This window comes from Monodon monoceros, unplaced genomic scaffold (assembly GCF_005190385.1).
Source record: "Monodon monoceros isolate NGI ecotype Baffin Bay Population unplaced genomic scaffold, NGI_Narwhal_1 Super_Scaffold_8, whole genome shotgun sequence".
NCBI classification, from domain to species: domain Eukaryota; kingdom Metazoa; phylum Chordata; class Mammalia; order Artiodactyla; family Monodontidae; genus Monodon; species Monodon monoceros.
The window spans coordinates 62,238,446-62,382,624 of record NW_021703785.1 but is presented as its reverse complement, the minus strand read 5'-3'; the positions used below and the strand labels follow the sequence as shown (position 1 = coordinate 62,382,624).

Sequence of the window (144,179 nt, the reverse complement as noted above, 5' to 3'; positions counted from 1 at the left end):
TACTGTGCTGCATATATATAAAAGTGTTGGCTTGGCAGATTGTCTAGTGAGCTATTTCTTGTTTGAATTGTAGGAAACATTTGAATCTACTGTCACATTTGAAAAAAACCAGCAGAGTTTTCTCCTCAAAAGTTTTCAGTTTCAAAGTCCAAAGAACTAGGGTGAGAGCTGCTTTTGTCTCCAGTTATGTATATTTTAAATCAGCTGTTAAGTAAATACTTTCTGATGAGATTTTCAAATAATCTCTAGTTAAGATTTTCTTCTTTTTCCAAAAATGATGACAGAAGCTACTTATTCCAATTCTGTTTCTCTCCAACCCTATGTGTATGTGTGTAATAGCATTTTTATTTTTCAAATTCTATAAGGTATGAGTACTTATTATCAGCATTTTAATATTTATATATCTTTTTAGTCAGAATTTTATGGTAGTGGTGAATTGGGTTGTGTTTTTTTTAATTAAAGCAGTAGTCTAATTTGAAAAAAATAAAGGTGTTTGTGGGTTCACTGTGGATTACAATCTATTCTGGAAGCAGTCAGCTGGAAAAAAAACAAGAGAGAGCAATTCCAAGTTTCTGACCAGTATGTTTAAAATATAAGGACCTCATTTCCCTTAGAGAAACAATGAAACCAACTAATGGTAAAGTCACTTAAAAAACAAAACAAAGGAAAAAACCAAAAAAAAGATGAAAAGAAAAACCTTCAACTGAGAACTTTCACAAGCATTTGAACTATAGGAATCTACTTTGAAAATGTAATTTAACTAAATCTGTTTCTCCTTAAAAATGAACCAAGATAGTGTGATATAATTTATAGGTAAAATCAATTGTAATCTTGAGTTTTTTGTTTTTAATAGATTTATTTAATTAATTTATTTATTTTTGGCTGTGTTGGGTCTTCATTGCTGTGCACGGGCTTTCTCTAGTTGCGGCGAGCAGGGGCTACTCTTCATTGCGGTGCACAGGCTGCTCATTGTGGTGGCTTCTCTTGTTGTGGAGCACAGGCTCTAGGCACGTGGGCTTCAGTAGTTGTGGCATGTGGGCTCAGTTGTGACACATGGGCTCTAGAGCAAAGGCTCAGTAGTTGTGGTGCACGGGCTTAGTTGCTCCGTGGCATGTTGGATCTTCCCGGACCAGGGCTCGAATCCATTGGCAGATGGATTCTTAACCACTGTGCCACCAGGGAAGCCCAAAATCTTGAGTTTTATGTGGTTAGAATTTGAGAATGAATGAGAGTAAGAGAGTAAGCAAGAACAAGCCTAGAGAAAGTACATCCTCATTATTGTAGGTTAGCTTTTTACAGGGGTAAAAAAAAGCATATTTCTCTCAAAAATATTTGATATTAGCTAGCATACTTTAAGCATAGAGATTTTTGAATTCTAAATTCAGACTAATTAAATCAGCCACTCCCAATGCTCTGTTGAGAAGTAGTAAAAAGAAGCGAAGAATTAGCAGGCTTAATGATTGGCTCTCTCCCATTTCTTCTCCTTAGCCCTCTGAAATCACTGTTGTATGCAAGCCAAAACTTAGAAAGAATAGAAAGCTCTCCTGTGAGAGTCAACTATAGTGCTGCCCAGCAAATGCGTGTTCTCTTCTCCCCACTCTTCAGAAAGTCCTCTGGTCACCTCTGCTCACAAGTGCTTTTTCTGTAAGGGTGGATCCTCTACATGCTAGGCAGAGACCAGCTGTATTCAGCGAGCACTAGTTCTTTTCTCTTACAAATATCTAAACTACAGTGCCCCAACCCTAGATGTCTTTGACATTGGAATGCTGTTTTTTTTTGGTCAAATTGCCTACTTCTGTCTTTTCCCCTTGAAGTCTAGATCCTTGAATTCTGAAAGAAATGCTGTGAATCTGTAAGTATTCGTATTCGTTCTTCACTTGTGAGATACCTGCTCATTTACCAAGGCCGCCTGATTGCAGAATAATGCAACAGAAATATATAGGACCGAATCCTATCAGAGACAGTGTGGTCAGAGGGAGATACCCCAGCCTGCATGTGCAGAGGGACCCACTTAATTCAGGCAACCTGTATTTGTGGAAAGCTATACTGAATTATACAAAACTTCATTCCAAACATATTGATAATTAAGGTATTTTAAATGAGAAAGAGAATGCAGGCCTGCAAGGGGATATAGACAAGTTAGGTGATCTTATTATCAGAATTGGTGGCAGAGAAAGATTGCCTACTTCATCTCCTTTGGAGGGAGTTGCTTAACTGTTGAGGATCTAAAGTCAAAGTGGCTGATGTCTCTGCTCTGATCACCCTGACAGGAGCGCCTTTGCATCTGATCATCTCCATCCAAAGGCAGCCTTGTCTGTTCCCTTTGTGCCTTGTTGGGAAAAATGTTGGAAAACACAGCCATGAGGTAATAGACCATCTCAAAAGAAGCAGGGTCTCTTAACAGAAATGTCTGAGCTGTCGAGACTGTCAGAAAATCAAGATACTGTTTTTTGTTTTTTGGGTACTGTTTTTAGGACAAAATGAAAGGTAGACACACACACACGCATGCACACACACATACACCCCTTTGTTCTTCTCACCAGAGAAAAATGTTGAAATTAATACAAACAGGAAAGGAACAAGCAGACCTTTGACAATACTTCTATTGCTCCCATTGCCAAATGACTGAAAAAAGATCTGAAAAAATTTCTTTGACTTAAAAGCCTACTTTACCTTTCAAAAGGGAAAACCAAAAGGCTTTGCTATTTCATTGGTGTTTCAATCCCAAAGCATTGGTTCTTACCAAGGAATGGGGTTCCTCATTCAATATAAATATCCCCTTTGAGGTAGATGTTTGGCCGTTACTTCTGAACTTTTCATTTTGAGTCAGCTGGGCAGAGTTTCTACATCCTATATTCCTCCCTCAGATGGAATAAAATTGTTTCAGATTATTTTTGGTTTATTCTTGTGGTGAAGGTATGACATCAATACTTTGGACCTAAAAGGAAATTCCATATTTGGTTTTCAATGGCTGATTTAAAAGATGCAAAGGGTCCTATGTGGGCCAGATCTAATCCTAGACCAAACAGACCTTCCTGCTCAGGTGGTTTGGAAACTAGGCTGTGGTAAGCACTGACTGATTTAGAGGTTTCTCTTAATCCTGCTACTTCCTATCACACATCAGGGGCTGTCACCCTACATCATGTGTGTGTCTGGGAAAGAACATGGGTGATACAACCAGGGTAAAATCTAAGACAGTGCTGAGCAACTTTTCATTTTTTTCAAATTGCTCAATAACCTTACACACTCCACCCCATCTAACCCCCAAAAGGTTATCTGACCATCTTCTTTTTCATTCAAAATGAATCAAAAGTGTTTGAGTCCCATGGGTTAACAGTAAATTCTTATATCTTAGAGTGTCTTCATTGAATAGACAGATTGCAGTGGGGAAGTTGACACTCATTTAAGGTGATAAAATTATGGTATTAGGCCACCTTTAAGAATTAGTAAAAGGGACTCAGTATTCTATTATTTATTCTGCAAATTTATTTATTTTTTCAGATTAGGAAGTTGAGGCTTAGAAAGATGAAATGACCATGACTCACATAAAGAGCTTCCCCAAAGTCGTATAGTTGGAATTAAAGTGTGTTCCACTGTTGACACTATTTTTCACACAGAAGACGTGCTTGGCACTGTGCCTGGGCACTAGAGACACATTGCTGGATAAGATTGTGCTACTCCCAACCTCCTTAATCTGAGTCTCTGGTGATGGGGCCACCCACCTTTCCAAGGTTGTTTCATGTCCTTTAAGCTTTAGTTTAGCAAGCCGGTGCCAATTATGTCCAAAACAGCTGGGTGCTGAGGCACTCTAGCTACTCTGAGAAGTTGTCCTGCTTTGTGCTGGCTCTCAGAGCCCTCAGGTCAAGCCTGCTGTGGATCTCACCCAGACCCCTGTCCCAGAAGCAGTGTCAATGTTTATGGCCCATGGGATAATCTGTTCCTTAAATCTTTAGCCCTAAATCATAGGCTGAGTTTATTTTCTCTTGATCTTTACTGGAGGAAATAATTCATTTGGGATTAGATCAGGAGCCTGTTGGGCAGGATGCATGTAGCATGTGTAAATAAAATTCCTTTAGAGATAAATTTTGCTTTTAAATCCTTTCCACCTTTCCCAGCACAAATATTAGTTATTCTACTTATGCTCTTTAATATTATGCATTCATATATTGTTTTATAATTATCAATTTCCACATACAACTTTTCTTTTAATCACACTCATATTGTGTGACGAACATAATCTCTTTTACAGATTAGAGACTGTAGATTGTAAGCTCCTCCAGGGCAGGAACCTCACCTATTTCGTGTACCATTGTGTCTGCATGGCCTGCCACATTGTACATGCTCAATGATTATCTGTGACTGAATGAGGAAATGAGGAATGACTTGCTCAGGGTCCCACAGTTGACCCCTGTGACCTTTTATCACTGACAAGCTGTTATTCAACTTCTGCTTAAACACATTTTGTGATGAGAAATTCGTTACCTTTCCAAGGAGCTGTGGTGTACATTTTTATTTATTTGTTGTTGTTGTTTTGGTTTGGTTTGGTGCCGGCACAGTCCCTACTGTCCTCTCTTCTACTCAGATTGATTCTGCTGATGTCAGTCGTGGTTGCTGCACTTTTAAGTGTAGGCACATGACTCCCCTGGGGTTAGTCTCTCATAGCATCCATCCCCCCATCTATGGTGATCAGTCCAAGAAGTGACACCTTGGAACCCAAGCAGACACAATCACGGTTCTCAATAATAACTCATGAATGGAAGATGAGAGATAGAGCTGCTTTCTTTTCCCTGTGATTTCAAGCTCTGGTACACCCTGTACTTCCAGTGGCCCTCTTGGCTCTCACGTATCAAGAGGCCGCCTGAGAAAGAAACCAAACACAAAGATGAATGCTCAGAAATGAGACACTGTTTGAACCTCTGAATGTCCTGTTCCCAAACCTTACTCCACCCTTGGCTTTCTCAAGTGTGTTGGCCAATAAGTACCCCATCTTTACTTTTTCATTTTTCAACGGGCTGGTGAGTGAAGGTCGGCACCGATCCTCTGTGCGGGAATCTCTCCGCTTTGCCCTCCGCACCCCTGTTGCTGTGCTCTCCTCCATGGCTCTGAAACTTCCCCCCTCCACCACCTGCCATCTCCGCCCCCAAAGGGCCTTCCTAGAGTGTGGAAACCTTTCTTTTGTCTCTGTTTTTTCTTTTTTTTTTTTTTTTTGCCCTACCCAGGTACGTGGGGAGTTTCTTGCCTTTTGGGAGGTCTGAGGTCTTCTGCCAGCGTTCAGTAGGTGTTCTGCAGGAGTTGTTCCACGTGTAGATGTATTTCTGATGTATTTGTGGGGAGGAAGGTGATCTCTGCCTCTTACTCTTCCGCCATCTTGAAGCTCCTCCTGTCTCTTTGATAAAATTCTCTTAACGCCATTTCCTTAATTTTTTTTTTGCTTGCAAATTGAATATTTTTTAACGTATTTTCACTGCCACTCCATACTGTTTGTCCTGTTCTGTAAACAGCACTCCAGCTCAGCCTCACTCTCTTGATTTTTAATAGAAGTATCACCAGTTAAAACTCTCAAGTCTGGGCTTCCCTGGTGGCACAGTGGTTGAGGGTCTGTCTGCTGATGCAGGGGACATGGTTCGTGCCCCGGTCCACGAAGATCCCACATGGCGCTGAGCGGCTGGGCCCGTGAGCCATGGCCACTGAGCCTGTGCGGCCGGAGCCTGTGCTCCGCAGTGGGAGAAGCCACAACAGTGAGAGGCCTGCATACCTCAAAACAAAAACAAAAAAACTCTCATGTCTGACACATTTTAAATTGTCTCCCATAATTTTCAATAATTATTCTTTCTTTTTAAATGATTTTACATTTATTTCAAGTCCACTTTCATTTAGTTAGATAGGTTCTAGCTTTTCTACTCATTGAGATCTGTCTTGAGTCTATCAGGAATTGCATTTTCTATTCCCTTTGACTTTATTTTTAATTTTTTATTTATTTTTTTTTTGCGGTACGCGGGCCTCTCACTGATGTGGCCTCTCCTGTTGCGGCCTCTCCTGTTGCGGAGCACAGACTCCGGACGCTCAGGCTCAGCGGCCATGACTCACGGGCCTAGCCGCTCCGTGGCATGTGGGATCTTCCCGGACCGGGGCACAAACCCATGTCCCCTGCTTTGGCAGGCAAACTCTCAACCACTGCACCACCAGGGAAGCCCTCCTTTGAATTTATATTTTCACAGCTATGTTTAAAAATTGTGGTTTTTAATTTTGTATTGTGTGTTAAAGTTTTTAAAAGTTAAAAACTTATATGGAAGAATGCTATTTATAAACCCAAACTAGTATTTAATAGTTTTCTTAGGTGAATGTAAAAGCTAATAGATTTATTTGTGAACATTACTCTCCTAAATCTTTATTCACCTTGAAGCTCCACTAATGACTATGAGTGCAAAAATGCGATTTCATTCAGCTCCTGTCTGGGAAACTAGAAAAAACAACAACAACAAAATTGCTTCTTTGCTTTATTTGCTAAATATTTTGCACAGTGCTTATTTTGTATCCTTTCCCATACTAAGTGTAAGAGGAGACTCATTGGCACATTATAAATAAGCAATTAATGCTGAAAAGGGAGATACTTCCAAAGCTAGCATTTCCCCAGGAAATAAAGAAGACATGAGATCAGTACCCCAGAGATTCTACAAGTGTCTGTGTGTCTTCTGTCTCCCTCTTTTTGCAGGATCAAATGAAAAATTGAGAAAGAATGCAGATAATTGAAATATATACACGTTGCCTTAGTTATCTCAGTGTTTTCAAATAAAAAATATGCTTGGCTTGAATAGTATTATTAACCCCCATGTTTTAGTCATCATCTTCTTGAGTTTTAAAAGAAGGAAAAGGTAAAAAATGAAAGGGAAAGACATTTCTTTATGCACACACACATGGTGTGCATAAAGAAAGGGCACCTTGATAACACAGAAGCAGACACGCAGACATACAGACATTGAGATCAAAACATCAGGGACGTCAGCTCAGTTTTACAAAAATTGTCTCATAATATCTTACTGAAGAAGCCTCTTCTATCCAGTGTCCATACTTTTCAGCTATCCTCCTTGAAGTCCTACATAACCTTTGACCTAAAGTCCAGGTTTAGAGAAGTGGACCAGTAGTTAAAGACTTATTCAGTCATGTTTCTGGCTTTTGGGATTTATAAACTACTGGTTAATTAATAAAAGATTCAAAAGAATACATACTCACAATTAATTGTACAGATGATAGAGTACCTAAGAATCTATCAGAACATAAGTAGGGTTGTTAATAATATAGCAGAGAACAGAGTTATATCCCAGGTTCCATGCATTTTTCATAAAAGGTAGAGACAGCTGTCAGGTTTCAAACCATTCAAGACAGAGACCCAAGCAAAGGCATGGAGAGTCTGAAAGAAAATAGACAAATTTGACTAAAGAAGATGCTATGCTAGTAGGTATTGTAGTGTTAGTGTCAATTTAAGATTAATGCATGTTAACGGGAAAGAAATGATGACAAATTAATCTCATTCTCCCTCCTCTGTTTGACCAGTACAATGAAGTAAATACTTGTCTTAATATCCAGATAACATTTAAGCAACCTATATAAATTTACTTATATGAATGAAATCTGCCTGCAAAAAGCCAAGAAGAAAATCCAAAGGAACCAGAACATTGGTTTTCAACTCCAATTCGTATATAATTAATTTAAGATATTCAAGCAGGAGATTTTGGGGAAAGAGATTGAGTTTTGTTAAGTGGGGAAGGGAACAGAGGAAGAGAAAGAGGATCACTCTTCTTGGACAGCTGCTCTGTAGCAGGGACCGTGCAAGTTAGAGTGACCACATTAGCTCCTTACTATCTCATTAGAAGCAACATTAACAGAAAGGTAATGAGTCCTTACCCCATGTGCTTACCTTTGGCTTACCACAACATGATTGGCAAGGCCCTAGGAAACCTCTGAGATGATGGTGAGAACGTTCAACACAGTATTTACTCTAAAACTACAGACAAGGTCTAGCATACGGCTTTGATTTCAGGCAAACGCTTTTAACGGGCAGCTTTAGGGTTTAGAGAGGACAGTAGTCTCAGATGTTTTTATGTGCTGATTTTAAGGTGTTTTCATTGACTGCTCTGAAAGCTTTCAGTTTCTCATTCACAGGCAGATGGATGGCTCCTTAGGATGCTCTTGAATGCTTTCTCTGTCTCTGATCAGGGTGAACTGAAAGAAGCATTTGGTAGAGTGGAATGTTTGCCCTGGCAGGAGAACCCAGAGATTTCAACAAATAAACACGTGCATCTGTGAATGGATTGATTATTATTTTTTCTCTGAAGTGATTAAGAGCACAGTCCTAGTTAAAGCTGGGGAGGGCAGGAGGAAGGGAGGGAGAGAGAGAAAGAGAGAGAAAGTGCAAGTGCGATTGGGAGGGAGAGAGATTATCCTATTGGTGCAGTTCTCCCGTTTAAACTAAAGTAGGCCTAAGGGTGATGAGGCAAAAATAAGGTATATGGGTGAGAAAGAAAAAAAATGGAGCTCTTGGCAAGAAAACAGATGTCTGGTATCTCTGTAAATGTTTTAATCGGCTGAGCTCTGACTGATCATTAGGGTCAAAACACCATCTTCATTCACATAGTCCTGATGATTTCAGCCAAAAATGGGTATGGTTTATGTATAAAAAGAAATAAAAATATTTTGTGGTTCCTGGTTTGCCAACATTAGTTCACTTTTTGGTCACTTAATTAACTTATTCAACAAATATTTATTAAGCATCTCCTTATGCCAGACAATGTTCTAGGCATTGAGTAGAGAAAGACAGAATAATGAACAGGACAAATAAGGGTCTTATAGAATATATTTTAATGGAGGATTTCTCCATCTTTGCTAAAAAAAGTTCTTCCAAATCTCTTTAAAAAGTAGTTGTAATCTACATTTTGTATTTCTTCCCTCTTTCCCTAATTTCTCCTCCTCTTTTGCCAATTTTAATCCAGTTTATAAATATTTTAAAGGGAGGAAAAAGTGGTTTATAAGTTAAGTACTACCAGTTAGGACCTTTGACTTTTTGTGCTTAAAGTATAATTATCTTTTTGTCCAGAAGTGCTGCATTCCTGTGGTCCTGGTTTATTGCTGAAATGCTTTCACAGGTTCAGTGGCATCCGGTGTTGAGCGTTGGTGCTCCTTCTTTAGTCTGCATTACTTATCTCCCTAGGAAATCCTGTGCAGGCAACCACTTCTGTCTCCTTAAATAGGCTGTCAGGTCCTAGCTCTATTTCCAGACTGGAATTCCCCCTCCCATTGCCCTTAAGTCTTTCTAAGTCTTTCCCAAACACTGGTAAACTCAAAGATGGAGGGGAATGTTGGCTCTACATGATTGTATCTGTTGTTTTGCAATTAAATATATTAATCTACTGCCTACCATTTTTCTTCAAGGCATTCACACTGGATTAGACCACAGTTTACATTTTCTGTCAGCAAATTTGTATTTTTCCTGGTACTTGAAGGAGTTAGTGTTTATGCTACTCAAATCATGGGGAGAAACATGATTAAAATAGGTTGAATTTTGCTCAAGCCAGGAATGAGTTGCAAATTAGAGGCAGCATAATATGGTAGTTAAGACCACAAATCCTAAGGCCTACTGTCCTAGTTCAAATGCCAACTGAACTTAGGCACACAGTTTGCTCATTTGTCAAAAAGAATAATAATACTATGTACTTTTCATGATTGTTGTAAAAGTTAACTTAGTTGTCACATGTGAAGCACTTAGAACATTGCTTGGCTTATTGCAAGCCCTATTTATAAGTGACATTATTGTTTTCATTATTAACAGCAGCCTTAAAGTCCAAGATAGGGGAAGAACAATTCTGAACTAAGAAGGCAAAAGTTTAAGCCTTTACAGAATAGGTTAAGGTTTGGAACTGACTTATATGTTACCTCTGATTGCTTTGCTCAATGCCAAAATAGTTACTATGATGCCAAATAGAAAACTAATTTTAATTAATAATGAATGTGATCTCATAAAAATAAAGAGTATATTGAATGTCCATTAGGGTAGGAATGATCTAATTGACAATTTGAGTTTCCTCTTCTGTGAACTGTCTTTTCATATCCTTTGGAAAGTTTCTGTTTTGTGTTGTCTTTTTCTCATTGCTTACAGGATTTCTTGGTGTGCTCTGCAAATTAGGGGAGGGACTCCATCTCTCTGGCCTAATTTTTCAATGTGATGAAATGTCCCTGGAATTGACACTCTTTGCCTACTCCTTATTCTCTCTTCTGAATGATTTAACGCACTAGTGAGAATAGAAGTATCTAAGCATACTCTGTGCCATCCTTTCTGAGTCTCTCTTTTCATGGAGAAAAAGAGTGCAGGACACATTCACAGATCTGCTCTGCACCATGTAGCAAGCATCTTGTCCTTGTGGGAGAGGCCTGTATTTATCCAGCTGTTCCAGGGCCAGGTAGGTAATTCTTACTCACGGTGAAGTATTAAAAAACTCATTTGACTGCAGATCTAAAACCATGTTTGCTTTATTGTTCAGAGTCCTGATAAGAAAGAGATAACCACTCAAACCAAGTCTTTTAGGAGAGTTTAAAAAGACACCATTTATAAAGATATGGACAGATTAGGGAAACCAACAAGGGTGGTAGTACCCCAGGGATTGCAAGAACAGGAACCATTGCTATAAGAAGACCTGAAAAGAAAGAGAGTAGGGATAACCATCAAAGTGTGGAGAGTAGATACATGGAGAATGTATGGTAGAAACTATGTAGATATAGGGGACAAAGTCCTATCTCTTATACGAACTTCTTAGGGTAATGCCAGTTTGGATATACTACAGTATACTTCAACCTGAAATCTAGAACACTAGTCACCATCAGTGCTCTTCATGTGCTTATTTGCCATCTGTATACATCCTCCTGGTTGACATGCCTCTTTGTGTCTTTTGCTTATTTCCCAGTTTGTTTGTCTTTTCACTATTGAATTCTGAGATTTCTCTATATATTTCAGATACCTGTTCTTTGTCAGATATGTGGTTTGCAAAATTTTTCTCTCAGTAGCTTCTCTTTTTATCCTCTTAAGAGGATCTTTCTCAGAGCAGAAGTTTTGAATTTTGATGAAGACCAGTTTATCGTGGTTTCCTCTTAGGGATCATGCTTTTGTTTTCAAGTTTAAGAACTTTTTGCCTAGTCCTAGATCGAGAAGATTTTCTCTTTTTTCCTAGAAGAGGAAAAAAGTTTTACACTTCATGTTTAATTCCATCATCAATTTGGAGTTAATTTTGTATAAAGTATGAGAATTAGGTTGAGATTCACTTTTTTGCCTATGCATGTCCAACTAATCCAGCACCATTTTTTGTTGAAGAAGCTATCTTTCCTATACTAAATTCCCTTTGAACATTTGTCAAAAATCAGTTGTACATATTTTTGTGGATCTATTTCTAGCTTATTTATTTTGCTTCATTGAACTGTGTGTCAATTTCTTCACCAATACAACACATTCTTCATTACCATAGTTATATAATGTCTTGAAATTGAGAAGACTGATACCTCTCACTTTATTCTACTTTCTCAAAATTATTTAGGTATCCTAGTTTCTTTGCTTTTCCATATAAATTTTGGAATAATCTTGCTTACATATACAAAAATCTTGTGGGGATTTTGATAAGAACTGATCAAACTGTATATCAATTTGAGGTGAACTGACATCATTACTGTGTCGAGATGAACACAATATATTTCTCTATTTATATCTCCTTTGTTTTCTTTTATCAATAGTTTTCAGTAATCAAGTCCTGTACACATTTTGTTAGATTTATAACTAATTATTGCATATCTAATTTTGTATCTGAATTATCAATTTTAGCTTTCCATAGTCTTATGCCCAGTTACACCTCTATTTTCTACTATGTAGACATAGCTGTTACATCTAAGAAATAAAATTCTTCTTAAGTCTTAAAAATAAGACTTTTTTCTCTATATTTTCGATTGTGGGCTGACACACATTTTCAAAGCATCTGAACAGTATTTGAAAACTGTGTTACTGCCTTATTGTTTATCAAAGCATTCCCTTTTCTCTGGTTACCACTTAGGAAAAGCAAGCTGTATTTGTTTGTTTTCTCTAGTGTCTCTTCCGTTAACTTCGTTTATCTTGAAACCAAATAGGGTTATTAAACTGATATTGTTTTCTTCATTTTAAAGTATGTAAGAAAATTCCTCTCTGAATCATACATTTTCCAGAAAATTTTGATAGCTAAGTTTCCAAATACCACCCACATCTTTAAGAGAGGGACATGACTAACAAAAGACCTTCATATATAATTTAGGGCCTATATCGTGAATCAAAGTAGAAATTTTAATGTTCACTGCTTCAAGCTTTCTTCTTGCTAACTAAACACCATGTGAAAATTGCATAAAACAGACTTACTGAAGTAATTCACTCCGTAGAGAATACTATTTTTATCTTTTAAGAACAAAAATGCTGTTAACGGTTATTCACTTTTTCACTTACTCCTTTGGGATGTTATAGTCAGACACTGAACATGCAAAGTTCCATTGATTGTGAATCTTGTTATCCCTCTCAAAGTTCAAATTGTCTTCTAAGTAAAGTTAGGAGTATGTTAATACAGAAATAATGCTCAGTAACACTTGGCTTTCAGAAACATAAAAAACAACAGAAGTCTGGCCCAGTACTGAAGCTCCAAGTAAAAAAAAAAAAAAAAGTAATATTTTATATGTAGTAACATCTTATGTTTTCTCTTGGTTTCTTTAGGAATAGATAAGTGATAATGTCCAGTTTTTCCTCTTCATTTTTAATAAAAATATTTCTAATGATGTAGACATGTTAAACATTCTTTAAAAATTTCTTAAATTTCTTCTGATTCCCTAAAATTTGATAAATCAAAACTCTCTAACATTGTATTGGAAGTGACAGAATGAAATTTGCAAAAACCCCAATACAAAATTAATTCTTGGAGAAACCTTTTTATTTAGTTCATTAGTGCAAAGTTGATATAGCTAAACCTGAAAACCACTGATAAATTGTCAGTGTTTTCAGATAGGCTGACCAAAAAAAGAAATTAACCCAAGAGTATGGATTATGGATCATTGGTATTGCAATAATTTTATGACTTATTTTTCTTACTCTAAAGAAATAAACAAAAATTAAGCTTAAGATATAAATCAAAATATATTTTTTTGATTCCATGAGAATGAGAAAAGAGAAGAAGAAAGGACCAAAAACATTTTTACTTTAAATAGATTGATTAGGGAGCAGCAAATCAGACCGACCTGGTTCAGAAGTTTGGTTCTGTCTGTCATTTACCAAGTATGACTTTGAGCAACTTATAATTTTTCTATATGTAAAACGCACTAACAATACCTTCTTCAAAAAGTTATGGATATAAAAAGAAAAATCCCCCCCCAAAAAAGTTATGGATATGATTAAATAAAGCAGTGTATTTGTCTCATATTGAATGCTCAACTGTTAAGTGTATCTGGTATTATTGCTATTTCCATGTAAATTAAATGATTAGCTAAATTTTATTTTTTCCCTTTCTGGTGACTTATACTATAGTAAAACAGTTGGTGAGTAAATTTCCTAATATGTTTCTTCTTGCTCAGTCAAAATACATGGTAATTAGTGTGATTAAACAGACTAACATAGGTATAATCAGTTGAAGCTGGTATGAAGGAAACTGAAGCATTTCTAAAATCTTAAAAAATACCGGGTTTCCCTGGTGGCGCAGTGGTTGAGAGTCCGCCTGCCGAAGCAGGGGACGCGGGTTCGTGCCCCGATCCGAGAGGATCCCACATGCCACGGAGCAGCTGGGCCCGTGAGCCATGGCCGCTGAGCCTGCGCGTCCGGAGCCTGTGCTCCGCAACGGGAGAGGCCACAACAGTGAGAGGCCCGCGTACCGCAAAAAACAAAACAAAACAAAAAACCTTTTTTTTTCAGGGAGAATTGATTTCTGAAATCTGAGTAATTATAAAAAGGCAGTAGTCAATAAAACCAATGACCCGCAAATCCTTTACTCTACTTTTGTAAATCTTTATGTTAATGTTACCTGTGCCTAACAATAGTTTAAGCTTATTATAAAACTTTATACTAAGAGCATATAACCATATTGTTGGCTCAAGATTCTGGTTTGCTCTGAGCCTTTAAGATGTTATTTCATTAATACATGTAGCCCATTTTGAAAAGTGATTGGAGCAAAATTTCCTTTAAAGGCAACCCTAACCAAACCATAAACTCTGAGGAGGAAAAAGAAAGGATTAGATTTCCAGCCCACTGGAGTTTTTCTTATGTTAAGGTGGGATTGCCAAATCTGAAGAGGTGTATTTAAGTGTTTTGGTTTTTGTTAACACTGTAATGAAAAGTAGAGTATTCTTTGATAACACAGAAATACTTCTCTAAACACCTTGTTTTCCAGACATATTTACCTAATCTCAACTCTTCTTAGGATAGAGTGGTGAGCATGGAAATTTTGCATTGTTTCTTTTTTTTTTTCCAACATCTTTATTGGAGTATAATTGTTTTACAGTGGTGTGTTACTTTCTGCTTTATAACAACGTGAATCAGCTATACATATACATATATCCCAATATCTCCTCCCTCTTGCATCTCCCTCCCACCCTCCCTATCCCACCCCTCTAGGTGGTCACAAAGCACCCGAGCTGATCTCCCTGTGATATGCGGCTGCTTCCCACTAGCTATTTTACATTTGGTAGTATATGTAAGTCCATGCCACTCTCTCACTTCGTCCCAGCTTACCTTTCCCCCTCCCTGTGTCCTCAAGTCTATTCTCTCTGTCTGTGTCTTTATTCCTGTCCTGCCCCTAGGTTCTTCAGAACCTTTTTTTTTTTTTTTTTTTTTAGATTCCATATATATGTGTTAGCATACAGTATTTGTTTTTCTTTTCCTGACTTACTTCACTGACAGACTCAAGGTCCATCCACCTCATTACAAATAACTCAATTTTGTTTCTTTTTATGGCTGAGTAACATTCCATTGTATATATGTGCCACATCTTCTTTATCCATTCATCTGTCGATGGACACTTAGGTAGCTTCCATGTCCTGGCTATTGTAAATAGAGCTTTGCATCGTTTCTTATTTCTCGTGTACCTTTCTATCTGATGTGCCCCTTTCAGTTTTGGACATCCTACACAGTTGGGAAATACTTGGGAATAATTACTTCCAATTCTTTGCTTTTATACATCATTTAACACGCAAATGAGAGGACTCATAGCTTTATGTGACCAAATCACTGATGTCTTTTTTTTTTTTTTTTTTGTCTCCCTCAACTCTCCCACTGGCCATGTATTGTGATGGAAAACTTAGTTTATAGTTTTAAGATCCATAAATACTTTCTTTCTCTGCCAAATATTTCAATTTCACCTAAAAGATTGTGTTTGGCACTACAATTGTCTCTTCCCTGATGTAATCATCTTGAGAGTAAAGACTGTATCTTATCAAAACTATCCTGGAATGCCTACCACCACTGCTGAACGTGTAGTTGGTTCTCAGTAAATTAAAATTTAATTGAGGATGGAAGACATGCAACTTTGGCAGATCCCTCCATTTATCAAGATTTGAAGCGTATTGCGTATGCCATTTCACATAGCAAAGCAAATATCCTACGTACAGGCTGTTACAAGCAAAAGTTGGAGACAGGGAAAAATCCAATAACACTGACATGGAAAAGAGTCCAATAGCTCTGACTTAGTTCACCTAAATATTTCTGTAAGGGGTGACAAGTGGCAGAATTTCGTATAGTGGCTTCAGTCTACGCATACAGAAAACTTCTTCCCCACATCTATGTTGTGCAAAGATGCCCGTGACTCACTAATCCATACACTCTTACTATGAGAAACTTTTGCTTTCAAATTATACATTAAAGTTATAATCAAATTATAAATACATCTGTGGTATGTCGTTCTTTTCATTTAACCCAATTTGTCTTAATTTCAATGTCTCAATCAGTTTACAAGAAGTAGTGAAATTCTATTTTTTTTTCATTTGGTGATGAGCAAGGAGGGGTGAGAAGGATATTCAGATTTCTTACTAAATTACACAAAGGTCAGTGTGATGCCTTAGAAAAGTCTGAGGAGAAGCCTGGGAAACTTGAAGAAAAAAATTTTGTAACCACAGGAGATGTTAGATATGCAAAATTTTAGATAAAAATAAGGATATGAGCCAAGAAGTGTTTTAATTTCATAAAAGCTAAGAGATGAGTAACAGCCTCCTGTAACTAGCTTAATCCTGGGAGGAAGAAAGCACTGGCTTAAGTAGAAATGATGCACCCAACACTCTTCCCTTTTGTGGAAAGGCCAATGACTTGTTCTGGAGGTATGTGTATATTTTAAAATGTATGTTTCTTTCCCAGTTCCCTATGTTTTTTTCTGTAAAGCCACTAATTTGCTGTTCCTGTTTCAAATCACCTAGTATACTACTGCTGCATCCCTCCCAGCCATGTTCCCTTGCTTCTCATTTTTCTCAGTTTTTTATTGTAGTCTTCCTCTTGTGATCCTTAGACTAACCGGGAAATCTCAAACCATGGCAGGGTCAGACATCAAGAAAATCATGGTGGTTTGAGCCATCCCTATGGTGAAGAATCAGAAACTTCAACTATTATTTTGATCCTCTTTACTCAAAAGGAACTCTAAAGGTTTTAGTCTTCAATGATACCTGTGTAGCAGAAAGCCTAACTGTTTGTTATGTATTCTATGCAATGGAAGTGACACTAAGTAAAGCAAAGATTCAGCCTTGCTCCCTAGGGAACTGAGATCTTGTTGTAAATAATCACATTGACTAAAAAATGGAAAACTTCAAATTAATATGAGGAAATCCAACATATGAGTGCTGAATATGTGAACCAAGATGAGGGCGGGCAACAATGAAGAGCTGGGAAGATATGCTTAGCAGTGCATTATATGGTATGTCTACCATACAGTTCAGTAAATGTAAATAAACTCAAGGGCACACATAATAGTACAATGCAGTAAAGAATTAGAAAATGATGAGTTTGGGTTACTTGTTATCATTGTTTTTAATGCAACCTATTTAATTGTAGATTTATATAATTTACTTTTACTAATGCCTATTTTTAACAACCAACTCTGAAAATTCCTGAAAATTTAACAGTTGATTCTCATGAGCTGCTATGAGCCAGCACCAGCATGCCTCTGACCTTGTCTACTTTCTTGTTTTCACTGATTATGGACTATTAATTGTGCATCCATCCTTTAGATTTAACATGTTCAGAATTGATTATCAACATTTTAACTACATAACTTGAATACTACATGTAAAAGACATACACTGGGGCCAATTATATTAGGAATATAATATTTTTAATAAAAGGGAAAAAACTCTCTGTGTAAATAAATTGTATTAAGAAAGTAGCCACAAGTGGCCCCACAAATTAGGACATTGTTTAATATGTAATATATGAGGAGCAACAGATGCACAAATTTTATAATTTCACACATAAACTATTGAAGCCTCAGTCAACCAAAAATAAAATTTAAAATAATGTCTGGCTAGCAGCTCCTTTCCATCCATTTATTCAGAATTTTAAAATATGTACTGTATTTCAAGGACTCTGCTGGGAACTGGTTTATAAGGATTATATGAATGTGGTAGGAGAATTAGGAAACATTTAACAGCTGCACTATTATAAGTCCTCTGATGGAGGAATACAGGTGCTATAGGCATACAGAGGGCTTGAAGTGGAAGAGTTTTAACCCACATCATCACCAACACAGACTCAATCCCACCACTGAATACCAGCAGAAAGCCTTTGGCTGGAATAAGACCAGAGTAGGAGAGAGCCAGATTGTAAGCAAAATAAATGAGAGCGCTCCAGATAAGCTGGGCTCCAACTGACACTGGGCATATAATGGCTTCCAATAGATCTGAGCAAACATTCTACTTACTGCATGTGAGCAGACAGTGATCTTGAGTCAATGGTTATTGTACAATCTAATCTGTGAGTAAACTCCATGAATATAGCTTTCTTTGTATGAGGATGGATGATGAGTGAGGAAAAATTATCCCCAAACACATGGTCTTTCAAGGAGGGCTATGCAAGGATGTACAAGATGGTAATGTAACTTTTATTTGGCTGGAGTATATCTTTTGTAATATTTTATTCAAGAAGGGAAAGGGAGACATTTTCAGAGTCTTTAAATATCTGAAATTTTCTGTTGCTGTTTTTAATAAATCTAGATTGGCTGGGTGACCAAAATCAGGTGCATTCAAAACTTTATGTTTGCACTAAAGGTTTCTCTATTGTTATCTGGAATTTTGGAAGAGTGTCTGGGGGAGAACTTGAGTTTTGTTCTTTAATAGATCCTCACATTTTTTGCATGTTCAGTTTCTGCATAGATGCTTGGAGGTATATTTTAACCTTTTTGGAAGGCTGTTTTCCAGGATGTGTCTCACTTGAATGGTCTTTTTCATTGCCCACCCCCACCCCACCCCCAGAATATTATAAAGTATCTTAATCTATATGCTTAGGTATTATTTTTTAAACTCGGGGATGTTTTCTTCATTGTATGTTAATTATTGAGTCTGGTTCAGTTGCTCTGTTTTCCTACAGGGACACTGCCATTCATAGTTTGCACTTCCTCTCCATTCCTCCTTAAAAAAGATTTTAAACTTTTTTCCTTTTCCTGTAAAGTCTGGTGCACCATTTTATGTTTATTGTCTATATCACAATTGTATTACTTCAAAATGACAATCTGTTCTTTCTGCTTCAGTACATATTTGATTCTGCTCTACAACAGTTGCCTTGAAATCATTAATTTATCTTTATTATTACTTCTATGAACCGTCCAAACTGGCCCATTCATTTGAAATATTTTCCCAAGTTACATTGTTTTTGTCATCAATTTGCGTTTTAAATTGTCTTCAAAATTTAGCCCAAATCCAATCGTGTTGAATGAATTCTATCTAATTGTTTAAAATTTAGAATGATACCTGGATTTTTAAGAAAGCATAGATTTTAAACATTAAAAAAAATACTAAGTGAGAATATCTGCATACTAACGACTGATTCCATGTACTTATCCAGTTCTTATTGTGGTCTCTCTTCCTTTTTTGGATGCAGACAAATTGGTAAACCAAGAACCTTCCCAAATTAGAAACACAAAATACCATTCGGATAAGTCAATTCACACTGTGTTCTGCAAAGTAGTTTGGACTTTCTCACTCAGTAAAATCTGTAACTCAGAGATGTGGGAAAATAGCTCTTACTTTTGAAACACACTAGAAATATAATTTATTTTGATTTAGATTCAACCTGAACACTCTGGCATGTTAATTTTATTCCTAACTTATTTTTTCTCTTTTAAGGGAAAACATAACAATTTGGTTGAACTGAAATTCTTGACCATATAGTAGTCATTAAAATTGTGCATAAAAATAATCACATATTGATTGAATATTGTGATTCAATGGAAAATATTTTGATATTGAACTCATACTTTAAAAGTTGGCTCATGAAAAAACATTAAACTTATGAAATACATTTTCACCCTTCTGCTTTTTTTTTTTTTTTTTTTGCGGTACGCGGGCCTCTCACTGTTGTGGCCTCTCCCGTTGCAGAGCACAGGCTCAGGACGCGCAGGTTCAGTAGCCATGGCTCACAGGCCCAGCCGCTCCGCGGCATGTGGGATGTTCCCGGACTGGGGCACGAACCCGTGTCCTCTGCATCGGCAGGCGGACTCTCAACCACTGCGCCACCAGGGAAGCCCCATCCTTCTGCTTTTATATCCAAAGCACATTAATTTCTTCATCCATTTTCACTTCGTCCCCTCCCGTCTCAAAGGACAGGGAGTAAGGGCTTGACAGCAGTGCTAACCTTTCCTCTCTTTTCAGGGGGTTAAGAGCATGACCCTTGTTATCAGGCGGACTTGGATTCAGGTCCTACTCCACAATTTATAATGTGTATAGCCTGGACAAATTATTTACCCACCCTCAGCCATAATTTTCTCATCAGTAAGTGGGGCACTCTAAGGACTTGGTAAGATGCTTCTGTAAAGTGGGAAGGACCCTGACTGACAAGGACTGTCACAGAGCAAGCACATGGTAGCTGTGCTTATTATAGCATTCTTTCCTGTTTCCATGAGAAATTCATCCCTTCACACAGTTTCTCTTTATAATCTTTGATAATTCTCTCTCTGCTTTTCCTTCTTCCTTTTGAACATACCTAAGTCTCTCCTGTGAAGAAAAGGCTTCATGATCTTGTTTTTCCAAATGTTTGTCCTAGTTTTTATTATTTCATTCCCTTAAATGGGCTTTTTCGCCCATGTGGTTTACACTTGCTGTCTCCCCTTATAACTTACCCTTTTATTTTATCAACGTCTGTGTATTGGATTCTTACTGCTATTATTACAAAGTATCACAAACTTAGTGGCTTAAAGCAATACAAATTTATCCTCTTAACAGTTCTAGAGGTCAGAATTCCTTCTGGAGACTCTAGGTGAATCCTTTCCTTGCCTTTTCCACCTTCTAGAGACTGCCTGCATTCCTTGGCTTGTGGCTCCACATTCCTGTGACCCCTGTTTCTGACATCACGTATTGCCTCTCACACTGATCTTCTTGGCTTTCTCTTATAAGAATCTTTGTGATTACATTGAATCCACCATAGTAATCTAGAATAACTTCCCCATCTCAAGACCCCTAACTTAATCACACTTGCCACATCCCTTTTGCCATGTAAGGTAACATATTCACAGGTTTTAGGGATTAGGACCATACTTGACCCCTTTTCTTTCCCTAGGTATGGAAGAATTTCTTTTTGTTTGTTCTGTGTGTATGTATGTATGCATAATAACAATTAACAAAGATTAATGCCTCAAAATATACCCAAGTTCATATGTAATTATAGTAAAGCATTCACTGTGGGACTATTACCAAGGGAACCAAGAATAATTTAAGAGCCAGACAAAAGTTCCAAGAGAATGTGATATTTAAGTGTATCCCATCCACCTTCCTTATCATCTAGGCTAAAGGATGAATTCTATAGCCTTGGAGTTTAGCTCACAGGGCTAAGGATCGTGTTTTTGCACACTCTGGTTAACAGTGTATTTGAAATGTAGCAGACAAACGAAAGACCCTACAGCTTAAGCTTTGTTAATTTTGCAGTCAGTATACCTCTCCTGCTTTTGTTTGCAATCAAAATGAAGTGAAGATTCTAACTAATGGGTATTTTCCTCATTTAGAATCCTTAATGTATTTTGTTTTGTTTTACAAACATATTGAATTATCACTAATTCTCTTACAGTGATATTTGTCTCAGTATCAGTTTCGTTCCTGATGCTTCCATGACTCAAATAAGACAAAGTAATGATAAATGTAATAGTTTGAAAATATTTAAATGGAAATTTTATGAAACATATAGTAGAAACAAAGCACATGACTCGAAGAGCTATGAGGAAGTTGACACATGTGAGACATGAAGCAGTGACAATTTCATCATAAGGACTGCCTGAGTGATAGTGTCTGTAAGCCATCATTAGTTACATTATGCATTTTGACTTCAGAGATGTTAAAATGTGAAGAATATGTGCATCTTAGAATTGATGAAATATGACAATTCTTTTCGTGTTTGGTTTACAGCTTGGCTTTTCTACTGAAAATGACTTTTAAAATTTTAATCACTACTGATTAGATGGCTCAGAATAAAAATGGAAACCAAAATAGACTTTGAGGGCACAAGAGTGCTAACATAACAAGTAAAGGTAGCAATTCATTTGTGATATATTTTAATGTCCCATGAAGAGAAAAATGACAAAAATCAAAAATAAATGATGGTCTCACCAAATAGAAAAAATAATTAAAATAATTAAAATGCTCCTTTAGAGGTATTATTACTATGAGGGAAAGGTGTTAGTATATAATACATCATAAAGTGAAAAAAGAATTATAAAAAGTGCCACATTATGATTATATATTTTGTGGAAATGTAATAGATCAAAAACATGTGAACCATGAACATTTGGATAAATTTATGGTTAATATTTTAAAATTTTTGTTTTAACACTTAGAGCATGTATTACTCTGTAGTTTTCCTACCATTTAATTGAAGTAAATTGGCATATACAAATGTATGCAAATCATACATGGTGGCTTTTCACAAACTGAGTACGCCAATGAAACCCAACACCCAAATCAAGAGACAGAACACTATAAATACCTCAGAAGAAACCCCCCCCTCCATCCCCTTCTATTCACTACCTTGTAATAATTTAAAGGTATTAATGTCAGTCATAGGTAGAGGCCTGTGTGAACATATGGTATTATGTTAACATACAAATCTCTGAATTCTCTTTGTGGTTATACTCATACACGTGCAGTATACCAAGTTCCAATTACTAAATTGAATTAGTATTTGCGAATGTACTTTGTAAACCTAAAATACATAGTGCAAATGCTAGTGATTATTATTTTATACTTCTCTGACCTCATGAGCAAAGACCATTAACTGATTTAGCTTATGATTTTCTTTCATATTTTTTTAGTTAACTGATATTTATTTTGCACATCTTGAGGTTGATCATGTAGTTCCCAGAATCTAACAGAATACAACTGAAGGCTCCTTCTGTGATGGCTCTTTCCTGTTCCAACATAGTGACCAAAGATTTGGTCATTTTTGTCTAAGTGGATGACTAGGCTGGAAGGATTACAGTTTAGTTTGGATGCTCTATTCTTAAAGAGTCTGTGCTTTTCAGCCTCCCAAAGCAGTCAAGTCAGAGACCAAATCCCCGTGACACTGTGCACACATGTAAATGATATTTGTAAAGGATATCAGAATTAATGGATATGAAATTCATGTTAACAGTCTCTCAGCTGGAGAACTAGCCTTCTGGATGGACAGTTTTAACCCAATTATTACTTCTCTGGATTTACCCAATTCCTCTAAGAGCAGAGTAGTTTCAAAACTGGAAGACAGCCATACATTATTCGAAATCATGAATCTCACACTTTGTATTAACAAAGTACAACTAAAATAAATTATGCCAATATTGAAAATGTATTAAATTATTATATATGGTAAACATGAAAGGAAGTCGTTAATGGGAAGATTGAATATATTGATCACCAATAGATAAACAAGTGTATCTTTTTACTTCTTTCTTTAATAAAAATTTAGTATTAACCAATAAACTATGGGGCCAGCTTTGTGTCAAAGAAGAAAACTTCTACAGAACTTAAAAGGCTTTAAAAAGAATGAAGTAGGGCTTCCCTGGTGGTGCAGTGGTTGAGAGTACGCCTGCCGATGCAGGGGACACGGGTTCGTGTCCCGGCCTGGGAGGATCCCACATGTCGCGGGGTGGCTGGGCCCGTGAGCCATGGCCGCTGAGCCTGTGCATCCGGAGCCTGTGCTCCGCAGTGGAAGAGGCCACAAGAGTGAGAGGCCCGTGTACCGCAAAAAAAAAAAAAAAAAAGAATGAAGTAGCCCTATATATACCAATATGGAAGATGTTCACAATATATTACCATTTCAAAAAAAAAAGATTGACACAGGAAATAAGATTAATATGTTACCTTTGATGTATAAGATGAATAGATAGATGATGGGTAGACAGATATATAGATAGATAGACATAGACTCATATATATGCTCATATATGCATAGCATATTTTTTTAAGACTACACAGGAAATTTGGAAAGAATGGCTAAAGTTAGGAAGGAGGTTCACTTTCTAAAAATATGGCATTTTTACTTTGTATTTTATGCCATGTATGTTCATTACCTCTACAAAAACATATTTTGAAAAGGAGAACACCGAATACTCTGTGCTGTAGAACTTAGAATGCTGAGAGCAAAACCAACCTATAAACCCTTGATTCAAATATTTAAACCTTCCTTCCCACTGAAGTTGTCTTTTCTCCATTTTATCACATTGCTACTCAGGACCACAAACCTTTCATAAAAAATTTTTGTTGACTTCTTCCCTAGTGCTTTTCCAAATGCATGTTAATTAGAGTCTGTGCCCAATCACTCATGTCATAGGGGTGATAGAATCAAGTATATGAAAAGGCAATGGACTCAGTTAATGAACATGCTTTGGACTCAAAATAAGTTGTTTCAGTTGATGTCAGAGCCTGTAAACAAAGGTCAATAAATCCATCACTTAATCAGTTTATAATTGTTTCACATGTTATGTTACACAAAGAAGTGATTGGTATTTCCATGTCTTATAGGCTTTGTTCTGGATTATTCCATGGTGAAAACTTTGGTATTTGTCTTTGATGCTTGGTATTCTACTATGTAAGAGTCCCTGTTTTATACAATCAGACATTTTTATTAGAAATTTTATTTACTATTTCTGAATTATTTATTTATACCCCAAAGAAGGTTCATAAAAGATAAATTGCCTAACCTAAACAAAAATTTAAAATTTAAGAGATCAGTAAAGTGAAACACAATCAGAAAAGTTGTTTATTTGAATTTTAACATAATTCTGATTTTAACCATTTGGTTCCATATAGTAGACACTATGTTTTTAACAAATGCATTCAACTTCATGGTGTTATTTTTCTCCTTTCTAGATTCTAAGAGGATATAGTCAATTAGCGTCAACTTAACTGAATATTTCCAAAGAATTATCAATTATTTTGTATTTTGGACATGCTCTCCAAATTTATGCCAAATTGTTAATTATTCCTGCTCTCTCACTCACTCACTCCTGTGAACCTTATTTTTCTACCTCACTGCGGCCTTCTTTTTTTTTTTAATCTGGTTTCTCTTAGTTTTATTTCAAATAAACAAGAAGGCCTCAAGGATGCAGAGAGGATAAGAGATGGACTCACCCAGGCATTTCAAAAGTGGGAAGCCAGGAGACATAAAAATTGATTGGCTTCACTTTATTTATTTATTTATTTTTTACTCAATTTTTCAAAACTGAAGTATAGTTGATTTACAATATCATGTTAGTTTCAAGTGTATAGCCCAGTGATTCATATGTGTGTGTGTGTGTGTGTGTGTGTGTGTGTGTGTGTGTGTATATATATATATATATATATATTCTTTTTTCCTTAACACGTAACATTGTATTGCTCAAGAGGAACTAAAATTTCTAAGTATTTTACTTTGGTTTTATTCTAAGTTTTCCCATAGCAAGATGCATGTCCTTTTAGAAACCAACTACTCAGCAAACATATATCATGATGATAAATAATTCTGAAAACACAAGTTTGGGATCAATAAACTAATCAGAAGATAACAGAATAAGAAGTAGAACATATTCTTTCTTTTCCTTTACCCCTTTCTTGCAATCTGAGGGTGAGAAACAAATTCTCAGTGTATTTGTAGCAAGTAGATGATTCAGTTACCTGTTGTAAATTTGAAAAGAACACAAGATATGAAGAGATAGCCTGAGCGGGAAAGCAGAGGTGAATAGGACACATATTTTGAAGGCTTAATCAGTTTGGATAATGTATATATAGGACTGTGCCAAAGGATATTTTTGTTGTCATTTTGCCAAATTATTTAAGGGGTGAAATACCTTAAAACATTTTTTTTTGTTTTAATAGTAAGACCAAAAAGTATGTCACATCAAAATATGCAGTGATTCTTTCACTTGGATTAGCCAAACCATAAGGAATAACAGTGTTCCTCAGAAATGTGCAGCCGATTTTGAAGAAAATATGGTTATCATTAATGTTACATTTTATTTTCCTCCAATCTTCTATCTGGTTCAAGTAGTGAATTTTAAATTTTTGTTTGGTAAGTTTATTGCAAATGTGCCAAAATTTGACATCTGCAATTCTTAGTATATGCTATGTTAAGAAAAACAAAGTGTTCTTTTAATTAGGTATGATTTCAGACCCATAAGGAAAACAATGAAGTAATTTTTTCCTGTTGCTTCCCAGGAATGGATATTTCCCCAGTTCAGTGGTTCTCAAATAGGTTGGCATAATGGACTTAAGGTTCAGCTGGGGAATATCTATAAATTGTAAAACCTTTTTTCTTCCCAATTCTCTTTCCAGCTTCCTTCTAGCTATTTTGCTATACTCTATGTTAAGAACAGTTGTCAGACATTGTGCTATATCTGGGACTACAAGGTTCATGAACCTTTGCTGTTGCCTTCCAGGACCTTCTATTTTCTTCCAATTTTGACAAGAAAACCAATGATATGATACAGTGGGATGAGGGCTATGTTTGGTAAAATGTACTTTATGGAATCAGAATCCAAAACAAATGGATTAAGGAAAGCTTACCAGAAGAAGAGACATTTGAGTTGAGAGCTGAAAAATATTATCTAGATATAAAAGGGTTTTTTATGTGTAAGAGTGTATGTATTTATGGATATGATTTGAGTATTGTGATTATTGCAGAGAACGTTCTAAGAAAATATGTATTCTAAGCATATACAAAAGTCTGAAGCAGAGAGTCAAATATATTTAATATGTCACTGTTGTTTGGAAAAACGGTGCATAATAAGTGAAGTGGGAGGAGATGTTCAAGAGGTAGGGCTGACGTGAAGAGGTAAAGTAAGGAGTTGAGCATTTATTCTGAAAGCTTAGGGATGACTTTTTATGGTAAGATATAGTTGTACTTGGGATTTTGAAAGATACTGATAACAGAGAAGTAATGCTTGAGGCAGTGAGAGGCTAATGTAGTAATCCGGATGAGAAACTATAGTAGAAAAAATTCATATCCAAAGAGAGGTAATGAAGAAAAAACAAAATATTGAATTCATATTTACTTCAACTGGATGTATAGAACATTTTAATGAGGTTTCTTCGATACGTTTTTAAGCTGTCTACCTCCCAGAAAACTTTCATTGACAGCTTGTAATACTGTCTTGCTTCCTATAATATAGAATCATTACTGAATCATGTCAATAAAAAAATAAAAATAAAAGCTTTTCCTTAAGAAATCACTTCCCTTGACTCCTCAGCCCTCTCCAAGGACTGCCTCATTTTCTGTTCCCTCCAAAGACAAATTTTTCAAAAACGTTGTATATTTCTGCTGCCTTCGTTCTCTTACTTTTCATCTTTTTGTCAATCCATTCTTGGCTTCTGTTCCCAATACTGCCCTTGCCTAGGCCCACAATGATATCTTGTTGGAACATTCAGTGAGCACACTTCTGTCATCCTCTTTCTCATTGTCTTACCATTGATCAATGCATTCATCCACTCCGTTTTTGAAACAACCTTCTTCCCTTGAAACTACGATTTTGGTGTATCTCCCATCTCTGTTGCTATTCTGTCTCAGTCTCGTTTCCTATCTCTCCCTCTTGCAGCTACTGAATCTCCAGCTACTGAAATTCTTCTTTCTTTTCTCTGACTTGTCTCCTAATCTAATCCATTTTTTAATTTCAAACAACAGCAATGTGACAACACATGTATAATTTGTATCTCCTCTAGTTAGAGTATCTGCTCTGAATTCTAAATTCCTTTGTCCAAGAATCTATTTGTTATATCCACTTGTATGTTTATAGAGGTCCCAAGAGTTATCAAGTCTAAAACTGACCTCTTGATCTTTTTTTTTCTCCCAGGCTTTCCTATTTTATTAAAGGGAGGGCACCATCACTCAGCCAGTTGCTCAAGCCAGGAACCTGGGGATCATCCTGATTCCTTTCTCTCCTTCCACCTTAAACCCAATCCATTGCCAAGACCTGTCAGTTCTACCTTCAAAATATGTTTTAGAACCATCATCTTCTCTTCATCTTCATTGCCACTACCTTTGTTCAAGCCACCAGGATTTCTCATCCAAATTGCCTCAGTAGCTTTCTAACTGGTCCCCACTTTTTTTTATAGTAGATAGTATGCCAGATGTTCCTACCTCTAATTCATCCACAAAAAGCCTTAATGAATCTTTGCACCTACTTTCTGCTTTTATAAACAAATGGTAGTCTTTGTCTTCATAAACAGAAAAATAATACTTGCTCTTATACCTTCCTTTTCGTAAGTTGGAAGAAATGTTCCCTATTTGTCTTTACTTCTGCCTTCATAATCATCACCATACATTCTTTCATACTTGGATGGAGTACCTGTAAATATATTAGAGAATGAAATTAAATAACTAAACATTAATTTTTATAAGTATTTTAGTAGTGATGCATCATAGTAAAAATTTTGTAACATAAGAAGCATAATTTTACAACTAAAGATAATTATTTTTAAGATATTGCCAAAAGTTTTATTTTTGCCTATGCATACATATTTTACTTAAATGGATCCATGCTGTATATTCTTTGTAGTAACCTGTTGTGTAACATATTATTCTACTGTTCTTCTGATCATTCTGCCAGGTCCTTCAAAAAAATGTATCAAGGGCTTCCCTGGTGGCGCAGTGGTTGAGAGTCCGCCTGTCGATGCAGGGGACACGGATTCGTGCCCCGGTCCGGGAAGATCCCACATGCCGCAGAGCGGCTGGGCCCGTGAGCCATGGCCGCTGAGCCTGTGCGTCTGGAGCCTGGCTCCGCAGTGGGAGAGGCCACAGCAGTGAGAGGCCCGCGTACCACACACACACATACACAAAAAAAGTATCAAATCATTTTCTGCCTGGTTATTATTCTAATAGCCATAATTTAACAACTCTCTTGAAGTCTGACATGAACGTTATTTCTCTTATATTACTATACTATATATATTTACATTAGCATCATAAATGAATCTGTAGTAAACATTTTAGTAAGTGTGTAGTATGGTTCTCTGATTATTTCCTTTGAATAAATTATTGTAAGCTGAATTACTGGGCCAGAGTATTGGCATGTTTCTAATTCAAACTGATCCGTCGGAAAGCTGGCCCTATTTATGCTTTTACCACCAGAGTATGAGGGCACCCAGGTGAGCCGTCAGGATAAAGGTGAGAGAAAACAACCAAGTAAAACCACATCTTGCGTAGAATGTTAATATAGTTACTATTATAAAATATTTTGTAACTTCTGTAATATGAATACCAAGTTAACAGAAAGTTAACTATTCGGTGTGGTGACTACAGTCACAGCTTTCAGTGCTAGTTATTAGGGGGAAATGTCTAAAACTCATGAGAAACAATAGTATCCTACTAAGCAGACACTAGCTGGTATAAGTCTAGCTCGTGACTTAATATAGATTTGGTAGTTCCTTGGAAATATGCCTTTGGCCGATAAGTTAAATCTCATGTTTTTGGTGGTGAGTGTTGAAAATAAATTCCAACAAGTATGTTCTAAACTAGGAGAGATCATTTCCTCTTTAAATTATATGATATACTCTATTAAAATATTTTATAACTGGAAGGATAAAAGAAGTTGATAGTGATTTTTTATATCACCAAGGTGTAAATAAAGAACCCCTAGGTATGAAAATAACAGAATAAGGCCTTGACAATTTTTCATAATTAATGTATGTCTTCATATGCTTCTTATATTCTGAGGGGTGATTTATGTCCTAAAAGATTAAATTTTGCTTTAAAAAATGTAAGAATCATAAATTAGACATGGCTGACATTTCCTTACCTGGATTAAGGAAACCTGTTTAGAAAAAGCAATGAAGGCAGGTACAAGGGACCGCAAGTAAAGAGGCTGTTGGTGCCTATGATGGGCACAACCTCTACAGTAATAGATCGAGCGGGAGCTACAGAAAACTCCAGCACCTTTCATCTCCTGCTTTGAGAGAATTCTGAACTATCATTAATCCTTTGGTACCCCGGAACTCAATTTTACCTAATCGTATAAGTTAAAAGAGCACCATACTATTAAGCTCTCATGTTGCTCAGCCAAACCTCACTCTCTCTGTGAAGCATGGACTCTCCTACGTTACCTTGCCCGTTCTCTGCTGACTTCAGTACAGAAGTCCCCAGCATGTTACACATTGTTGGACATTGTGGGAGCTTTTTCCTGGGAGAGGTCTGGCTCTTTATAAAGTCAAGTGCATTCTTCTTACCACAGTCTCCAGCCCACAGTGACTGGTCCAAAGCGTGAACACATAAACCATGGCAGATCAGTTGATATCCTTTCCACGCACTGAAATATAAAACCATTCTTTCTTCTGGGGCTTATAGACTAATATTATCACTACCCATATTCCATACCATGGATACAATCAGAGACAAAAACAAAAACAAAAGCCCAGCAAGAGCTAGAGCTTATTTGCATTGAGTTTCTTGTTCCAGTTCCTAAGGCTCTGGTCTGCAGCTCTTTTGTTGAAACTTGGGAGCTATTTTGTTTATGCTTACTAGCATATAAACTAATAATTTTATTGTTTGGCTTGACTTATTATGAGTGGTCTTTCCATTGTTTACAAGTTAGTGAATCTTGAATAATATACACATGAAAATAAAAACTAGAAAATTTAGTTTAAAAAGTAACGTGTAATATTCAATTAGATAATGTGAGAGCATAACATTTAAGTTTTTTCCTAGCTTCTATTTGTAGTGATTCATAATATTGAAAGAAATGGCGTATTGCGTTAAACTTAGTAGCATTCTGAATTCTGTGTTCATGCATTTGTATGTGCTCTGCGCACGAACTTGACAAGTATTTATTATTATGCTTATGAATAGATAACAAATGCAGTATTTGTAGACTAAAATTCTACAAGTTTAAGAATTGTCAGGAGCTTGTATTTGTGATTGAGTCTGTGTTAGTGAGATATGTTTCATAATGGGGCCATCATTTTTGCGAAATTCAGTCGTTCATTAACAACACTCTATTAAAAGTCAAATAATCTGTCAAAACCCCAAAATGGTCATTTCAAAGTAGTATTTCTATGTGAAAGTTCGTCTTTCTGAAGGAAAGAAAAAGGCCATCTGGAGTTTCCAGAACTGTGTTCAATCTGACATTGATCATTAGCTTTTTCATTTTATAAACATAAAGAATGAGCGGGAAGATTCAGCAGGAAGCCAAGTTCTTGTACATGGGAAGGGCTAGTATACACAGGATCTGAAGGTGGTTGGCTAATATAAAGAGACTATGAAGGAGAACTTAAATAAAACTTGTAAACTCTTAGATGTTTTCTTGTGACTAATAATGACCAACAGATGTGTACAGATGAGCAACAGCTTGAGAAGATTCTGACACCAATTTTTCCCTCCAAATTCCTTGTTTACAGCCTAATTGTCTAGAAATGGCTAAAGATAGAGAGAAATTGGACTAATTCACAACTGGAAACACTGTAACTTTGATTTAGGAGAAATTGTTGAAAAGTATTCAATAAAATTTTGAGCAAATAAATATATTTATTTCAATCATCACTCATTAAATATAACCTATGTGAAACACACCTAATTAGGAGCCACAGGGATGTCAAAATGAAAAAAAGTAGCACTGTCTCTAAAATCTGAGGTTTTATAGGAAAGATAGCACAAATATATAGCTTTATGTTTGCTGAATGAATTAATGCAGGAGAGACACAGTACGAGGTTGGCTATAACATGTGACAAAAGAGGGTTCCACTGAAGCCATATGTGAAATCAGAACAGGAATGGATGGTTTGCTGGGCACACCAAGAGGGGTGCCATGGACAATATGGGACTCAAGCTGAGCCTTCAACATGAGGAGGAATGAAACGTGGTAAATATTTAGGAGTACTTCAATCAGTTGGTATACCCAGTGTTTGTCAAGTTTAGTGTGAGGTTTGGTTAATTTGAAGGGCATTGTGTATGCCTGATTAAAAGTTTAGACTTCCAGAGTTAAGTGAAAGTGCTAAGTTGCTAAGCAATGGAGTGACACCATCAGAGTTGAGTTTTAGGAATAAAAATAAGTTAGTTAATTTTTTAAACATGAGGTAAGACAAGAAACACTAGCAGTACGATGCCCAGTTGAGAAACTATTGCTATAGTCCAGAAAATAAATCATAAGGCTCCAAAGGATAGTAATGGGATTCAAGACCAGATTCAGGGAAAACTGAGAAAAGAGATTCAGTCTATCATATCATTAAGAGCTCAGACTATAAAGCCATACTGTATAGATTCAAATTTGATTTCTGCTCCTTGCTAATCTGGGCAAATTATTTAAACTCTCTGTGATCCAATTTCCTCTTCTCTAAAATAAAGATAAAAATTATACCTACCTTATAGAATTGTCAGGAGGATTCATACAAAGTTCTTAACAGGTTCTGTCATATAATAGGTGCCAAATAGGTGTTATTTATTTAAAAAATAATTCTTATTATTGTATAACTTCTGGGTTCCACTAGAAATGTCAGATTGTCTGGGTGGTGGTTGCTTATAAGTGTGAAATGGAAAGTCATAGGAAAGCTGTTTCCCAGAGTGAGTTCATTAAGAAAAAATATATACTAAGTATAACCAAGTGACGAACAAGAAAAATGGAAACATTTATTAGAACAAAGGCACAGAATGATGACATAGCAGTGGAAGAGGCAGTAAGTATATGACCAGAGAGGCTAGAAGAATGAAACAAAGGATTTGTGCAGTACAGATGATGTAGGGCATTTTGGGAAACCAAGTCCAAGAATTAGAGATAGGTGTTGAATTTCCCCTTTTTGACGTTCATCTCTTGTGCAAGGGCATGTCTACCTTCTTTAAGGTCTGCACAGGCTCCTAGTTGAAAATACATGTCCAATTAAGGAGATGACACTTTGTTATTACTCCTAATTTTTGCTTTTTTGTAATTGTATCGTCTATGCCAGCCCTTGTGTAAGGCAATGGGAGTATACATGTGACCCAAACATAGATCACTTTCATGATAAGGAGATGTGCATGTTTTATGTAACGCAAGCTCTGGGATGTGTAAGAGAAGTAAGAGCATGAAAATATGATGTATGGTATATGTAGTGTAGGCAGAAGAGGTGAAGAGAAGCAAAAGAAAAGCCTTGTGTTAAAATGAAGAAATTATTAGAGGGATATGCAAAGAGAAGACATTTTAGATCTAACAGATGGAAAAAAAGGTGGAGAGGAAAAGCAAGAATAACTGAAATCATTGCAGACTGGAATCAATGATGAATAAATGAGGCAGTGAGGAGGTCCATAGAAGTCTGAAAAAAATGTTGAGCCTCTGGTATGTGTAAGGATTTACATGTTCCTTACCATTTACATACAAATCCCATTAGCCATGTCTTTTCAATAGTACACGTGCAAATATCCATTTAAAAAAGTTTTCTGATTATAAATATCAGTGATAGAAAGTGTATACCATACAGAAAATGATGAAAGGATTATAAAATACCTGTAAAACTACCTTGTTGATATTTTGAGTAATATTCTTCCAAAATTTTTGCAATTATTATAAATAGACTTATTCACAAATTCAGTATTGAAGCTTAGTATGTGAAAAGCCCAGTTGTAGACATTAGGGATATAGCTGTGAACAAAACAGATAAAGATCCCTACCCTCACAGAGTTTATGTGAGGGGAGGGGAATACATAATAAACATCAAATATTATCAATAAATCAATAAAGTTTTTAGCATGCTTGAGGGTGATAAATACTATGGGATAAAAAAAATACATAGGGTAAAAGAGATTTTAAGTGCCAGGATCGGATCAGTCTGCAACTTTAGATAGGGTAGTTAGGGTAGATCTCATTGAGAAGGAGACATTTGAGCAAATTCTTGAAGATGAGCAATATTTCATATATTGTAAATTATTATACTGTATATATATTATATTGTATAAATAGGTTTATATGATATACAATTTCCTTTTAAAATTTTGTATAGTATAAAGTTTTCTGTCTTTAAACACATTTAAAAAGCTGTCGTAATCTAATCTGAACATTCAGGTTATTTAAAAAATGTTTTTTGTGGTTATATACGATGTTAATGTTGGGGGAAATGAGTGAAGGGTAAACAGAAACTCTCTGAATTATCTTTGCAACTCTTCCCTAAATCTAATATTATTTAAATAATAAGTTCATTAGAAGTATTTTTGTTATTGTAAGAAATACGAAGACATTCACACCCAGAAATCTTCGGACTTAAATACCAGTATAGTCTTAGGAATTACTGGATCAGTGTTGATATAATTTCAAGCTGTTGATATAATTTTCAAAGAGAATATGCCAGCAATTCTCCCATGTACTTCCATTTTCATCAAATTTTAGTATTATTTTTAGATTGCCCAAATTTAGTATTACGTTTTGAATATTGGCTCTTTGGAGATGGTTGTATTGTGGTTTTTATTTTTGGCAGAATAGGACTGAGAAAACACTGAGTTAGTTTCCTGCTGCCACAGAGACTTGTGAGCATGGATATAGAACCTTGTTCCCAAGGAGGGCGCATGGGCCAAATGGCCAGGACGAGGTGGGAATGTGTACACCTTGGGTATACTGATGAGCACTGAACAGCAAACAGATCCAACTACATCTAAATAGGAGTTGTCTCCAATTTCCATGTGTATACAGGCAGTCCAGTACGTTTCTTTATACCTTGAGATTACTGTACTGCAAATGCCAACTGGAACTAGAGACTATGCTGGATATCTAAGAAGTAAGTGGAAGAAAAGCATATGCATTCAAATCTATATGTCTTGAGAATATTTACAGTTGACCAAAGATTAAGTTTTCTGCCAATCATAATGAATGTGACTAGAAATAGAGACTAAGTCATCAATAAGACAAATAAATTCTATTTCTTAGACACCTGAATTGAAGGCTTTAAAACCTCTTATAAACAATAGCACCTTTAGAAATGATGTTTCAAATTGGGCTATAGTTCTACAGATGCAGGTACCTGAGGAAGACTGTTCTCTCAGCCCCCATCACTGGCATATCCAGTGTTTGATAATAGTTTCCGAAAAGAAATGAATGATCATTTCTTATGTCTTACTGATTATATGCAAATTGTGTAGTATTAATGTTACTTTAATTAATACATTGGCATTCCTTTCCTAGTGCTGAAAGCATGTGAGAATTCTAAATTACTAGAAATGGATACAAAGTTATCAACTAATAAGCAAATCTCTTCAAAGCAGGGATTACATTTGTGTTAAAGGGACTAATTTCTACAAATTATTTAGTTCCATCCAGGTGGAAAATTATGAATTAAGTATGTGATTTGTGTTTAGTGTAAAATTACAGAAATATTTCCTAACTTGGAGTCTATTCCAAAGGTTGGCATTTTTCTTTCTGTAAAAGACCAGGTAGTAAGTACTTTAGGTTTGTGGTCTATCTGTGTCTGTTGCAATTCTTCAACTCAGTCCTAATAGTATGAAGGAAGCCACAGACAGTATATAAATGAATATACATGTCTGTGTTCCAATAAAACTTTATTTACAAAAACAGGTAGTGGGCTGGTTGTGTCCATAGTTCGCTTATCCTTTGGCTTACACTCAAACTAGATTAAGCTATTTTGGGTTTGGTAGAACTCATAATTACTGCCAAGATTATATGACTTTTGTATTTAAGGGAATGCAATGGGTTAAGTGTCCTATTTCTCTGACCTATGCAAAGGCATGGCTGTAAACAGGAAGATAATAAAGGACTGAGGAAATTACCTAAATAATTCATGCATAAAAGTATTTCTCATCAAAGACTACTGTAGCATAAACTGTGTTAATTTTTACTTCAGTCTTTTCCTACTCTTTGCATTAATTTTTCCAATACAGTTCCTATGTTTGGCAATAAAACTGCTTAGGCAAAACTGTCATAGTAAAACAAGACCTAGGGATTTTATTTTCTTTTTATGCTCATTTTCCTGAAGATGTAATTACATTGGGGCTAAGAAGATTGTGAATACCAGAGAGTAGCTTTGGGTCTGCAGAGATAACAATGTAGTAGTTAGGTATGGTTGCAGCAGGTTCTTTGCTGTCTTTGATGGCTGCGTTTGTGGACCCAATCCATCTAAAGTGTGTGAGAGATGATCATTTTATTGTAGTAAAAGAGAAGCAAACAGAAATTGTGGCACAAATATTTGAAACTCAGGTATTGGTGATATATAATGAACTTAAGAAAAAATTTAATTGAGCTCTTCTAGAACAGGAAAATTAATGATTTCAATTTTTTTTTAACTAAATGGTATATTGTTCTGCCATATTAAGAAAAAAATCCAGGTTGATTTTTATAATAGAGCCTTAACCTAATAAATAGTTTCTAAAGTTTAACAAAATTAAGTTAGGATTAATTTTCAGGAATAATTCATTCAGGAGGGACTTATTAAAATTCATTCAACTGAACTGGATCCTTAATCTACCCATTGTTTACTGACCCTGTTTCTGTCCAGTTTTTTTTTTTTTTAATTCTCATGGATTATTTCTTATATTTTCAAGCTAACTGTTCTTACCAACCCCTTGAAGATTGTAATTATGGAATTTTTTGAGTTATCTTTCATGAAGTTCCATAATTACCTTTTATGTTTCAGATTTTTTTCTGTATTTCCACAACTTTTTGTGAGACCTCATTAAAGTTTAAGAAATTCATTAGTTAATGACTTTATTGCTAAAAATGAAAGTCATCCAACAGCCTTATTGACATATGGTCTAAGTTTTCCAATTGTTGTTTTTAGAACCTAGGTGGGCTAGAAAATTACTAGTCTTTTCTCATCATATTGCGTAGAAATCTCATCAATGAATATTTAATGTTTGTAAGACATTACAGACATTAATGTTTGTAAGATGTTTTGTAAGACGTTTCAGAGACTCTCAGAAGTGAAGACGAGGCTATTTTCAATTAACATAAACAAGTGCTTAAAACTTTAAGAAATGTTATTTTCAGAGTTTATAGATAAAAAGAAATAACTGTTCAGATGAATATAAAAAGAAATCTCAATAAATAAAATTCAATTACCATTTTCCTTTAGACAATTTCTTTTTTTTTATTGTCTCTCTAGCATTTTTTTAACATCTTTATTGGAGTATAATTGCTTTACAATGTTGTTAGTTGCTGCTGTATAACAAAGTGAATCAGCTGTATATATATACATATATCCCCATATCTCCTCCGTCTTGCCTCTCCCTCCCACCCTCCCTATCTCACCCCTCTAGGTAGACATAGACAATTTCTTATTGGTGTATATGTGAGTGCATGTGCACGTTGAATAGCAATGTTAGTAGCTGTAAGATATTTCATCTTGGATTCTTTTTCTGTTACTATGATAGATCTGTGTGCATCCCATCAACATGTTTCCATCTGGCTCTTCTTATGATTAACATTTTCCAGTTGGCTGCTCCTATTTAGAGTTGCAGTTTATGATTATGAAATGGAATTAATATAACTAAATTAACTTAGAGAAGATCTTGCACTTGCAGGAAAAATGGAATAACAGGAACCAGATTTACTCTCCTGACTAAAACAATTAAAAAAAAAAAAACACAACAGAGAAAAATTTCCAAAGAATGTTCTAGAATGGTGCCTGGGCATCAGGCAACGAATGACAGTGATGCCTAAGAGTCAGGAAACAGGTGAAGTGAGCTCTATGATTGTCCCAGTGTTCTGTTCTGAAAGACTTGTCAGGTTGAAGTACAGGAAGGGAGAATCCAGGTGGAGCCTGGCAGACTCATGGAAGTGATGAGATAGAACTGAGTGTAAAGGGAGGCTAAGAAGGCTAGAGTTCACAGGACAGAGGACCAGAGTAAAGAGAGCTGCACAGAGAGAGAACTTTAAAGATATGCAGAGGGTTTCCATGAGTATTCAGCAGGGTAATCATCAGCACATGATTAGAAATATTAGAAAATTATTAGAAATAATTTATTAATTATTAATCACATTAATATTAGAAAACTAATAGAGAACAGAGGGAAAAAACCTCTGAAAAGATTAGAGGAAGCAGTACCTCACATTCACACAAAGCCTAGAATAACACCTGTTCCCACCAGTCAGATTGGAAAGCCTCATAATTCATTGGGCATTGGGAAAAGTACTCAGAAGGACCATGCCTAAATAGCAGGGAATAATTAGCCTCAGACTATACACAGATTGGGCACTGCCTAACAAATCTTAGGGGCAAGACCCGAATGGACTAAACTGTCTCCAAGAAACTTAACTACATCCTAGAACAATATTCAAGAATATTTGTAGGAATGCAAAATATCTAGCATCCAACAAGAAAAATTTACAGTGTCTGGGAACCAATCAAAGTTTACTAGCATGCAAAGTTATATATGGGGAATAATGAGGACAAAATTCAATCAGTTAACTGACTCAGAGTTGGCACATTGTTAGAATAGCAGAGAACTTTGAAATAGTTGCCATAATTATATTCCATATGTTCAAAAAGTTATGGAGAGACATGCAAGATATAAAAAAAAGCCAAATTGAATTTCTAGAGATGAAAACTATAATGTCTGAAATGAAAAATTCAGGGAATGGATTCAGGGTCAAGTTACACATTGCAGAAGAAAGGACTAGTGAACATGAAGACATAAAATTAGAAACTCTCTAAAATAAAAACGCACAGAGAAAAAAAAATTAAAAAAAGAAAAAAGGGTAACAGTGAGCTATACAACAACTTAAAAGTAGTCTAATATATGTAGTTAGAATCCCAGAAAGGAGGGGACAGAACAAATCATTGATAACTGAAGAAAATAAAATTTGATAAAAATCCTAAAATCACAGATCTAAGAAACTGAATACATCCTAGGAACAAAAACATAAGATAAACCACCCCAATCCACATAATAATCAAAAAGCAAAAAGCACATATTAAATACAGAGCAAATAAGAATGAGACAAGCAAGAAAACAGTGAAGTAACATCTTTAAAGCATTATAAATTTTAAAAAGGCAATCTGGAATTGCATATCCTGCAAAAATACTTTTCAAAAACAGAGACAAAATAATGATTTTTTTAGACAGAAAAATTCAATTTATCGCCAGCAGATCTGCACTAAAAGAAATGTTAGGAAGGGGAAAATGATACCAGATGGAAATACAGATCTATACAAAGGAACAAAGAACATGAGAAATCATCACTACACATGTAAATAGATACTTTTCTTATTATTTCAATATCTTAAAAAGATAATGGAACTTTTAAACATATTTAGAAAGAAAATTAGAAAGTACTTTGAATTTAATTTAATTTTTAAAACATGTGAAATGTTGTGAGAGACCACTAAGCAATACTTAGTGGGGGAATTTATAATACTAAAGTATGGTATTAGAAAAGTGAAAGTTTTTAAGTCAATGACTTCAGCTTCTACCTTAAGAAATTAGAAAATCAAGATCAAATTAAAACCAGATAAAGCAGAAGAAAGACAATAATAAAGATAAGAGTGGAAAATAGTGAAATAGAAGATAGGAACACAATACAGACAAACATACGAAATCAAAAGCTTATTTGAGTAAATCAATAAAATTGATTGATGGCTAGCTAGACTGGTTAGGAGAAAAAGAGAGAAGACGCAAATTTCCAGAACTGGGCATAAATGAGGTGACATCACTAAAGATATTTAAAGGATAATAATGGAATATTTTGACCAACATTGTGCCAATACATTTCAAAATGGTTTAAAATGGACAAGTTCCTTGAAAGACACAAACTACCAAATCTCATTCAAGAAAAAATAGATAATCTGAGTAGCCTTATACTTATTAAATAAATTGCATATTTAGTTGTTTCTTTAAAGAAAACTGCAAGCCTTGATTCTATCAATTCTATCAAACATTTAAGGAGGAAAATATTATCAATTCTATACAAAACACTTCCTAAAAACTGAACAAAATTCTTCCCAACTCATCTTGTGAGGTCTACATTACCATGATACCAAACTCAGGCAAAGAGATTACAATAAAAGAAAATTATAGACCAATATCTCTCATGAACATACATGTGAAAACTGTTAAAGCTTTCATAAATTGAATATATCATGACCAAGTAGAATTCATCCCAGAATGAAAGAGATGAATGGAATGAAGGATTTACATCCAAAACATTCAAAATTAATTCCATTCAATTCACCATATTGTCAAACTGAAAAAAGTCAAAAACAAAAACCCACATGATCATCCCAATAGATGCAGAAAAATCATTTGGTAAAATTCAACATTCATTCCTGATAAAAATTCTCAGCAAACTTGAAATAGAAGTCACTTTCTTCAACCTGATAATGGAGAACTATGAAAAAGTAGTGATGCTAACATGAAACTAAACATCATACTTAAGGCTAAAAGAATGAATGAATGTTTTCCCTCTAAGATCATGAAGCAAAAAAATGCCCACTCCTGCCATTTCTATTCTAAATTATACTACTATTCAATTTCAACCAATGAAGTAAGGCAAGAAAATATTAAAGGTATTAAGATGGCAGAGGAAAAAGTAAAATTGTCTTTATTTGAAGACAACATGTTTGTCAATGTAGAAAACATGATGGAATCTACAAAAAGTCACTAGAACCAATAAGTGAGTTTAACAAGTTTGGAAAATACAAGATCAATACACAGAAAATAAACAGTCAGCAATTGAAATAAAAACAATGCCATTTATAATACCATCAAAAATATCAAGTACTTAAGGAAAATCTACAAAAAGATGCGCAAGACTTGTACACTTAAAATAATGAAACATTGGTAAGGTAATTAAGGAATACCTATACAAACAGAGAGATATATTTTGTTCATGGTTTGTGAAGATTTTGATTATCCCCAAATTGATCCATAGATTCAACACAATTTCAAAGTCCAGCAGATATCTCTTTTTTTTGGTTGAAATTGCCAAACTGATTAAAAAATTCATCTGGAAATGTAAAAACTTAAAATAGCCAAAACAACTTTGAGAAATATGAGCAAAGTTGGAGTACTAATTCTAACAGATTGATTGATTTATTTCAAACCAGTCATTGTGACATTTCAATTAAGATAGACAAATAGATTAATGGGAGAGAATAGAAAGAAACAGAAATATATACACAAATATATGGATTTTTGACACAGGTATAAAAGGAAATCAGTAGACAAAGGATAGTCTTTTCAGAAAATGGTGCTGGAATAATTGGCTATGTATAGAAAAAAAGAAGAACCTCGGTTCATACCTTGTACTATAAACAAAAAGTAATTCAGAATGGATCATATACATCAATGTAAAACCTAATTCTAATAAAAACTTCTAAAAGAAAACATAGAAAATTTTTGTGATCTTTGGTTAATAAAAGATTTCTTAGATATGACACCAAAAGTACAATCCATAAAAGGGAAAAAAAGAAAATAGGCTTTGGTATCTTCAAAAGCAATGCTAAGAGAATGAAAAGTTAAGTCCCATGCTATAAGAAAATATTTTCACCTTATATAGCTGATAAAGGACTTGTATCCATGTTATATAAGGAACTCTCAACTCAATAATTTTTTAAAAAACAACTCAAAATTGGCAAATGATTTGAACAGACACTTCACCAAAGAAGATATACAAATGTCAAATAAGCAGATGAAAAACATACATTAGGAAAGTGCAAATTAAAAGCACAATGAGATACCACTACACACCTATTAGAAAACCTAACATTAAAAAGACTGACCATGTCAAGTGTTGGCAAGAGAAACAGGAACTCTCATGTACTTCTGGTGGGAATGCAAAACAATAGAACGCCTTTGGAGTATGATTTGGCAGTTTCCTAAAACTTTAATCCTATACCTTTCGTCTGGTCCTGCCATTCCACTCCTACATATTAATCCAAGAGAAAGGAAAGCCAGACAAAGAAGAAGCCATGCATACTATGTGATTCAGTTTATAAAAGGTCTAGAAAATGCTGTGTCTATAGTGACAGAAAGATCACTGGTTGCTTGGATACTACGGTCTCAGCAGAAATCTCTGTAAAGCGATATTTCTCAAAGTTAGGATGGTGGACCTTGTGCATCAGGATTGACTAGAAGGGCTTATTTTAAAATTCAGCCTTAAATTTAATGCCACTTATGCAGAGGATGGTTAGAAGAGGAGCTGAAATAAAGTAGTGCAGAGTAAGCACAATTTCAAAAACAGATGTGTTTGCTTTATTCAAGTTTATGCTTTCTGGGTAATGGGCATGTTGTAAGCTGATTGATGGCCTGATTTAAGAGTACAGTGCAAAAGAAGTAAGAAAAGTTACGTAAAGTCATTGAGCCTCATGTTTTTCTTATGAAACTGGAGATAATAAGACTCTTGAGAATTTTTAAAGGAATAAATATTGTGTGTAAAACACGTACTACTCTGCAGCTTTGATTTGTAGAAAGTGTCCCAGGAAGATTGATATCTATCTACCTATCTATCTATTGATCTATCTATCTACCTACCTATTTTAAATTCTTATTTTGCAGTTTTAAATTATTGTTTATTTTCATATGTTTTAACCTTCTTTCTTTTTATTTGTGTTTGTTTATTTCTATTTTATAAATAATTTCTCTTTAAATTTTATCTTTATATTTGCATATGTCACTTGGCTGTCTTTTCCCAGAGATACATGCTAGATTTTTGTATGTATACTCTCAAATACTGATTTTTTTTCTCCTATGGTACAAAAAAACCCATCAGGGCCTTAAAATTAAAGGTAACAGTCTTTAAAAATATCCCTCGGTTTCATCCCTACTGTCTCAGATGACCATGTTCAAAGTCGAACTTTGCAACACCTGGTTCATTATCAAATGCAAACGCTGAAGGGAGCTAACTGAATGAATCCATATACTCTTTGTTCTATTCAATCAACCTGTGATCTTCCAGAGGATTATTAACAACATGCTGTCTGTCTGGAATAGCCATCTGTGTTAATGATGATGTAGTATATTCTACCAGCACCACCTTACGTAACCACTTCCTTTGAATCATTTTGGTTAAAACACAGCCACACTCTGTCCAGTTTAGATTGCAGTCCAAAGATTCTCTACATGAGTACTGAGTTGGTAGGACATTTTGTTTCTTGGCAAGGGCTCTAAATGCTAGGCAGAAATCTCACCACTGTCCAGACTAGGAAACATTCTGGAAAACCCAGGCTACCCAGACTTCCGCAGTTAGTGGCACCATTAGAACTTTATATCTCACTTCCTTACCTCAATTGCTCCTCAAAGAACCAATGCTTTTCAGCTACCTCAAATCTTTTCAGATCCTTTAGTATTACTCTAGGGCTGAGCCTCTGATCCAAGAGGTATCTTTAGTTTGGTCTTCCTCAGTTTTATAGTCTCTTAGTGACCAACTTTCAATGCATGATATAATTTATCACACTATCACAAGTCAGTTTCTCAGCAGTATGGGTTCTATTCCCTGTCTGCTCTTATCTCTAGTCCAAGATAAGGATGACATTTATTGAGATCTGAGTAGATCAAACTGATCTCTTTATCATTCTCAGCAAACCAATATTTTTCTGCCCCTCCTTTTTCATGCAGTAGACTCTTATGCTACTTCAAGTCTCTGTTAAGGGCATCTCTTTGGCTCCTTCTATGTTAGCCTAAGCCTAGGAATAATTAATTGAGGTATTTGTGCTCCTGTAGTGCTGTTTATTCTTCTATTATAGCCCATGGTACATTGTGGATTATTGATTTATCTTTTTACCCTTTGAGGACAGTAGTTGTCTAATTCTTCTTTTGAATCCTCATAACTTAGCACAGTTCCAGGGTTATATTATGTACTCAGTTGATGTTTAATTATTGCTTCACTGTATAATGATTATTTATATATCATAATAGTTTTAAAAATTTGAAAAACACTAAATTCATTCAATTTCCTTTAATGAGTATTTGTTATAAAAAAAAAAAAGAGGTATAAAGTCCTGTTCCCAAGTCCAAACCTCTTATTAACTTAAACCTTGAGTTTTTTGAATTACCCACTTTGAAGTAATTCTTTTTATACCTGAAAAATGGATTTATTGAAATGTTTGAGATAAAAATATGTATTGCAAGAAGCATAAGACAAACATTTCAAGAGTACAAAATTAGTTGTAGAAATAACATAATTTTCTGGTAAACCCACATTGTATTACAAATGTGCAAACCTTTTTGATACAAAAGTTTTGGTTTTCTTATTTTTTTTTTTATACTGAGCACCCATTTTTATATATCCATTTCCCATTGAGAGGTAACTCCTTGCATGCATTTTATCTATCCATTATTCAAGGTTCAATCTTCTCAAGGGGATAACAGCTCACCACTCTGAGATTTGAACTGTAATTAATCCAGTGGCAAGGATTTTCTCTCATGGATTCCAGAGTTAGCCAGAAATTTTAATGTCAAGATGTAAAAGCCTGTAAGGTTGTTACGTTTCCCTCAGATTCTATCCCACAGGAGGCTAAGCCCACAATTACCCTCCTGTTTCTCATTCAGAAAAAAAAAATACTATATTTGCATTCAGAATTGTTCAGTGATTGCTTTTTTGTGCTGGTGGTTCAGTTCTTCACGTCAGCGTGGCTCTCATATTTTTCCTTTAAAATCAGGTTGTTGATTTAGGGCTTTGTAAACTTTGTTGTCTGGTGTCTGGATTTTCACTGAGGACGATATTCCCTTGATCGTCTTCTAGATCCTGATTAGGAAGAAGGGAGAGCATATAGATTGTAAATGTGATGAAACTATAGTGTTTAAGAATATGATATTTTATGCATAACTATATCTATAAAAGACCATCATTTCTTATTATAATAAATGTTAGATTATGTTTTCTTAATAATATATTCTGGTTATGATGATAAAACCAAGTCCTCTTTTGATCAAAGGTATATGAAAATAATAATTTAAAGTGATGATTTTAGTTCCTTAGAAAATTTGGATGAATTTTCATGTTTAGAAGAAATCTGTGATAAAGCCTTCAGTTAAAAATTATGTGTACAACCTAAATGTCCTGCGTTAGATGAATGGATAAACAAGATGTGGTACATATATACAATGGAATATTACTCAGCCATAAAAAGGAACAAAATTGGGTCATTTGTAGAGATGTGGATGGACCTAGAGTCTGTCATACAGAGTGAACTAAGCCTGAAAGAGAAGAACAAATATCATACATTAACGCATAGATGTGGAATCTAGAAAAATCTTACAGATGAACCTATTTCTAGGGCAGGAATAGAGATGTAGACATAGGGAATGGACATGTGGACATGGGGTGGGGAAGGGGAATGAGGGGCTAATTGGGAGATTGTTTGACATAAATACACTACCATTTGTAAAATAGCTAGTGGGAACCTGCTTTATAGCACAGGGAGCTCACCTTGGTGCTCTGTGATGACCTAGTTGGGTGGATGGGGGGTGGGTGGGGGGAAGGTCCAAGAGGGAGGGGATATAGGTATACATTTAGCTGATTCACTTCATTGTACAGCAGAAACTAACACAACATTGTAAAGCAATTTTACTCCAATAAAAAAAAAATTATGTGTACAATTGAGTCTTTAGTTTCAAATGTCTAGATTGGACTGGGTTAAAATCAGATATGCCTATAATGCATTCATAAGCCTTCAACTTCTTTTGACTATTACTATATAATTATCTTAGAAATTCCAAATATGTAATTATTTTAAGTTCCACAAGGGAAATCTTTGAGTTTTGAATGCATCAGAATGTAAGGTAACCTATGTGGAAGATTAGAAAGTGCACATAAATAAAGTTATAAAGAAAATTATAGTTCATGGGTGATATATACATGTATATAACCTACACATTATATCAAAATTTTGTACATACCTATATTAATCATTTTCTATATGTGTACAGTAGATACAGTTTTGAATTTATTTTTGTCTCAAACTGTAGCCTCATTTTAAATAATAGTTTCACAGAGTTCAGGTCTACCTGCTACCCATTTTTGCTCAACTCTGGTATTCAAGGGTTTCTTTTCAAATTAATTCTACTCGAGTCTACCTCAGTGGTTCAGTATGTCTAGCACTTTACATGAGTATAATTGCCTTTCTTTTAACATTTGTTTTTCTTATATTCTATTAATAGTGAAAGATTTATTTTCTGATTCATATCATCAAAATACTTTGCTCAAAATAAAATATATTAGAATACTCTCCTTTTCTTTGGTTTGTCTTAATATAACAAAAGGTTTGTCCTATATGCAAATTACCATAGTCAATATATTTACCTTGAATTCTTTTGTTGGCTTGTATCTTCCTCACAGGTGTGTCTGAAATTAAATAGCTTTAGTTAAAAATACTTTGAAATTATGACTAATATGAGACAGGAAACCATAGTTGATCAGAAGAGTATAAAGTTTTAAATAAACATCATGTAAACATGTAGATTTCTTTTGGAGTAGTGAGACTTTTGCACTGGCAACAAACAGACATTTGTTTTCCATATATCATAATGAATGTTTACTATTTGCAAAACATATTGTTTTATTATGGCATGTAGCACCCCAGATGATATTCCATTGTTGCATGGAGTGACTTACATGACTTTTTCACCCTTTTTGTGAAAAGCATCACTTTATGATGAAAGGATGTCTAACATTCTATAAAGTTTAGCAGAAGTCCCAGAGATATCCACTCATTTTTTCCAGTCATTCCTATTTGTGATGTATCAGACTTCTGCCTCTGTAAAATTCTCATTGTAAATTAATCTATGATCAACTTATAATACATGAGGACAACAAAATATCATAACTCTAGAAATATACCAGTAAGCAATTCAGGAAGTGTGTGCCAACATGGTCCCCGATTTAATTCCAATCCTACAAGACCATTTAAAAGTTAAGTAGCTAAAAATAATAAAATCTTTCTTATTTTAGAATTTTAAGTGTCTCATAACAATGCAGTTTTTTGTTGTTATCGTTGCAAAATACTTCCCAATTCCTCATTTTTCTTTTAAATCATTGACAAGACCACTTGGTCAACCTAAATTCACATTTTCACTCTGTCGTTGGACATTTGAGATCAATGAATAAGTGTGGTCCCTATGGCGACTTTCTTTCTCTGCTTACCTTTTTTACTCCAAGTTTTGAATTCTTGATTTTTATATATCATCTATACTCAACAATGAAGTCAAAATTTTTGTTTTATATATATATTCAATTCTCTGAAATCCCATAAAAAATAAGACATGAGACTATCACCAACAGTATTGTGGGCTGTATAATATCAAGTTTAAAAAAAAGGGAAATAAACATTAAGCATTTTTTGAAGAATTCTGTTTCTGTCTACATAGCATATTTCCAACATGTCTTTTTTCCCCCCAGAATATAAGATACATAGCCATTTATCACACTATATTAATACTATAATAAAATACAGAACTAGAGAAAACCTCATTAGATTGGATTAGTGAGGGAAAGTTTATGTAAGATAGAAAAGTCTGAATTATGGAATATGCTCCAGTTGATATATTTTTCCTAACTTCAGGTTTACTTGATCACAAAAAATGGCTTATAAAATGTTGCCATGAAAAGATGGATCCAGTCTTTAAGCAGTGAACAAAAAGCATTGTTTATAATGGACTTATTAAATTCCAAAGAGCACTTATTATGCAATTTAAAACAATATTTTGACATTACTTTTCAAAACAAGCACTTACACTCAGATTTTCTTTTATAAATTTGGCAGCATGCAATTAATATATATCCAATTAACTAACTTGTTAATTTATTATTATTTGGCTATGATAAAATCAAAATAAGAATTGTTCATTGTGGCAAACAAACATCTCTGGAAGAAAAGCTTGATTAAAGTGCAGAAAACCAGATTTGCTCTCAGTGGCCCTCTGCCATCTCAAACTGAATGACACTTGTATTAGGTCGTGTTTAGAGAAGCTAAATATGGCAAGATAAATTAATCATTGAACAATCCCACAAAAATGCTCCTCTCCACCACATGTTTCCTGAAACATACAAAATGCTTCAGCTCACTTATTTGCAAGATTTTTGCATTTTTACATGGCTATGACTTTGGAAATTTAGAGTGTAAAATATTAGTTTGTTGACCATGTTAACGTTAATTGACCGTAATCCTGATAGTAGCTAACATCACTGAGAGTTTATATGTGCTGAACATTATTCCAAGTGCTTTTCACATATTGATTCATTTATATGTAGGTAACATTACTATCCCCACTTTTCAGATTAAGAAAGCAAGGCAGGAAAGCATCAATTTATAATACAAGTTAGTTCAAGTTGGAACCCAGATTGGAAGCCAGACCTACAACCTGATCCTATGTTCTCTACAGAAGCCATAAATCTTTACATGTTATACAGGCAGATTTGTCAAAACCTTCCCAGATAACTTCTTGTTGTTGTTCCTTTCTCCATAGCCTACTGCTTTGCTGTTCTCCCTTAATTACTTTAGTAGTTTCAGTAAATGTAGTTCTATCTAAGACAAGAGTGAAAAACTCAACACATTTTATGAGAAGAAGTTTTAGTTAAGGGGTCTGAAGTGTTTCAATGACAGATCATATTGGTACCAAACTGACCACTTAGCCATGTTAATAAGAATGACCTAAATGATTGAGGAATACACTCAGTTCATCAAAATGTACCATATGTACCACAATATGAGTAGTTCAGATAGAAAACTCCAAGCTTTGAGATGAAGACCACATTTACCTATAGATCAATTATCAATACTCTGAAAGAAAAAAAAAGCCAATCTTGCATGACATAATCTTTATTTACACCAGCTTCTTTGTAAATTGGTGTCTCTTGGGATCTAGACAAGAGACACTTGTTATTCAGTGTTGATCCAATGGTTTTACAGGGCTGGAAGAAAGAAAACTAGCATGTCCACTTAGTGTCCAGATATTAGTAACTATACTGCTTATATTGTCTTTCTTATGAGAAAAAAAAAACCCTTGGAAATGTTTTGATAAAAACTTATGTTGTGACATTGACAAAACCAGCGCATTATGAATATGTGGAGAAACCAAATACTGGGAACTAAAGGAATCAACCTTTGGGATGAACATAAACTAGAGTTAAAGAAGGATTCCATTAACAAAAATTAGAGTATCTTATTCTTGTAACAGGTATTATCTTCTCTTGGCTGAAGTTAGTCTTCAGCACTTAGTTCGTTGTTTATAATGGACTTGTTAATGGGGGCTTATTGAAGGGGAGGAAAACATACTTACCGAAGTTTAAGCCTAAATAAATTAAAGCAATATATACAAGTGCAGTTACTAATTGGTTCATTCTCTACAAAGCACTGCCATTCTACAAAGCCGCTTACTATGGCAAGGACTGAAAAAAAAAAAGAATTCAACTTAATTTTCATGTCTTCACCTCTTCCCTCAAATCCCTACCTTTTTCTAGTACAGTGTTAAGCATTTAGGGGTAGATGAGTAAATTCTGTATTAGATCTCACAGGAAACTGGTTCTGTTGTGGCTTTGGGAGTGTCACATATTCCCTGGAGTCTGAAAGGAAATCTTGTATTTTTCAGACACAAATTTTTCTATTGAGGGGAAATTCAATCATTGGTTCAATAAAAATTATTTATTTTCACTATCACTGAACAGTATCAATACTATGTAAGAGATTCTACCTATATAAAAGTAAAGAATAAAACAATAATTGCCAAAAATATACATGGTCCCAAGAGAATTTACAACTTCTTGGACATAGTACTGCAATTTTTTTAAATTTTAAGGATAAAACCCATTGGGACCATACTTTGGATAAACATTAAACTTAAATTTAGTGTTTCTCAATTCACAGTATATTTCAAAGAGCATATTTGATTTTTCTAAATAATTTAAATACTTGTTTCTCTAAAACAATTTCTTACCTTAAATTCTTTTATTGTTAAGAAAATGAACTGGAAATTAATTTATTCAAATACCAATTACCCAAATTATACTTTATTAACATTTACTATTTCTTTGAGTAATTACCATTGAGAGTTTGTGTAAGATTTTGAATTCTTTTTTTTCTTCTTTCCTTTTAAAAGTAGGTCCTTTTAACGCCATAGGCAGAGAACATTCCATATTTTAAATATTAAAATTAATTTCATATGCAAAATAATTTACAGCTCCAGGTATAGATTATGACTTAAACTGTTAGAAGAAACAGATAACCCATTCCCAAGTATGTAGTTTTGGAAAATAAAAATACTAAATGCAATTTTTTTGCTAGATCTATGCACTTAAAAAATTCATAAACATGCCTCTTATTATTGTTGTAGGCGCAGTGAATACATTTTTTAAAATATAAAAAGTATTTCAATTTGGGCTTCTTTAAATAACTACCAATTTTTAAAGTATCCCCCTTTCACATCCAAAAATATCTTTACAGTTGTCTGTATCAAAGCAAAAAAATATTCACTGCTCCCCAATGAACTTTTTAAAGACTGTTTAAACTAGTAATTCTTTCTTTATAACGCTTACTGTAACCACCATTAACCCAATCAGTCTGTTAAGACAGACATGATGTTGTCTTTTTTAACCTAACTAAAAAAAAAACAAAACAAAACCTGAATGCTCAGTCTTTAAAAAGTTGAAAATCTCAGTTATCAGAACCTGTTAAGTGGGTTAGTTGTTTCCCTTTTACTAACCTCCCTGAAGCAGTCTTTTAATTTCTTCATCTTCAAATAAATGACCATCACCACCTTCAATGAATTTGGTGACCTTGGTGACCTCTGAGAGGATACATGTTTATAGCAGAAATTGGTTTATGTAATAAAAAGGCAGGAGACGTGATGTGATATATAATGGCATCTGCCCAACAATGAATTCCAGACCAACACTTGGTTCTTTCTTGGTTTTTAGTGTTACTTTTTGATAAACCAATTTTCTTACAAAGTTGTTGAACACTATATAGCAAATATAGAACAAAACAATCAATATGACTGTCATTTGAGTTTCATTCCCTATCTTTGGACTTTTCTCTTGTGTTGGTATGGAACTAGAACAAAGGAATGAGATAGAGTAGAAAGTGTAAGAGGCTTCAAAGATTATTTTAGACTTTGACATAGATAGCTTAAAGAAATCCACATTCTTATTCTTCTAGACATACTGACCTTCTTGCAACAATTTCTTCAGAGTTTCGTCTGCTTCTCCACCACTAGTTGAAATTCTAGTGTATTTGATTTCAGGACCTAAAGGAAAGACAAAAAATAATAATAATAATAAGGATCTGAAACAAGGCTGGGCAAACTTCCTCTGTAAGGGTCACATAGAAAGTAATTTAGACTTTATGGGCCTTGTGGTCTGTGTTGCAGCTATTTAACTTTGTCCTTTAGAGTGCAAATAGCCATACACACTGTATAAATGAATGGTCACACTGTGTTCCAATAAAACTTTATTTACATAAGTAGGTGGCATGGGCCATATTTGCTGACTGCTTGTTTAAACATTGACTGCCAGGGAATTCCCAAAGACTTAAAAAATAGCTGAATTCAGAATTTTAGACTAATTCACTGGTGGGAGACTGATACAGAGGTTTACTGAAATTATTGATCAGTTGTTCTATACAAGCTTGCATATTATTTTGGTGTGTAGATGTGTATGTGTAAACCTTAAGATTAAAGGAAAATCGAAGGAGGGAATGGTTTTTTATCTAGGATTTAGTAACTCATTAATAAATAGCAAAGTGAAGATAGTGTATTATATGATACACATGCATATTCATAATAAAAACACAGGCTTATAGATTTGTCCCAAAATTTCCAATTCAGAGGAAAACATAGATTACATATTTAGGATTAGTATTATTTCTACCAAAAAAGAAATAAAATAACTTCAGTAACCACTAAGAAAATGACTTAGTTTCTTTAATGATTCTTATAGAGATATTTTGGGATTAAATGGTTTGCTTTTTATAATCCAGGCATAGTTCATATACAGAGTTAAAAATTACCTGTAAGATCTGCTTAGTAGAGAACTATAATCCCAACGTAAACTTTTCTAAGAAGATTTTACAATAACTACATTTTTCAAGTGAGTTGGATTATCCCTTCTATCACTCACAGGTGATTTTTATCATCAAGGATGATGTATTGATATTTTATCAGGATAGTTTCTTTTACAGTGTTTCATGTGCACAATGCCAGTTATTTTTTTGTTATTCATTTTCATTATTTTTGATCAATATGAGATTCAGGATCACATTTGTTTAAAAAAAAAAATTACCTGTAATGATTCGTTCTTCTCTTGTCTCTTTTTCAGTTATTTCCACAGGCACTCCATCAATGATTTTGGTGTATTTTTTAATAATTGGCTCTGAAATAGGGGAAGAAAATGCATTTGATTTATCCCCTTATGGCATCTAAATGGCCATAAACTAGACATTTTAATGATTAAATGTATTTCTCACAGCAATGCCATTTAGAATTCAATCATAATAATTTGGGGGACGTATCTCAAATAAATTCATGTAACAGAGGTCTAAAAGGTAGTAGTTATGTCCTGAATCTTGGGTAAGGGAGAGAGCCAACTAGCAAGCTAACACTCCATGTCATATTTGTCTCTTGACTGTGGAATGAGTGTTCAGGGAGGATCCAGGGAATTATACATCATTAGAATGGGAATCTTACAAGTCCTAGCAATGACTTATTAGTCAGTCTTATAGAATGGCCACTCTTTCTTCTAAGTACAATATGTTCTTTTGTATTGACGTGATTGTTTTCATTATATTTCATAATCATCCTTGCATATGCAGAGTAATGACAGTTTTGTTGGAACTGGTGAGTTAATGGTTAAATCAATTCCAACTATATCCATTAAAAGGTAAACTATGTTTTAATTGATCGGCTAATAAGAATCTGTAACTGAGAAAAGTTTTCCCACAATTTATATAAAACAAAAGTCCAAGAGAAAACCTCAGATATTCAATATATTTAAACCAACACTGTTTGAAAATGTTCAGAGTAGGCTACAGGAAACACAGAGAACGCACCTCCATGGATCACTTCAGTTACTGTTTCACCTTCTTTAATCAGCCTGAATTCAGGTTCACCTTCAATTTTGACCTTTGTTATTGTGGGTCCTAAGGCATTGTTTTAGGAGACAAATTATCATGTTAATGTAGTCCTTTAAATTTACCAGAACAGGAAATTTATTTCAACATTTGGTGTTGCTCAAATTTCAAAGTGGTTTCAGGCTTTATGAAATCGGTTTTAAACAGTTCCCATTGTCCTCAAATTAAACAGTATTTATGAGAACAAATAACTCAATCTATTGGTGTGCTACTAAAATAACTTCCATCTGCTTTAGCATTTAAATTGACGTTTAATTGATCCATTTATTCATAGTTGTAAAGTATGATCATGCAAAATATTATATGTGACTATACATTGTGAATCATACAGTATGTACAAATTTGAGTGGCTCTAATGATAACTAGTGTAGCTCTTACTTTACCATACTGATATTGTCTATTACTTTCTTTTCTTGTTAAATTTTTAATTTAATTTTTAATCAGTCAATATCTTACATTTTTTATCTAATGGGCATAAGACTGAACATCAAAAAAGCCCAACTTTATGCCTACCTTTAAAATACGAAATTCAGGTTTTATGAGAAAATAGATTTGAGTACTTACCTTCTATATGTGAATGATGCATATATTTACTAATAAATAGTTAAACAGTCCTTCAAATGCAAAAGTTAAGTGTTGCATTTGACTTGCAAAATGATTTTGCTCCCAGAGAAAATCATTTTGAATGTTAGAAAGCAGATTACTACATTAGTTAATCAAGACTGTTTCTTAGAGGAGAAGTTCAGTACATTTAACTCATACTGTGACACCCTTCAACAGTTGAATATAACTATATTTGCTTATCTTTGAGAGGGTTTATTTGTTTGTTCAGAAATTGTCAATGTACACCATTACCCAGAATTATATAGTCTAGGACAATCTAAAATAATGAAAACAAGAGTACAGTTCATTCAAACAGTAAGTATTTCGCACCATAATATCTGATCTATGTGGTCAAGGGACACTGAGTATCAAAACGTAAGCCCAAGTTTTTAAGGTGTGGAAACTTCAAAAGGAAAGAACAGCTAAGGAGTTTAAGAACAGGAAATGAGTTAATAAAATATCCCAATAGACATTTCTTTAGAAGAGCCTCAACTGGAATTTCAGAAACATCATCTATCCTTAAATTCTATGAAGGCAGGGATTTACTACCAAAAAAATTTTTTTTTCATATTTATTCCTGGCGGGCACCTACGAGAGTACACGGCACAATACGTGCTCAATATGTATTCAGTTGATTTATTCTTACTTCTAAAATTTGGTTAGCTACCGTTTATAAGAAACATCTTAAAATTGTGTCTTGGGGTCTAATTTATTTAGTAAGAATTCAAGAGTTATCGATGAATCAGCAAAAGTTCAAACAGTGAGAAGGAAATGCCAATAGTAATTCTAGAACTGGACAATTGTAAATGGCTGCCAAAATAAGTATTTGTCTCCCTCATTATATTGCACAAAGTAAAACTTCCAAATTTTTTAACTGGAGAGTTGTTAATGCATAGGTGACTTGACCCCATTTTTCATCTTAGTTCCCTTCATAGGAAAAGCTCAAGTAGAGCTGATGCTTCATTGTGTTCCTAATTGAAGAAAAGTAATACAATAGAATCCTGCTCACAAAGATTGGGAAGATAAATGGGTTGAATGAAGAAGCTTGAAAGAAAAGAGAAGAATCTTTGAAAATAAAAATAGTACATGTGAATGATTTTTACTATAGAAGCTGTGTACAAGTGATTATACAAAATTTTAGGGAATCTAATTTTTAAAAAAGAGTACAAGAATCTAAACATCAAGGATCATTTTATCATTTTTCATTAAAATGATCAAGAAACATTTTCTCAACAAAAATTTCTGAGATTTAACTTCTTAAATCATCAAATTCTCTTCATCACTATATAAGAGCAATCAAATACTCAAATGACAATAGGTATAGTATGTTTTTAAAAAAAAGCACAGATTCCAAATACCTCAATTTTAAGTCTCAAGAATGTATAAAAATATAGATAACTAGCTAGGAAATACACTTTTACATACATACTTCCAATGTCTAAGTTTTAAGTAATGACACACTTTTCGAGGAATCAAAAGTGTTCAAGAAGTTGCCATCTCAATTCGTAAAATGAGAATACCCAAATCAAAGATAATTACAATAATAGTTTTCTTGAGATTCAATTGAGGATATCATCTATTCCTTTTTTGGAAGACTGTTTCTATTCTTCTTACAGAATAATGAAGAAAACCTGGTCTTTCTTCTGTGGCCAGTCACCACATTAAGATTCTTAGACATGGAAATAATTCTTAAGTTCCGATCCTTTGGGAGTAATTAAAATATGTGAAATGAAGGGGGCATCAGAGATGTTGGAGTTGGCTAACATACACAGTAGGGGGAGAGAGAAAAGTAACTTTATTTAATGCTCTAGTCTGAGACATCAGGAGATAAGTATATATGTAAGTATATGTGTCTATTTAATGTGTTATATATGTATACATATAAGAATATGTAATGTATATTATATATAGACACACATTCAGGGCTGGAATTAAGGATTCTAAGGTTTGACTCAACTGCACCAACTACTTATTTCCTCTGTTTCTGGTGGTTTTATTAAAAAATATATCATGTGTGGATATACATTTTAAAAGCTTTCTTCGGTATACAGCTTCTGTGCTCTCTTAGGTTGTTGAATCAAAAATGCCTGCACTTTTTGGAACACCTCGCAACAGTATAAAAGAGATTTATGTGGGGAGACTGGAAACAAAACTATAAAGAGTATACTCTCTAAAAGAGTCTAGGTGCAGGAAAAATAGCTTAGGATTTATTTGTATGGTGAGTATCTGGGTACTAGTGCTAATGCAATGGTAAATTAAGTTCAAATGAAATCAAATACAAGCAAATGTACTGAAAGTACATTTCATGCACCATCTACTCTGCTAAATAACTTACATTCCGCATTCTGCTGTTAAATGAGCATGCCATTGATATAGAAATATTTAGCATGTTAGTTTCAAAAAGAATGTAGATACATTCATAGAAATCAGTCTATTATATGGATTTTTAAGGAACCATGTATAACATTGATTTTTACCTTCTGTTTTGATAATAGGCTGAAGACTGCCTTCAATCACTTTAATTTTTGGTTCCACAACTTTGGTTATAATTTTAGTTGCTGAAAGTATAGAAAGTGGAACATAAATGATGTTTACATAAAAACAACCTGAACGAAATTCTCTCTCTTTTTTTGGTCTTTGTTGGGTACTGAGGTATCAGATGTGGTAATATGTTCAGGCAGTCAGATACAGGAAATATTCCTGGTAATTATCTAGTATCTTCTCATGTCCAGATGATGAACTCTGAAGTCCAGTGACTTGGATTTGTTCCAGTGAAATATATACTTGCTAAGTGAGGAATTCTATCTAGAAATCTATCATTTTGAACTGCACCACTAAAGCTCTTTACCTTCTTTTGTACTTCTTGAAAATATTGGCTGCATAGCAACAAAGACAAATAAACATGATTAATTTCATGCAATTCATAATATCTTAAATTGCATTGTTGGATTCTTTCTCAATTAGAAGAAGACATTGAAAGAAAAAGACTCAAAATATTTTTCATGCATTTGATAACAGTGATACAGAAAGGAAAATACAAAAATAGTTCAGAATACTTAAATGTAAAAATGGATTCCAGCCAGCCAGACATGAGCTCTATGCAACAAATATGATATGATCATGTATTTAATTATTTAAGTTACAGGCTAAATTGGCTTTAATTTTCAGCTTTATCATCATCATTTTTATACTGAAAGCTATGTATTTTGAATGTATGTCATCCATCCAACTGAAATAATAATAATGTGCAAAATATATTTCAGATAACAGCCAACTATTTGATTGGCTTTCGGTTGTATAGATTAACTGGGAGTGTGCCTCTGGAGCCAGATACCAGAGCTACTACTAGCTCTTTATCATTTCTAATTAGAGCCTTAAAAGATGGATTCATTAGATAAAGCACTAAAGCTATCTGTGCAATCATAACAGACTGTGTTGAAGCATTAGAGGTGAGATATTAGCGCTGTCTGGATTTCTGTCACATTCTCACTTCAGGTTTCTGAGATGTTTACCTGTGTCAACTCTTTGAATTCATATGGATTCTAGAGCTTAATTGTGACTGTGTCTCGGTTATTTCAGATTTTACATATTGAGATCTCAAATTATGAAGCTAAAATATGTCAAATCTTTGTGTCCAATTACTGATTCCACAGGTGGCCTGGCCACAGAGGAACCTTTCCATGAAGGTCAAATTCACAGAGGTCTCTGCTGCTGCTATCAGAATGGGTTAATTACTTTTAGCTTAAATTTTCACTTCATGTTAAGGAACTTGAAGTTTAGAATGTTTATTGGGGTCCTAGTTTTGTTTCAGTCTTGCTTTTCTGAAGACTTAAATAGTTTTGACAGATCACAGGTTGAGGATTAAATACTGATTTTCTTCCTCTCCACCTCAAATGTCATATATTTGACAACACATACTAAAGAGCATTTTCCCCCCTTACAATTTAAAATGTATGGTATTTGGGGGTCAAGAATAATACATAGTAAAAAAATTAAAATTTTAGAGACAAGCCAATAAAGGAACATGAAAATGGAATCTTTGGTTTAATTAGTCTCAACCTCTGTTTGAACTATGCTTTCAAGTAACAGCATACACGGAGAAGAGCTAAAGAAATATTCCACATCAGCATGTAAATCTCAGAGCTTTTTCAAGAGCTGAGTAGGTAGGTAAGATTCATTAGACTTGCATAATTTCATAAACTGTAGCTTGTTCTCTGTGAGAACAATTTAAGTAGAGGAAAATAAAGGAATTATAATATTTTGGCTCAATGTAAGCAAAATATTGCATTGACATATAAAAGGTAGTGGACCTCTCATGGATAAAGTAGAAAAGGTAAAGAAATGTAGTGCAGATATACGTTTTTAGTGGAGGAAGATGACATAGCATTTCTGATGAATAGAGCCCATAAGCATTCTTTCATTTTTTATAAAATATATCTTTAATAAGATTGTATACTTCCATACTGGAATTTAAACCATGTTGAATTATAAGTATTCCAACTAAGTCATTGAAACAGCGCTGAGCTGGCCTGATACTAGGATTGTTTATGTTATTATTACATAATTAAGATCAGTAAGAACAGCAGACCTTTTGTTTTGCTCCTTACATCATCTTTACTCCTTTTCCATATCTAGTGTAAATATTAAGGAAAATTTTCTTAATTAAATAACAGGATGCTCATGGTATAAAATAGAATAATTCTTGCCAAGATAAATGTGGGAATTGAAGCAATGCTTTAGCTACTGATGCATTTTGAGTGTTGAATTGTAGAGTCAAAACAAAATGGAAAGAATTTCTGCTTTGAAAGCTGCAACGGAAGAGAGGAAAAAAGACAAAGGAAGAAAAAGCCACATTGAATAAGAAATACTATGAGTTACATTTATGAAAATGAAATACCTTTGCTATTGTTAAGAAGTTGAGGTTTAATTTTGATAATCTGGTAGAGTCAGGAATAAAAGAACCTTGGAATCTAGAAACTCTAGGTTTATCACCTGACAATTTTTTTGTTCCTTCATCCAATTTTGAATGAGGAAGAGTTTTTGAACCACCAGCCCATAAATATTAGACTTCTCTGACAGCCTGCCCTTAGATGGCTGAGGTCTTGAGAGTGGAATGAGCTACAAATCTTTCAACAATGTTATTTCTGTGTCCACATATTTGAATTTTCAGATAGCTCTCAAGTGCCTTTTAGCTAGCTCTCCTCTTTGTATGTTTGTGGGTCTTTTTTCCCCTGCGTCTTTGCAATGCTAGCAATTATATCTATATCAAGATAGCAGATGAATGAGAAAGTGGTTCATTGGAGTTGAAGGGTATAGTCAAGGCTGAGAGGTCTCATCCAGACCTCAAGCCCTGTTTCAAGTGACATGAGATTTGCCATTGTTTGGAATTCTAAATACCAGATTATCAATCATCTCAGTAAACACAAAGAAAATTCTTGGGTTTTCTTTTTTTTTTAAACATCTTGCCACTTATATGTGACAAATATTCATTATGTACTTACTGTAGACAGTTATGGGGATTTCTTTGAAGGTGCTACCACGAACAAACTGAAAATAAACATTATATTTAGTAACATGAAATGTAGTAGATGTATTAACAAAATCTTGGCACCATGATTTTTAATTTTCACTGAAGTAAAGACAGTGAAGCTATCATTATATTCAGTAAAAATGAAGGCTTCATATAAATCATCTTCCAATTTCCTGCTGTTGGGCAACATGGCATAAAGTGGTTGGATTTGTTACTCAGAGTTTTAAAAATTATAGAATAGCGAATCCCAAATTAAAAGTTCATTAAATAATACTCCCTATGTTGTCTGGTGCTTTAACCCTACCAATATTCAACCCAATATTTATCCTAGAATATTCCTTTACCTTTAACTATTGTGATTGGTGACAACTTCTTATAAGCAAATATTTTATCTTTCCCTTATATTCTGTAGCAAAAATATTTGATAATAGAAAAATTATAGTTTCTTATCTACATGTCTTATCTTCCCTGCTGGACTGTAAACTTTTTGAATAAAGGGCCATATCTGATTCAACTTAATATTTCTCATAATACTTAACATTCTGCTTGGCCCCAAGTAGCTTTTATTAAATCCTCCTTAAATAAAACCATGAAGAAATGATGCCAGTGTACCATTATAATCAACAAAGAGCAATGCAATCCCAGTATACATCTACTTATTAATGTATACATTTCTAGTTTCTTATGTTAAACCTGCAATGTCTGTTCAACACATTAGAAACACATGCAATAACATCTGTACCTTAATTTGGATGTATTTGATCAGTTTATTAAGTATTTCTAGCAGCTGATCATTTCCAACAGGTGTGTCTGTGAAGAGGAATATTAAATGAATATTGTAAGAATGGATGAAATAAAAATCTAGGTTTCTATTGAAAAAGAGTTATGTTTTCATTAATCAGTTCAATAATTACCAACCTGCTGGATAGAGGAGTTTATCTACAACATGAATGACACCATTTGTTGTCATGATGTCAGATTCTTTTGATTTCAATTCATTTACCAGAAGTGTATCATTAACCTATTAAAACAGGGGATAATGTCAATGGGAAATTTAATGAAATATGAACATTAGGATAATTGAATAATAGATTAACACTCTCATAGATTCATACTAGAGAACTTACTCCTTTCAGAAAGATTTTGCTTCCTTGTGTGGTCTTTAAAATGTTAGTAACACCAGGTTCAAATCCCTTTCCAATGAAAACTCCTGGTGTCAGGTGATAAAGGATGATGTTTTGAAGAGCATTTTTGTTCCCTAGGGGGAAAAATATATATTTATTTAATAACATGTTATATATTTTGACATTTTGATATTATGAGGATGAAGGAGAAAAATATTTCTTTGTCTTTATTTTTTCCACACTGTAATTTCTCATAATATCATTGTTCTCTCAATGTGATATCAATGCTATGTCAAAACATGCAGTCCCTTCAATAAGTTCAATCAAAATATTATCCAACTTACTGGGAGAAAAAAGTCAAATTATTTTTGAAATTGTGACTATTTCTTTCTTTGTCACCTAGTTGTGTGCCCTTTAATAGAGACAACATAAGTGAACATCTAGTCCAACAACATTACGGTAAGCAGTTAATTGAGAACATTTATGAGTGACCCTCTAATTATTCCAAATGGAATTAAAGGAGACGAAGGCTAGCCATGAATAGGAAAGAGGGGACACTTTGGGGGCTGATATCTGGGCAGGAACGCTTGAGGAAGAAATGAGATCCTGAAATCAAGGGGCAAATATATCTGGTGTTCACTTCTACTCACGAATAAGAATTTCCTTTTCTTCGTTAGTCATTCCCTTAAAGGCATCGTTGGTTGGCACAAACAAGGTCCAATCTCCAGGCTGTGTCAGGAGCTCTTTCAAGTCTGCAGCTTCAAGTAGGCTGAGGAAGATGCTAAGCAGGAAGGACATATGGACATATGTTTATTTTATTAGATTTAATCTAGGTAAGCCTACCCACCATGCATGAAATAGAGTAGAATCCCTATTATACGTGGAAGCATGAGAAAATGGTTCATATGTTTTCATATGTTTCAAATGCAATTTACTGTTAAAGTTTTATCATGGGGAAATTATTTAAATATACATATGATTCTTAAATTTCCTAAACTCTGTTTTCCCCCTATAAATCTTGGTGAGGTCACACTTTATTTAATATTCTGCAAAATAGTCTTTGCTAGAATATACTATCAGTTTTTAAAAACTTAATTATAAAAAAATTTGCAAGAAGTAGTTCAGTCTGTTAGGTTGATTTTTGTTTGTTTGTTTGTTTTTTACTCACCAAGTCATATTATGCTGCACCAGGAAGAAAAATATTGTTAAGAACATATCTTAATTTTAAAAACATTTGTATAGACTTTCTATTCTAAATTCTGTTCTCAGCAGTACTGAGTACCGAATGGATTTTGGAATACTTACTGTGAAACAAAACTATGCCAAAAGCTCTTATTCTCTTGTGGAGGTGAAACTAGTAAGCTTACCTGAAGCGCTTATCTTGTTTCAGTTTTTCATGGAGGGATTTCTCTGCTGGTTTGATGATCTCTCGGAATATGTGAATGGCACCATTTCTTCCTTGCTTGCTTCCTCTCACCATGCATGAATTTTCAATGCAGACAGCCTAGCAAAGAAATAAAGGTACAGTTGCCCATTTCCTTACTTGAAATTCCCTACGTAAAAGAAGCTACATAATTGAATTTCTGGATGGGCTCTTCTAAGAGGTCACCTGACTTCTAATGCGAGAAAAAACAGTTTCTCTCCTCTGTTTTTAAGGTCTTGTACACTCTGACCTCACTTTTCCTATTCAACTAGGTCTTCCACTACTAAGCAAGCAACCCTATGTGTGGGGCAGGTAGTTTTGTCAGTGAATTTAAAACTTCCATATAATTCCACTTCTACATTTCCTATCATTCCTCTCTAGGTTCTAATCATTCTTACAGACCCTCTTTTGTGAACTTTCACCCTTTAACTTTTTAAGACCCTCTTTAACCATAAAGTTTCGTGACTTTACTGCCTCTTCACAAATATTTAGTATATTATCTTGACTGTAAGACACTATCAATTTTAAGTCAAATTACTGATTAAGTTATAGCATTTCTGAACAATAATATTTATATATGTATCATTTAGAATGCGGCGCATTTTCTGCATCATTTAAAATGTGTGTCTTGGCCTTGTGGAACTATGGTGCACAGCACTGTGTGTCATGTTTAGTTCAAGGTAATGCTTGACCTCCTATGAGTTCTTTTTTTTTTTTTTTCCTATGAGTTCTTTTTAACTGTAGCTGCAAGGTTGCCTGGACAGAAACTGAACAGCACCACTAAGTAGCACTGTAATTCTGATAATAAATATTTTCTAGAAATTTTCCCTCAGATAAAGCACATTAGAACCACTTACTAGAAATCTTTATGTGCCTATAAAAGTTTATCCTGAAAGCCATTCAAAAGAGATTCGGTGGTTGGATGATGGTCATACATTAAAAGATCATTGGACTCAATATAAAAATTACCTTGTAAACAGTAAAGTACGGTACTCTGTAAAGCAAAAGCTTATTTTAAATGAGTTTTAGTGATTTATGGAATTGAAATAATGCTTTAGAAAATGTTGTTTATAATGAAACAAGTGCAAGTTATCAGAATTATTAATACACAGCACTTTTTGTATACTTTCCTCAAAGTCTTTTCAAACAAGCTATTCAGTTCCCTGATCTTCCTATAAATATTTACTATTAAGACCACATTAATAAAATTCTAAGGAACTTTTGTTACAAGAACAGTCTTTCGCAGATGTAGAGAATGGACTTGAGGACACAGGGAGGGCGAAGGGTAAGCTGGGACGAAGTGAGAGAGTAGCATGGACATATATACACTACCAAATGTAAAATAGATAGCTAGTGGGAAGCAGCTGCAGAGCACAGGGAGATCAGCTCGGTGTTTTGTGACCACCTAGAGGGGTGGGATAGGGAGGGTGGGAGGGAGACACAAGAGGCAGGAAATATGGTGATATATGTATACGTATAGCTGATTCACTTTGTTATACAGCAGAAACTAATACAACATTGTAAAGGAATTATACTCTAATAAAGATGTTAAAGAAAAGAAAAAAGCACAGTCTTTGACAAGGGCACATCATTTGACATTTAGGCCAGCGTGGATATTTTATCTCATTCGGATTCACTTACTGTGCGATACACGAAGACTCTGAGCTGTTTGCCGCCAATGGTCTCGAGCTTTTGTCCATTGTAAAGCTCATTAAGGCCAACTTTTACTTTCAATATGTGATTCTGCAGAATTAATTTAAGAAGACGCTGATCCATGCTCAGGGTATCATCTATAAGTAAATTCATTACAAAAGAGTGTTATTTTGTTTAGAAAGCAAAGTTTCTCCTGTAAGAGAAAATCATGAAAATGGGTAATCCCTACCACTATAGATCTTATGGATCCTACACATATATAGTATATGAGATGACTATATGCCAAAAGCTAAGAATTCTGTGCACAAATTAGAAATTCCATGAGCTATTTCATCAAATGACTACAATATGATTCCAAGCAGTCCAAACAATGGGCTTCATCTATGTGAGGGCCACATGGTTTTATGTGGTCACTGACAAAAGTTAAACTCTAAACCTGGCCAAGATTTTCTCTGAGAATCTGATGTCCATTAGTCACATGAGAAACCACTGATGAATCATTTCTACATTTATTTTTATTTATGGAGAGAGAGTTGAAGCATGTAACCTCTTAAAGATGGGTTGATGTCAACATGTATGGATATTATTATTACGAAGAGAAAAAACAGCATTTCTAGGAATTTGAATTTTTTCGTTAATAATTTTCTATGTCCCGACCTAGTATTTGGAAAAACATTAAAAAGGTGATACTTATTTAGTTTTTAATTGCTAAATTTTGCCTAACAATTTAAATATGTCTTTGTGAAGTCATTTTTTTCTGGAAAAAGTGTCAGGTTGTATTAATCTAAACACAGTCCTTGAATAGCAGCTACTAGGTCAAATACTTGTAATAACAGTTCACATCATAATATGGAAGTGTATCATTTTCTCTTGTTTGTATTTATTTATAATTTGATACCTTACATTGAAATTCTGAGTTGCAAAATGCACCTACATATTCCTAAATATTATTATGTTGGCGTTTAAATAAACAAATCAGATTTATTTTTCTTAAGATCTGTTAATACATCCATTATGTGTGCTGGAAATATGATCAGGTTCACAGAACAACTGAAGACTACTTACCACAAACTTTCACTTCCTGTAGGCTATTATCTATTATAATGAAATGTTTTGAAATGAAGGACATTTTAATAGACACTACATAGTGCTAATGCATTGTATGTGTAGCTGGTAAAGAAACTAATTAACACCTCACAAAATATCTATTATTTCTTAATGCAAACAATCATGGTGAAGAAACAATGTGTGTAGAGGAGGAAAGAGTAGGAATGACAGTGTCCAGTACATACCAGAAAATGCATTATTCACGGGTGCCAGCAAAGTGTATTCTCCATCTGGCCTCAGAGCAGATGCCAAGCCTAATTGGGCCACAAGGTCTGTGAAAGTGGTTTGCTGATTTCCAGCTAGCTCAATAACTTGTTTGGCTGTAACATAAACCATTACCATTCAAACAATGTCATCGTTGTTATTACCATAATCATGAAATTAGTAAATCAGTTCTTGGCTATTTTCCATAAGCTATTTGCTGTACTGGCAATGTGACATCCTGCCTTTCCTTAGTAAGAGAGTTCCAGCTTCCCTTTTTTGGGGTTGATGACCAAAGACTTTCAGAAGGACAATATCTTTCTGACTTCTTGCTTTGCAGTTTTCTTGGATTCTTTATTACTTGCCTCTTATCTCTCTGCTCTTGTGAGTGCCATAGGTCTTTCATTTATCCAAAAGTAACCATTTGGTTATATCTTCCCTTCTGTTTTCAAGAAAAGCTCTGGCACTGTGATAATCTTTATCAATATTAGGTATTAGAAGTAAGTCAGGCAGAGAAAGACAAATATCATATGATATCACTTACATGTGAAATCTAAAAAAATGGCACAAATGAACCTATTTACAAAACAGAAATAGAGTCATAGATGTAGAAACCAAACTTACAGTTACCAAGGGGGGGGGAAAGGGATAAATTGGGAGATTGGGATTGACATATACATACTACTATATATAAAATAGATAACTAATAAGAACCTACTGTATAGCACAGGGAACTCTATTCAATACTCTGTAATGACCTATATGGGATTAGAATCTAAAAATGAGTGGATATATGTACATGTATAACTGGTTCACTTTGCTATACAGCAGAAACTAACACAACATTTTAAATCAACTATATCCCAATAAAAATTCATTAAAAAAAAAAAAAAAAAGAAACTCTGGAAAGCCAGAGGTCAATGCATGGAATGCCCATGACTACACAAGCTGCCTATTTAGTACTCAGCTCATTGTTAATTTTGTGTTTGTGCTTTATATGGCATTCCTTATACTGCACATTTATTTTCCATCTGCCTACTCTTAAGGCATCTAATTGGTAAACGATAGTAGGTAGAACAATATGAAACTGTTGCTCACCAGAATCAGGAATCAGGACCTGATCAATCAAATGGATAACACCATTATTTGTCACAATATCTTTTTTGTTCACCATTTTGATTCCATTTACTGTTATGCTGTCACCATCACATCCTATCTCAATTGTGTTTCCTTCCAGAGTCTCAAATACTGCTCCTCCCATGATAGCCTCGGAACACTGGAGGGTGTTTAAAATGTGGTACTTCAAGAGAGCTGGAGGACAAAGTACAAAGAGTAAGCTTTCAGATCAAGGAGAATAGCATTTGACCCTTAAAAGATGTGTTTCACTGTGGAACTAAGTATTCCTAAGAAATATAATATATATAAGACCTAAGTATTGACCTAAGGTTTTAAAATTCTGTTTATGTTCTCAAAATGTTTTTTCCATCAACTCTACAATAAAATTAGCTCAGCTCAGTAGGAAGTAAGAAGAAAAGAAGATCAGCTGCATGGAATTATTTGTGTAGTTCTAGAAAATGTGTTAGATCAAGTTCCCTCTATCATAAGAAAGGAATTTCCGATGGGAACAAAGAATAATTCCTCCTTTCAGAAGGCCTATAAAGTTATTTGCTAGTGATACCTGTTCCAAACACCCAAGCAGTATCTTACATCAGCTACGCATGACAGAACAGCTCTACAGGCATACTTCATTTCATTGAGCTTCACTATTTTGCACTTTGCAGATACTATGTTTTTTGTTTTTTTGTTTTTTTTACAAATTGAAGGTTTGTGACAACCCTAAAGGCAACATCTAGAAAATAACCAAAATAAAGATGCTTTCTTGAAGGACTTCTGAAGGGATCTGTGCCTAAACTGTCTATATTTGCACCAAAATATCTCATCATAAATTGGTTAAGCCAATTTGGGGTAGGCTGAGTAAGCGAAATGTGCTAGTCACAATGTAAAATCTAGTTGAAACTAAAAAGGAGACTGGAAAGAAGCCAAGCTCTGTGTATCAATAGGTAATGGCCAAAGAGAACCATGCAATTTTCTCAACTCAACTTTAGTGTAAATTTAGAATTAAAAGCATTGAACAATATGTATACAGTATTAAAGTTTGATGATCTAATATTTCTTTTCCACACTTTCTAATTCTTTTTAATGTCTGCTACTTAGTTACTTGAAAGCAGTGCAGAAGAATGTGATCTTTAGGATACCCTGATTAATTATTTTAATTATTAAATTAATTATTGAATTACTTTGCCTACTCTTTCAAGGATTTTGTTTTTTAAGATTTTTATAGTCCACCTCAGAATAAAAGTTTTTCTTTGCCTTTGCTTATCAAAGGTGATAATGCTGGCAGGACTTGATCTCTTTTTCATTTCCTTTCTTGGAATTCTGGGAGGCTTCTCCTAGAGAGAGACAGTTAAGTACCTTCTGAAGCCACTTTGTCTCCCATGATCCTTTCTAGAACCCCTCGTGGAAGTTTCTCAAAAGCTTCATTGGTGGGAGCAAAGAGTGTGAAGTGACCATCTCTTCCAAGGGACTCCAATATATCAGATGTGATGGCAGCTGCCTGAAACACAAATGTGCTTTTTAGAGGCTGGCACATTGCAAATCCAGAAGAAAATTACAATACACTCAGTCTGGGTGGACATGAGGGAGTTGATTATATAGAAAACTATAGAAGTTAGATATAACTCTTGTTAGATCTTTAAAATATTATCTTTTGACGCAAACAACCATGTCTTTTCAAACTTTCCTCAAACTGTATGTAAGATGGGGAATTCTGCCAATGCTTGTGTGACTGAACAATATACAGCAGTAAACGTAATAATTGATGAATTCATTCTAAATGCACTAAGTACACTACAGTCATGAAACTAATCATTCTTTATCTATCATGTCCACATAAATATTATTATTTCATATAAGGAGATGATTTCTTCTGCATAAAATGAAAACCTTTTCATTTCAAGAAATACATTGGTTAAGTGTCTGCCAGATTTAATAGCTTTTTATAATTATTTTAGATTCTGACAGGGAAAGAGGAGGAATTTCAGTGGTCCCAGACAATCTGCTATTACTTCTTGTACTTACTCTAAAAGATGAGAGGTCATCTTCTGCTTCAATAAAGTCCTGAATTGAGGTACCAATTTGTGTAAGGACACGGTCAATGACGTGCACAACACCATTTGTTGCAATCTGGTTCCCATGGATGATTCGAGCACAGTTAACAGTGACAACCTAATTATTTGAGAAAATCAAATTTTAGAAATCACAGCTATCTATTGACCACTGAGACTGCAAGCCCCCATTTCCTATTTTTCATGATTACTGGTAAATGTAACATGAAAGAACTGACATTCTGAAAGTAACTGAGGGTGAAGACTTACATATTACTATGTCCAAAAAAAAAAAACAAAACCTGGGGAAAAATGCAACCAGTTGAGAACCCAAGTCCAGTTACACTTAACATACCTAGAAATGCAAGGCAAAAACATTTTTTTTGTTTAAATTATTGCTTTTATTCCTCTATTTCTTTCATAGAGATAGTCATACACTATTTCTAATGTAGGTCAATGAGTTACATAAAGAAGTCTAATTAGTCCTAAAAGAAAGTTCTGAGACAGAAACAAACAATTATTGCATAAATATAATCAGTTCTATTTCAGTGATTTCCTAAATATTGACTCCTCACTGACCCTTTATTTCCTGGAACTCTGACTGTTGAAAGAGCTCTATGACCCTGGTTGGACGTCTCCCACAAAGACTTTATTAAAACACACAAGAACCTAAATCAGTATAGTAGCCAGAGGGTGAATAAAAGAATACTCATTCTCTGATTTTTCTCTGATAAATTCTCTGACAAATACTTATTATTTTTTCTGCTTATTAGTTTTCAAACACATCAAATACTAAAATTTCCTTTTGTAGAACACCTTAGTCTACTATCAATGAACTATCGATTTAATTTCTTCCTTGCAATCACTCTTTAATAGAAATCACTCACTGAATTAGAAATTTACATGCTCTAGATGTAGGGAAAAGTCTTGATATGGCACTTACATTATATTCAGTGACTTTTTATTATTTCTGTGAACCTTATATAAAAGGTATAGAAAAAAATTAAGGGCAATGTTATTGAAAAAGGTACTTTTTATTAATGAAACTTACCCCATTAGGATAATGGTTAATGAAGAGCCCCAAATTGTTATACATCGAAGGAACAATCATGCCGTTTTTCAAGTCCTTGGTCAACATTCTCTTGTTAATCATGTGGCTATGTAGAGCATTCAATAATTCAACATTTACGTTGCTCTCCAAACCTCTACGGATATCCTAGGAAAAATTGAAATGACAGAAGTTTATTTTATTATAGTTAATTATTTAAAATCTTATAATCACTCTGTTTCTACTCTCTTGTTATTTTCTCATTGAATTACCCAGACGGTCAAACCAAATTGACATAAATAACTTAAAATTATACTATTTCAATTGATTAAGAAATTTTGTAAGTAGAGGTACCCAGTAAAGGGTTCCAGCTTTTACAGAGCACTTGGACATTTTTAGAGACAAAACAAAATTTTTAATAAATGTATTGATGAAGAGATGATCTTGCTGTAAAGGCTTAGGGAATATGAAATTATCAGATATTTAAAGTACTTTGAGTGGAAAACAAAATAAAAGTGGCATTATATTTGTGTACAACATCAGAGTTTTAATAACCGTTTTATGTTTATTCTATGACAAATTCAAGAATTCAACCATCCTGTACCTTTTAATTTATCCAATACCACACTATATCATACTGTACTTGGTGTTATGAGAAATACAATGATAAGTAAGGTGAAGTCTCGACCTTTGAGGTACTTATTCTATAGCAGCAGGCAAAAATAAACATAGTAAGATAAAGGACGGAAGGAGAAAAAAAATGCTTTCCAGGTCAAATGAAGATGGCTGGCAATTCAGGTTTGGAGACAGGTCTTGCAGGGTAGGTAGACAGGGTAGGGACGGTGTGATGATCATTCTAAGTCCAGCTGCTGGCACAGGGTGAACGTTGGGAAAGCAGAAGTTGTCCAGTGTGGTTATTATATGCCTTTACGTTTCTCAGATAATGTTAAGAAGAAATTTTAGAAAGTATATGGGACCATAACATAGAAGAATTTAATGCCCAAGTAAAGAGTAAATTAAACTGGCAATGGGGAGCCATCGAGGCTGCTGTGGGCTTGGAATATAATGATTAGCCTGGGCTTTAGGAAGGTTAATCTGGTGGTAATGCATAGCAGGAAAAAGACTATTATGAGGATGAAAAATGAGATATGGGTGACTAACAGTAGTTTCTAAGAACTGAAGAGAGGCAAAGTAAGGATAACTCATAATTTTCAAGTTTGAACTCTGAGATTGGTACTGCCAATTATGGAAAAAAGACAGCAGAAAAGCAGTTGTTGATGGGGAGAAAGAAAGTGGCATCTATTTTAGATAACGTTTTGTTTAAAGATACAGATGGTGTATCCAAGGAGAAATATTAAGATAGATGTTAGAAATATTCTCCTGGGATTCAAGAAACACAGATTCCATGGCTCTATGCATTAAAGTGAAAGCTGAAGCCATCAGAAGTGCATCTAAACTTCAGAGTATAGTTCCTGGAAGATACCTTAATAAGACCCATTCTAAAGGCATGGAAGAAGAGGAGTCTGCAAAAAGGCCCAGAAAGGTGGTTAGAGATGTGGTCAAAGACAACCAGAAGAGAGAAAGTTCTATAATGCAAGCAACTAACCTCACAGCTAATGAAGCAAGATAAAATCTAGAAGAATCTGCCTAAGTTTTACTAAATATTGTATGACTCTAGTAGTAATTATCAGTTCATCTTCATATCAAGTAGAAAGTAGGAATATATTTCTATACCAGTTTTACAGATTTGTATACTGTCATTATTTAGTGTGTTGTAAATCAGATTATGCACAAAAAAAGCCTGAAAATTAAATGTATTGCTTACAACCCTTCAATTTAACTATCCACACACGTTTATAAATCTGTCAGTCTCTGAACAGCCATATATATTTACATATAATTAAACTAATAAGTATATGTATAATATAGCTTATTAAAAATTTTAAATTCCACTAGGCTTCTTAACTTGCCTTTCTATGAGATATGTCATTTAAAATTACCTATATTTCTTCACAACCCAAAGGGAAGGAGGAAAGGAGTAAAATAGAATAATGATAAAGTGCTTGTTCAATCCACTATTAGTTTGCCTTTATTAGTCCATGAGCCTACTGGGGTGTTATTCCATTTATGGATGTATTAAAATGATTTTCTCCTTACCCTCAATTAACTCATCCTTTTATGTATCCTTATATATGTACGACAGAAAGATATACAATTTCTATTCATTTCCAACTCAGTAAACCAATTAAAGTATACCAATAGCAGTAAAAAAATTTATATTCATAAAAATAATGAATTACAGAATCCAGGTTGTCCCAAGCCTCGTTACTTGGTGCGAAGTAAGTGAATGACCCCTTTCCTTCGATCTCTTCCCTCAGTTTTGAGACATCAGAATAACGCTGCGTGGTGGTGGCTCCCACAATGCCCAGGGTACCATAAACATGGTCAATAGGCATAACTGAAATAATCAAGAGATGAATAAGTACTTAGGAAAAAATTTCAAGAATGTTATTTTACAATAATTTAACCTTTACACAAAGCCCCCCAATATATTAAATGATAATTTTAGCAATACAGTTCTATAAATCATCAATTTTATGTGAAAGTTGCCTTTTGAATGTCAAATAATAAAGTACTATTGAAAAATATCATTCCATATATTCTTGGTGTTGAGGGAAAATGAATTTTCAATTATTATCCTTGTTTGATGTTTAGTCTATTTACATGTCAAATCTGCTATGTCAATATGGTTCAATTACAATTATTAGTAAGGATCTTTGATTATTTCACTGAAAACAACAAAAGTTCCTCACTTCTTACTGACAATGGCAAAGGTAATTTATTTTTTCGTGTTGGCTTAAAGCTCCTAAATAGTATAATACTGTTAGGTATAGGGGTGTAATTATACAGATTTGGGTCCCTGAAAGAAATATGTAGACCTGCTTCTTTTCATCATAATTTCAGGAAGGAGGTATATAAAAATATCTAATACTTCTAGAATACATCTTCTGAACTTCAGGAGAAAGATTAATATATGAATGTCAGCCTGAAGTTTGGGTGCAGCCAACTTATTTTTTATGACTCTGTCTTATTTAAAATTTAGTATGATTTGGATCATATCATAGGAGAAATGGTTATTACCTTTGTGAATATAGCAAGACTAGGTACACAATTAGTAAATTAAGTCACAAAATCAGGATTTAAAAACACCCCAACAGGATGGGAAAAATGAGTCAAATGTGACAGTTAAATGTCACAGGGTTCCATTTAAGTCCCACGCCTAAGTTAAAAAAAAAAACAAATCCCGAAGGAAGACTTGATTTGACAGTATTCATTTAAAAAAGATCTGTAATCAATTTTAATTACTTAAAAATTCAGCATGAGTTAACGATATGACATGGTTACCAATAACATTAACCAAAGTTCAGGAGCCCACCCGCCCCAAACTGAGGTATTTGTCTTAATATTTTCTCAGCTTCCTGGACACACATAGATAGTAGACACCAGTCTTGGATCACAATCAGAAGGAAAAAAAATGACTGGATTAGAGGCTTTTCATAGGTTGCTGTCAATTACAGTAAGGACTCCAAAGTCTATATCACATTCAAACTGGGGGCCATGAGCCCAGAGAAGAGAAGATTCTGTTGGGGAAGAGAGGGTAGCTGGAGGAAGGGTGTGATGATTTGTGTTAACTATCTGAATGGCTGTCATTTCAAAGAGGAAATAGATGAACTAATTTTTCTCTAGTTGGCAAGTTACAGGAAACTAACTTTCAATCTGAGAAACGTTATAAAATCAGAGCTGTTGAAGCAGAGAAGATGATGCCTTGCCAAGTAGTCAGCCCATGTTCCTAGACAAATTCAAAGAAAGGGATTTTGTAGTGGGGATTTTTGTTCTTGAAGGAAAGTTGAACTAATTTAAATTTAGAATAAGCTTCTGTTGTCCAGCATTTAGTGTATATGATGTATATTTGAATACTTTATCAACATGATAAAGTCATGATTAACACCAAGATATGGGGGATATATCTTGGATTTATCATGGTGCTAAATACACACACACACACAATTGGCTTCGCTATAAGCTACTTCAACTCTTTTTCCTCAAACAAGACAAATTCCTCATTTAATTCAGTAATTGAAACTTTACCTGCTGGGCAGCCTTTCATTCCTTCCATCCTCATATAACCAGGGCAGCATTCATATAACACAGTCCTATACATTGGAAGAAAATTAATATTAAAATGGGAGAACTACAAAGGATATATTTTGACATAAACTTAGCAAAACATATTACTTATTGCCTTGATTTATTGAGAATTTAGAAATCCAGTTTTTTTGTTTGTTTGTTTATGACATCAAGGTATTTATATTAGCTTGATTTCTCTCTATAGCCTCATGGCATGGTGGAAAAATTCCAGGATCTTGAGCCAGAAGAATGGAGTTTGGTTCCCAGTTCCACTACTTAGTTGATGTGTGACCTTGAGCAAATCATTTAATAAATTTGAGTCTCAGTTTCCCCAACTAGTTAACATGAAGGTAGTAGCTAAAATACTTATTCATGGGTAGTTGTGAATCTCAAATAAAACAATGCTTTGGAAATAATTTTGCAAACTATAAATAGCTATAAATGTTTATTAGTATAAGGTTATTAGGAACTAAGAACGTCAGAAAAATTTATTAACTCACTTATAGGTAGTAAAACATGAAACTATAGATGAGAATAAAATTTCTGGCATGGAATATTGGCTTAAGGATAGTTAAAAGATAAGAATATAGAGATAAGTGGGAAACTAAATTTTCAAACTGTTCTCTAATTTTAATATAATTTCAAGAATAGCTGGTATCGGAAACATATACAGACTGTAAGAGAGCCTTATGCAAATATGGTCCCTGAAATAATTTTATTTACATGGCTACCCATAAAAATAAATGTGAATATTTGGATGCCAAGGGATTGATTAAGAATTGCTTATACTTTAGCTTTAGCATATATCATAAACAATAAGAATGAGATACATAATTTTTAGTTCGGGACTAATAATACTTTATGTAAAAAGACTAATAATACTTTATGTAAAATAGTAAATAGAAGAAGAAATTGCTAAAGTAGCAAAAATTTCTATAACATATGCTCATATTAATGCACTATATGGTATAGAATTCCAAAACAGGCAATTGCAATTTCAGATGATACTTGAACAATACGGTTGTCTGAGTTAATGCTTTGAAAGCAATGACAACAAAGAAGTATTTTTTCCAGGAAATTTATGCTACACAAAACTCAAAGTTCCCATATTGTCAGTAGGACAAATAAGAGTAAAAAAATATCATGAATGTGCATATCTCTGAAAGTGGGAAATTTATCTTCATTTTCTGAATAGTATCTAAAATCTCATGGAAATGCCAACTGAAAATGTCACTGACATTTTTTTGAAGGAGGTCTACAAAATACTATATTATTGAGCCAATATATATTGTGGAGAATACCGTAAACCTAGGAAACTTCCTGTTTTTCATTAGACCCACCCAGTTACTTCCCCCAAATCCCCAAAGCAGCTATTCAAACAGAAGATAAACATTTCTGTCAACTAATACATAAAGTCCTAAAGATGACTTTGGAAATTTTAGCAGCTGCAAGCAGATGGCAAATCAGGCATTCTTCCTGTCAATGTTACTGATTCCTTTGGTTGTTTGAAACTAGCAACTAGCATTTACATTTATTCCAGAGCACAGATGTTAATGTGTTTGTGAAAATGAAGTTAAGGGAAATAAGCTAATATAATTAAACAAAGGAGACACTGTTATATTTCTGGTAAAAAGCCAGGCTTCAAAGCAGGAATTTTTTTTTCTTTTTTAATGGAAAGCAAGAAAGAATCTTGGCATAGGCTTTGTACAAGCGTCGGCATCTCTAACATATTTAGATGGTTAAAGTAAGATTGTATCGGACTTCGTTAACTTCCGGGAAGTGTGTAATAAAAATTTTCCCTAAATATTTCAGAGAGCAGGTCCTTTCTTATGCAGTTAGTGTGCCTTCCAAATAGGCCTCATGGTAACCAAGAATACAAAGGACAAAGTGAGAAAAATCCAGAGCTTTGGAGTTCCCAACTGGGGCCTGACCTAAATCATGGCCAGGATCCTTGTAACTACTGACTTACGCTGTAGTTGTGTGAATGATCCACAAGTTTAGCAGATTTATGCAAACTAATAAGAATAATGTCCAGGTCAAAAAGTAACATCGGTTAAAACTCTGTTAAGCCAACATGTGGGAATGGGCAGCAATGTCCTGTGGGGTCCTAGCCTTGGTTACCATGGGGAGGCACAGTCCAGATAAGGCTATATGCCTTGAATACATGATTCTTAGTAAAATAAAGAAAACCCTATGCATTTTAAATAGGCATCTGCACACACCTCCTTTTCACACCAGCATATACCCAATTTGCTTAAAGTAGTTTAAATTTAAGTACGATTAATGTTATGAGTTAGAGTTACTTAGTAATTTCACATTAGTTCATTAGTTCATTCATTTTACCTTCAGAAACTCTCCAAGTATTAAATCTGCATTTCACAGGCAAAGAAACAAGACTCCAAAATGTTATGTGATTCCACAGTTAATATTTGTAACCAATATTATTAAGTTAAGAATATGTTTTTTAACAATCCCCCAATCCTTCCACCTATTTAGAGTAACTGAAGTTTAATGATGATGTGCTTCAGATATTCTGGTTCTGAAGTCGTCCTTCACTGAGGTTGCTGTCCAAAGTAATAAGAAGCAGGCAGGAGCCATTTCTACTGTTTCACTGACTGAGGATGACATCTTTAATTTTTTTTTTATCTATAATTCAGCTCCTTCATCTTAAAATGAAGAATTTGCACGACATGAGTACTTATCAACCTTTATATGTCTAGGATTATATTTCTTCTACCAATATTTATTAATTGATTAAACCAATAAGCTATCAAGTAATAAAAATGTTTTCCAACTCTAGGTTAATCAATGAAGTATATAACTAAGTTGAAAAGTAATCATCTTTTTGGCTGTTGAAATAGTAATATAGTGGTGGGTTTCCATTATCACCTTTGGGGACCCCTGGAGATCTGGCAGTTTGGGATTGAATGACTGGATTAAATGAAGATATGAAACCTAAGTCCCTTCCAACTTTAAGCTTTGATGAAAACTCTGGGGTAAACTGGTGTACTTTATATAATTTCTAAATGACTGTAGGCAAACATTAATTTTTACTTGAAAACCCTGGTATTTCAGATCAATTTGTTCTTCTGGCATTTTTTTAAATAAAATGAGGAAACTGAGGCAAAGAGGTTAATTGACTTGCCTAAGATAAAAGAGGCCAAACCAGGAGTAGAAATGATATAGTCAAACTGTCAGTGATTCTATACCAGATCACATGGCCATTGCCATAGATTCAGGAATAACATGAGTTCCACTAGTAGAGGGAGAAATTCAGGGAAAATGTCTTTATTCATATGTGATCCATTTTTTTGAAGCTCACAATTTTGCAGAATATTTTCAAGAAGATCATGTGTATGTCCAAGGAAAGACATGGGCATTGTGGTGTTGTCTTTGGAACTGGCACATTAAGGAAAAAATGACACTTACGTTTTCTTTCCACAGATGGCACCTTGATACCAGTTCCTACAAGTGCTAAAGTATTTCTTTTTGGTGCCCAAAATCTGTTGAAGGGCGCAGACATTTGGGCTGGAAGATGGAAGGAAAGAAAGTTAATGTCCTAATGACAACTAGTTTTTCATATCTACATGTCAGATAGTACAAAAAGAAAAAAGTTAATATGTGGATTCGATTATCAAAGATGCAATTCTAAAAAAAGGTGTGATTCTAGTCAGCACAAATCTCATTCTGATCCAATCCTCCTGAATCATTGGAAAAACTAAAGTCTATGAGAGACAGAGAGAGAGAGGAAATTATACATCTCTGAGAGTAAAATGCCATTGTTTCAAAAGTTAACCTAATAGAATTAAACAACGTGTCTTATTACTTTTAATAGTAGGTATTTCACTGACACTTTTAAACCAAACATGTGCTCATTTAGGGTTTGGGGGTGGCTTAAGGCTCTGGAACAATGACAGATCAGACAGCAAAATAGACAGGTTTTACTAAGTCCAAGGACACTGTACTCTGTAATTTTCTAGGTAAGCAATCACAGAAGTAAATGAATGCTAAGATTAAATTAAATAATATGGCTGCACAAAGGAAAATTTATTGCTTTGCCTGGAAGTAATTAGATTAAGACATCCTCTGCCAGAATTTTAAGTGTTTTTCTCCCTTAAAAAGAAGGAAGTCTTATTTGCTCTGTAAGGCAAGGGAACTTTGGAGCATTATGAACATCTCTCTGAGACATTGTGGATGTAGTGCCAAGATCCATTTCAAAAATTAATAATAAATGGTTGGTTAAATTACTAAATTATGTCTGATAACTTTAAAAATGCTAAGTTATAGTTGAGTTTATTCTAAGAAATAAAGTTTTTGCAAATTGTACAGAATGCAAAATTTAAAAGCATTCTTAAATGCTTCAAAAAATTCAGAAAACTGGTTACATTACCTATTAATTTTCATAATAAATGAAATTTTCCCTAACATAATGTGAGATATTTCAAAGCTGTTTACATAATGAGAGTCTCCAACAATAGATTCTTTCATCTTGGAAACCTCATTCTAGAAATTTGGAATCAAATAAAAGCACAAATAAACTGAATCATGAAGAAATGCCCTGTTAAATGTTGTTAATTACATTAAAATCTTACAATGTTTCATAAAAAGCAATTATACACAAGTTTTTTGGACAGTAATACTTAAAGCTTAAGACACATACATCAACCACAGAATACTCATTTTTTCCTTTTTCTTGTTACATTGTAATAAGTAGGAAAAAAAAAACCCCTGAGGTATAAATAAGGAACTGTATGTAGAATTGTACATACAACAAGCTAAGGGAAAAGAAGGTTTATAAAATCAAACCACTGACTTACCCCTGATCCCGGCCCCTGATACGGCTGTGAGCCAAGATCTTGTCATAATGACCATTGGCATTTGCAGGGTTAACCACAACAAGCAAGAACAGAGAAAATATGGATAAGAGAGGAATCATCTCTAGTCTCTCCGTTGCAGTTAGTCCACGAAGAGAACTGGCAGTGGGCTTTGGAGAGCTCAGAGCTTATATACATGGCAGAGTTCTGGGAGGGAGCTCTGTATCAACCTGGGAATCTGAACTCTCTCCAGAAGGCATCAGCAACTTCAAGTTGCCAGCTAGAATCTGCTTTTTCAGCTATGTCTACTGAGCACACTGAGCCTCTTTTTCTTCTCATTATCAAAAGGATATTTATTTTATTTTTATATTATTTATCTTTCTCTTTATTTTTACTACCTGGCTCATTTCATGTTCATATTTCTGTTTTATTCTTTTGTAATTTAGAGGGTTTTTATGGGAAATGATTTTATTTAGATTTTAAGGATCATTCTGTAATATATCCCTTTCAGGGTGCGTGTCCCTGTGCTCAGTGAGAGTATGATTTGATCTTATCACATCTTGTCATATTCAGTTCACATCAGAACTGAAAGATTATTTTTCACCAGATAACCAAGGTAGATGTAGGTTGGATAATCACAAGGCAGTAATGGCTGTTGATTAAAAACAAATGTTGAATGGACATAAACTTTCACAGAATATGGGACAAGAATTTTAACTTGCTGATGAAACATGTAGGAAGGATCACATTTTCCTTGCAATGTGTAAACTGGGGGCATCCCTCCCATTTCACTTCTCTTTTCAGCTATCAAGGAATAGATAGAGTTAACATAAATCTGGTTCTGTTAAGTTTCCCTAACTTTTGAAGCAAAGCAGGAAAGAAAAACATGTGTCATTTTGTTTTTTCATTACACACAGGGCATGATGTTAACCATTTGACAGCGCATCTCTTGGTAACCACAGGACAAAAGCATCCCCTGTTGGAAACAAGTATTACCAGTCTAACTGCAATAGAATAATGCAATACATATTAAGAAACAGGGGCATTGCCAGAATTCTTCTTCTTCTGTTTTATCAAGAGTAACCAAAGTCTCTTAATGTTACACAGTGCAATTCCTAGCCAAGGGAATATCCACTCTCACCACTCCACACGTGATACGTCAACAATTAGCTAAATAACTACAATGAGTTTCCCTGGATAAATAAGTTACACACTATCCTAAAGTGAAAGTGTAATTCAAATATGTCTTGTTGCAAAGTGCTCCCGCTGTAGTGGCCCATCAGAGTTGTTTCCCCACTGGCAATATAGAGAAATTTTAGACTGAAACTCCATGTTGCCCAATTGGAAGGTCTTTTAGGGAAGGCTGGATTAGGCCAGAGAGGATTCCAAGTTATCAGGAGAGTTATATTAAGCTTGCTATAGGATTTTGTCTTGGGGCACTAAAATAATTCTGCAACTTGCTGCTAGTTTAGTAACAAAGCATACAATGTAATAATAAATTCCAAAATATGTTTAGAGGCTTCTTTTCAATTTGAAAATCTTGGCATTAAGGTATAGAAAATGAAAGAGCAATTCAAAAGGAGAGCTGGAGAAAAGATGGTAAGAGGTAAATTATATTCTTTCCCTGGTCCCTTGCGGGAAGCAGAGAATTAATCTATCACTTATATTTCTCTGAATGGAATTACTCTAACTTTGCTCGTATGTCACTGTTTTGCTTTATACAATAGGTTTCTGTTACTCTTATGTTGTGCAAATAGAAGGTGGTCAGTAATTTCTTATTGAGTAGAATGAAAAGGTTTTTTGAAAATAAGTTCTATCTGATATCAGTATATTAGCTATTAGAACATTATTGATAACAGTTATATAAAAGTCTTCAATTCTAGGCTGGTGAGACATTATAATGTAGATTGCTTATCTTCTAAGATAAAACAGTAGAATTTTGGAATTACAGGAAACAAATCAGACTCAAAATACAGAAATCCCTCCAACATCATCACTGTAAATAGTCATCCACTCTTTACTGAGATGCTCTCTAAGATTAACGCAACCCTTTTCATTTTAGACAGCTGTAACTGTTAGTAAGCGTTTCTGTAATGAAGCTCAAATCTGCTCAGATCCAATGGGGTTTGATTGGAGAGGAAGGAATGAGGTATAGAGAGAGATATAGACTTGGAGAATATGTATCAAGAGTGAAAAAGTTATTTAAATATGGTCCAGAATGATAACAGATGGACTTGACTTTGAAGATAGGGGTGAAGGCAGAATTAATATGCCATGTTACCTTCTTTCTTAACAGCGCCTATAAATTGAAAATATATCGATTATTTTAAAGAACGATTTTGACCTGTGACCTGTGTTCCTGTGACCACAGTTTTATCCACTGGAGTGAATGGCTTCCATTCACCCTGACTCCTCCTTTGGTACAAATAGACAAATAATTGCATGAGGAAAGTCGTGAAAATGGAAGTGCATTCATATTTCAAAAGATGACTTCTCCTTCCTGACAGTAGTAGAGGTTTACTTTTTGTAAAAAGCATTGTATATGCTTATACTATAAAAAGAGTATTCTTAAATTTTTCTTTTCAGAGTTTCAAATAACTGAGTCTTAAATGTATCCATCTCGAGCATCATATTTGGAAGTCAACAAATGCTAGCCCTCAACAAATATTTATATTCAGGGTGAGTAATGCCATCAAAGAGGATCTTGAAAATGAAGGCCAGATTGTACATATAAATTTCATGTAAATTTAGAGGTTGGAGAACATTCCAAGAGAAGGAAAATTTTAGAGTAAATATATTAAAAAAAAAAAAAGGCACTGCAACTTAAAATGCTGAGCCCAGCCCAGAAGGGTGATATTATAAGATATTACATAGTGGGGGAAGTCCAAGCAACTACTTTAGCCAGGATCCTGACTTCAGGGAAGCTAATATGGAACCCTGGTCCATAGCCAACAACTTGGGGCAGGGTGAGGGAAGGAAATAGTTCCAGAGATTGGGAATACTTTCTAAGCTGTAGAGAAAAGTTTAAACATCTTGAGAGGGACACAATTCTCTCCTTTCTGAGCACTCATCAAGGGTTAATCTCTCACTCCACATAGGACCCTTATTCTTCTGCTTCATGAAAGGATCCTGACCCTGGGTTGGCTATGTAATTTTCTTAACAGTTTGGGGGAAGTTTGAAACCTTGGTAATTAAATCTGACTTTCAGGGTTGCAAAGTCTGACCCAGAACTGTAAGTCATTAATGAAAAAGAAATGGTTTATTACACAACCAAGGAAAAATAATGTGTTCGAAAGACAGTGACATTTGTTTCTAGCTATCAGGATGCTAACTTACTGGCAGTTTGCAAATTATCCAGTGGATCTTTGTAGCAGCCTCGTAGCCTCTGGAGACTCTGGAGACTGTGATGTGATTAAAGTATCATGCTTACTATCACCAGCATGTAACCAACATTAAACTTACCTAACAACCTCTGGGATTAGACATGGCCTATGGATTCAACAAACCTGGATACTCAAGCCAATAGTGGATTTTTTTTTTCTAGGAACCATACTATTTTTTTCCAGCTTTATCGAGGCATACTTGACAAATCAAAAATGTATATCTTTAAGGTGTACAACGTGATGATTGTATACACGAATCATTGTGGAATGATTACATACCAAACTATTGGATTTTTAAAACAGAATTTCCTTGGTTTTGAATGATCCAGAATGGTTATTTCCTCCAGATAATTTAAAATCCCCTGTTTTTTAAATGTATGGTCTGTGGGATCTTGGCGTTTCTTAAGTACTACTTTTCTTTCTTATTGGCCCATTTGGAAACTACAGGTAATAGAATTTACTTCTAAAAGCCGATAAGGCTTTGAAGTTACTGCCACAGTTTCTTGGGGGCACACTTCTCAGTGTCCAAGCACCTTGGCCTGTGAAGTGCGTAGCCTTCCTTGGTACCTGGGTTTGCAGCCTTGTAAACTGAAGTCCTGGCAAAGACCCAGAGATCTTCGCTTCCTTCGAGGAAGAGAAAACCTTTTGTTAAAATGATTAGATTATGCTGAACTCAGCCAACAGTAAAAGGAATTCAGATTAAGCTAAAAATTAAATTTTGTGATTATTTTTCCCTCATTAAAACAATCATAACAGCCAAAATACAAAGTAAACATTAAATGATGTCTCTTTAACGTTAATTCATTTAGAAGTGAGAGGGCTTTCTGTGATAAACGTGGGTAGTGTGCCATCTTTCCTTTATACATTTAGACTCTCATTTTCCTTAAAAGCCTATCAGGTGACAGATTTCATTCTCATACTAAGTAACCAATGTAACTATTGGTCCTTAGTTGAGCTGGGTGTGTATTACCAGCATTTTTAATTAGCAGTATTTACTTGTATTTCTCTGGAGACATCTAGTGGAGAAAGTACAGTATATGTTTCAAGAAGCACAGATACAGTCTATTATGTTTTGATTAAAATAGTAATTAATATGAAATTGATATGAAAAAATTTAAATAATCTACATGCATTTCAAAATGCCAGACAACTGAAGATTAATGATGGTCTCTTTTTTTTTTGAGTGAAACCATCTTTATTTTATTTTATTTTTTTTAACCTCTTTATTAGAGTATAATTGCTTTACAATGGTGTGTTAGTTTCTGCTTTCAAACAAAGTGAATCAGTTATACATATACATATGTCCCCATATCTCTTCCCTCTTGCATCACCCTGCCTCCCACCCTCCCCATCCCGCCCCTCTAGGTGGTCACAAAGTACTGAGCTGATCTCCATGTGCTATGCGGCTGCTTCCCACTAACTATTTATTTTACGTTTGGTAGTGTATATATGTCCATCTCACTCTCTCACTTTGTCCCAGCTTACCCTTCCCACTCCCTGTATCCTCAAGTCCATTCTCTAGTAGGTCTGTGTCTTTATTCCCGTCTTGCCCGTAGGTTCTTCTGACCTTTTTTTTTTTTTTTTAGATTCCATATATATGTGTTAGCATACGGTATTTGTTTTTCAATTTCTGACTTACTTCACTCTGTATGACAGTCACTAGGTCCATCCACCTCACTACAAATAACTCAGTTTCATTCCTTTTTATGGCTGAGTAACATTCCATTGTATATATGTGCCACATCTTCTTTATCCATTCATCTGATGATGGGCACTTAGTTTTTTTCCATCTCTGGGCTATTGTAAATAGAGCTGCAATGAAAATTCTGGTATATGACTCTTTTTGAATTATGGTTTTTCAGGGTATATGCCCAGTAGTGGGGTTGCTGGGTCGTATGGTAGTTCTATTTTTAGTTTTTTAAGGAACTTCCATACTGTTGTCCATAGTGGCTGTATCAGTTTATATTCCCACCAACAGTGCAAGAGGGTTCCCTTTTATCCACACTCTCTCCAGCATTTATTGTTTGTAGATTTTTTGATGATGGCCATTCTGACTGATGTGAGGTGATACCTCATTGTAGTTTTGATTTGCATTTGTCTAATGATTAGTGATGTTGAGCATCCTTTCATGTGTTTGTTGGCGATCTGTATATCTTCTTTGGAGAAATGTCTACTTAGACCTTCTGCCTATTTCTGGATTGGGTTGTTTGTTGTTTTCATATTGAGCTGCATGAGCTGCTTGTAGATTTGGAGATTAATCCTTTGTCAGTTGCTTCATTGGCAAATATTTTCTCCCATTCTGAGGGTTGTCTTTTCATCTTGTATATGGTTTCCTTTGCTGTACAAAAGCTTCTCAATTTCATTAGGTGCCATTTGTTTATTTTTGTTTTTATTTCCACTTCTCTAGGAGGTGGGTCAAAAAGGATCTTGCTGTGATTTATGTCATAGTGTTCTTACACTTAGGTCTTTAATCCATTTTGAATTTATTTTTGTGTATGGTGTTAGGGAGTGTTCTAATTTCATTCTTTTACATGTAGCTGTCCAGTTTTCCCAGCACCACTTATTGAAGAGGCCGTCTTGTCTCCATGGTATATTCTTGCCTCCTTTATCAAAGATAAAGTGACCGTATGTGTGTGGGTTTATCTCTGGGCTTTCTATCCTGTTCCATTGATCTATATTTCTGTTTTTGTGCCAGTACCATGCTGTCTTGATTACTGTAGCTTTGTAGTATAGTCTGAAGTCCAGGAGCCTAATTCCTCCAGCTCTGTTTCTCTTTCTCAAAATTGCTTTGGCTATTCGGGGTCTTTTGTGTTTCCATACAAATTGTGAATTTTTTGTTCTAGTTCGGTGAAAAATGCCATTGGTAGTTTGATAGGGATTGCATTGAATCTGTAGATTGCTTTGGGTAGTATAATCATTTTCACAATGTTGATTCTTCCAATCCAAGAACATGGTATATCTCTCCATCTCTTGGTGTCATCTTTAATTTCTTTCATCAGTGTCTTATAGTTTTCTGCATACAGGTCTTTTGTCTCCTTAGGTAGGTTTATTCCTAGATATTTTATTCTTTTTGTTGCAATGGTAAATGGGAGTGTTTTCTTGATATCACTTTCAGATTTTTCATCATTAGTGTATAGGAATGCCAGAGATTTCTGTGCATTAATTTTGTATACTGCTACTTTACCAAATTCATTGATTAGCTCTAGTAGTTTTCTGGGAGCATCTTTAGGATTCTCAATCTATAGTATCATGTCATCTGCAAACAATGACAGCTTTACTTCTTCTTTTTCAATCTGGATTCCTTTTATTTCTTTTTCTTCTCTGATTGCTGTGGCTAAAACTTCAAAAACTATGTTGAATAATAGTGAAAGTGGACAACCTTGTCTTGTTCCTGATCATAGTGCAAATGGTTTCAGTTTTTCACCATTGAGGACAATGTTGGCTGTGGGTTTGTTGTATATGGCCTTTATTATGTTGAGGAAAGTTCCCTCTATGCCTACTTTCTGCAGGGCTTTTATCATAAATGGGTGTTGAATTTTGTCAAAAGCTTTCTCTGCATCTATTGAGACAATCATATGGTTTTTCTCCTTCAATTTGTTAATATGGTGTATCATATTAACAAATGATATACTGAAGAAATTTGCATATACTGAAGAAACCTTGCCTTCCTGGAATAAACCCCACTTGATCATGGTGTATGACCCTTTTAATGTGCTGTTGGATTCTGTTTCCTAGTATTTTGTTGAGGATTTTTGCATCTATGTTCATCAGTGATATTGGCCTGTAGTTTTCTTTGTGACATCTTTGTCTGGTTTTGGTCTCAGCGTGATGGTGGCCTCATAGAATGAGTTTGGGAGTGTTCCTCCCTCTTCTGTATTTTGGAAGAGTTTGAGAAGGATAGGTGTTAGCTCTTCTCTAAATGTTTGATAGAATTCGCCTGTGAAGCCATCTGGTCCTGGGCTTTTGTTTGTTGGAAGATTTTTAATCACAGTTTCAATTTCAGTGCTTGTGATTGGTCTGTTCATATTTTCTACTTCTTCCTGGTTCAGTCTCGGAAGGTTGTTCATTTCTAAGAATTTGTCCATTTCTTCCAGGTTGTCCATTTTATTGGCATATAGCTGCTTGTAGTAATCTCTCATGATCCTTTGTATTTCTGCAGTGTCAGTTGTTACTTCCCCTTTTTCGTTTCTAATTCTGTTGATTTGGCTTTCTCCCTTTTTTTCTTGATAAGTCTGGCTAATGGTTTATCAATTTTATCTTCTCAAAGAACCAGCTTTTTCTTTTATTGATCTTTGCTATCATTTCCTTCATTTCTTTTTCATTTATTTCTGATCTGATCTTTATGATTTCTTTCCTTCTGTTAACTTTCGGGGTTTTTTGTTCTTCTTTCTGTAATTGCTTTAGATGTAAGGTTAGGTTGTTTATTTGAGATGTTCCTTGTTTCTTAAGGTAGGATTGTATTGCTATAAACTTCCCTCTTAGAACTGCTTTTGCTGCATCCCATAGGTTTTGGGTGGTCGTGTTTTCATTGTCATTTGTTTCTAGGTATTTTATGATTTCCTCTTTGATTTCATCAGTGATCTCTTGGTTATTAAGTAATGTATTGTTTAGCCTCCATATGTTTGTATTTCTTACAGATTTTTTTCCTGTAATTGATATCTGGTCTCATAATGTTGTGGTCGGAAAAGATACTTGATATGATTTCAATTTTCTTAAATTTACCAAGGCTTGATTTTTGCCCCAAGATATGATCTATCCTGGAGAATGTTCCATGAGCACTTGAGAAGAAAGTGCATTCTGTTGTTTTGGATGGAATGTCCTATAAATATCAATTCAGTCCATTTTGTTTACTGTGTCATTTAAAGCTTGTGTTTTCTAATTTATTTTCATTTTGGATGATCTGTCCATTGGTGAAAGTGGGGTGTTAAAGTCCCCTACTATTATTGTGTTCCTGTCAATTTCCCCTTTTATGGCTGTTAGTATTTGCCTTATGTATTGAGGTGCTCCTATGGTGGGTGCATAAATATTTACAATTGTTATATCTTCTTCTTGGATTGATCCCTTGATCAGTATGTAGTGGCCTTCTTTGTCTCTTGTAACAGTCATTGTTTTAAAGTACATTTTGTCTGATATGAGAATTGCTACTCAAGCTTTCTTTTGATTTCCATTTGCATGGAACATCTTTTTCCATCCCCTCACTTTCAGTCTATATGTGTCCCTAGGTCTGAAGTGGGTCTCTTGTAGACAGCATATATATGGGTCTTATTTTTGTATCCATTCAGCCAGCCTATGTCTTTTGGTTGGAGCATTTAATCCATTTACAGTTAAGGTAATTATCAATATGTATGTTCCTATTACCATTTTCTTAATTGTTTTGGGTTTATTATTGTAGGTCTTTTCCTTCTCTTGTGTTTCCTGCCTAGAGAAGTTCCTTTAGCATTTGTTGTAATGCTGGTTTGGTGGTGCTGAATTCTCTTAGCTTTTGCTTGTCTCTAAAGCTTTTAATTTCTCTGTCAAATCTGAATGAGATCCTTGCTGGGTAGAGTAATCATGGTTGTAGGTTTTTCTCCTTCATCACTTTAAATATGTCTTTCTACTCTCTTCTCGCTTGCAGAGTTTCTGCTGAAAGATCAGCTGTTAACCTTATGGGGATTTCCTTATGTGTTTGTTGTTTTTCCCTTGCTGCTTTTAATATTTGTTCTTTGTATTTAATTTTTGATAGTTTGATTAATATGTGTCTTGGAGTGTTTCTCCTTGGATTTATCCTGTATGGGACTCTCTGTTCTTCCTGGACTTGATTAACTATTTTCTTTCCCATATTAGCGACGTTTTCACCTATAGTCTCTTCAAATATTTTCTCAGTCCCTTTCTTTTTCTCTTCTTCTTCTGGGACCCGTATAGTTCCAATGTTGGTGTATTTAATGTTGTCCCAGAGGTCTCTGAGACTGTCCTCAATTCTTCATTCTTTTTTCTTTAACCTGCTCTGCAGTAGTTATTTCCACTATTTTATCTTCCAGGTCACTTATCTGTTCTTCTGCCTCAGTTATTCTGCTATTGATCCCTTCTAGATAATTTTTAATTTCATTTATTGTGTTGTTCATCACTGTTGGTTTGCTCTTTAGTTCTTCTAGGTCCTTGTTAAACATTTCTTGTATTTTCTCCATTCTATTTCCAAGATTTTGGATCATCTTTACTATCATTATTCTGAATTGTTTTTCAGGTAGACTGCCTATTTCCTCTTCATTTGTTAGGTCTGGTGGGATTTTATCTTGCTCCTTCATCTTCTGTGTGTTTCTCTGTCTTCTCATTTTGCTTAACTTACTGTGTTTGGGGTCTCCTTTTCGCAGGCTGCAGGTTCATCGTTTCTGTTGTTTTTGGTGTCTGTCCCCAGTGGCTAAGGTTGGTTCAGTGGGTTGTGTAGGCTTCCTGGTGGAGGGGACTAGTGCCTGTGTTCTGGTGGATGAGGCTGGATCTTGTCTTTCTGGTGGGCAGGTCCACATCTGGTGGTGTGTTTTGGGGTGTCTGTGGCCTTATTATGATTTTAGGCAGCCTCTGTGCTAATGGATGGGGTTGTATTCCTGTCTTGCTAGTTGTTTGGCATAGGATGTCCTGCCCTGTAGCTTGCTGGTCGTTGAGTGGAGCTGGGTCTTGGCGTTGAGATGGAGATCTCTGGGAGATTTTTGCCGTGTGATATTACGTGGAGCTGGGAAGTCTCTTGTGGAGCAGTGTCCTGAACTTGGCTCTCCCAGCTCAGTGGCACAGCCCTGACTCCTGGCTGCAGCACCAAGAGCCTGTCCTCCACATGGCTCAGAATAAAAGGGAGGAAAAAAAAAAAAAGAAAGAAAGAAAGAAAGAAAGAAAGAAGATAAAATAAAATAAGGTAAAATAGAATAAAATAAAGTTATTAAAATTAATTATTAAGAAAAAAATTTTTTAAGTAATAAAAAAAAACAAAGCAAAACGGACAGACAGAACCCTAGGACAAATGGTAAAAGCAAAGCTATACAGACAAAATCACACACAGAAGCATACACATACACACTCACAAAAAGAGGGAAAGGGAAAAAATATAAATATATCTTGCTCCCAAAGTCCACCTCCTCAATTTGGGATGATTTGTTGTTTGTTCAGGTATTCCACAGATGCAGGGTACATCAAGTTGATTGTGGACATTTAATCCGCTGCTCCTGAGGCTGCTGGGAGAGATTTCCCTTTCTCTTCTTTGTTCGCACAGCTCCCGAGGTTCAGCTTTGGATTTGGACCCGCCTCTGCATGTAGGTCGCCTGAGGGCGTCTGTTCTTCGCTCAGACAGGACAGGGTTAAAGGAGCAGCTGAATCGGGGGCTCTGGCTCACTCAGGACGTGGGGGAGGGAGGGGTACAGATGCGGGGCAAGCCTGCAGTGGCAGAGGCCAATGTGACGTTGCACCAGCCTCAGGCGCGCCGTGCGTTCTCCCGGGGAAGTTGTCCCTGGATCCCGGGACCCTGGCAGTGGCGGGCTGCCCAGGCTTCCGGGAGGGGAGGTGTGGACAGTGACCTGTGCTTGCACACAGGCTTCTTGGTGACGGCAGCAGCAGCCTTAGCGTCTCGTGCCCGTCTCTGGGGTCCGCACTGTTAGCCGCGGCCTGCGCCAGTCTCTGGAGCTCCTTTACGCAGCGTTCTTAATCCCCTCTCCTTGCACACCAGGAAACAAAGAGGGAAGAAAAAGTCTTGCCTCTTCGGCAGGTCCAGACCTTTTCCCAGACTCCCTCCCGGCTAGCCGTGGCGCACTAGACCCTTCAGGCTGTGATCACGCCTCCAACCCCAGTCCTCTCCCTGGATCTAAGCTCTGAAGCCCGAGCCTCAGCTCCCAGCCCCCGCCCACCCCGGCGGGTGAGCAGAGAAGCCCCTCGGGCTGGTGCATGCCGGTCGGCACCGAGCCTCTGTGCGGGAATCTCTCCGCTTTGCCCTCTGCACCCCTGTTGCTGCGCTCTCCTCCGTGGCTCTGAAGCTTCCCCCCTCCACCACCCGCATTCTCCAACGGCGAAGGGGCTCCTAGTGTGTGGAAACCTTTCCTCCTTCACAGCTCCCTCCCGGAGGTGCAGGTCCCATCCCTATTCTTTTGTCTCTGTTTTTTCTTTCTTTCTTTCTTTTTTTTTTTTTTGGCCTACCCAGGTACGTGGGGAGTTTCTTGCCTTTTGGGAGGTCTGAGGTCTTCTGCCAGCTCTCAGTAGGTGTTCTGTAGGAGTTGTTCCACATGTAGATGTATTTCTGATGTTTTTGTGGGGAGGAAGGTGATCTCCGCAGCTTAGTCTTCTGCCATCTTGAAGCTCCTCCAATAATGGTCTCATATAAAATATTTTAAAGCTGATTAGATTCAAATCATTTGATTGAATTCAAATTGGATTTATTTTGGTCACCACAATAAAAGTCAAATCCGGATAAAAAGTGAAAAGTCTGGACTCGTTTTTGTATGTATGTAGCTGAAGAATGAATTGCTTCATTTTTTTATCTGAGTTTTTGTTGTTGTTCTATGCTGACATAGGCTAATGACAAGAATAAGGACTCCTGACTGACTTTCCTAATTCAAGTAAATGATTGGAAGTAATCACTTCCACAGTCTATTTTCACTTATTGGTTTGCCCTCACATTTATACATCCCATATTTCTTATCTCTGGCCTGCCTGATGATATTGACATGTGCTTTTCGTCTTTTCCCTCATTTAGATTTGGATGACTTTGTTTCAGAGGCAATTAAGACCCTAGTCATCGTCTGTCTCCCACTTACAGATAACTTCCAATATTCCTTCAGATCAGATTGTAAGATGAAGGGATGGATAAATTGCTGCTATTAAAAGCACTCTGTAGACATCTATCCCTTAAAATACTAGACTTTCAACATCCCACCTGGCACATTTGGTCTGCTGAAAGAATGGTCTGAATTACAGTAACACCATCATTCATAATCATCCATATATCACCTCCTTCTGTCCCTGAGAAACAGGAATATTCTCAGGTCTCATACTGAGCTGTCTATCTGCTGATATATTCTCTGTTTATTTGTCCATGTCGACAATGTCCTGAAATCCTCATCTTCTGTTTCCAGTGTTTGTACTACATGGTCTATATTCTCTCTCTCCACACCTGAGAAGTTTCTTGTACTTCTTCCCAGGAAAATGCTAGCCAATGTTGAGTTACTTCTCATTTTTCAACTATAATCTCTCTGCTATCCACAAAGACATTGAATATATTCTGCTCTAAAATTAACTGTGTCTCTCCACTTCTCCAGATATTGATCTTAAATGATGAATTTCACTATTGGAGATTCTTTCTTCTTGCTCTCTCCATATATCATGAGAGCTCCCACTTTCCTTGCTCAAATTTACCCAAAAATGTCACTTCTTCTCTAACTACATGCATCTGATGAAGGTTTTTATTCACTACAATTTTCTTATATACAAACTAATCTTGGGGTACTGTGTTAGCACTGTAGGGGAACAAAAATGGAAAAGACCTTCTATTCTTATTTTAACCAATGTCCAAAATTCATTTTTATTCTTGTTCCCAGAGATACCTGTACTTGTGGAAAAAATGGAATTAGACAAGTCATAGGACCTAAAGTTATGTCTACATGTACAACCTACACAGGGGTTTGGGCGTAATAGCCTCCCAGGATATAATGAACAACAAAAAAGAAGGTGACCTTATTAGAAAGATTTCTAGGGAGAAAAATCATTCAAGTGGACATATAGACTAATTCTATGGTTCTTATTCAGGAAAAAAAAAAAAGGCTTATAGTAGTTAATGGAAGCTTTTACCTTAAATGAGAAAAGAATTTTTGATTCTTTAAGTCTGCTTTTAATTTTCATAGAAACACACTCACAAGTTGTACATTTTTGCCTTTAGCAAATCATTTGCAGTTTAAGTAAAATAAACTCTTAAGCATGTGGACATTGGTTAAAAAATAACAGTAACAGATATTCATTATAATGGATATATTCATGTACATCAGCAGTGTTTGGAATTCATACACAAAGTGAAATGTGGGAGGAAAACGTTATTTGGGGTGGGCATTGGTAGTGCTGGTGCAATAAGAAAATGTAATAGCCAAGCAGTGAAAAACCATAGAGGCTGTAAATTAATAATTCTTCAGTCTGAGAGACAATTTTGGGAACTTCAGTTTTAAAATAGATTATGTTAATTCTTCAATTGTATTTAAGCATCTATCAGCACATGTCTTTGCCATGCAGCAGTGGCTTTTTCTCCAGCTTTTTTTCCTCCTGCACCCGACGCCCCACCAATCTTACCAAGTTAATAGCCAAAGAGTAATTGTGAAGAACAAACAAATCATTTGCCCAGAATGACTACATTTTGGCCATTTCTGCTTTAACAAAATCCCAGTTGAGGGGAGGAAGCTCAATTAATTTCTCTGGGAGTTCCAGTTATCTCGCACTGCCTAACACACCAGTCTAAATTTAGGGGCGTAAAATAGCAACCGATTTATTACATTCATGGTTTCTATGGGTCAGGGATTCTGACAGTGCACAATGGGTTTGCCCATAATCCATGCTGCTCTGTGATGTCTGCAGCTTCAGGTGGAGAGACCAGAATGGCAGGGGTAACCCCAAAGACCACCGGCTGCCACCTGGAACCCTTTGTACTGGAGGAGGCTCCACTTCCAGGTTGGCGTCTTCACGCATGTATCCAGCACGTTAGCAAGGAGGACTGGAAAGCTGAGCTCAGCTGGCACTGTCGGCTGGAGCACCTCCCCGTGGCCTCTTCAGCACGGTGGCCTCAGAGTAGTTGGACTTCGTACATGACAGCTCAGTGATCCACCTAACAAACAGAATATACATGTTTTTTAATGAGCTGACTCAGAGCGCACATGGTGATCTGCCACATATGCTAATGATTGAAAGTGTCACAAATTAACCCAAACATAAGAGAAGAGCTCATAGACTCCACCCGTCATTGACAGGAGGATAAAAATGCTTGTGGCAATGGGAGAATGGCATTTAGGCCCTGGGACTTCTGGTAGACCCTGAAATGCCTACAGAGTCCTCTAATCTGTAGTTAAATTAGATAGTTATGTGGAAGTACTATATATCTAACACTTCCATTTTCTATTTTATTTTTAGAAAAGCATCAGAAGATGATCATGCTGATATTGCTTTAACTTTCTGTACTCCTGGATTACATTTCTCTTTAGAATTTTGAAGCTTGGATGAAATAGAGTATAAAACACCTATCCACACAGGCAGGAAATGCTTTGAACTTTTTGAAAGGACACGGTTTTTAATAATGGAAGAAAATTTAGAAAATATTTTTGAAATCAGGATACAGAATTCTAAACTGGATAACTTTAGTATTTGAGCATCATACTGCAGATTTAAATGTCTGACCTCTAGTGGTTGCAACTACTTTTTGCAACTGTAAGGAAGATGTATTTCCTTCAGAGACGTGACTAACCTAATTCCTTTGAGATTTTATTGACAAAATAACAGATCCAGGATGTAGCAGATGAAAATATTTTTGGTATAGTAACTAAAGTCCTAAAACATGACTTTTAACTATATATTCAGTGCTAAACCTTTAAAAATGTGAGGGTTTTATAATTACATAGGGAAAAAAATATTTTGACCATTTTGCAGCTAACTTGGGCTCTAAAGTACTATTATATAAAATGTCTAGATTAGTGCTTGTTGACCCTAACTGCACATTAGAATGCCCTGAAGAGCTTTTAAAAATACTGATAGCCAGACCACCAGCCCAGAAAATAAATAAATCAATACTTTCCCGAGAAACGATAATAAACAGCCAGGATTGAGAACCACTGGTTCAGATGTTGTGACACAAAGTAAATTAATTTTGTTGTTCCTTTTAAGTTATTTAAAGAAATGCTTTCAGCTTCTAATTAAGTTAGCATGTAAAATCGCTTGAAGAGATAAAATATTTAGAACTCAATACAAAGATGGTATTTTTTGACATTAGTTCAACATAAAGCAATCAGATGAATTTCAGGATTGCTTTTGTTTGAGATAGTGTTATATCACTACACACACAGTAGGAAGGGGTGAAGGTGAGATGGATCATATTTGGGGACTGGAAGTCACCCAAACCATAAAATCTAAAGCAGAGAAGAGAATAAAGGGCTGAATAGGAAAATTCACCCTGCATATGTTCTCAGAGACCAGCAGATACACTCTTTCCTCCCCTTCTAAATTCTTCATCCTTCTAATGTCCTCCACTGTCTGATGTAGTCTGAAATTCTACTGTATGAAAGTCTTCTTCTTCTTCTTTTTTTTAACAGTTTTATCTGTTAAGGAACAACTTCTGTGAGAAGCAGGAGTAAAACTTCAGTCGATCAGCTGCTTATTTCTTAAGGAAAAATGAGTTTATGATAGTTCTGCTTGATTTCAGATTCTAAGAAAAATCAGGAAAAACTGTAAGTAAACTTATGACTGACACCTTATCAATCCCTTAGCAAAGATTATTTTCTTTTTATTTCTTTTCTTTTATTCCTCTCTATATTTGCATTGGATCTTTCTTCTTTCACAGAAACTTATACGTTACTGTTAAAATTTAAAGGGAGTTTGGATATTAATAAAAGTAAAAAGACAGAGTAAAGAAATTAAAAACTTAAAGATGAGACAAAGAGAGACACAGTGCCATATATATATATATATATATATTTTTTTTTAAAGAGGCTGCTACTGGGAGGTTAGATGGCCTCAGTTGAACCCTTGATTATCTAGTCTTCAGTAGTGAGATCATTGGGAAAATTGCTTAACATCTCTGTGCCTCAATTCCCTTAGCTGACTAATCAACTAATAATATCTGCCATTTCAACTCCTCAGAGATGTTTCAGGAGTTATTTTTAATGTAGGAGAGAGTTTTAAAGTAAATATCCAAATAGAGTAATTCCTGTGCCTTTTCGAGGTTGACGGAAGTGAATAATACTCAAAATTGCCAATTCTGTTTTTATGTCGAGTGAGACCTTCAAAAGGCAGTAAGAGATACCTATTTTTCAGTCTTGACAGGCATGGTGATTGACCTCAAGGAACTATCCTGCAGTAGCACCAAAAATATCAGTGAAATGTCCAGAGTTATTTTTCTTGAAGTGGAGGGTGTGTATTGTACAATTTTTATACTGTACAGCAGGTGAAGGAACATTTAGAGTTAGAGGATTAAGACACTTCTGGGGGGGAAGAAAATACACAGAAGCACCTACTCAACCTACACAGATAATCAACTCTGGGGAGATACAGGGAGAGAGCGAGAGCCCAGCTGTGGAGGAGAAAGGGCAGGTCAAATGGACAAAAGACAAAGTACTTGCTGAATAAGTTCACTGTTGAGGTTGTATAGTTAGGTCATGATGACAGTGAAATGCTAAACTGACAAGTTTTCAAAATGCAATGTATCCAAATTAAAAACAAAAAAATATGTATACACATACAGGAATATTATTCAATAATGTATCAGGATGATATACAATAACTTTACATATTTGTTTGTAAATAAATGTAAATTGGGTTTTAAAAATCCCTTTTTAGTGTTTTGTCTAAAAGGTTACAAGATATTTTGTTGTTGATGCATGATTTGGTTTTTGATGTTTTATTTTTGGCTGCCAGGAGACATACATAGTTGACATTAACTTAAAAGTAAAGAGTACCTGACAGAGTTTCTATTCTGCTGATGTGCCCTGAAAAAGCAACGATCCTTTGTATCCCTTTTAAACATGTAAAATGCACAGTTGAAAAAGGAGTTTCTGAATATTTTGCATGATGACTTTGAGGGTCAAGCTTTATATAACATTAGGACATTGCCTTCCATTGTAGCTGATGTGTTCTGTTTAAGGTCTTTGCAGGACTTATCTATATTCCACAGTGTCATATCAAGAGAAAACTAATCCTAGGAGTGTGTCAAGATCACTGTTGCTATTTCTGTTGGGGATCATGTTACCATAGTAATATATTCCCTGTGGCTTATAAAAGACTTATTTTCCTTAAGTGCTATTTTTATTTTATTCAAAATGAAATAGAGATAAAATTATAAAAAATGTTTTTCATTAGCCTTCAGCCTTAATGGTAATTTCAGATAAAAAGGATAAATGTAATCAATGCATATCTCTTTTTAGCAACTTTCTTTTACTGTGTGTTTGCTCCTCAGGCCAGCATCATCATTAGAAGGATCATGTGAATGGAAATTAGGGCCCGTGGATATTTTGTTTTCCTTTTTAATTTGTGGTTTCTTGGGAGGGGGCACTACTCTCGATTCCACTACTCAAATTTTGTCTAGAGGTCCAGACTGATGTTTCCACACATGCACAAATAGGGTATAAAGACATTTATTACTTACATAATAAAGCTTTCTCTGGAAAGCAGGGCAGGCTCCCAAGAAGGTTCAAAAGGGATTTGAGAGAGTAGGAAGGGGAAAATGACTTTGACTTTTGTTGGAGTTAGGGTATGGGGCCAGGGTAAATGGTCTCACATTCGGCCCTGGGTTTGCTCTTGAGAGAGAGGGAGAGAGAGTGGGAAAGCCCTTGGGAGTACCTGTGGTCTTTCTCATTGGCTTGTCTAGATGCCAGTTAAAAGGGAGGGGCAGGCTTGAAAGCTCTGTGCAGTCAAACATCAAAAATAGAGTCAGACTATTTATAGTCTTTTTATTGTATCTTTATATCTAAGAAGATAGTAAAGACATGAGATAAAATTATGCAGTGTATGCAAATGCATATATACACAGGAATACAAATATCAGTAAAAGACAATGACAATTTGCACTTGTTGAAGATTACGTGTATGATTGGGAATGCTTACTGTGAAAACATCACAGGACACTTTTCTGTACCAACAGCAAAGACAGGTGAAGCGTAGCCTGATTTTAAGCAGTACTCTCCACTTTCCTACTCCTATTTTCCTGCTCCTTTCTTTTTCTTCCTGGAATTGGTGGATTGAAGATAATGATATTCATGAAACATTCTCCGCATAGGGAAGGTTGAGACTCCTCCCTTGTTCTGTTTCATTATTGTTTTCTTTTTTTAAAAAACTCACCACATATGACATTCCTCTTTTTCTTATAGAAACTCAGTTAACTGCTAATATGTGTGTGTAGTAGGAAAAATGTACAATGTTTTGTTTTGTTTTGTGTGTGCACATTATGAATTTACACAAGTAGTATTTTGCTATAGATATATATATTTTTTAACTCAATACCATGCTTTAAAATCGATCCATGTAGCTATATGTAGATTGAGTTTGTTACTTCTGACAGACACGTAACATTCAATCTTATGCTTATAGGACATCATAGGTATCTATTCTCTTTGTGACAGACATCTAGACATCTCTTCTCTAACCTACACACTTTTTATAATGTCCTAGGCTACCATTCTGCCCCCAAACCCACACTTGAAAGTAACCATGTTTTCTTCTCCAGGGATCTATCAGTGTGTGTGTGTGTGTGTGTGTGTGTGTGTGTGTGTGCATGTGTGTGAGACAGAGAGAGATTCTGGCATCTTTCAACCTCTCTCTTGCTTCGGTGGCCTCTGTAAGTTGAGTTCAGGCAAAAGATCCACCAGGCTATGTTTGTTTACCACATTTTTCACCTCAAAGAACTTTCAAACACTTGACTTCATTTGATTCTCATAATTCAGTAAGTCAAGTGCTATGATTAACTCCACTTTATTGCTAAGGCAACTATCTCTTGGTGAAAATAAGTTAGAATAAGACCTAAATGATGGATTCTGGAGTAATACTTAAAGTCTTCTGACTTTTCACACTGCTTTAGATTAGCCAGAATAAGCCACTACCGACCAAATTGTGATAAATGGGCCCCAGGTTGCATTTTTATTAGATCTCTGGTGCTTAGTAATACCCAGAACAAATTCTACAAGGAGATGAAATACTATAAATTATTACAGAATATAAATTCATCTTAAATTTCCTGAATTTGACTTGATATGAGTGTCATACAACATAGTATGATCTAAGCATGATTTAATTATACCTATGCGGTATTAGCTTACCACAGGATCACATCAGGTTCTGAGCAACCCCAGTCAGATCTCATATGTTTATACAGGAAGCTCTAAAATATAGCTTTTAATCAGCATTAGGTGTCACTCAGTATAATTCCTGAAGGCTAGTCATGTGGATAGGACTTAAGATGCTGGCTTAGGAATCTGGAAACTTGGATTCCAGAGTTGCTTCCATCTCTAACTTGCCGTGTAACCTTGTGAATATAATTTAACTTCACAAAACCTCAGCTGAAATTAGACTGTTGGAGATGATTTGATAGATTCTCTCCACCTTGAAATTCTACAGCTACAGTACATTGTTAATTTAAGTGAGATAACAACTCTTAAATATTCTTCTGAATAAGGAAGTCAAAACAATAATTTATATCTTCATACGTGTTGCTACAAGTCAGAAGCACCAATGCTTCTCTATGTTTTTGACAAATAATTTTTGTAAATGTCAGTGTCTTCATGAAAGCTGCAGGTGAAGAAGCATCGTCTGCTCCTTTGTACATGTCTGAGATTCCTTTCACTTGTAGCATCCCCAGATTTAAGCCCTGGGTTCCCATCAGCTACCGTGGACAAAAGACAGCAGGAGCGAGAAGCTCAAAGTGTGTAGGATGTAAAAGAAAGACGGCTGAGAGTTTGTTTCTAACAGTAGAGAATGGGTGATGCCCTTCTGTAACACTCAAGCAGCTATTACATGGATTCTCCTGGCTGTGTGACATTGGCAACTTTTTAACCTTTTAACCCTCAGTTTCATCATCTTTACATATTTACATATATTATTTGGATATATTTAAAGTGAGCATTTTTAAAAGATCTGCAGCATCTGAATCACACTTTGTTGCTTTTGTTATTATATTTAGTATTAATATCTCTCATAGAGAATTTCATGGTACTGATAAACAGAGAGAATGGAAAACTCTTTAAAGACCACTACAGTAAAATTATGCATCGCCTCAGTTTGTTGCCATTGCCAATCTTTTCCCCACTGGGAAGAATTACCTTTGATCATTTCCCCTGAGCTGGGAGCCAGGTTGTGGTTACTCCCTGCCTATGACACAGACACGCACGCGCCAGTGTACAAACTCACACTCAAATACACATTCCAAGGTCAAAATCACTTTGCTTGGACCACTCTCTTTTTGATTGGAGTTCACAGTTTTCCCTCCCCTGCTCACAAGCAAAGCATTTAGGACCTGGACATATCACATTGTGTCTTTTCTGCAAAAATTCCCTCAGAGATGTCCCCTGCTTCTTGACAGCGAGTGAACGTTTGGAAATAGATAGGTCGCTATTGTAATAACCTGTATTAGAAGAGTTACAATTGTGACAATTGCCATTATTTCCTACATGAGTCAGGTTAAGAGACACTTCTTATACAAGGAAAAAGCCATCATTTATCCTGAAAACTAGCAGCCCAAGAAAGTGAGAGGTTGCAGGGTGAGAGCAGAGAGGAATAGACAAAGGGCATCTGTGCCTCTATTTGTTCTCTTCCAACCAGCCAATAACCAATTCTCTTCAACAGCTGAAATCACCCTGCACAGAGTATGACAAGAATACAACAATCATTTGATTTTAGAGTCAGGCAAAGGTTGTGTATCAAAAATTTCATGATAGAAATCTTAAAAATATGGCACTTCAAAAAAAAGCAGCATTTGTTAACTTTGCTCTCAGATCGAATTTATACAATAACACTTTGTAAGACATCATGTTATGACAATAGACTCACCTTTGACTCTATGTTGAGACACTTATTTCTCTCTCTCTCTCTTTTATTTCTTGCACGCAAAGCTAATCTTGGCTTCTGTAGGTTTTGATTTTTCATCTGCTGCTATTATATGAATCACTTACCCAATAATCAGTCTCTACAATTATTATTGTTGGTGATGACATGAATCCATGAAACAGCATGAAAGCTCAGGAAAGACAGAACAAATGTGAAAAGTTAGAGTAGGCATAGCTCATTAAAATTCCTCTGCCTTCATTAATGGAAAATGCAGTAATTCGTATGCATCCTTAATGAAATATGCACTTAACGTCACACCACATTCCATTATTTTATCACATAGATCACTCCTGGGGCTAATTTCTGGGGGCATTTCTCTGGACTCACATGGTGACTCTACAAGTCTATGTTCTGTGGAGGCAGAAAGCGAAGGAAAAAAATCTTTCCTTTTGTTTGTGTTTATAGAGTGGTGCTCTGACAGGTTCTCCATTGTGAGAGAAAACAACTACCATGATGGTAGATGCATAAGGGACACTAGACATAATTTCCTCAGAGTTTTATTTCTAGTAGAGTATTAATATGTAATGCAAACAACGTCACTGCAGCTAATGGAAGCATGGGGACTTGTGAATAAGAAGGAGCACCTTGTCCTTCATTTACCGTGACTATAAGAACCAGCCCAAATCCAGTTTTCTGAAAATCAGTCTGGGTTCTTGATGAAACTAAATCTCTTCTGCCTTTCTTTTCTCTTACTGTCGAAGATGTTGATTGAATTGGAAGAGCATGGGCTTTGGGATTAAAAATAGCCCAGTTCAATCTCAGCTCCACTACCTTTTAGCTAAGATTCACATGGAAAGATCATAAAAACTGTATGATCATCAATTTTGAATAACATGGGAATGGAATTTATCACATCTAATTCTTGTGAAAATTACGAGATAAAGTGTTTATGCCAGGAAGCATTAATTTTTCTTCTATCTTCTTTCTCCTCCCCTCTCTCCCTCCTCCTCTCCCTCCTTCTCCTGCTTCTCTTCCTTCTTCCTTCTCTTGGAAGTGAGTTGCATATGTTAAAATCCACCTTATTCTCCAAACATGGCATTTGACAGAAGGCAGTGCTAATTTTTTTCAGTTTCTTCTTCCTTCACCTACCAAACTTATTTATTAACAACCTTTATGAGTTACGTTAAATGAAATATGTGTGAAAGTCTCCTGGTATAAGTAAGTGTTCGAAAATAGATTTCTTTCCTTCATTTCTTTGTTAAAATTTCTGTAAAAACTGTGATTTTAGAAAAACATTGAATTTATATGTATTTTACGATTCCTACTTCTTTGACTTATTGACAGAGGAAATTGGGGTGGTTAGTAAACTTGGAAGTGTGAAGGAACATTTCAAACTTTATTATAAAATATTTGTTAGGCATATCCTAATATCTCAAACACTGTTCTAGGCACTAGAATTAGGAGCGAACCAGCTGGATAAAGCCCCTGCCTTATGGAGTGGTATTTTAGAGAGGAAGAGGCAGACAATAAACAGACAAGGAACAAATAAACAATTTAATGGCTAGGAAAAAGTTTAGATAGTCTAGTGATTTTTGAAGACTATAATAAAAATTGGGAGCTAGAAAATAACCTCATAAAAATTGCACTGGATCGATTAACATCTTTTGAATAAGCTTGTGTCACTGTCTTAACCAATCTCTTTTTTTTTATTTCCTGGTTTTCAGCAACAATTTTTAAGGTACCAAAAAATGCTGATTTCAGTTAATGCTTTCACTCAACAAATGAATAAATCTACTATTATCTAGGACTCCGGGTTAGACTCTTTAAAAATTTTTTTAATTAAAAGAAGTTTTCAATTAAAGTATAATCTAGTTAATACAGTGTTGTGCTAGTTTCAAGTGTACAGCAAAGTAATTCAATTTTACTTATAGACTCTTAATCTCTAATAAAACCTATTACATGCCTGTGCACCTGGGCTAAGCTTCTCTCAGAAACACAATTAATCAAAGATAAGGCTGATTTTTCCCAGAAGGTATAGTAATGTGAGTAATGTTTCCACTCTCTTCCCAAATCCACCAGGAACTTGGAAAATCAATTATTTGAGGAAATCGTGCAACACACCGGAGCTGCCCTATTTTCTTTGTTCTTTTATTTTTTTAACATGTTTATTGGAGTATAATTGCTTTACATTGTTGTGTTAGTTTCTGCTGTATAACAAAGGAATCAGCTATACATGTACCTATACCCCCATATCCCCTCCCTCTTGCATCTCCCTCCCACCCTCCCTATCCTACCCCTCTAGGTGGACACAAAGCACCAAGGTGATCTCCCTGTGCTATGTGGCTGCTTCCCACTAGCTATCTATTTTACATTTGGTAATGTATATATGTCTATGCCACTCTCTTACTTCGTCCCAGGTTACCCTTCCCCCTCCCTGTGTCCTCAACTCCATTCTCTACGTCTGCGACTTTATTCCTGTCCTGCCCCTAGGTTTTTCAGAAACTATTTTTTTTTATTCCATATATTTGTGTTAGCATACAGCATTTGTTTTTCTCTTTCTGACTTACTTCACTCTGTATGACAGACTCTCGGTCCATCCACCTCACTACAAATAACTCAATTTTGTTTCCTTTTATGGCTGAGTAATTTTCCATTGTATATATGTGCCACATCTTCTTTATCCATTCATCTGTCGATGGACACTTAGGTTGCTTCCATAACCTGTCTATTGTAAATAGGGCTGCAATGAACATTGTGGTACATGACTCTTTGAAATATGGTTTTCTCAGGGTATGTGCTCAGTAGTGGGATTGCTGGGTCATATGGTAGTTCTATTTTTAGTTTTTTAAGGAACATCCACACTGTTCTCCACAATAGCTGTATCAATTTACATTCCCACCAACAGTGCAAGAGGGTTCCCTTTTCTCCACACCCTCTCCAGCATTTATTGTTTGTAGATTTTTTTGATGATGGCCATTCTGACTGGTGTGAGGTGATACCTCATTGTAGTTTGATTTGCATTTCTCTAATGATTAGTGATGTTGAGCCTCCTTTCATGTGTTTGTGGTAATCTGTATTTCTTCTTTGGAGAAATGTCTATTTAGGTCTTCTGCCCATTTTTGGATTAGGTTGTTTGTTTTTCTGATATTGAGCTGCATGAGCTGCTTGTATATTTTGTAGATTAATCCTTTGTCAGTTGCTTCACTGGCAAATATTTTCTCCCATTCTGAGGGTTGTCTGTTCGTCTTGTTTATGGTTTCCTTTGCTGTGCAAAAGCTTTGAAGTTTCATTAGGTCCCATTTGTTTATTTTTGATTTTGTTTCCCTTTCTCTGGAGGTGAGTCAAAAAGGATCTTGGTGTGATTTATGTCATAGAGTGTTCTGCCTACGTTTTCCTCTAAGCGTTTTATAGTGTCTGGCCTTACACTTAGGTCTTTAATCCATTTTGAGTTTATTTTTGTATATGGTGTTAGGGAGTGTACTAATTTCATTCTTTTACATGTAGCTGTGCAGTTTTCCCAGCACCACTTATTGAAGAGGCTGTCTTTTCTCTATTGTATACTCTTGCCTCCTTTATCAAAGATAAGGTGACCATATATGTGTGGGTTTACCTCTGGGTTTTCTATCCTGTTCCATTGATCTATATTTCTGTTTTTGTGCCAGTACCATGCTGTCTTGATTACTGTAGCTTTGTAGTATAATCTGAAGTCCAGGAGCCTGATTCCTCCAGCTCCATTTCTCTTTCTCAAGATTGCTTTGGCTATTCGGGGTCTTTTGTGTTTCCATACAAATTGTGAATTTTTTTGTTCTAGTTCGGTGAAAAATGCCATTGGTAGTTTGATAGGGATTGCATTGAATCTGTAGATTGCTTTGGATAGTATAATCATTTTCACAATGTTGATTCTTCCAATCCAAGAACATGGTATATCTCTCCATCTCTTGGTGTCATCTTTAATTTCTTTCATCAGTGTCTTATAGTTTTCTGCATACAGGTCTTTTGTCTGCTTAGGTAGGTTTATTCCTAGGTAGTTTATTCTTTTTGTTGCAGTGGTAAATAGGGTGTTTCCTTAATTCCTCTTTCAGATTTTTCATTGTTAGTGTATGGGAATGCAAGAGATTTCTGTGCATTAATTTTGTATCCTGCTACTTTACCGAATTCATTGATTAGCTCTAGTAGTTTTCTGGGAGCATCTTTAGGATTCTCAATCTATAGCATCATGTCATCTGCAAACAGTCACAGTTTCACTTCTTTTCTGATTTGGATTCCTTTTATTTCTTTTTCATCTCTGATTGCTGTGGCTAAAACTTCCAGAACTATGTTGAATAATAGTGGTGAGAGTGGGCAGCCTTGTCTTGTTCTGATCTTAATGGAAATGGTTTCAATTATTCACCATTTAGAATGATGTTGGCTGTGGGTTTGTCATATATGGCCTTTATTATGTTGAGGGAAGTTCCCTCTATGCCTACTTTCTGGAGAGTTTTTATCATAAATAGGTGTTGAATTTTGTCAAAAGCTTTTTCTGCATCTATTGAGATGACCATATGGTTTTTCTCCTACAATTTGTTAATATGGTGTATCACATTGATTGATTTGAGTATACTGAGAATCCTTGCATTCCTGGGATAAACCCCACTTGATCATGGTGTATGATCCTTTAATGTGCTGCTGGATTCTGTTTGCTAGTATTTTGTTGAGGATTTTTGCATCTATGTTCATCAGTGATATTGGCCTGTAGTTTTCTCTTTTTTTTTGACATCTTTTTCTGGTTTTGGTAACAGGGTGATCATGGCCTTGTAGAATGAGTTTGGGAGTGTTCCTCCCTATGCTATATTTTGGAAGAGTTTGAGAAGGATAGGTGTTAGCTCTTCTCTAAATGTTTGATAGAATTCACCTGTGAAGCCATCTGGTCCTGGTCTTTTGTTTGTTGGAAGATTTTTAATCACAGTTTCAATTTCAGTGCTTGTGATTGGTCTGATTATATTTTCTATTTCTTCCTGGTTCAGTCTTGGAAGGTTGTGTTTTTCTAGAATTTGTCCATTTCTTCCAGGTTTTCCATTTTATTGGCATACAGTTGCTTTTAGTAATCTCTCATGATCCTTTGTATTTCTGCAGTGTCAGTTGTTACTTCTCCTTTTTCATTTCTTATTCTGTTGATTTGAGTCTTCTCTCTTCTTTTCTTGGTGAGTCTGGCTAATGGTTTATCAATTTTGTTTATCTTCTTAAAGAAACATCTTTTAGATTTATTGATCTTTGCTAACATTGCCTTCATTTCTTTTTCATTTATTTCTGATCTAGTCTTTATGATTTCTTTCCTTCTGTTAACTTTGGGCTTTTTTTGTTCTTCTTTCTCTAATTGCTTTAGTTGCAGGGTTAGGTTGTTTATTTGAGATGTTTCTTGTTTCCTGAGGTAGGATTGTATTGCTATATAAACTTCCCTCTTAGAACTTCTTTTGCTGCATCCCACAGGTTTTGGGTGGTCGTGTGTTCATTGTCATTTGTTTCTAGGTAATTTTTGATTTCCTCTTTGATTTCTTCAGTGATCTCTTGGTTATTTGGTAGTGTATTGTTTAGCCTCCATGTGTTTGTATTATTTACAGTTTTTTTCCTGTAATTGATATCTAGTCTCGTAACATTGTCATGGAAGCAACCTAAGTGTCCACTGACAGATGAATGGATGAAGAAGATGTGGCACATACAGACAATGGAATATTACTCAGCCATAAAAGGAAACGAAATTGAGTTATTTGTAGTGAGGTGGATGAGCCTAGAGTCTGTCATACAGAGTGAAGTAAATCAGAAAGAGAAAAACAAATACTGTATGCTAACACATATGTATGGAATCTAAAAAAGAAAAAAAAAAGGGTCATGAAGAACCTAGGGGCAAGACAGGAATAAAGATGCAGACCTACTAGAGAATGGACTTGAGGATACAGGACGGGGGAAGGGTAAGCTGGGACAAAGTGAGAGAGTGCATGGACATATATACATTACCAAATGTAAAATAGATAGCTAGTGGGAAGCAGCCACATAGCACAGGGAGATCACCTCGGTGCTTTGTGATCACCTAGAGGGGTGGGATAGGGAGGGTGGGAGGGAGGGAGATGCAACAGGGAAGAGATATGGGGACATATGTATATGTATAACTGATTCACTTTGTTATAAAGCAGAAACTAACATACACATTGTAAAGCAATTATACTCCAAAAATTGTTAATAAAAGAGGGTAGATATCATGTTAAGTGTTCTTACATGAATAAATAAATTAATAAATCAATTAAAAAAAAGAAGAATCAAGTAAGAGATTTCAAAACTACTATAACATAACAATAATCAAAATGGTGTGGTAACAGTACAAGGATAAACATATATCTCAAAGAAATAGAGTTGAGAGTCAAGAAATAAGTCCACACATACATGTGTGGTCAACTGATTTTTGACAAGAGTACCATGGCATTTTGATGAGGAAAGAATAGCATTTTCAACAAACTATTCAGAGGTACAGAGGTAACTGGTTAACATCTTACTAACCAGAATAAAGTTGGACCCTTATCTCACTGCATATTTAAAAATTAACCCCAGATGGATCAGTGACCTAAACATGAGAGCTAAAACTATAAAAATTTTACAAGAAAACATTTGGCTAAGTATTCATGGCATTTTCACTAGATTCTTAGATATGACACCAAAAGCATAAGCCACAAAAGAAAAATAGATAAATTGGACTTCATCAAAATTAAAATTTTTTGTGCTTCACAAGATACCATCAGTAAAGTGAAAATATAACCCATAGAGAGGTTGAAAATATTTGCAAGTCATACATATGGTAAGGGATTTGTAGGTACAATATATTAAGAACTCTTAATATTCAATAATAAAAGACAAATAACCCAATTAAGAATGGGCAAAGAATCTGAATTGATATTTCTCCAAGAAGTTATATAAATGGCCAAGAAGCACATGAAGAGATGCTCAACACCATAAGTTATCAGGGAAATGCAAATCAAAACCACGTAAGATACCACTTCACACCCACCAGGATGGCTAGAATAAAAAACTTTAGAGAAAGACTGTTGATGAGGAAGTGAAGAAATCAGAATTCTCATACACTGTTGGTGGGAATATGAATGGTGCAGCCATTGTTGAAAACCGTCTTGGCAGTTCATCAAACAATTACATGTAAAGTTACCATATGGCCTAGGAATCCCACTCCTAGATACCTACTTAAAAGAAATGAAAACATATGTCTACACAAACCTGAAATTCAAAAGTTTATAGCAGCATTATTTATAATAGCCAAAAGGTGGAAACAACTCAATGCTCATCAGCAAACAAATGGATAAAAACAAAATGTATATATATAGAATGGAATGTTAGCCATACAGAGAAATGAAGTACTGATGCATTCTACAACATGGATGAGCCTTGGAAACATTATACCAACTGAAAGAAGTCAGTCACTAAACATGGAATATGTGATCAAATTCATATGAAATTCCAGACTAGGAAATCTATAGTGACAGAAAGGAAATTAGTGGTAGTTTAGGGTTGGAGAGGAGTGGGGTGGGAAGATAGGTCGGTGATAGATAAAGGGTACAGAGTTTCTTTTTGAGGTGATGAAAATTTTCTAAAATTGACTGTGGTGAAGATTGCACATATCTGTGAATATACTAAAAACCATTGAATTTTACACTTTAAATGAATGAATTATATGGTACATGGATTATATCTCAATAAAACTATTAAAAGAGATAGTTACTCTTCAGATGATTGAGTAACCTGAAAATTTATTATGATTGAATATAAAGCTTTTTGAAAGATAAAATGTAAAACTAATTAGAATTTCATTGACTTGTTTGGCTTTAGAAAACTTGAGGAAAAATGACCCATTTATCTCCTGCAGATTGGAGGTTAGGCTATTAAAACCATTAAGCAAAATTCTAAAAAAAAAAAAAAATCCTCTTTTTCAGAATTGAAAGGACTCACTTCTCTTTAATTCTGTAGTGCAAATGTGATGATTTCCACATCTCTTTCCATCTCTACTTCAAGAGAATTTTGTCATGACAAACTCCTACATGAAATTCTTTAATGACTTTCAATTGCACCCAGGATAAAAACCAACTTCTTCATAACTATTACTCATCTTTAGGAACTGACGTAGACAACTCTTGTTCTCTTTTCCCATGCTGGGTTGGGTGCTCCTCCAGATGCTCCCCAGGGGCATCATCATGCTCATCAGACTGAATTGTTATTTCCAGAAGATTAACGTGTTTTTAGTTCAGTGACTCTTTGGTTTATTTTTTTATTCTCAGCATGTATTGCAATGCCTGTCACAAAATGTGTGCTTAATCAATGTTTGTGAGTGAAGGAATAATTTTTGCAAAAGGCAGTTTACTCGGTGACTGGGTAAAAATACAAAGATGCTATTTGATCAGCTTATCACCAATTAAGTAATTTTTCCTAGGCATGAAATTAAAAACTGCATCTTTTCTGTATTTATTACATTTCTACCACAAAGAAAACTAAAATACATACCTCATTTAACAAAATAGTGTCTTTTCACGTGGCTTGCTGGATGATGAAGAGAAAGAAATCCAGTCTATAAACCCTGACTGCTAAGCACCAGCTGTCTGGAGAACAATACTGTTTCTAATGTCTTACACTGTGAAACATAAGTGAGATTTTCCAGACTTGACTTTGTGAGCTCCTCTAGAAGGTATACTTCATCTTTTTATCTCGGTTGTCTGCCACCAGGCTGAATCTCTAACTGTGTGGGGGCAATAGGAAATGATAGAAAGTAAAAGCAAAATTAAAGATCTACATCACCTTATGAATTGAGTTACAATTTCCAAATTTGTGCTTTGTAAAGTGGCAACTTTGAATTTTATTGGAAAAGAATTCCAACTGTTTCCATTGCTTAAGCAATTTAGTTACTTACCATATTTCCCTTAGAGAATCAAAATATTGGGGTATTATATAAATCATAATGATCCAGCTAAAATTCTAGCCCCTATTTTTTTATTTTAGTTATTAGTGATAATTTTTCTTTCTAATGCAAGCCTGCGAAATGATTTTAAATTAACATGGGAATTTTATGCCACACTGTTTATCAGCTAATCATTATTTTTTTGTGTGCACTAAATTTCTTTGTTTAATGTGTCATGTATTCTCGTGTAGGTTTAATTTCATTATTCTAGTTTTACTAAGTTTACATTAATGAATTACATTACATTTTTTATATCCAAATTATTCATTTGTTGTTGGTGTTCACTGTTAAAGCCAAAAAGAAGCATTTTAAACAAATGATTGGTTATTTTAATGGTGCATACATACTAGCTTCAAATTTAGTGATTGTTCTTCAGAAAATAGAGGGTTAGATCATATTTCAGTAATTCCAGGCTTTTTCAAACAGCAATTGGATTTCATGAATGGGTGCATTTGAAAATTTTTTGTGTTTCTGGTTTTCAATCTCATCACAGCAGTTTTTCTCATTCTATATTGCTTTTCCATCTGATTCAGGAAGTTGGGAGAAATGCAATGGAATTGAAATAGTTTGAGGTTTTTTTTCTAACTTCAGAAAAGTCTGGCTATAATTTCTGAGTAACTAAGTCAGTTGTTATGTCATAAAAATGATTTACTAAACTTTCTTTTTGTCACCCCAGTTTCACTACTACCTGCATGTTTACCTGTCCACAATCCTTTTCTTCATTACCTCTCTATGTATGTGATCTCACTCCTCAAGATGACTTTTTTCCATAAATCTGCATAAAGTACTTGGAAAAAATAGAAAAAATAATATTGTTAGATATAAAACATAATATAAAATGTAACATTATAAAGATTTTAGAAAAACAGAACTGGAGAAGATCTTCATGATCTAGGCCTGGACAAGGGCTTCTTAGAATTGCTATAAAACATAAGGCTGAACATTTGGACTTAATCAACATTTTAAAATTTTGCTCTGCAAAAAACCCCATTAAGAAGATAAAAAGATGAGTTACAGATTGGGAGAAAATATTTGCAGAACACATATGTGACAAAAGAATGGCATCTAGAATATAAAAAGAACTCTCAAAAAACTCAGCATTAAAAAAAGCACATAAATAATGTAATTAGAAAATCTACAAAAGACATATACATATATTTCACTATGATGACATACAGATGACAAATAAACACAAGAAAAGTTGTTCAACACATTGCCATCAGGGGAATGAAAATTAAAACCACAATGAGATATCATTGCACAACTATCAGAACACATAAAATAAAAATTGGTGACAGCACCAAATGCTAGCAAAAATGCAGAGAAGCTGACTCACTCATACATTGCTGGTGAGTGCGTAAAATGGTACAGCCATGCTAGGATACTATGGCTGTTTCTTATAAAACTAAGTATGCAACTACCAAACTACCCAGCAATTACCGTTCTGGTCATGCCAAAGCCTGTTCATGAATGTTCATTGCAGCTTTATTTGTAATAGACAAAAACTGGAAACAGCCCAGATGTCCTTCAATGGGTGAAATGCTAAACAAATTGTGGTACATCCACACCATGGAATAAGACTTAGCAGTGAAAAAGGAGCAAACTACTAATAGTGTAACACCTTGGATGAATATTCAGAGAATTATGTTGAGTGAAAACCACTAATCCCCAAAGGTTGCATACCATATGATTCCACATGTATAACAATCTTGAAATGACACAATTATAAAAATGGAGAAAAAGTTAGATTGTCAGGGGTTTGGAATTGAGGCGGGGGGGGGCGTGGTTAAGAAATGGATGTGGTTAAACAAAAAGCAATACCAGGTATCCTTGTAGCCATGGAAATGTTCTGTATCTTGCTTATGGCTGTGGATACACAAACCCATACATGTGATAAAATTGTACAGAACTAAATACGCACACAAGCCCAGCTACATAAGTACAAGCAAAACTGCAGAAATATGAATAAGATTGGTAGATTATACCTACATCAATATTAAGCAATATTGTACTATAGATTTGAAAGATGTTTCTGTTGAGGGGAAAATGGGTAAATTGTACGTGAAATTTCTCTGTATTATTTCTTACAACTTCATATGAATCTATAAAGATCTGAAAAAAAATTAAGTTTAATTAAAAATAAAACAGAAGAAATAAGCATTCACTGAATATTTTATGGTGTCTATTTTTCCCTACATTTCCACTTCCCTATTTATTTGGTACTTAGAACTTTAGAAAGATGACTTAGCATTGTTCAGTATTTTAGAGATTGATGGGACATTTTCATCCAGAAATTTCAAATATCAGCAGATGAAATCTGAATGAGTGAACTACCCAATTTGTGGTCGCTCCACAGCAGCTATGAAAACATGCCAGCTTCCTGCCTTCTTCCAGGCCACAGGGCATTTTGCATTGTGAATGCTGAAGCAAGGCGGTGAGTTATTTCCTGAGAGTAAATTAAACCTCTCTTAAGTAGTTGATGGTCTGAAAGGAAGTCAATGCAGATAAACTCTTACTCCCAGAGTGGGGAAGCCTAGATCATTATCTTCAGGCTCAGGAAAAGATAATCTTTAAGGAAAAAGACATTTGGTAAAACAATTAGACCTAAAGGCAACCATAAAAACAATAGATTAGAATTAATTGAAATCCTATATTAAAGAAAATTCTTTAAAGTTATAAAATTTTAGTCCAATTATGATCCAAGCCTGGAAGAACAGTATTTGCAAATGTTGGGGAAAGAGAAATATTGTCTTAAATAGCGAAAAGAAGTCCAGCGTGGCTGAAGTTTAACGTGTACGAAAGAATGATGCTGAAAAATGATGCTGGTACCATCAAGTGGGGCCACTTTATGCAGTCCTGCTGTGGAATCTGCACTTAAACACAAGGGCAATAGAGAGCTCTGCAACAGAGAGAGCTGAACAGAGAGAAAAGTGAGCATATTTGCCTTTCAAACTACCTCATCGTCGTCATTTCTCAAGTACTCCTCAGAATCTCGCATTTGACCCAATAAGTAGCTCTTCCAAAGAGCTTTTAGAATAGCCTATGAATGTGTTTCGAAACGTAAAATAGCTAGTGAAGGACTTTCTTTGAATGAATTAAAATGTCTCTGCTATATTAAATGGCTCTACAAAAGGCTTCCATGATACTCTGCTTGATGAAAAACAAGTCGCTAAGTTATACATATAGTATAATCCCATTCTTGATAAAAACAACAAAAAAACATAACCTATGTGTATTCATATATTAATATATTTGCAAAGGCAAGGAAAAACATATGAAAAACAGAAACGTATTAGTGGTGATTACATAAGGAAATTGGGAATCAATGAGAGACGACAAATTTTAGTTCAGCCACATCAACGTTTTCTGAGCAGTTGAATATATAAGCTTTACCCATGAAATCCAAATGAAGGAAATACATGAATTGAGTGAAACAAATAGCACCACTGTCCAAGAGAAATGTACTGCAAATTACAAATGCAAGCCACAAAGGTATTTTTAAATCTTGTGGTAGCTCCATTAAAAAGCTAAAAGAAATGTGGAACTAATTTCATTAGTATATTTTAACCCAATGCATCCAAAATGTTCTCATTTCAACATGTAACCAATATAAATATTAATATTTTACATTGTTTTCATACTAAGTCTTTGAAATCTGGTGTGTGCTTTACACTTACAACCACATTTCAAGTGCTTAGTAACCGTATGCAGATAGTACCTATGATGTTGGACAGGGCAGCTCTAATGGAAACTGATGGTTTTGCTACTGGTGAATTTCTCTGGCAATGAAGTGACAGCCACACTCTTTGTCAGCTCAGTGACGGCATGGCCATATCTAGCCCTGGTCCCATGGTCTCAATCTTGGTTCTGCTTCATATTTTCCAGCTCTATCATGTTTCAGTTAAGAAGGTTTAATATTAGTCAATACATTTTATTATTACCAGTGTGCACATAGAATTGTCACAAAATCAACAGCTTGAAGTGAAAGTACTGAACAGTGTATTTTTAGAAAACAGTAAGAAACCAGCTTTAAAAAAAAAATCTGTGAACACAATTTTGTAGGGGAAAAATGGTAATATGATATTAACTCAGAATTTTAGCCATTGAAAATTTGAACGACTATAAATATTTTCTACTGAAGGAGAGGGCAAAGAAGAAATCATTCCACAAAAATAAGAATTCATTAGCCAAGACTTTTATGACCTGGTATCTTATCAGAATATCTAGATGAAGAGTTTTTTCTTTAAGCTCCCACTCAACCACCGAGTAGCTGGGTAAATTTGAAAATTGCCATAAATGCCCTGAGCCTTAGTTTCTCCAGTTATATATGGAGAACTAATATTTAATACGGTTTTCAAACTTTAAAAAAGTCACGTGATAACACTATATAAACAAAATGCCTTGTAATATATTGTGAAATAATGAGAATAAAATTTTTGAAGTTGAATTTATGGAGCCTACCACCTATTTTAAATTTCTAAATTCTACAGTTACTGGACAGTCTGAATTTTGGAGACTATAGGACAAGAAAAAAATACAATAAGGCTAAACTGAAGAAATAATTTTCAAAATGGGGAAATATAGTCATAAACTTGGCTTTTAAAAAATTTGAGTCATTGTAAAACCATCCATGTGTCATACTTACAGAGACACATGGATGGTTTTCGCTAGGCTGATTTTTTGGGTTACTACCTAAACTGTTGAAACTGACAGATGTCTAAACTGTAGAAATTCTGCTGCAAACACAATGTGCAAAATAAATGAGAATGAACAGATTTCAGTGCTTGATGTCTGGTCTTCAACAGATAGTCATGGGACTGGACAATCATTCACTCAATCAAATCACAGAATTATGAAGGGTTATTGAACAGTAGAAGAGTGAATTTTTATGCCACTGGTTATCTATATTCCTTCCACACTGGCTGAAAAATTGACTGCTTCTTTGAGAATAATATAAGTTTACTATCCTTAACTCTTCATCAAATTTTTCTTTATACTCCAACAGTTACCCAAGAAATTTCATTGTTTGGGTTTGTGTGCTGATGACTGAAGTATGTCAAGTTGCTATCCAGGTCAAGGCAAGAAAGTGAGTATGCTTTCACAGTATTTTAATTGCCAGCCCGTAAATAAAATATCTAATTTAAGAAATTTTGATATACAAATATCCAACTTATGAAACAGTTACATTTTGAGGAGGATTATCACTTTGAAAAATAATTCATCATTTTACAAAATAATTCACCACCATTATTTCTTTTTTTTACAGAGCTAGTTCCCTGCTGAAGTTAATATAAACTTATTTACACAGATATTTTTAGGAATACATTCATCACAAACAGTGGAGTGCATCTTTGTAGCATTCTTTCTTGTAAATGGGTTTTCCAAAACATATCTATGGTTAAGTGAAGTGCTATGAACTGAACCTAATTCTACTAAAGTTATACTGAGATTTCTAGATCCTTTTCCACCCAACCCTGGCAATAAATAAGTAAATAAATAAAGGTGAGCAACAAGAAGGTCAAAAGGGCATGAACACAAGATACATTATTTACACAAACCGAAGCATGATGTCAAATCTCTCTCTGGTGTTTAGGAATTTCTATTGATAGAAATATGAATAGAAATCAGAAGCAGCCTCAAATTATTCACTTAAAAAACTTAAAGACACATCATCCCTTTACTTTGCAATTCTGCTGTGGTTTTATGTTTTCTTATTCTTTCCCTGCTGTTCCCCTTCATTAACGCTACCTAATATCACTACATATTTAGAATAATATCCAATTCTAGGATATCCAGTACAAGCAATATCCAATATTTTGTTTAAACTCATAAATACCTGTCAGTGACATCCGAGGATTGTTAGAAACCATCATTTCTGGAACACTGAAAAGCAGGGTGTTAACCTGCTCCGAAGAAATCCTTCTACTATCACCGTGTTTACCTGTAGAACATCATCACCCTAACCTGATATAAATAAGCTACTGGGAAAAAATTTTTGGTTGCTTTTATTGTTGGTGGTGTTATTAGAAGGAACAGAGGAAATTTGGAATTAAATTTCTTGTAAAGTATGTATCATGGTGATATATATGATGTTTACCGTTGGGGGAAGAACATACACACACAACAGAGGCAGCAAAAAAGGAATCATTGGAATATACCGCACGTACTGAGAGTATGACTACAATTCTCCTACTACTATATGTCTGACTTAGAACAACTCGAGTATTTAAATCACTGTCTCCCAGGGCTTATTCTGAGTACTAACATATTTGAGATAAAGGTGTTCCTGAAGCAGTCAGAACATTCATTAAGCTTACTGTGTTTCTCTAAACCTCCCTGGCCATTCCTAAATCCCTAGGACAAAATCCAGATTTAGGAATGAGCAGCATGTCAGTGCCTCTGGCTTTCCTGAAAACTAAAATCTAATATTTCAAGTTGAATTCTGATATCCCATATCAAATCCATTAAAAAAAATCTACTAACTTCTATAATGTAATTGTCTAAAGAGTCAAATACATTGCCTCTTTAATTTTGCATATTCCTTTTGCTTTACAAGAAGGGACACAAATTTATGGAGTTTACCAAACTCATTCTCTCACACTGTAGCATTTCAGAAGTGGCAACAGTAATGTCTGTTGTACACATTGTTTTGCTTGGTCTGCATTCTGAGAGGCAGTACAATAAAGCAGTCAAGGGCATGGCCTTGAAGGACTCATCATAGCTTCATCACTAGCTGGGCACCTCAGCTTAGTCAGTGCTTGCCTCGATTTCCTCATCCAAAGAAGTGGGGATAAGAATAGTAGCTACTTCAGAGGGTTGTCATGAGCAGTACATGTGTGTTAGTACACGCATAGCACATAAGACAGTGGCTGGCATTGCTATTGCTGTTAGTCCTTATTCTTGATGTACGGCAATCAGAAACTGGGTTTTGTAATACTACGCAGTTTTTGGTCAGTGCTAAATCATATATGATTTGTCTAGTCCATGGAGGTGATTTTTGATGAAACAAACTCAGCATGTTTCTGTTGATTTGAAATAAATGCTATTGCATGTGGTGAGGAAACTTCTATTTCCATGGTGGCTTAAGTAGATACAAGTTACAGAATTTAAATTTTAAGAAGTTGCCAGCACCTTTTTTGATATTAGGTGAAAACACTTCCTTTTCCGTGAATGAGTATAATATAAGGTAAATTACCTTATAAACAATAGAAGAAACAAGCAATGAAGATTTGTCCCCATGGGGAAAACTGTATATCTATACCTACTGTTAAAATTAATAATGATTTTTGGGTGATTTTAATTCTAAAGAAATACCAGTCACTGGGGTAAAGAAGAAGAAACTACTAGGTTTTTGTACTTCTTTTGAATTACAAAAATGCACTGATTGAAAATAGGATTTAACTTTGCTTAGATTTAGATTATTAGAATGAATTCATTTTCATCTGGATGTTATGAACATGCAGTCATCTCGCTTTGTTTAAGGTGCTTAAATTGTTCCAATTTATTGTTATTCTTTTCTAGAAATTTTGCCACATTTTTGAAATTCGCTTATTCACAAAGCCTCATATTTATACTGATTGGCAGGTGAATCTGAAAAAGGTCATTAAAAAAAACAACATTAAAATAAAAATTATTTTCTGACAAAATGCCATTAAAAATCATCAGTGGGCTTCTCTGGTGGCGCAGTGGTTGAGAATCTGCCTGCCAGTGCAGGGGACACGGGTTCGAGCCCTGGTCCAGGAAGATCCCACATGCCGCGGAGCAACTGGGCCCGTGAGCCGCAACTACTGAGCCTGCGCGTCTGGAGCCTGTGCTCTGCAACAAGAGAGGCCGCAATAGTGAGAGGCCCGCGCACCGCGATGAAGAGTGGCCCCCGCTTGCCGTAACTAGAGAAAGCCCTTGCACAGAAACGAAGACCCAACACAGCCAAAAAAAAAAAATGAATAAATTAATTTAAAAAAATCATCAGTCATCAACATTTATTAAGACGAACATTTCCTTTACTTACTGAAAGGAAAAACTGGGCAACATAAAACTCTAGAAATTATACCTGACTTTCATTTTTAAAGTCTGAGCTTGACTCTGAGAAGGAGGCTTGTTTGCTTAAACTGTGTATGATAATGTTTTACATGTTCTTAAAAAAAAATTGAATAATATTTGTGTTTTAAAGCCAAATTGTAGGGCTGAGTGAAAAGTCCTTGCTGAGTAACAATCTCTAGAGACCCTAAAAAATTGTGAAAAGCTCTAATATTTCAGTTACATTGTTTTTTGCATATAAAAATATCTGTTATAGGAGTCAACTGGCAGATATATTGAGTCACATTTGTTTTAATTGAAAAAGAGAGCTAAAAATTTCCTGTAAGTTATTGCAACAGTACAAGAATACAAGGTGCATTTATTTATTAACAAGAATACAAGGTGCATTTATTTATTAACAGCAACAACAACAAATTGTAAAACAAATTGTGAAAGCAAAAGCGGGCTACAAAACCAGGGTGTTTGATAGCCTTTGCCTTATTTAAACATGACATGTCAATAGGCCCCAGTTGATAAATGCTATAAAGTGTACGTTTGCATTGGCTCATTCACCTTTAAACATCCCCCACCCAGTGCACTATGGAAAATGTGTGTTATGGATGAGAAATGCTTCCTCTGTCAAGTATCACAATCTTGTGGTCACGTAATCTTCGTGGGTGACCATGTCTGTGAGGTTTGCATCATAGTCTACACTGCAGTCCTCTTCCTTTGCATGTTTCTCCTTTGGTATGATTGGAACCGTGTCCTCCACCACCACCTTCTCCGACTTGAATGAACACACTCTCTTGCCAACCTGTAAACCCAGGGAATCCGTATTTCTTTCTCTATGATCTACTAATATACACTGTTCGCTGAGACCTGGGATGTTCAAGTCACCCCGGGAAGCTAACCCTCGAGATTCCAGTTGGATGTTTGTCTCTAGTGGTGCTTCAGCTTGTTGACGAGCCACCTCTTCCGAAACGGAGAAGATTTGGTTTGCATTTTGCTCGGCAGCGTGTTGTTTTGATCGTCTATGAAATAGCCCGAAGTTTTTGATATCGGTCACAAAATTCACTTTTCTCTGCTTCTCCCTCGGTGGCTCCTGCACCACCAGGGCGGAGCCGTTGCTGATGGTGTGTCTTTCGGAGGCGATCGCTGCTGATCGTGGGTGAATCAGGGTGGTTAAGTCGAAGAGGCTAAAGTTCTTTTTCCTGTCCTTGCTACTACCTTCGTTATCACTCTTTTCATCCGAGTCTGCGGAGTTAGAAGAATCCTTCGTGCCCTGAGCAGATTGGACCGTAGAGAGCTTGCTTCCTCTTAGTAACCCCAGGACTTCAAAGCGGAAGCTAGAAATGTCTTGCTTCAGTTCCTAAGTGAAATGGAAAACGATGGAATTAGTCTGTGACGTAAACAAATAAACGTTGAGAATCATTATCTGCTCGTTTCATATATGGATCTGACACGTCTTCATTCATTTTTGAGAGCTAGGCGTCCACTCTGCTGTGGTTCTGATTAGAACTGTCAGTTCTCTCAGGGGCACTTGTATCTATTTGTTATCTCCTAATTTCCCTGTCGGAGTTCTGTAGTAATAGACTTCCTACGGTTGATGTAAAAAGAAACAGGAAGAGTTTTCTTTCCCACCACTCTGGTGGAGTATGTTGGGTTTCTTTGGAACTACAGTTTCAAATTCTTTCTCTGCAAAATATTAATCTGCTTTCAGGTCATCTTACATTCTCTCAGGGACATTTTGCTGTCCAAGGGGATACCTAAAACAAAATAATTAAAGTGGAGTCTACCCTTCCAAGAGCTGGCAGTTAGTTTCAATCGTTTATTACCTTGGAGTTGATTTTATCCCAACCTCTGGGGATAAAAAAATCAGCCACTAAATCCTGGGAATTGATTCAGAGCACACAGCACTTCCTAGATTCATCCCTTTATCTTTGGGGGCAGCTGAATTCTCAGTCCTAACCTGCTGGTTGCCTTGCGGTGGCTTCCTGCCACCAGTCCATCTCCCAAAGCATCAGGAATTGTTTAACTCCAAAATTCAGAGGTGTGGCAGCAAAGAACGTTTTGGATCCTAGCCAACTTTCAGTCTGTGCTTTAAGTTTTGCAATTTATCTCTCTTCTTACCTAACTGGCTGCTTATATTTATTCTCTGTTAAGCCTGCTGTTTTTCTTTGTCAAAGGTCTCCTGTAGGGTTTTTTATTTGATTGTTTTTGCCTATGAGATCTTATTGACTTTAGTCAGTCTTCCAAAATCTCTAGCAACTCATGCAGGCTAACAAAGGCATTTTATACACATGATTTGAGCAAATATACTTCGTGTATTCTACCTTTCTTCTGTGATAGAATTGAAAAAAACAAAAAAAACTCAGGGAGAAAAACTACTTTTATAAGCTACAGTTAAGCTCAGACCTTAAATTTTCTTTTACCAAAGCCGTGCCGAACACAAAGAAGGTTTTTGCTGTCGTTGTTTTCAGAACGTTGGTTACTAAGTGTTTCAGGTTTAAAAATCAGACCGACATTTCTAAAAGTAAAGCTCACTCAGTAGAGTGTGGCTGGGATCAGCAATCAGAATGCCACGAGGCACTAGGATTTTCTCTGCCTCCAAATAAGTCCCCTCGATCTTTCAGATTGTTTGTTTGAAAGCAATGTATTTTGAAAAGAAATTTTACCACTTTTTTTTTTAATATATAAATCAATAGGGCTTGAATTTAAAAATCAGAAGACAGACAGGCTTGCTCAGAACACGTGGTCCAGTTTCCAGCTCTGGTGTTAAACGTGCTGCACCTGGTTCCACGCTCTGTGGAATCTGCCTTTTGGCGACAAAGATGAAAGTGGTTACCTTAAAGTTTTCCTCAGTCAGACCTTCTTCAGTTTTGGCGTCTCTAATCATTGCAGCCACGTATCGCTTTACCAGGTTCCTCATAACTTCCTGAGGCATTTGAACACAAGAGAATTGATATTCAGTGCATGAATGTGATTTTTCTCTTGAGTCAGTTCCAAAGAGGAGATTGTGCTTTATTTTAATGTAAGTGTCAAGATATAAGAATAACTTACTTGATATTGGTGATGTCTTCTTAAATTATCAGCAGCTCGCCTCTGAAAAGGGAAGGGACATTTACTTTTTGGTTATAGTGATATTGTACCATTCTGTAAAATAATGCCTGGTTCTTTTAATCAAGAATATTATTTCCCTCATTTCTGCAAAGTGGGAATTTTACTGGACAACAGACAATAAATAGCTAAAGAGAATGCTTCATATGAATCAAAAGAATGAATGAACCAAAACAACAAAAGGCAAGGTTATAATTCCTATGGCATTTAACATAGAATAAGTTAATGATGATGGCAAGATTGTTCATTTAATATAAGTGATGAAGAATTAAGTAATCATACTTAGTATGTATCCCAAATCATTTTAAATGGTCCTAAGAGACGCAGATGGGACATATCAAATACAAAATAAATGTCAAATAAAAATAATGATTTGATGGGTAAAAATCTAGCATTATAACAATATGAAGATCTTCATCAATAGCAACATTAAGAATTTAACCATGATATAAAACATGTAATCAGAAACACTGTTAGTGAACTCCCCAACGCTTAATTTCAAGCAGGTGTACATTAAGAGGAGATTGCTGTTTTAATTAGATGGTTGAATTTAACAAAATAAAATAAAAGGTTCTGATCAAAGATAGGGTTCATTAGATTAAAAAAAAAAATAAATGTGACTCTGAGCCATCATTTTGAAGAGATCAGAACGGTTTGGGAGCAAGCTGGTGTTAGCAGACAGCAATGATTATGGAGCGTAAAATGGAGAAAGATGTTTAAGGACTAGAAAATGTCCGTTATAAATTGAGTTAAATAATAAATGGCAAATGATATATTTGCAGATTTCACTAGTATTCTAAAGATACTAGAAAAAAAGCTATCATAATCCCAATTTTATGCATGTCAAATAAATATCAGTATTGATTCTTAAGGAAGAAAACTAGCCAAAGTAATGTAAAATAAAAATACTTCTGTTACAAGGGAATGAATTCGGTAAATTGTGAGAAAGCAGAAGAGATAACATATCGGGCTTCCCTGGTGGCGCAGTGGTTGAGAGTCCGCCTGCCGATGCAGGGGACACGGGTTCTTGCCCCGGTCCGGGAGGATCCCACATGCCGCAGAGCGGCTGGGCCCGTGAGCCATGGGCGCTGAGCCTGCGCGTCCGGAGCCTGTGCTCCGCAACGGGAGAGGCCACAACAGTGAGAGGCCCGTGTACAGCAAAAAAAAAAAAAAAAAAAAAATAACATATCTTGGGTTTAATTAAGTCTTTTGATCTTGTTCTTTACTAAATAATCATAGGCTGTTAAAATGGAATTTTGAAAAGGGCTGTGCATACATCACTGTGAAATGATATTAGATAAAAAATCAAGCAATTCAAAAGAAACTCTTTTTTTCTCTTTAGGGCAATAGGGGAAATTGGCCTTTTCACTGGCCATGAGAATGGATTTGTGTTTCATGACTATTAGTGACTTTTAGAAACAGATGAGACCATGCTTAACTTTCTAAAGGCCACTTTTAATGATTGGAATACCATTCAATATTACATGAATCTTAAGAAACAAATTTTCAAATGATTATGGTATTAATTAAAAGACTGGGAAATTTGAAACTTCATACAAAACTAGAACATCTTGAAAGAAATAGAGCATGGGAATTTTGTGACTGGGCCACAAGATGGAGGTATGTGACTCCTGTTTAGACACAGATCAGCTGAAACCCGAGACAAAAGCACTTCTGGAAGGAAACAAGCCTTCCAGGTCTCCTCCACTTTTTTTTAAGTGAACACAAATACAAAAGCAATCTGTACGCTAACTTCTTTAGCACTCTCAGTGTAAGTATTGTACAGGAGATCGTATTCCATGGTTTAAGTAAATAGAAACTCTGAATTTAATATAGAATTTAGTCGACTCAATTTTTATTATCTTGGGGTTCTATAGCATTTTGCTTGTTTAATCTGTAAAAAGCCAATAAAAACTAAGCAGAGAGAAGTTTGAAATCATGAGTTAACTTTAAACTTCCTTAATGCAAAACTAAAACTAGGGATGACAAAATCAGAAAATTATGAATAATAAGTGAAAATTATCATGATGCATTTTAGTATTAAAATGAGCACAAACTGTTTTCCCTTCAGTAGAACCTTACTCATACATGAACTTTAAAATTGTAATGCAAATATAAAAAGATCAAAGATCACACTTTAAAAACTAATTCCAAGTTTATTTTTCTAGGAAAAAAAATTTTTTAAGCAAAATAGTCTGGCAGAAGGAAAGAACATAGAAAAAGTTTACTATGATAACAGTAAAAATTTATTCAATATCCATAGCCCAGGTTTAAGGCTAAGTTAATATAGTTAATTGTTTTTGACAACCAATTTGTTTCCACAACTAGATGGTCATACTACAAAACAGTTTTCAGTATTGCGAGATTATATCAGCCACCCGAACTTCGCTATCCTAGGAAGAAAATAAGAATGGTTGCAGTTAACCATCTTCTGAGTACTGAAAGCAAAAATGAATACAATGAATTCACCAATGCTTATTGACCATTACTATCAGGGCTAACTGTGGCTATTTTCTTACTTTCAGGGAGGTAATGTGGTGTGATGTTAAGAACACCTGGGATTGAAGGTGACTAAGCCTGAATGAGGAATTTATCTCTGAGACCCTCTCCCTTCCACATTTTTTATTTTGCAAGGTAAAGATAAACTCACTGAATGATTTTGAAGATTAAATGAGATAAGAGATTTAAGGCTTCTATTACTAACTAATGTTAGTTCCTGTCCTTTCTCCATTATTTTCCCTTTGTGATTAATATTATGATTTAACATACCTAAAAAATATGTTTTAAGAAAATATTCTTGAATCACAAAACCTGTGGATAGTTTAACACATATTGGGATTGCCTCTGGAAAAGTAAAAGAATGTACTTAGGGGTAATTATCTTTGAGTGATTTGCATGGCATTTCATGCTTGAGAAGAACATTTTCTTTAGCTAGAGAGTTGGATGCTTTAGCCTAGGCAATAGAGATTTGTAAATAAGAAATTCTTATTTAAGTGATAGGGTGAAGGGATGGTCCTGGTAAATATGGATAGATATAACACAAATTCTGTAGGCAGTTATTTTTGTTTTATTAAGACTTTATTATTTTTTAGAGCAATGCAAGATTCACTGTGAATTGTAGGGGATGGTACAGAAATTTCCCTTAAACCCCTGTCGCCACACACTCTTAGCTTCTCCCACTATCAACATCCCCAACCAGAGTGGTGCATTTGTTACAACTGATGAATCTACAATGACACATCACTATCACCCAAAGTCCATAGTTACATTATGTTCACTCTTTGTGTTGTACATTCTATGGGTTCTGAATGGAAAGGAGGGGACAGTAAGAGTCCCAGGGGGACAGGGATTGTTGAGGGGAAACAGAGCTGGAGGCCTGCTGCTGGGGTGGGAGCACGACTAAGATTTCTAGCCTGGCTGCTGAGATGTTGGTGCTATTAGAAAAATAATAAAGAACTCAATTTGGGACATGCTGACAAAGGACATTAAGGTGGAGATGCCACTGTCTATTTTATATTTGGGGGGAAGGTTAGGACTAAAGAAAAAGATTTGAGGATTATATGCATAGGTACAAGAGTGGGTACAATCACAAATCCACATTTCTTGGCATTGCTAAAGGGAAACCATCATGAACAATAAAATCTTCGATAAATTGTGAATATATCTATTAGGAATGCATAAAATATTCCTTTCATTTTAAATTAGCTTTCTTAGGCTAATACTAAAATTAATTTAATTATCTAATTTCTCAGAATCTACCAAAGGTCAAGGAACACAAGATCGGGTTTCAAATTTCAATACATGATGACTGACGTGTAGGCATTAAGAACAGACATGTTACTTATTAGAACTGAAGAGCTGGTCCAGTCTCATTGCCTCATTTATAAGCAAGGAAACCAAGGTCCACACAGTTGAGTGAGTAATGAAAATACTACAGTGTTCTAAAGGCAGTGCCAGTCCTAGAATCCCAGGCTAGAATTTACTCTTAACTCCTTGCTTTTTTGATCAAGTAGACACTAAGAGACGTATAAGAACATCTGTTCTGCATCCCATGACTTTGCCTCTTTCTCCCAACACATCTTAGTTTGTGGGTCAGCATCCTTTCCAGACTGGATCCTCATTTATTTGAATAAAAATTAACCACAAAATGCATGGCATGTGTTGTACTAGTTTCCTAGGGCTACCATGCAAAGTACCACAAAGTGGGTGGCTTAAAACAACAGAAATTTATTATCTCACACTTCTGGAGGCAGAAGTCTCAAATCAAGATGTTGGCAATTCCATGTTCCCTCCAAGACTCACAGTAGAATCCTGCCTTTCCTCTTCCTAGCTTCTAGTATCTGTTAATCTCTGGTGCTCCTTGGCTTATGCCTGCACAATTCCAATATCTACTCCATCACCACATGACGTGCTTCCTGTGTTGCCAGGTCTTCAAATGTTCATGTCCTTATGAGGTCTCTCCTCCAATAGGAGCTCATCTTAACACATCACATCTGCAAAGACCCTGTTTCCAAATAAGGTCATATTCTGAGGTGCTGGGGATTTTGAGTTCAAAGTATCTTTATGGGGGAGAAACAATTCAATCCATAATATATGCACTCTTTGCCATAAACATAATGATCATTTTTGGCAACCGGTGACATCGTTAAATATTTATAATAGAGCTGCCACCAACAATACCTCGTACGTTTGCAACCTCTTTGTTGGGTAAAGATCAGCTGCACTTCGAAAGGATTTACTCTCATAAGGGAAAGCATTACATCTTATAACTCTCACTGGAAGTGACTAAGAACAGAATGGACCAATGTGTGTTTATAAAAGTAATATAATGAAGGACAGTTCATTAAAAAATACCTAAGTGGGTAAGAGGTATTTAATTTTTTCAAGCCATTCACATGTTAAACTTCGATTGACAAGTGATCTGCAATGACTAGGGGTTCTCTGTTTTTACTAAAAAGTAATGAACGAGGTAGAATTATAGCATGATAGACCTGGGTTAGGAATAAAGAATTTTCTGTGGATGAGTTCATGTTTACAGCGTTACTGAGAAATTTGTAGAATTGCATTTGGCAGCTTTTTCTAAAATAACTTGGGTTGATTTTCTGTTATGTTTAAGAAAAATGAGCCACGTGACTGATCAGGGACCTTCCTTCCCTAACTTGATGTCTAGGAAAAATATTTTGGAGGAAGACGTGCACTTTAAGATGGCAGTTTTCTCCACGAATTATATCGGAAGTCTGGCTCGGTTCTTTGGCAGGGTGGCTTTGAACACAGGTGCCCTGGGCACACCTGCCCACCACATTAGCAGATCTCTCTCTTTGCAGGTTCCTCCTGCTTTGTTAGGACAAGACAATGGCAGTATTTGGATCACAGAACTAATGATAAAGGAAACGACCAACTAGTGAGAAGCCTTGCTGCCCAGAGGTAACCTCTCATTTCAATAGAAGTGTCAGGTTGCTTTAGAGCAGGAAGGGTTTTGCAGCTATGAAAGAAAGGGCTCTGGGGAATCCATGGTGACATTTTGTCACTCTTTATTTCTCATTTTCCCGGGTCCAGTATGTGGAATGTCAGGCTTACTCCATGTAGCTCGTTCCCTGCAGTCAATTGTCAGTGGCGTTTTCTCTCATTTCCACTCTGGTTTTGGTCTATCACTGATTTTAAGCCCATGAATTATGTCTTTTATTCTCTGCTTTGCTCAGTGAATCCCTGAAAGGGGGCAGCTTGCTGTGCTCTTCTTTTAAAAAAAAACAAGTAAAAAGGCAAGGGGCCATTTCAGGATGTGATCCCTCTGTAAAGATTGTAGTTTGGCTCATTTATAGATGAATCTATACATATTGTTCTCTATAAACATACTTTCTAAGCATATAAAAATAAATGATATAAGAAGCTGAAGGTTGCCTTGTCAAAGCAAGTATTCAGGATCTCACTCTGGAAATAGCAAGAAGAAATTTGTTCCTCTAGATTCCCACTTAGGAAAGAAAATTTAATTGAAAGTTCCCATCAGCCAATCTTACAGCAGTAAATTAGGGATTTAGAGGTACCCATGGATGGACACAGTCATATCTGTAAGATTTGTTGGTAGGCCTATGGAAAGTCATGAAGATCAAGGGATGACACATTTTGATAATGATAAAACATGAAGTCTGAAAGGCAAGTACTCTTAGCATGTTTTCTTTAGTAATGATAGGTGACGTTAGTCCATTCACTGCTCCTAATTCTCTTGCAGTGACTTAACTGAATGTATTTCTGTGGCAACTGGTCAGGCATGAGTATCCCATCTGTGACCCCAGGGTTGAGTGATGCTAAGGGGCCCTAACAGAGATGGTGTTTCATGTTCCCCTCACTGTGTGCTCCAGAGAAAACGAGAAAGTGGAAAACATAAAACTAGAGGTTAAAACCATTCTTTTATGATTTTGTTAAAAGACCTGGTAGTTTTTTGGTTCAGTATATTGCCCATTAACTTTAGCATTCTATTTGGAAACCTGGTCTATGGCATTAAAAATGATTCATATTAATTAAACACTGGCAGGATCTTATTGCATTAACATCTTTTTACTTTAAATTATCTAGACCTCTTGGACAACAAGTACAAACATTGGCTTTTAGTTTAAAAAGCTGAGCTAGATACCAATGCTTTTTTTTAACAGGAATTTCTAATTAAAGTTACAGGCTGGAAGTGCTTGTTAAAATGGAAATTCCTGATGATTGTAAGACACACTAAAGTTTGAGAACCACTGTTTTAATACTGAGAAGAGTATTTGCTGATAAAATGTGTTTAAATTCCACAAGTAATATAAAAAACCAGAAGCCTATAAAATGTTGCTTATTTTATGATTGTACTTTCAATATGCTGCCTCTTTGGTGGGATTTTCATGATTTCGCAGAAACAAGGCATCTCTCCATCATGGGCTTGCTCCCGCAATAAAAGTGTTGTTCAATAAAGCATTTCTGCTTCATTTCTGCCTTCTCCCATAAAGCATTCCAAAGGAAAACTTAATTCACCTGGGATTCCCAGTCACCCATAAAAGGAAGTCCAAAGTTTAAAAAAAAAAAAAAAGCTAATGAGTTTTCAGAGCTAGTTGTATCAGTTATTATCCATAAATCGCAAGATAAGATCACCAATGTTGGGCTCCCAGACTGTGGCCAATCAGTAACCCTGAGAGCACTGGCTTCAGCTTTGCAGGGAGGGATCAACAGGGTAACATTCAGGCAGGTGCTGGTGACAAGAGTATGTGAAGCACAAGTGGGAAGGTTTAGAGAAAATGCCTCCAAGGAGGTATAAACTCTACCTTCAGGTCAGCTTTAATTTTCTTCTTCACAAATGTGAAGCAAGTTGGAATGAGAGCAGAAGGTAGGCCAGCCTGTTAGACAAGGGCTTTGGGATACAGGAATCTAAGAGGCAGTGGAAAACAGTGGTGGAATCTGCAAAAGCTGTTGAGAAAAATCAAAAGGTGGACACACAACATGGAGGGTATCGTTGCAAGGTCATCAGAGTTTTCAGGGAAACGAGAGGGCAATGAAACGCACATGGGATGGGGAAACAAAAGACCCGAGTTTTTCCCCAGCTCTGTCACCTAAAACACTGCACAAGGTCTTTTTTAAAGGAAATAGTTGAGCTAAATGATTTCTAAGGTCCCTTTGAAGTGTCATGGCGTCTTCTAAGCCGTGCCTTCGTTATACAAAGTGACTGCCAGTGGTACTTCAAAGTCACCTTTCAGTTAATGGATGTGTGTCTATCTCCTTGTCTTCATCTGTCTACACGATGAACTATCAGGTCGATTCACCAAATTGAAATGCATTCACAGCACTCACTTTTGGAATTATTTTCTCATTTGACTCCTCCATTAATATTGCAAACTTCTTCTTAATATACTTTTTATTTATCTTACATTTTTCTTTGCAAATAATACATATTATTTATTTCCATCTAAAACCTAAATGTATAAAACTCAAGTAAGGGTATGCATACCACAATATGTCCTTCTCATTCTGGAAATGCAGTCTAGGTAAAAGGTAAATGTACAGCACTGAGTTTGATTAGGTTGGTGCTTTACCCAAGCCTCCACTTGGCAGAGAAGAGGCAGGATTGAGAGTAGGAAGAGAATGGAGAAGAGAGAGGTGACTCACGATATTGATTTAGTTTGTCATAAATTCCCAAAGCATAAAAATATCCATTACCAAAGGTTAGTAAAATTCATATGGCTAGGGAAGAAGGAGTGATTTGAGGTCACAATTAATTGTGAATTACCTTTCTGTGCACCAGCTTGGATCAAAATATTCAAATTTAGAGACAGAGACATTAAAAAGAAACTTGTTTTTCTGACCAGGAATGTATAGAAAAGAAAGCTCTTTAAGTTATACCATTTACCCTTTGAATTACTGTCTTCATAGGAAAGCCCAAGTCAATGTTAAGCTCCTCTTTGCATGTAAGAAATGATGGTAATATACTCCTAAAAATATGTCAACAGTGGGAGGATTCTGGGGGACGGGAGAGAGAGTTGGAAGTCAAATTCTTAGAGTGGTCCTCCATTATTTTAGTGGCAGCACAGATGGCGCTCTTAAAATATTAGAGCAGGGCCCTATATTTTTTTTACAAGTTCCATGGCATCTTAAAACCCAAGATTCCTTCTGCTATTGCCTAAAATTAAAATATTAAAGACAAATTTCTTTTGCGTGTGGCTTTTATCTGGGTGCCCAGAAACTCTTTTTCAATTGAAATACTCCTATGAGAGAAAGCATAATAAGATAGTACTAATAATTAATATCTCTTCAAGGATTGATAAAATAAATTTCTTAAGAATTTAAGAATAAGATGAGAGAAAGGACAAATATATTGTGATATGGAAGGGAGTAAGCCAGAGTTCGGCATCTCTGCAATCTTTTCCCATTTATCTCAAGGAAAACATGAATTAATTCTCACCATTCTCACCATTCTCATGGCCTCTTGCCTATAACTATACGGTAATGTTAAATATGTCATGTAACATGTATTATAGTAAGATGTTGTCATATCTGTGTCCCCCACGTTAAAAACAATACCCTCAAGGATGGAAACCATGCCTTCGTATATCTCCTCCCACCTCTAATTCCTAGCTTAGCTCCTGGCATGTGGAAAATGTACAGTAATTGCTTATTAAACCCAAATCATTATATTTATTTTATGAACATATTTTTTAAATAAATTGAACTTATTTTTTAAGAGGAAAATAAGACACTTGGAGTACAATAATTTTGCTGTAAGGTCAGTGATAAACTCTATAAATTAGTATGAGGATTGCAAGGTAAGGCTTCACCATAATCTGACTTCCATTTCTAAGATCAGATAGACACCCAATTTCCAAGTTCATGGAGTGACGGTTTCTAGGAAAGAATATAACTGCCTCTCCTAACCACACTCTGTTTGCTATCCTCCCTTGCCAGTCAATTTCTCTTTAGAATTAGAATTGTTACAGAGGTGACGGGACAATCAATGCCACTTTCAGGAGAGAAAGCCCCATCTGATGTTGATAACAGTGCCTGGTGGGCAATGAAATTAATGAAAAAGAAGAATCACTAAGGGCATAACTAACAGTCATAAACTAAGTTAAATAAAATTAAAAATGAATTAATTTTTAATTAAATAACTGATATTACTTGATTCTAATATAAAGGCATATTAGAATACTTCCAAAGCAATTTCTCTGAGAAGGTCCAAGTGACTAATGAATGTTAGGGTATTAATTTCTAAAACATGAGAACTTTGAAAATTAGGAAATTGAGTGAGAAAGAAATGAAGAATGACAGGTCAGTGGTTTGGCTGGAACAAAGCCTTAAATCCATGCCTTTTCTGTTGGAGTTGCTTGAACTCTTGCTTTCCAATATGAAAGAAATGTCCCAGGGAAGTATAATCTTCCAGTATAACAGGGGCATGGCTCTGAACAGTCCTAATAGTTTTTACAAACACAACTTCTTGGCATTTAGTATAACTGGGAGTTAGAAGCAAAATGTTGAACAATTGAACATATTCTGAAATCACTGCGCTTGAACATGGCACAGCATTTTCAAGTTAGAATATTTGTTCAATCACTGAATTGAGAAATTTTTATCAAGCATTCTCCGCTCTGTGCGGGGGCCTAGGTTAGGCGCTAAGAATGTGAGGTATCTGAAGCAGATCCTTTCGCTTACAATCCAGAGACAGAAACAGACAATGAGTCAGTCATGCCACAGGTAACCTGAGGTTATAATTCTGAATAGAGCTAGAAATTAAGGTTCTAAGAGAGAATGTACTAGTTCTCCAAGCCTTGACTAGTGGGTTTTGAGAGGCCTATGTACAGTGTGGTTCCTATTAAAATAACAGTGACCGCCCTCAGTGGAGGAAATGGGTTTGTGAAACCATAGTTAACCATGGCTAAGCAGGCGGTTTCTTAGACACAGTAGCTGTGCAATAAATGTGCACCGAATGCACCCAGTGAGAACAAAAAGAATAAAATGCAAATGTATTCAATAAGGAATACAAGCATACTCAAGCACACATTTAAAAAAAACCCAAACAAACAGTAATACCAACATGCTGTGTCCTTACCCCTATTGTTCCAAAACTTTCTGGCTTTCTTCTCATCTTTTTCTTGCACAGGTGTGTCCATATCCATTTGATCAGGTACCAGAGAGACTTGGGGCTTGGGATGACATTGAAGGGAGTAGGCAGGGTACCTCCTTCTTCAAAATAACTCATCCAAAGCTTTGTCCGAGCAAATTTCCATTCTATATCTGCATGGTCCTGAACAGGAAAACACGACAAGTGCTGACAGGTTTCTTAATTAATAAGGTGAGATAAACCTCACAGAGAGCCTGTAACCTGACTCTGAGTGGCTCTTGGAACGTTAATTAAATTGCCTGTAAAAGCAACACTGACTCCCAGAGATGGTCACCTAAATTCAGACAGTGGCTTAGCATGGAAAGGAGTCACAACTCTCTTGTCAGTTTTCATCCTTCCCACTTGCAGGAAACAGACATTTACAATGAATCCATGTTAAAGAGACTGCAGAGATTGGTTATGACTTGAAGATGACTCTTCATTTACTGCACTGTAGGCTTACATTAGCTCAGTTTCATTAGATTCTGGCCACAAGCAGGGCTTTAGGTCTTACCAAAGGCCTTGAAACCCTGCCTAGGTAGGTGCCCATGGCTCATACTTCTGGCATTTCCAGTAAAAGTCTTACTTGATATGTTTCCATTTGAATAAACCTTGTGCACCTTTAGGCAACAGGCATAAACTCAGAGAGAAGTTCCTCTAAGAAATGTACAGTAGGGTATCTGACACAGCACTGAACCCTCACGTAACCTTGGCCAAATGGTACCAGGTGAGAGTATGGCTAGGGGTTGCCCACAAGCCTGAGGCATCCCCCTAATTATTTATTAATAATTCTGTGTTGTTTTAATCTCCTGGAAAAACTAAGGAACATTTGTGGCAATTAGATATGGGGCAGCCAGTCTCTTCTTAAATTAGCCACAAATCTTATTTAAGCAGAAAATCTGGGAAGTAGGAGGTGGTAGAAACTAGGCGTACATACAAATTCAAAATAGTTCATTTTAACCCATTAATATTATAAAAAAACTCGAGTTTTAGAGTAGGAGAAATCAGAGTATACTTCATTCTAATCTTCCTAAATTGCTGTGTGCTGATGAATGCATATGTTGTTTATACATTCTACTCTGAATAATACGGATTTTAGTCTAGACGCTGGACAGCTCGTGCTTTCAACAGAAGTCACTGTATCTAGAAAATGCATGGTCTTCATTTTTGCTTAGCAAACGATCGATAGATGGACGTACAGAAGCTACAGGTTCCCCTTGTGTCTCCTCTCCCATTTCTGCTTCCTTCCCTATCTTTCTTCCTAAACAAGCTTATAGATTCTGCATTAATGAAGGAAAGCAGATGTTGTTTGCTGCCGCCACAGAGAATGGGACTGAGTAGAACTGGCTTCAGGTAATAAAAAGGCAGCCCCGCAGGTGAAGTGTTGGCCTGTGAGTAGCTTCTGCTCTTTCTCATTCTCAGGGAGTCACAAGTTGAGGATTATCCTGACCTCAGTATGTTCTCTTACTGCTGTCACAAAGCAGACTCTTCCTTTGGGATTCTGAAAGGGTCTATAACAACATCTACAGTGGTTAGAAAAAATGAAGGTGAAAAGTTCCCGGCTGGGGCTTCCCTGGTGGCGCAGTGGTTGAGAGTCCGCCTGCCGATGCGGCGGACACGGGTTCGTGCCCTGGTCCAGGAAGATCCCACATGCCGCGGAGCGGCTGGGCCCGTGAGCCATGGCCGCTGAGCCTGCGCGTCCGGAGCCTGTGCTCCGCAACGGGAGAGGCCACAGCAGTGAGAGGCCCGCGTACTGCAAAAAAAAAAAAGTTCCAGGCTGGTGATAACTATAATCACCTCTGCTACCCATCTTCTAACTCTTAGTTAATGTTTAAAACTTAGCTTAGGTATTTCCTCTCTTAGGAGCCAGCCCTGACTCTCATCTATCTCAGCTGTCTCCTCTCCCCAGCCCATGTTACAGTCCTCTTTTCTGTGCTTTTATCACATTCTCCAATTCCTTTTCTCAATATTGAAATTATTTATTGAATTTTTGTCCATCCTATATTATTTTTTCTCGAGGGCAGGGACTTCATTATACTGGGTATCCCTAAAATCAAGCGTATGTCTGGCATATACTAGGTGCACAATAAATATTTGATCTATGAACAAAAGAGTGAGTGAGAAGGAGGCTTTGAACATGGTCTGCATGATCGCTTTTGCCTTTCAACTGTTACATTTTCTTCTTCTTTCATGCTTTATCCTAGAGCTCTGAATTAAGGGTAGCAGGACAAAAAGAGAGAGACCTCAGGGTAAATTTTGCTATTGTGGCACAGGTGAAAATCAAATACTTGGCATGTTCATGCTCCAAGGAGGCATCACATGCAGGATGTTGGGGGTACACCTGTCTCTCAAGTAGCTTTAGAGTTTGGGCTAAACAAGAATAGAAATTTGAAGATCGTTCTCATTTCTACAAGTCACCTAGAAAGACACACCCCACACAGGAGCAAAAAGAAAATATTACACGGTTCCTGAATAACGTTCTCTTCTTGATGAAATTGATACATTTAATGTTTTATAGGATCCAAATTGTATATACAATTTCTCTGTGTATAGCTTGATAATTAGAGGCTTTCTAATATTTTTGGAAGGGTGGTCTGGAAAATAGAATCCACATTTAGCAAATGTGTTGACTACAGGAACACAGAACTTCTGAAACAAATATACATATATATTTCTGGACTATCTAAAAAGCTTAAGATTTGTGAGATGCTTAAGTGAAGTTCCACAAATTCAGATATCCACCCGCAACTCCTAGGACCTAAGTATATTTAGTGGGAATACTCTAGTCTTGGAATCAGTAAATAAAAATCGTTTCTTCTTATATTTCATGCAGCTTTTCATCTGTGACAGGTGTCTTGCTTCCATAAAGACAGTATAATTAAAATTAGGAGTGCCGCTTCTCAAAATAACAATAATAACACCCCAGAGGATTAGCAATAGATCCAAAGATGCAATATAATTGCAGTTATTTATGGAGTAAATGGGCAGCCTGTAATTATTCTTATAAAAAGCTACTTGTCTAAAGTATACATAAGAAAGACTTAAGAAATATATTTCATTCCAGTATGGGTTTGCTTTGTCACTATTGCTAATGGCCATAGACACAGATCACTAGTAAGCAAGTTGTAGGGGGTAAAGGACTTCGCCATTCTTGTTCATTGCCATATTTCTAGTTCTTAGGACAGTACCTGGCAACAGAGTAAGCACTTAATAAGAATTTATTGAATGAATGAATAAATAAGCTAAGTTGTTTGGATTCTAGAGTTTCAAATAAACACATATGGTACTGTATATTCTGCTACAGCATTCAGGGTTACTCCTCTCTGACTTTTGTGTGGGCTTTAAGAAACTGAAAATCCTGTGCTTTTTCACTGTGACTCCTCTCTGGGCTAGCTCTTGTATCTTGCCAAGCTAGCATGAGTTTGCTTATATCAAGATTGTAGATTAGATGGTCAGAGACAATGTAAAACCCAAAGGGCACTTCCTAGAGATGAGCTGCCTGTTCATAATCCATACCTCACCTGCTGTCTGACACAGCCAATGACCGCCTGGTGGGATAGATTTAGTATAATCATCTGTAATATGAAAAGACTAAAATAGTATGTAGCCAAGTAGGGTAACAGTGCTGAGAAATACCAAATTAGCCACTTACATTATAATTCCGATTCGTCTTATCAACAGCAATTATAGATTGTATTTCCTATGGTAACAGGATGGAGTATAGCTAGGAACGACACATTCTAGGGGGGAAGTTATTCAACTTACAGCAATAAGTTGGTAAGAATTATTCATCATAGCTATTAACATGTTAAGTAGGACAACCAGAGAGATGATGTTGTATGTCCCAAACATGGTGGCACCAACAAACTCGGTGAATTCATGCTGTGCTTTGACATTGGTCACATATAAGTTGATGAGCCCAAATATTGACCAAAACAGGGACTGGAGTGTCTCAAATAACCTAGAATAAAGATAAAATGACATTAATGGCTACATTAATAGAACCATTATACAATAAGATAGAATGATAGAACATGATTACTATGAGGTTATAGTTGATTAATTTAAAAATAAACTTAATTAAAAAAAATTAAAGAAAATTGTTTCCTTATACTAGCACAAATGTGTACTTAATTTTCTCAAGAGCTTTGAAAACTATTTAGTTTCCTGGCCAGCGATGACAAATCGGACCCACAGCATGTTTTTGTATAGTCATTAAGTTAAGAATGGGTTTTACTTTTTCAAAGGGTCGGAAAATAAAAAAGAAGAGTGATATTTTGTGACATGTGAAAATTATATAAATTCATATTTCAACGCACATAAAGTTTTATTGAAATACAACCATGCCAGTTCACTTATACACTGTCTATGGTTTCTTTTGTGTTACAATGGCAGCAGTGAGTAGTTGCAACACAGAACATACGGCCCACAAAGCCTAAAACATTTACTACCTGTCCTTTTCATAACAAGTTTGCAAACCTGTGTCCCAGGGCACCGAGTGACAGTTAATAAAGAATAAATCTGCAGGCTTAGTCTTTAAAAAATGTAAGTTCTTTTACCTGATTTTCCTTTTTGATTATAGAAGGATTAAAAATAATGTTATCATTATGGATTTCCACATTTACAATTAAAATTGCAGAGTGAATCCTGTATGATAACAAAATGTCTCAGAATGCTCAGATAATAAGATTTGCTATTTTTTATATATCAGGGAACATTTTCTTCATTACTTAACTTACTCCAAAAATGGAATAAGATGAAGAGTGTCTGAACCCAAATGAAGAATTGTTTCAGTAGGACCATTATAACACCTTAATGTAATAAAAAGACAATGGAACTCTTATATTCTTTGAGAAATGGTTTAAAAAATACTGTATTTAAATTATGTTGTGAAAACAAAAGCAAAAAGTATCTTATACGTGGCATGACGACTAAGGAGGTGGGATTTCAGTGGTCAAGTGCCCCAAGGAGAGCAAATTCATATGAGGCCAGTGGACAGTGGTATGACCTGATGTGAAAAGATGAGCTTAAACTATCAGATTTCCTCTCTGTGAACGTTTACCTTAGAAATATCAAGAGAATGAGGTAGTTGTTAAAAAGTACTGAAATGACAGGAGTTATGATGTAGAATTAGGATCACTGGAATTATGAGAAGCCAAAGGTTTGAGACAGCACAAGCTAAGAAACGGAGAATTGAGAATAAATAAGCCAGATAATAAGTAAACCTTGAAGAGAATACACATGGAGTAGCTAAGTCATGTTAATATCGGTTCTCAGAGGAAAAAAAGTCCCATGGTCCAGCTCTACATCAACTGCTGCTCTTCTCGAAGCCAGGTCTTGCTCTAGGCTCTGTCCTTGCTAAGATCAACCCTTGCTCAGAGAATCGAAGGGCTGGATTCTTGTACCAAACTCCTGTTACTTGAAACAATCCATGAATTTCTGATCAGTATGACAAGGAGAATCTAACTAAGGATGCCTTAATTGGTGTTCAGGATTTCTTTTCTTAAATTAATTGGGTTTTTTTTTTAAGTAAGCCATTTCATATTTTTAATTGTATAATAAAATTTTAATTATAGAATATGAAATGTAATGGTTTCTTTACTGAATTATTTTGCTAGCGCTGTTCAACTCTCAATGCGGCAAATTATCATAAAGGTTTCAATGTGATCAACCTCAATCAGACCTTGACTTGCCGGCAGGGATGTACTTTGTGAAGAGTTCACCGTATATTCTTAAAGGACAACCAGATGTCAGATTCTAACAATATCAGGGAAAGTTTAATATAATTCATTGGCCTCAGACAAAGGTCACTAGAAGGTATTCTTTGAAAACTTTCTCAGAAAAAAAGTAAATTTGACCCAAGGCCATGAGTTCTTTATTGTCAGTAGCTTTAGGGAGAATTTCTAAGATTAATGACAGTGTCATTGGATTCAATGTGAAATGATTTTGTTCTTCCTTTCTAAATAGTGTATATTCTCACTGTGAATATACAAATATAATTCAACAGGTTTTTCCCTGACATCAATAGCAGTTCAGAGAGAGAGTAGAAGTTACATGAGTGATATAATAAATTATATAAAATGTTGCCACATAAATCCCATAACAGTTACTTTTCTAAATGTTCAAATTAAAAAGTGATGTAGAGTAAATGGATTGTTATGGTTGAATAATTCTGATTTTCTTCTACCTAAATAAGAAATACTTATCATTAGGATATTAGCAGACCCTTTGGCAAAACATTTATTTGCATATTTAATTAAAATTTGAAAATAAGAAAATTCAAAACAAGATGACATTTTATGATTAACTCTGAATTTCATTCTTATTTTTATTTTCTTTTCATTTTTTCAGTTGAATGAATCAGAAGTAAGATTTTCAGAATAGTTCCACTTAACCAAAATATATTTACTTTTAGATGAATCAAGACCCTGTTATCAGGACACTGGTGTTTCTTAGCTAATTATTCTTTTATTACATGGCTTAAAAAATCAATATGTTAATATTTCAAAGCCATTGTTTCTAAAACTGTTTTCATAATTATCGATAACAACATTGCCCATAGATTGAAGGGCCGTTAGCATTAGCTGCATCACATTTTAGATTAACGTTATGTGGCAACTATTTTCCTAATTCTATGGAAAGATAAGGACAGAGAGCTTTCCAGGATAATGGCACCCTTAATTAAATCACACTTTGCATAGAATCTTGGTTAGAGACTAAGACCTGGCAACTTCTACAGCGTTGTCATCCTAAAGATGTCTCTTGTTTCTTGAGGCTATTTTTCAATTTCTACTTTTAAAAATGAGCTTATTCCCCAGTTAAATACTTACAACTACAGAAAGAGAACAGGTGAAAAGGTCATGTATTTCACAATTGTGTTTTCCTCTATCCTTTGAGATGAAATCGATGAGGAAACATAAGTTAATACAAGAGATCTGACTGTTTTATTCTGAGTTTATAAGGAATTAAGAATATTAAAACAAAGTATGACTTCAGCTGGCCAGTTTCAATTATCAGAAATACAGCTCCAATCAAGATAAAAGGCATTTTCTTAATGAGAAAATATCTATCACAAGGTCCATGCCTCTGTATTCATAAGAGAGCCCCTTACCCAGAGACTATTGGTTTAAAATTCTATGCAGAATAATTTCAGTGATTAAATATTTGGTTTCTTTTAGTAACATGTAGTTCTTCCCATGTCAAAGAGAAAACAACCTGGAAGCATTAAAGGGGCAGGAAGAAGTGTCCACTTGCTGGTGGGAAAATGCACAGAGAGACATAGAAGACAGATCACAGTCTGTTCCCACTGGGAGCTCACAGTCAGGAAGGGATCAGGAAGGCATCTTGGAAAACGTACATCTGAGATAAGTTTTGGGACACAAAATTGAACTTTTCCAAGTGAGAGGGCAGAACAAGAGCATTCTGGGATGAGAGAAGAATAGGACATATTTAGGGATTGATAACCTATTAGAAAACGTTGAAGAATGAAGTGTTATTGGGGAATGGAGAAAGATGAAGCTAAAAAAGCAAGCAAGGGGCAGATCATTGAAGGACCTGGTATGTCAAGCTAAGAAATTTGACTGTATCCAATAAGGAACAAGAAACCATTTAGGTATTTTAAATAGAGGAGTGTCAAGACTTTGGCTTAGAAAGATCATTCAGGCAACAGGATGGAAGACATATCAAGGAAGGCAGGGACCAGGGGCAGAGGGCCTTAGATTTAGGCAGGGTCAGCGAGCAAGGGAGGATGGCCCCGAGACAATAAAGAGCCGTAGTAGACATTTATTGACTGACTGCACGTGGAGGGGGTGGGGGGAAAGAGGGATCTTGTATAAAACACAAGTTTTTGATTTAAGTATCTGAATGGGTTGTGGCAGCATTGACTAAGAAAGGGATTGGAGGAGGAGGAATTTAAAAAGTTGTGAAAGAGACTCTGATGAGTTTTCTCTGATTGGGTTTAAATGTTTAGGAGATTTGCACGGAGAGGCATTCGAAAGACAGTTGGACTTACAGATCTTGGGGAGAGAGGCCGATGCTAGTGATATAAATTGAATATAGGAGTCATCTCTTAGACATCTTGGATAGGGCCAAATCCATCAGATGAGTTTTCACAGAGATATTGGAACAGGGCCAGAGGATAGTTACTAAGGCAGATCACTATTTAAAAGCAATCACTGAAATATAATTATTAGAGAACCATGAGAAAGATTAGAAAAGTAAGAGATAAAGTATTAAAACATAGTAATATTAAAAGTAAAGGAGGGCAAGATTTTAAAAATGAAGGTGTTAAACAGGGTCAAATTATACAGTTTAAATAGGATACAAAGAGATAAATGTCCATTGATAGTAGTGATATGGAGCCTCCAGCTATTTTCTAGAGCAACAACAAGGTATCTTGTTCAGGCTTCTTTTCAGGGTTGCTTGGATGAGAGGAAGGAGAGAGACAGGAGTAGCAGCCAATGAGAAACAGAGTTCAGAGTTTCAGCATACATTTGTGCCCAGACTGGAAGGAGTTATAGGGAGGAGCCATGTGAAGACAGGTAAGGAAACACTAGATACTACTACTAATAAAAAGAAGTGCAGTGGATAACATTTTTTATCACATTATATGACAAGCACTGTATTAGGTACTTTACATTAATTCTTTTTTTAATTTTCATAGGGAAGACATGAGATGGGGTAATAAAAAGAAAAGGTTGAAATTTGTGGAAGTTACAGAGTTATAAAAAGAAGAAGATATAGTTATAACTGCAAGCAACAAGTCGTACTAGCAGTTACTCTTTGTGAGTAACTTTGAACAAAAACAATTTGTTGCTTGCAGGTTTACATTCCATTATCTGGAAGAGAATTCAAGTGGAACACCTGGTTTATTTGCACTGAATGATTTGGACCCATAATATTGGAGTGATATGCAGTTATCTGTTGCTTTTCATGGTAATAGAGAAAACCATTGGTAAGGATACACTAAAAGAATACATAATCCAATTAATTCAACGTGTTTGCTTTTAGAATAAAATTTATATTAAATATTTTGCATCAGATTCTCTAGCCATATTCTTTTGAGACAGATGTTAAAATTAGCTCACAATATGTCAGCATTTACCACAAAACCAGTAACAGGACAAGGGGCTTCCTGAGAATCTCACACATCATAAATTAGGATGGGGTTAGGTAGAACCTTGTTAACTACAGATGAATCATATGTCTGAGAAGGGGTTGGGGCTTGGAACCTGAGCTGTTCCCTGAATCAAAGAAGACCTGAGGAGGGAACTCAGTTCTAGGGGCCCTGTGGAAGTTCTCTGGAAGACAAAGCATGATCAGAAGGGTGTGACCACAAATGTCAACAGGGCGGTCTTGGCAAGTAGTTGCACCAGGGCACATAGTACAAAGTAACGAGGGAGTTGTGAAAGATGGAGCATGCCACATGGCTGTCCATCAGAAATCCAGGAGGCCAGTCAGCAGACAGGCACCATCCAGGAACTTTGTTAGAGGCAGAATTTGAGTCTAAGAAGGGGGAGGTTGGTGGGATCTACTACTGTGCATCCCTAGTCCCCGTTGCCAGGAGCAAATTGCCAAGTCAAGGATCACAAGCGAGTGGGGAAAGGCAAGTGCTGATATCAAAACTGAGACACAATCCAAGGCTATTCCTCACCAGGCTATTGCTGCAAGGGATTTCACTGAATCCCTCCTGAACTGGGTGAGAAAAGAGCATGAGGAAGATGACAAGGCTGGGTGAACTGGTCGGGCTGGAGAACTGCTCAAGTCCAGGAGAATAAAGGGGCTGGAGCAAGGGATAAAGTGACAAGGAGAAGCTGGGATGACTTTTTGTTTTCTTTATGATTCACGGTTTGTATCAAATCGATTTCTGAATGGATTTGAGGCAGCTAAGGTTCCGATGAAAGCTTACGTGCAAATAATCAGATGTTAATGAAGTTTAATGGGGTTTTAAATACTGGGATCAAAGGGAAAACAGATACAGAATTGAGCCAACAAGATTATTTTAACCAAAAGTGATTTAGTTTACAGGACGTTATTGATTTCCTCCCTCTGGAGGAACTACTGTACTCTCTCAGATTTCATAAAGTTCTAGAAGGGCTGATGAACGGCCAGCCGACTTTCAGAGTCATCTACACAATCACTATGTGTTCACACGTGGTTACTGTGGAGAGGAAAATCACCTCACTTCTTAATTCACCTGCCAATTCACTGTTTATCATAGTGGGAAGGAAATGGACACAGGCAAGTAGAGGGGTTTTCTATCAGAACTGTGTGAGCACGAAACACCGTGGCCATGAACCTGGGCTGTCGGCATGCCCGACTGTGAGAATTACCAGAGCTTGACACCGAACGAGACCTGATACTCCTCAGCTGTAAGGGCACAGAGGGTTATATGTGCATCAAAATCACGGCTTAGGCTAGCCTGAGGTCTCTATTTTGGACTATTTCTCCATGCTTAGATTTTTGCGTAGGGAACCCGAGAATAAAAGAGACATGTGAAGGAACTTTAGTATCTGGAAAACACCTAAGCAAAGATTGAAAAGCATTTGGATTTTCTTCCATGATTGGTTTTCCATATAGTCTATCTCTTACTGTGCTTGTAAGCTATCACTAGGCACAAATTTCTTTCTATTCCACATTTTAAAACAGTATACATAACTGCCTTTTATAGGAGGTCATTTAAAAAGAAAAGACCATTTTACTAAAACTTAAAATAAATGTACTGGATATTTCTGTTTTCCACACTAAGCACAATTTTTCTTTGCAACCACTTGTCACGGTTCAAATTTGAAATGTAATACCCTCTATATTCTGCCCAACGTTCCCAATAGAAAAAAAAGTCTGCGAGACTTACGTTGAAAATGCATTATTCTGCTTTTCACATCGTATGCCTTTGCAGCTTAACCCTTTTGTTTCTTCGTAATAGAAGTACAATTGATTTAGGCCATTGGCAAATGCTAGCAACACAAGGCAGTAGATGAATAGAAACTTCAAAATGTCCAGGAGCATTCTTCCCAGAGATATTTGCAGAGGCCCCAGGTGAGAATTTGCAGTAAACAGTGAGATCAGTCGCAGGGAACTGAATATATTTGCAATAGCAAATAAAGCTTCAGCCACCAGCGTGGGATGCCACATGTCCCAAGACTCTCGTGGATTAAGAGCACTGTACTGGAGAGAAGAGAGACAAAGGGGAATAAAATATGAAACAAACACATACATATAAATATGTCAGTCTCGGGACAGGATGATTTTTCAGACAGCTTCGGCACCACGGCAGCCTACTGGCAGGAAGCTGATGTTCTCCATGATGGTGGCAGCAATTCTAATCTACAGAAAAATAAGAATTTCCTAAAGGAATTTATAATTGTTGAGCTTCAATCAAAGCGACCTCCCGGATCTGTCCTTGTCATTTGTAGTATTTGCTAACCTGTGAATTACATCTGTCCTGGATCTTTCCAATGGGACTTTTAAAAAAGAAAAGGAAAATGTTACATAAGAAAAGATAGACTGTTTTATCTTGGGAAAAAATGGTGATTTCATAATTAGAACAAAGAAAACTACATTTTAAAGGAAAACTGCTACATTTTGAACAAAATCAATGGCTTTGCTTACTATGTTTGACACATTTGCCTATTCTAGAGGAATGTATGCTGGATACAAATTACATATAAATGAATGGAAGTAGTCGTCTGTTGCCTTGGATATAGTAGTGACTAACGTGGGTATGACGATTAATATTTTGTATCTGTTATATCCTAAATGTACATAAAACCTAAACTGGAAATCATCCTAGCAGTCAATGACTTGCTAATTTTTAATATTTCATGTGTAGAAAGTGTGATATTTGTCTGAACATTCCCTAATTAGATAAAATATGTGATTTGAGAAAAATATTTGCTACATTAAACTTTGACCAGCAATTATTTTAAAAGTATGATTTAATTAAAATGTCAGCTTTGAACTATCTAGATACTGGGCTATATAAAGAGCACAGTGAAATTTATCCCTTGTAGTCTTGAGGTAAATCTGTACCCCTACCAGAAAAAAGGTCAAATACACTCTTTGAAATATTACATTGTGAACATCTATTATTACACCTGTATAAGAACTGAACAAGTTAAATTCTCTTCTTCATATACATCACTAAAAATACATCTAGACAATTGCACTTTTTTCCTAATGATCATGTAGGGAAAAGAAATTTACTTCTGTATGAGTCTCTCAGAATATTTCCATTCTTTTTATATTGCATTTTATACCAAAGACCTTTACAAATGTTAATTAAGTCTCTTGAAGCTAATAGATGGTATTTTTAAAATCTCCTTGGGGAGAAAATACATCACAAGCTCTTGATTTTGTTCAACACTCAGACTCCTGCTTGAGTGACAATTTAAAACAATCAAGTTTGAACTAGAAGGAAATTATTTTCTATTTTTGAATCCTCGTAACCGTTCTTGAACATTCCCCTGCGCAGCTTCAGCATAAAATAGCTAATGATTGAAGATACAGAAAAAATTTTTAATTTAAGATTTTTATTCATTATAATGAGTATCGGCGTGACAGGCTGTGGTATCAAACACCACCTAAATCTCTCCACTCCCCTCCCCCGGTATATTATGCCACCTTTTCCTTCAGAGATTACGATAACATTCACCTTCCTTTTTTCACTTCTCTTGAAAGACACACATATTTTAGTAGAGAGTATTTACCCTTCTGTTGATGGCTAATTACATATTTCTCCTCCCTGTCTGTCTCTTTCTCTCTTTCTTACTTAATATGGCTTAGGACCATATCTCAAAATGTACAAAACACTAAACAGTAAGCATTCTTAAGGATGTAATCGTTTTCTTGGAATTTCTCACCACATTTAACACAATGTCCTGCGTGTAACAGGTGCTCAAGAGACATTTTATCCCATCAAGTATTCATGCATAGTCCTGTGAGGATGACAGGGACAGCTAATTATAATAAAAATGCTCTAAGAGATTAACACAAACTGCTGTGGGACTAGAGAAGAGAAAGTGATACAGTCTGTCTGGGGCTGCTGGGGCCGGCAATGAATAGAGATTACATGCTGTTCAAGCTCTAAGGGTCCCTCGATGTTATTGAATCTGGTGGAGATGCTGTTCCTTGTTCTACTTCTCACAGCCAGTTTGCGGCAGTTGGATGTAGAATCCATCGTCACGTGGTCACTGACCCCAGCTCTACTTTTGACTTACTAAACTTTAGAACCCTTCTTAGCAACTGCTCTCAGCTGGAACTTGCAAAATCATAAGAGGAACATTTCCCATTTTACAAATCAGAGATGCTAGTTTCTGCCCCGGTATAATTACCCAAGACCGTTTCAGAGTCCAGCACTTCTGGTAATTGTTGGGAAACAATGCTATGTGAATATGTTCACATCTATGCATGGCCGGGGCTTACTGAGAAATATATTGTATTGGGGTTAAAGGGTGTTTGAATGGCAAATGAGTCTTGGAAATTAAAGATAGAGACCTCCTGAGAGATTTAGAAATATCTCCCCTGGAGCCATCTGCTTACAGTCTAAGGATAATAATTCTAAGGGGCCTTTGCCTCCCCAGAGAGAATTTGTTTTCTTTAGAAAGTTAAGGTCTTTCTCTTTTCTTCTCCAGGGGGAAGATGGGCAGCGGGCACAGCTGCACTGTATAAGCTCTGAGATGCATCATTTCCCAGTTCCTCTCCTGTGGTACAAACTCATGGATGTGAAGGGCACATCTGGCTCTCATCGGTCGCCCTCTGGAGGCTTGGAGCACAGGGATCCAATGCCAAGATTCTCATGTAAGTAAATAATTCGTCTGTTCTCTGACCCAGAAACCTTGTTTCCTGTTAATCAATGGAGATATGAACCTTTAGAAATTATCTCTTGATTACACTCTTTTAACTTTACTTTTTAATTTTTCTTCTACCATTCACATCTATGTATATTTAGCTTAGGTTTTTAAATATAGGCATTATTTTACAAAAGGAATTCTAAAAATTCTTACATACCATACTGTTCTGTGAATTTGTAGAGAAAAATGGTAATTCTTCAGTGATTAAATGTATTTCCCACAGCTATCGTTAGAACTGAAAAGATTAACTCTAATTTTAAAGTTTTCTTTGGCTCTATTTTCTAAAAACTATTCGCAAAATCTATATTCATGTTTCATCTTTGCATGTTTGCCTCAAGCCATAGTGATGGTTCTTCTCAGTATCCTTTGCAGGCCCTTCTTCCTCACTTTCCCCTTAAACGTTGACTTTGCTTTTCAAACTCCTTCTCTTCTCATTCTGTCTATTCTCCCTGGATGTTGCCTGTGATTTCAACTGTCATTTACATGCTGGTGACTCCCGATTCCACATCTCCAGCCCAGAAATCGCACCTTTACAATCATAGTTTATATTCTCCTGCCTCTTGACTTCTCCTCTTAGAAATCTCACAGGTGTCTCCAACTTACAGGCCAGAATTGAAACGCATCATGTTTTCATCCTCAAGCTCCTTCTCAGTTTATGCTTTCTCGTCTCAGTGAACGGCAGCCAGTCACCCAAGGCAGCATTTGATTTGATCTGATAGTCTTCCAAACTTGCAGCCTCTAAAACTGAAATCTTAGACGTGCTGCTCACTGCTCTACATTGGTATTCTCATTGTTAAAAAAGTTCCTCTATTTCCCACAGAAATTATTATAATAGCCTCCCAACTCTTCTCCCTGCCTTGAACCTTGTCCCTACTTTTCTCTAGAATCATCTTTTAAAAGGGTCCATCAGATCATCTCACATCTTGCTTAATGTTCTCCGATGACTGCAATGTCCTCGGGATGAA

General features: G+C 35.6%; 2 protein-coding genes across 12 annotated transcripts in view; both read right to left on the bottom strand.

Annotated features, from left to right (window-relative positions):
• Positions 1-43,496: 43,496 nt before the first annotated feature.
• On the bottom strand, positions 43,497-77,769 carry POSTN (periostin). Of its 6 annotated transcripts, XM_029209981.1 has the most exons (23): positions 77,533-77,675; positions 76,145-76,243; positions 72,677-72,741; positions 70,828-70,985; positions 68,531-68,695; positions 67,454-67,600; positions 66,788-66,929; positions 65,414-65,626; positions 64,300-64,434; positions 62,996-63,144; positions 61,299-61,435; positions 60,582-60,712; positions 59,935-60,065; positions 59,726-59,828; positions 59,550-59,617; positions 58,779-58,824; positions 55,755-55,835; positions 52,594-52,683; positions 51,828-51,917; positions 50,717-50,794; positions 50,252-50,335; positions 45,858-45,899; positions 43,511-44,300 (listed from the first exon to the last, which is right to left on the bottom strand). In XM_029209981.1, exons 1-23 carry the CDS (start codon positions 77,649-77,651, stop codon positions 44,263-44,265), a joined length of 2,511 nt encoding a protein of 836 aa, XP_029065814.1. In that variant the 5' UTR covers positions 77,652-77,675; the 3' UTR covers positions 43,511-44,262. The 6 variants fall into 6 exon arrangements, with proteins under 6 accessions (XP_029065812.1, XP_029065813.1, XP_029065814.1 ...); XM_029209982.1 differs by lacking the exon at positions 50,252-50,335; XM_029209983.1 differs by lacking the exon at positions 55,755-55,835.
• A 38,247-nt stretch (positions 77,770-116,016) lies between these two features.
• TRPC4 (transient receptor potential cation channel subfamily C member 4) overlaps positions 116,017-144,179 on the bottom strand; it is a 157,536-nt gene continuing 129,373 nt past the window's right edge. The window contains exons 5-11 of one of the 6 annotated variants that reach the window (XM_029209974.1): positions 140,217-140,530; positions 133,130-133,325; positions 129,314-129,508; positions 118,696-118,737; positions 118,481-118,570; positions 116,860-117,004; positions 116,017-116,607 (exon numbers count right to left, since the gene is read on the bottom strand). In XM_029209974.1, the coding sequence (XP_029065807.1) occupies positions 116,282-116,607; positions 116,860-117,004; positions 118,481-118,570; positions 118,696-118,737; positions 129,314-129,508; positions 133,130-133,325; positions 140,217-140,530 (1,308 nt within the window). In that variant the 3' untranslated portion in view covers positions 116,017-116,281. Of the gene's footprint in view, positions 117,005-118,480; positions 118,571-118,695; positions 118,738-129,298; positions 129,509-133,129; positions 133,326-140,216; positions 140,531-144,179 lie in introns of all 6 variants that reach the window. The other 5 variants (XM_029209972.1, XM_029209975.1, XM_029209977.1 and 2 more) reach the window with 5 other exon arrangements.

Bases quoted from the DNA above. Each gene is read 5' to 3' on its own strand.
- POSTN (XM_029209981.1), bottom strand. From the start codon at position 77,651: ATGATTCCTCTCTTATCCATATTTTCTCTGTTCTTGCTTGTTGTGGTT. The intron at 64,435-65,413 runs GTGAGCAACAGT...TTTATGTTACAG, and splicing joins GGTCCTGATTCCTGATTCTG to CCAAACAAGTTATTGAGCTA. The intron at 45,900-50,251 runs GTTAGTAAAAGG...ATTTAATTTCAG, and splicing joins TAAAAGACTGCTTCAGGGAG to ACACACCTGTGAGGAAGATA.